The sequence below is a fragment of the Heterodontus francisci genome, chromosome 12, assembly GCF_036365525.1.
Source record: "Heterodontus francisci isolate sHetFra1 chromosome 12, sHetFra1.hap1, whole genome shotgun sequence".
NCBI classification, from domain to species: domain Eukaryota; kingdom Metazoa; phylum Chordata; class Chondrichthyes; order Heterodontiformes; family Heterodontidae; genus Heterodontus; species Heterodontus francisci.
The window spans coordinates 100,542,448-100,686,626 of NC_090382.1; the positions used below are offsets into that span (position 1 = coordinate 100,542,448).

General features: G+C 43.2%; 1 protein-coding gene across 3 annotated transcripts; it reads left to right on the top strand.

Annotated features, from left to right (window-relative positions):
* The first annotated feature begins 16,448 nt into the window (after nt 1–16,448).
* On the top strand, nt 16,449–113,758 carry kif3a (kinesin family member 3A). 3 transcript variants are annotated; one of them, XM_068043935.1, is made up of 18 exons: nt 16,449–16,535; nt 35,460–35,742; nt 40,096–40,240; nt 44,672–44,756; nt 45,223–45,328; nt 48,991–49,130; nt 57,371–57,568; nt 62,697–62,871; nt 62,956–63,051; nt 77,116–77,272; nt 88,890–89,070; nt 92,398–92,508; nt 93,168–93,293; nt 95,494–95,547; nt 97,791–97,859; nt 101,609–101,736; nt 106,312–106,389; nt 109,308–113,758. In XM_068043935.1, exons 1-17 carry the CDS (start codon nt 16,530–16,532, stop codon nt 106,343–106,345), a joined length of 2,094 nt encoding a protein of 697 aa, XP_067900036.1. In that variant the 5' UTR covers nt 16,449–16,529; the 3' UTR covers nt 106,346–106,389; nt 109,308–113,758. The 3 variants fall into 3 exon arrangements, with proteins under 3 accessions (XP_067900036.1, XP_067900034.1, XP_067900035.1); XM_068043933.1 differs by lacking the exon at nt 106,312–106,389 and adding an exon at nt 108,221–108,292; XM_068043934.1 differs by lacking the exon at nt 106,312–106,389.
* The last annotated feature ends 30,421 nt before the right edge of the window (nt 113,759–144,179 follow it).

The following is a 144,179-nucleotide window of genomic DNA, read 5'->3' on the forward strand; positions in this document are numbered from 1 at the left end:
TTATTTCCCCTACATTTACATCCAAATCCTTAATATGTGCCTGAAAAAGCAGGGGACCTAGTCCTGATCCCTGCGGAACCCCACTGGAAACTGCCTTCCAATCACAAAAACATCCGTCAAAAATTACCCTTTGTTTCCTGCCACTGAGCCAATTTTGTATCCAGCTTGCCACATTCCCCTGGATCCCATGGGCTTTTATTTTTTTTTAACCAGTCTGCCATGTGGGACCTTGTCAAAACCCTTGCTAAAATCCATGCAGACTACATCAACTGCACCACCCTCATCAATCCTCCTTGTTATTTCCTCAAAAAATTCAATCAAGTTAGTCAGATACGACCTTCCTTTAACAAATCCGTGCTGACTATCCTTGATTAATCCATGCCTTTCTAAGTGACAGTTTATCCTGTCTCTCAGAATTGAGTCCAATAATTTGCCCACTACCAAGGTTAGACTGACTGGCCTGTAATTATTTGGTCTATACCTCGCTCCCTTTTTGAACAAAGGTACAACGTTGGCAGACCTCCAATCCTCCAGCACCACATCTATATCCAGTGAGGATCGGAAAATGATGGTCAGACCTTCCGCTATTTCCTCCCTGGCTTTTTTTAACAGCCTGGGGACGCTAATCCAATTAATACTTCCTTTCTCCCTATGTTTATCACATCCAATACTTCATACTCCTCCTCCTTAACTACAATGTCTGCATTGTCCCCCTCTTTTGTGAAGACAGACGCAAAGTATTCATTAAGAACCATACCCACATCTTCCACCTCAACATATAGGTTACCTTTTTGGCCTTTTATGGACCCTACTCTTTCCTTAGTTATCCTTTTACTCTTAATGTATTGATACAACATCTTTGGGTTCTCCTTGATTTTACTTGCCAATATTCTTTCATGCCTTTTCTTTGCTTTCCTAATTTCCTTTTTGATTTCACCCCTCCACTTTCTATACTCTGCTTTCTGTAATATTGAGTTCTAACCTTTCATTTTCTGCCTTATCATACCCTGAAAGCTCCTTGACATCCATAGGGTTCTAGATTTGGCCATCCCACCCTTTTTCTTTTTGGGAGCATGTTTACTCTGAACCATCCGAATCGCCCCTTTGAATGCTCTGACACTGATTTACCTTCACGTAGATGTTTCCAGTCCACTTTTGCTAAATCTCTTCTCGGCTTAGTAAAATTGGCCTTACCCCAATTTAAAACTTTAACTCCTGTTCTATCTTGGTCCTTTACTATAATTAAGCTAAAACTAACTGAATTAAGATCACTACCACCAAATGCTTTCCAATTGCCACTCCTTCCACCTGCCCAGCTTCATCACCAAAAATCAAGTCCGAAATTGCGCCCTCTCTTGTTAGACTTGCTACATACTCGCCAAAAAAGTTCTCCTGAATGCACCTTAAGAATTCTATCCCCTCCATTCCTTTCACATTAAAACTATCCTAGTTAATATTGGGGTAGCTAAAATTCCCCTATTACTGCCCTTTTTTTTGCACTTCCTAGAGATTTGCCTACTTATTTGCTCTTCTATCTCCCTCTAACTGTTTGGGGGTCTATAGTACACTCCCACTAGTGTGACTGCCCCTTTTTAATTCCTAAGCTCAATCCATATGGCCTCATTTGATGATCCTTCTAACATATCAGCCTGAATTTTATTTTGTCCCTGTAAAAGATGGTGGCTCGCATGCGCGGGCTTTACTCTGCGGAGCCGCCGTGATATTATATGCGGTGGCTCATTTACATGGCTGGGGTGTACTGCGCCACCCCCTCCCCTCAATGATGTTGGAGGGTGTGGGCGATCCGTCCCTGGCAGCGGCGTACGGTGCCACCGCGCAGGTGCTGGCGCCATTTTTAAAGGGCTTCCAGCCCTAACGTTTAATTCCAATATTTAAAGGAATAGGCATGTTAAAATTTGAACAATGAAAAAAATGATACCATCCCCTCCCCGCCCCATATCCATTTACTTCATTCCTTGCCCTCTCACCCCTCAAAATACTTACCTTTAGTAACTGACCTTCCCCACCCAAAGTTCAGTAACTTTTACCTTCAACCCTTTCCCACCATTTCCTCCACTAATCAAAATCGTTTTCCCTGCTGGCCCCTCCTCCACACTTAAATAATTTCCATGCTCCCCCCTCCCCAGTGTCCTGCATCGGATCTAGATCCGATGGCACGGGGTTGATGGCCGCCACCACCAATATAGCAACGGAACAGATGGCAGGAGTGGGTAAGTATTCAATTCAATCATTTTTAAATTGCGGCCCTTTTGCTGAGCGGCGGCGGGGGGTGGCCGCCATGAGGCCTTGCAGCGGCCAGCAATATGGGGCCGGGCCTTCCCGGCGTTGAGGCCCGTGGTGGCCCTCTCCCGGAGGCATTTTCTGGGCCCCCTGTCACGACCCCCGAGGTCGGGGGCCCGGTAAAATCCAGCCCATCATCCCTCCTCATAGCCGCAATTGCGTCTCTAACCAAAATTGCTACCCTCCCTCCCTTTTTATCCCCCTCTCTATCTCATCTGAAAACCATGTAACCAGGAACGATAAGCTGCCATTCCTGTCCCTCTTTAAGCCATGTTTCTGTAATTACGGAGACGTGGATATCACAGGGGCAGGAATGGATGTTGGATGTTCCGGGGTTTAGATGTTTCAAAAGGAATAGGGAGGGAGGTAAAAGAGGTGGGGGAGTGGCATTGCTAATCAGGGATAGTATCACAGCTGCAGAAAGGGAGGTCGTCGAGGAGGGTTTTGTCTACTGAGTCATTATGGGTGGAAGTCAGAAACAGGAAAGGAGCAGTCACTTTGTTGGGAGTTTTCTATCGACCCCCCAATAGCAACAGAGATATGGAGGAACAGATTGGGAGGCAGATTTTGGAAAGGTGCAGAAGTAACAGGGTTGTTGTCATGGGTGACTTCAACTTCCCTAATATTGATTGGAACCTCCTTAGTGCAAATAGTTTGGATGGAGCAGTTTTTGTCAGGTGTGTCCAGGAAGGCTTCCTGACTCAATATGTAGATAGGCCGACTAGAGGGGAGACTATGTTGGACTTGGTGCTTGGCAACGAACCAGGCCAGGTGGCAGATCTATTGGTGGGAGAGCATTTCGGTGATAGTGATCACAACTCCCTGACCTTTACTATCGTCATGGAGAGGGACAGGAGCAGACGGGATGGGAAAATATTTAATTGGGGGAGGGGGAATTACAATGCTATTAGGCAGGAATTGGGGAGCATAAATTGGGAACAGATGTTCTCAGGGAAATGCACGGCAGAAATGTGGAGGTTGTTTAGGGAGCACTTGCTGCGACTGCTGGATAGGTTTGTCCCGATGAGGCAAGGAAGGGATGGTAGGGTGAAGGATCCTTGGATGACAAGAGATGTGGAACAGCTAGTCAAGAGGAAGAAGGAAGCTTACTTAAGGTTGAGGAAGCAAGGATCAGACAGGGCTCTAGAGGGTTACAAGGAGCCAGGAAGAAACTGAAGAATGGACTTAGGAGAGCTAGAAGGGGACATGAAAAAGTCTTGGTGGGTAGGATTAAGGAAAATCCCAAGGCGTTCTACACTTATGTGAGGAACAAGAGGATGGCCAGAGTGAGGGTAGGGCCAATCAGGGATAGTGGAGGGAACTTGTGCCTGGAGTCGGAGGAGGTAGGGGAGGTCCTAAATGAATACTTTGCTTCAGTATTCACTAGTGAGAGGGACCTGGTCGTTTGTGAGGACAGCGTGGAACAGGCTGATATGCTCGAACAGGTTGAGGTTAAGAGGGAGGATGTGCTGGAAATTTTGAATGATATGAGGACAGATAAGTCCCCGGGGCCAGACGGGATATACCCAAGGATATTACAGGAAGCGAGGGAAGAGATTGCTGCGCCTTTGGCGATGATCTTTGCCTCTTCACTGTCCACTGGAGTAGTGCCGGAGGATTGGAGGGTGGCAAATGTTGTTCCCTTGTTCAAGAAAGGGAATAGGGATAACCCTGGGAATTATAGACCAGTCAGTCTTACGTCGGTAGTGGGCAAATTATTGGAGAGGATTCTGAGAGACAGGATTTATGATTATTTGGAAAAGCATAGTTTGATTAGAGATAGTCAGCATGGCTTTGTGAGGGGCAGGTCATGCCTCACAAGCCTTATTGAATTCTTTGAAGATGTGACAAAACACGTTGATGAAGGAAGAGCAGTGGATGTGGTGTATATGGATTTTAGCAAGGCGTTTGATAAGGTTCCCCATGGTAGGCTCATTCAGAAAGTAAGGAGGCATGGGATACAGGGAAAGTTGGCTGTCTGGATACAGAATTGGCTGGCCCATAGAAGAGGGTGGTAGTAGCTGGAAAGTATTCAGCCTGGAGCTCGGTGACCAGTGGTGTTCCGCAGGGATCTGTTCTGGGACCTCTGCTCTTGGTGATTTTTATAAATGACTTGGATGAGGAAGTGGAAGGCTGGGTTAGCAAGTTTGCCGATGACACGAAGGTTGCTGGAGTTGTGGATAGTGTGGAAGGCTATTGTAGGTTGCAACGGGACATTGACAGGATGCAGAGCTGGGCTGAGAAGTGGCAGATGGAGTTCCACCTGGAAAAGTGTGAAGTGATTCATTTTGGAAGGTCGAATTTGAATTCGGAATACAAGCTTAAAGACAGGATTCTTGGCTGTGTGGAGGAACAGAGGGATCTTGGGGTCCATGTCCATAGATCGCTCAAAGTTGCCACCCAAGTTGATAGGGTTGTTAAGAAGGTGTATGGTGTGTTGGCTTTCATTAACAGGGGGATTGAGTTTAAGAGCCGCGAGGTTATGCTGCAGCTCTATAAGGCCCTGGTTCGACCACACTTGGAATATTGTGTTCAGTTTTGGCCGCCTCATTATAGGAAGGATGTGGAAGCTTTAGAGAGGGTGCAGAGGAGATTTACCAGGATGCTGCCTGGACTGGAGGGCATGTCCTACGAAGAAAGATTGAGGGAGCTGGGGCTTTTCTCATTGGAGCGAAGAAGGATGAGAGGTGACTTGATAGAGGGGTACAAGATGATGAGAGGCATAGATAGAGTGGATAGCCAGAGACTTTTTCCCAGGGTGGAAAGGGCTATCACCAGGGGGCATAATTTTAAGGTGATTGGAGGAAGGTTTCGGGGAGATGTCAGAGGTAGGTTCTTTACCTACCTGGGTGCGTGGAATGCGCTGCCAGCGGTAGTAGTAGAAGCAGATACATTAGGGGCATTTAAGCGACTCTTGGATAGGTACATGGATGATAGTAGAATGAAGGGTAGGTAGTTCGTTTGATCTTAGGTTAAAGGTTCGGCACAACATCGTGGGCCGAAGGGCCTGTACTGTGCTGTACTGTTCTACTGTTCTATGTTAGTTATGATATCATACTGCCATGTTTCTATTTGTGCCCGCAGCACGTCTGCTTTATTTGCTATACTCCTTGCATTGAAGTATAAGGGGAGGCGGTGGTGTAGTGGTATTGTCACTGGACTAGTAACCCAGAGACCCCGGCTATTGCTTTGGGAACATGGGTTCAAATCCCACCTCAGCAGAGGGTGGAATTTAAATTCAATTAATAAATATGGAATTAAAAAGCTAGTCTAATGATGGCCATGAAACCATTGTCGATTGTTGTAAAAACCCATCTGATTCACTAATGTCCTTTATGGAAGGAAATCTGCTGTCCTTACCTGGTCTGGCCTACATGTCACTCCAAACCCACAGCAATGTGGTTAACTCTTACATGCCCTCTGAAATGGCCTTGCAAGCCACTCAGTTGTATCTAACCGCTAGCACTGTGGGTGTACCTACCCTACATGGACTGCAGCGGTTCAAGAAGGCAGCTCACCACCACCTTCTCAAGGGCAATTAGGGATGGGCAATAAATACTGGCCTGGCCAGCGATGCCCACATTCCATGAATGAATAAAAAAATAAAATATACCCTTGAGCACTGCCAAACTCTAATTGACCACTTGCAGGATTTTCTATTTTTTTTTCAGATTTTCAACAGTCTCATCATGACAATGGCATTAATTTGATCAAGCAAGCAACAGAAGGAAACTTTTAAGATATGTTGATTGGAACTAGAATATAAAGACAGATTTCTAACTGAAAAAGTTGCTGAGATGAGGTTGCTATTGATTACATTCTGTAATTGAGAAATGCTGGGAATAATGGCTGTGCAAAGAAAGCAAGATATAAAGTTAAAACAGTATTCAAATAAGTTTCAGCATAGAAAAAGCTTTTTGAAGTTTTCTTCCAGAAACATACACATGCAAAGCTTTTAGTTGGCTGCTTATTGCTGTCTTGATTTGATTGAAGTGGCTGAATGTGTTCTGTCATCTTCATGACATTACTTTGATGCACGTCTGGGGCTTTATGAATATTGTATGAAATGGTTCAAATGAAGCTATCTTTACATTTCTGTATTGCTGATGCATTTGCCCAGAAGCTTCAAGCATTTGAAACAAAAATGAATAGGTGGAAATGGACTCATTCATTAGCAATATTTTAAGGGTGATACAAGTTTAGCTTTTGAGTTCTAATGATTCCCTGTGGTGTAAATAAAATCAAATTCAGTGTTAAGTGCAATACTGAGATATCCTATAGTGTTTTAAAGAGCTTTTATGCTTTCCACTTTTATTTCTTTTGTTCTAATTTCCCATTTCTTTTCTCTTTTTTGGCTAATTTTATATCTTCCACTCCAATTTTTTCCTGGTGTTGTTCTTCAGGAATTGGTTGCTCTCTGGTATTCTGCCTAGGTAGCCATTATTCATGTGGGAACCTTGACAGTGCTAGTCAATAAGCCTTTAAACTACATGTAGCATCATAGCTGAGCCTGACCATGTCTTCATCCAACATATTTGCACTTCCAGGTAAGGTTGTTGAAAAGTGATCAGGAATGGGAAATACATCTCTTTAATTCACCTACAGCAGGTCCAAGCAAAGGACAGTGACAATAATGAAGAAGGAGAAGACAGCAACTAGAAGGTCTTGAAGCTAGTAGTTATTCCAGTTGCATTTCCAAGTTCCAAGCTCTGCCAGCAGCGGGTTAATGCCTTGGGTGTTTTTGGCATAGAAGAATGACCTAAATGTGAATATACAGGTTTAGTTCAGGTCAGAAATGCACTTTGGGTGCACTTAGTCTGATTAGTGGTCAGTTGTGTGGGGAGAGGAAAATCATCCCCTTATCTAATACTTTTTGCACTTCCTGTCGACTTTTTTTCCACTACAAATTGCTATGTCCATGTTTACAATGGAGGCTGCCTAAAATTGTTTGCCATTCCATAAGTACATTCTCCCACTTCTCCCCCATAGCATGTATGGTTCCGACAAAATATACTATCTGCAGAATCTTTTTTCACTCTTTCCACAAAAATGGTCTAACTAGTGCACTTCAGCTCCATCTGTTCCACATCTAGTTATTAATGACTATTCATTCATGGAGTTTTCCAGGTAGGCTCAGTTAGAACTAATTAACTCTTTCTATTGTGTATCTACTAGCAGCAAAGTGCACACACTGGATGCAGAGAGGAGCCAAACTGGGGTTCGTCCACCAATTGATGGGCGTAAAACACTATGGAGTATATTGGTATGAAAAAAATGTATTGTTGAGCTATTGGAAAAGTTCTCCAAAGTCTGAATTTCCAACATGGTAACAGATGCATCGATACACATCCCAATAAATGCTGTGTTGACAGGGTATATTCAGACCATCAAGGCAGAAAAGACCTGAGGAGCAAAAAAGGTAAATTCCCTTTTCTTTGAGCCAGCATGAGGCCAGGAAGGGAAGTTGGGTGGTCTGCAACGTAATGGTATTAGGGTCAAGGGAGCAGGATGTGGGTCTCATAGATCAGATAGCTTGGAGAGTGCATGTGGGGAAATGGGAGGGGAAATAAAGGACAAAGGGTCTAGAATGAAGGGCTGCAGGTGTGGTTTGGCTTGGGGGGGAAACATCAGAGGCAGGTGAACAAAAGTAAAAGCAGAAAATACTGAAAATACTCAGCAGGTCAGGCAGCAACTGTGGAGAGAGAAACAAAGTTAATATTTCAGGTCAATGACCTCTCATCAGAGCAGGAAAAAATTAGAGGTGTAACTGGTTTTAAGCAAGTAGAGAGGCAAGGAACGAGGGGAGGAAAGAACAAAAGGGAAGGAATGTTACAGGGTGGAAGGCAGGAGAGATTAAATGACAAAAAGGATGAGGTGTAAGGCAAAAGGGGGATGATAACGGGACAAGTAAAGAAATAAAAGATGGGCCTAGAGGAGCTGTAATTGGGAATAGCAGAATCATTACCAGTAGCTCTCTCTGAGAAAATGAGGCAGTATATGTGATCCCAAATTGTTGAATTCAATGTTGAGTCTGGAAGGCTGTAATGCGCCTAATCGAAAGATGAGATACTGTTCCTTGAGTTTACCTTGAGCGTCATTGGAACAGGATAGGAGGCCAAGGACAGAGTTTACAGTGGGAGTGGAATGGCGAATTGAAATGAAGGCGACCGGGATCTCAGGGTCACACTTGCAGACTGAATGGAGGTATTCCGCAAAATGCTCACCCAATCTGCATTTGGTCTCCCCATTGTAGAGGAGACTGCATTATGAGCAGTGAACACAGTATACTAAATTGAAAGAAGTACAAGTAAATGTTTGCTTCACATGGAAAGAATGTTTGGGGTTCTGGACAGTGGTAAGGGAGGAGGTAAAAGGCCAGGTGTTGCATCTCATGTGCTTGCTAGGGAAGGTGCTGTGGGAAGGGGAGGGGGTAATTGAAGAATGGACCAGGGTGTCGTGTATGGAATGGTCCCTTCGGAATACTGAAAGGGGAGGAGAGGAGAAGGTGTACTTGGTGGTAGCATCACACTGGAGGTGGCAGAAATGGCAGAGAATGATCTTTTGAATGGAGACAGAGAAGTTGAGGAAGGGAAGGGAAGAGTCGGAGATGGACATGTGAAGGCAAGGGAAGGGTAGAAATTGGAAGCAAAGTCGGCGAAATTTTCCAATCCAGGGCAAGAGCAGGAAATAGCACCAACACAGTCATCAAAGTAGTGGAAAAAGAGGTGAAGGAGGGAACCTGAGTAGGACTGGAACAAAGAATGTTCCACATATCCCATAAAAAGGCAGGCATTGCTAGGACCCATATATCTCTTATTTGGAGGAAGTGTCTGGGTCAAAGGAACGGTTGTTCAATGTGAGATCAAGTTCAGCCAAGTGGAGGAGGGTGTTGGTGGATGGTTCTGGTTGGGCCTCAATTCAAGGTTGAAGCAGAGAGCCCTTAGGCTGTCCTGGCAGGGAATGAAGGTGTAGAGGAATTGGATGTCCATGGTGAAAAGGAGATGGTTAGGGCCTGGAAACTGATAAAGTGGCGGGGCCGTCTGAAGGGTTGTGGATGTAGGTGGGAAGAGATTGGTCAAGGGGAGAAAAAAATAGTCAAGATAGAAGAAATCAGTTCTGTGCGGCAAGAACAGGCTGAGATGATGAGTTGACCAAGGCAGTCTTGTTTGTGTATCTTGGAAAGGAGATAGAAGCGGGCTGTGCAGTGTTGGGAGACTATGAGGTGGAGGTCATGGAGGGATGCTATCTAGAGAGGATGAGGCCAGTGATAAACTTGGAAATGATGGCTTGATGTTCGGTGGTGGGGTCATGGTCCAGGGGAGGTAGGAGGAGGTGTCAGAGAGTTGGCGTTCAGCCTCTGTAAGGTAGAAGCCGGTTTGCCAAGCAACAACAGAGCCACCCTTGTCAGCAGTTTTCATGACAATGTTAGGGTTAGACCCAAGAGAACGGAATGCTGCAAATTCAGAGGAAGGTAGGTTGGAGGGGGTGCATAGATTAGAAAAATTGAAACAACCAAGGTTACGCAAGCAATTCTCAAAGAAAAGATCTGGAGAGGGTAAGAGGCCAGAGAGACAGGTCCAGGTGGAACGAGAATTCTGAAGAGGGGAGAAAGGGTCTGCTGTGTGGGGTTGCAGGGGGGGAGGTAGCGGAAGAGTCTTGGCCAAAGAAGTCCGCGACGAGGCGAAGACGATGGGAAAAGAGTTCAGTATTGTACTGAGCTCAAAATTCATTGAGATGAGGGCATAAAAATGAAGCTGAGGCGTTTGCTGAGGACTGATCATTTGTGGGTAGAGAGGGGAAAGTCAGAGGTGTTACGACTGAGGCGGGAGGAGTGCACTGTTTATTCTAGTTCCACTTCTCCGCGGGTCACGACATATATTTAACTTTTTTCCCACTTACCAATACAGTCAATCATAGACTCTATTTTTATCCCAGAATAAAACACACCAACCAAATTTCTTTAATAAACAACAACATTATCAGTTTGTTATAAAAGAAGTCTTAACCAGTAATGAAGTAAAACATAAACACAGACTGAAATATGAAAGTTTCCTTTTTACCTTAGCCCCTCACACACACACCTACACCAGTTAACTGGAAAAATAAAGGGATTTTTGTTTTTAGAGCTCTATTACAGACAAAAAACACTTGGGCTGAATACTTGCTCATTCTTGAAGAAACAGCAGATGAGATATGTTATGTTCCAAAACTGGCATACAGTCTGGCCTCTGAGTACATGTAAATGGGTGACTGGGATCTTTTAGAACAGTTCTTTTCAGGCAGCGTTGAGAATTAATTTAGTAGGCTTTTCTTCAAAGACAGGAGACAAGATGAGTTGACACAGTGGACTTCTCAGGATCTTTTAGAGAGGTGCTGGAAAGCTAAGCTGGGTTCTGTCCTTGGAAGTTCTCTTCTCTCCTTGGATGTTCTCTCCCTTTTTATACAGTTCAACCCCAACGCAAAACAATTCAAAAGTGAAACCGACAACAGGAGGTCAATCTTTTGACCTCCATCAATCTTGACCTGTCCCTTCTTTGTAAACAATTTCTCCAGGTGTCCAAAGTTCTCTGTTGTTTATTGAGCTGGAAGTCAGGGGAGGGGGTTGTAAGGGAGCCGGCAGCAAGGGTGGGGGGGGAGGGGATGTGCCTCTCGACGTGGCCCCCCCTTCCCGATGCTGGGTCCCTCGATCAGGCACTAAGTGCCTTTTACCAAGGGTGTCCCCACCCCTGGCTCTGGTAAGCAACCCACATGGGTTTGCTTGGCGTTGTCCGCCTGCGGCGACAGGCTTGCCTGCCACTAGGCTAATACTGACAGCGACTGGATGAGGTCCTTGATTGGGCAATAATTGCCCACCTAAGGGCCTCAATTGGCGGCGGTTCACAGGCCTTCCTGCCCCAGATTTAATTTGGATGGAGGCAGGAAGGTGTCGGTACCCGATAAAATGCTCTTCCCGCCTCCAAACCTGACATGGGGGAGAGCACAGAATTCCCCCCATTGTGGTGAATGGAAAGGCAAAGACTAGACAGTTTGAAAGCACATGTCCTTTTGCAGGGGAAGTAGGGTTGGCAGAGGGATAGGGAGATGTGGCTGATGAGGGATAAAAGGAATTGCTCAGAGATGTTATAATCCAGAAAGCCAGCTGGTGAAAGATATAACTGGAGCCAATCTTTACACATTTTTCTAAGCATTTGTTTATACAGGTACAGATTACGAGCAAGCACCTCCTGGTCCATCAAACACAGTTTAAGTCAGTGTCTATTTATACGGGTACAATGCCCATCTGTCTACAATTAAACACAATTAATAGGCAATGAACAAGAGATAGCCTTGACAATGACTGCGACCATGGGAGTAGAGATGTTAAGGGGGATAGCAAGGTCATGGGGATGTCCATTAATATGGATGACAGTTTATATGGAGGGGCATTTAGAGACAACAGGGAGAGTGGTAATTCATAGGAGAAAAGACATTTTAAATGTATATTTTAATAATGTAATAATATTATTGCAACGAAGCAACTGCTGGAATGGCAACAGCATTATTACTGTGAATTTAGGTGATTTTTCATTGACATTTATTGCGAGATGAAATCTTTAAGAATATTAGGCCCAGGAGACATAGAGTTCCCTGATTGCTGGGAGCTTAACAAATTCTAAAAATTTTTATTTTTATAAAAAAAAGGTACAGGACCATGTCAAAGGTAAAATTCCAAATATTGTTTGTTAAAAATTGTTTTCGCTGCCATACCTTTTCAGCATTCAAGTCCTTCAATACATGGTGAAAAATAAATTGAGCACTTTCATGGTGTAAGTGGAACATGAAGAATAAATTGTCAATCTAAGACCTGGAAGCTACAATTCACTTAGAACTTCATAAACTATTAGTCAGATGGTCAGATCACGCATAAAATAGTATACGTATTCAATAAACTCCCTGCTGCACAATGTCTATTTATAACGTCACTGTAGAAATCAATAGTTTTTACCAGGAGAAATGAAAATAGATCAATTCAGGACCATATAAATCTCCACTTTACCAATCACAAGAAGTTAATGAGATCATAAGATTATAGGAAATCTGTGACTTGCCTGTCAGTTTCCCAGTCCTATTTTTCAAAGTCTTTCTGTGCTCTCAGCAACTATCAGAGTAAATAAAATCTGTGTGTGTGTGTGTATATACATTCTACACTGCTGTAGTGAGTAGCGTTCTGTAACAGCAGTCTATTCCCTTATGGTCTAGAAGAGAGTCTGCAACAGATTCCTGGTGCACTAGTGAAGGTAAATGTGTGTGTTTTTCCTATTGAGTTGTTGAGTCATTTGGATCAATGTTGACTTCACTTTGCAAATACATAATTCTAAGGTCTCTAAAACATGAGAAATACCTGACTTCAACCATAATACTGACATTTGACAATTCTCACAGGGGTCGAGCTGATTCAGCAAGATGTTTAGAAATAGAAATAAAAGTATTGGGAAAAAAACTACCTGATCTTGCATGAGAGTTCAGAACATGACAGTTCAGAACCTGCAAAAGAAACCTATAAGATCAAGTTAGGCAAATTGATGAATCAGTTATATTTGTACGGTTAATATAATTTCTCTCTTTTCCTCTTTTAGTCTAGTGGTTAAATGCCAAGATTGCAGAATTTTTTGCAACCAAGTACACAGGCTGGATATTTCATCCACTGAATTCAGCTCATCTGAGTGTCAGCATGATGTAGCACAAAGTGACAAAGCACATAAGTCATCTGTATACAAATTCTGTTTTGTCACAGTGGTGTAGTTGTTATGTGACTGGACTAGTACTCCGGAGGCATGGAGTATTAATCCAGAGAATCCCACCAGTGGAGAATTTAGTATTAAAAAACTGGAAATAAGAGCTGGTTTCAATAAAGGTGACCATGAAGTCTCACACCAAGACATGAGAACAAAGATCAAGGCTGACACTCCAATGCAGTGCAGAGGGAGTGCTGTACCGACAGAGATGCCAGCTTTTGGATGAGATGTTAAATTGAGCCCCCATCTGCCCTCCCAGGTGTCTGTAAAAGATCCCATGGCACTATTTTGAAGAAGGGCAGGGGAGTTATCCCCAGTGTCCTGGCCAATATTTATTCTTCAATCAGCATTAGAAACAGGTTATTTGGTCATTATTGCATTGTTGTTTGCAGGAACCTGCTATGCTCAAATTGGCTGCCACATATCCTACATTATAATAATGACTACACTTCAAAAGTATTTCATTGTCAGTAAAACACTTTGTGATGTCCTGAAGCTGTGAAAGACACTATAAATGCAAGTCTTTCTTTGAAGCTAAATTGTTGTAAAAACTAGTTTCCTTTATACGGAAGGAAATCTGATATCCTTACCTAGTCTGGCCTATATGAAACTCCAATCCCACATCAATGTGGTTAACTCTTAGCTATCCTCTGAAGTGGCCTAGCAAGCCAAACTTTTCTATCAAACCATTACCCATTGGTTGAAGAAAAACTAGCACCTTCTGAGGGCAACTAAGGATGAACAATAAATGCCAGCCTTGCCACTGATGTCCACATCACAAGAATGGATTAAAAAAAAACTACCTGGCCTTGATATGTGTTTTTTTCACGGTGATCTAATAAATAAGAAACAATAGGCCAGAATTTGCTGTCAAATAACGGTGAGACTAATGGCACTTGGCATTATGTATATGTAAACGGTACAGCAACGACAGATGAGGGGCAGATCTGTGGTTAAACACAGATATCCAAAACTTTCTGTCTGAAATGCGTTGGTCCATCATTAGTTAGTGAAAACGGCATCTCGCTGTCTACCTCACCATTGAATTGCATTGAATGGTGTGAAGTCGATGTATTTGCAGTAGATACAAACTAAACTCACCACAGAAAGTTAATTCTTCTCCATTTCAGTCCAAACACCTTTTTAAGGATGTGCTAAATGTTAATTACTGCCAGTCAACCTCTCTGGCACCAAAACTTTACTACGTGTGGAGTGTTAATTCCTTCAGGTTTTAATTGTTGGAGATCTTAAAAATGTAAACACTCTAAATTTTATTTCTTTTACTTTGCCCTTTAGTCTCTTTTTCTCTCTCTCTCTTGATCCACTGTTTCTTTCACCTTCTGGACCTGATTTAACATTGAATTCACCCACTATAATTTGCACTTTCCTCTCTGCTCCAAGTAAAATAACCCTAGCCTTTTCAGTCTCTCTTCATAGCTGAAATGCTCCAGCCCAGGCAACATCCTGGTGAATCTCCTCTGCATCCTCTCCAGTGCAATCACATCCTTCCTATAGAGTGGTGACCAGAAGAGTACACAGTACTCCAGCTGTGGCCTAACTAGCGTTTTATCCAGCTCCATCATCACCTCCCTGCTCTTATATTCTATGCCTCGGCTAATAAAGGCGAGTATCCCATATGCCTTCCTAACCACCTTATCTACCTGTGCTGCTGCCTTCAGTGATCTATGGAAAAGTACACCAAGGCCCCTCTGACCTTCTGTAGTTCCTAGGGTCCTACCATCCATTGTATATTCCCTTGCCTTGTTAGTCCTCCCAAAATGCATCACCTCACACTTCTCAGGATTAAATTCCATTTGCCACTGCTCCCCCCATCTTACCAGCCCATCTATATCATCCTGTAATCTAAGGCTTTCCTCCTCACTATTTATGACACCACCAATTTTCATGTCATCTGCGAACTTACTGATCATACCTCCTATATTCACATCTATATCATTTATGTACACTATAAACAGCAAGGGTCTCAGCACCGATCCCACTGGTCAGTATAACACTGGTCACAGACTTCCACTTGCAAAAACAAACCTTGACCATCACCCTCAACCTCCAGTCACTAAGCCAGTTGTGGATCCAATACAGTAACTAAACAAATTCAAATGAACAAGACAATGGGAAGGAGACCATGTAGTCAGACCTTGCCAGTATGTTTTTGATTTTTTTTTCTTATTCACAAATTTAAATCTATATCTATTTTTTGAAAAGTTGCAGTGATAGTATTGTTCTGATCGCACAGATTAGGTTTCAAGCATGCAATTCAAGCCCTGCTGCAATGAATTCCCAGATTTTTTATTTCTTAAAATACATACGCTTTTTGTTTGGTACTGTTGAGCTTCCTCATTTAATTTTTTGCCATTGCAGTTTGCATTTTCTTTGGTTTCTTTAGGACACAAGTTCAGATTAATGGTTATAATCTTTTTGAGAATAGAACAATCACTTAAAATGATCATACTTTATTTAAAAGAATGAATCATACAAAACTAGATCACATTTAAAAAGAATTTTAAAAGTCTGACATTAAGCATACCACTATTTAAAGAGGACAGTTTGATGCAGTGTATTCTTTGGAATTCTCTACCCCAAAATGCAATGGAGGCTGGTCATTGAATATATTCAAGGCTGAGTTAGACAGAGTTTTGATCTACAAGGAGTCAAGCATTATGGAGAGCAGGAAGGAAAGTGTAGTTTAGGCCACCATCAGATCAGCCATGATCGTACTGAATGGCGAAGTAGGCTCGAGGGGCCAAACGGCCTACTCCTGCTCCTATTTCTTATATTCTTATTTGCCACTTGTCTTTTATGTGTGGCCCCAGGCTGCAAACCTACCTCAACCTACTGTCTGTATTTGGTCGTGTGCGAAATGACTTTCAGACAAGGTGGGCATGAACCCATGTTTGCAAATCACTTCAGAGACACCACAGGTAATGGAGAATTGTTAGAAATGCGCAGTATCCTTTGGAAGCTGGTGCCTGAAATGGAAAGTGTTTCATTCCCCATCGCTTTATAAATTTATAAGAAGCGATATTCATGTGTATTTTTTACCGACTCCGTTGCCACTTATTCTCCTGCTGCAGCCCTTCCTTTTCTGGGCCATTGTTATTTCTCTGGGTCCTTTCTGTCTGTCAGCGGTCTCCATGGTAACCTGACGCGCCCAGACCCGGCGTTGCCGCCTCCTCTTCTGATTGCTTGAGGTGGGGCCGGGTCCCGCCCCCCTTCTGCGAATCGAGCGCTGATGATTGGTTAATGGGGTCGTCCATCACGCGCTCTGGCGCTGGCTGGCCGCAGGGCGGTAATGAGCCTGCGCAGAGTGGAGCGGGAGCTGGGTCGGTTGTGCTCGAGCTGTTTGTTCGGGGATCGGGGATCGGGGATCGGGAGGGGGTGGTGGTTGGATTCATATTTGAATGCGCTTGAGGCCGCGGCTTCAGGGCGTCCAAGATGCCGGTGAGTGAAGGAGCGCGGCTACTGCTATATAGATACGACATCTGTGGGCGAGCGAGCGAGATGGGAAGTGGATTCTCGGCGCGGTTCACAGGCTTTTAAAACGGCCAAGTTCGGGGTCTGGGATCCGCCGAGTCTCCGTGTAAAAGCTTCCGATGCAGAGTAGGCCTCGGTCTGGACAAAGCTGGAGCTCGGGACAATAAAGGCCGGCCGGGTACCAGCCAGACTGCGATGCTGGGGGATGGGAGGAGGCGGAGAATGTGCCAAGACTGGATACGCCGCAAATGGGCAGCACCATCCCCATTCATCCAGATCCCCTCCCTGGGGCGGGTGAGACCCATGTTTCGCACCCCTTCATCCATCCCAGCCTCGTTCATTAAATGCCATCACTGAATATTTTGGGGGTCGGTTGGAATTCTTCTGCAAACTAACCTGAGGTTAATGCTTTGAATGTTTGATGATTGTCCAGGGGGTTTAAGAATTGGACATGAATAGGCCTGTTGTGTACGCAGAGAGAGAGATGGTGAGCCAAGCCCAAGCGGTAAACAGGAGTGTTGTAAACAATATTTGGATCAGCCCGAAAAGCTGATGACGTGCATGTGAGCGAACAGCATCTGCACTTGATCGATAAGGAGGTGAATTCATCTGATTGTATGAGCAGAGATGGAGAGGCTTTTGAGCTTACCCATGTGAGTGAGCGAAGGGTTACAATTGCAGGATTAATGAATGCAGCAAATCCTGATGGAGGGCTTTATGTAAAAATAAAAATCTGAAGATGATAAATACTGAAAGAAAACTAGATTTTAAAAAAATGCTTTCGAGTCTCACTGTATATGACCTCCACTTCTTGGGTGAAATTAATGGGTCAGTCACCAGTATTTATTTTGGAGAATTGTGTTCCATTGTGTTCAAGATGTTTTGCTAAATTAACAGGAACAGCTAGGATGGAGGGTGCAGTTAACAATTTGCAGAAAGATTTAGATCAGTTATGCAATTGGGTAGACAAATGGCAAATTAATACTGATAAATGTATTCACAGAATTGTTTCAGCACAAAAGGAGGCCATTCAGCCCATCGTGTCTGCACTGGCTCTCTGAAAGAGCCATTTATCTAGTGCCACTCCTCTGCCTTCTTCCCGTAGCCCTGCACGTTCTTCCTTTTCAGATAACAATCCAGTTCCCTCTTTAATGCCTTGCTTGAACCTGCCTCCATCACATTGTCAGGCAGTACATTCAAGATCCAAACCATTCACTCCGTGAAAAAAAAATCCTCAAGTCTCCATTGCTTCTTTTGTCAATTACCTAAAATCTGTACCCTCTTATTTTTGATCCCTCTACCAATGGGAACAGTTTTTCCCTGTCGATTCTGTCCTGACCCCTCATGACTTTGAACATCTCTATCAAATCTCCACTCAACTTCCTCTAACGAAAACAGTTCCAACCTCTCCAATCTATCCATGTAACTGAAGTTCCTCATCCCTGGAACCATTCTTGTGAGTCTTTTCTTCACTTTCAGAATGCAAAATGGCGTTTGGCAAGGGAATGGAATTGGTGCCGGGAGATTTACAAAGGACCTAAGAGTAATATTAAACTTGCAATGCTATAGTTTGTTGAAAATGTGGAGAAGCAATTAAAAAACAAAAAGGATGTTTGAATACAGCCGCAGAATAATGGAGTAAGCACCTTCAGAGTCTTTGTTACCACGAGATTTAACTATTCCAATGCACTCCTGGTCAGCCTCCCATTTTCTACTCTCTCTAAATTAGAATTAGAATATTACAGCGCAGTACAGGCCCTTCGGCCCTCGATGTTGCGCCGATCATCTGACCTACACTATTCCATTTACATCCATATGTCTATCCAATGACCACTTAAATGCCCTTAAAGTTGGCGAGTCTACTACTGTTGCAGGCAGGGCGTTCCACGCCCCTACTACTCTCTGCGTAAAGAAACTACCTCTGACATCTGTCCTATATCTTTCACCCCTCAACTTAAAGCTATGTCCCCTCGTGTTTGCCATCCTCATCCGAGGAAAAAGACTCTCACTATCCACCCTATCTAACCCTCTGATTATCTTGTATGTCTCTATTAAGTCACCTCTCCTCCTCCTTCTCTCTAACGAAAACAACCCCAAGTCCCTCAGCCTTTCCTCGTAAGACCTTCCTTCCATACCAGGCAACATCCTAGTAAATCTCCTCTGCACCCTTTCCAAAGCTTCCACATCCTTCCGATAATGCGGTGACCAGAACTGCACGCAATACTCAAGGTGCGGCCTCACCAGAGTTTTGTACAGCTGCATCATGACCTCGTGGCTCCGAAACTCGATCCCCCTACTAATAAAAGCTAACACACCATATGCCTTCTTAACAGCCCTATTAACCTGGGTAGCAACTTTCAGGGATTTATGTACCTGGATACCAAGATCTCTCTGCTCATCTACACTACCAAGAATCTTCCCATTAGCCCAGTACTCTGCATTGCTGTTACTCCTTCCAAAGTGAATCACCTCACACTTCTCCGCATTAAACTCCATTTGCCATCTCTCAGCCCAGCTCTGCAGCCTATCTATGTCCCTCTGTACCCTACAACACCCTTCGACACTATCCACAACTCCACCGACCTTCGTGTCATCCGCAAATTTACTAACCCACCCTTCTACACCCTCATCCAGGTCGTTTATAAAAATGACAAACAGCAGTGGCCCCAAAACAGAACCTTGCGGTACACCACTAGTAACTAAACTCCAGGATGAACATTTGCCATCAACCACCACCCTCTGTCTTCTTTCAGCTAGCCAATTTCTGATCCAAAGCTCTAAATCACCTTCAACCCCATACTTCCGTATTTTCTGCAATAGCCTACCGTGAGGAACCTGATCAAACGCCTTACTGAAATCCATATACACCACATCCACGGCTTTACCCTCATCCACCTGTTTGGTCACCTTCTCGAAAAACTCAATAAGGTTTGTGAGGCACGACCTACCTTTCACAAAACCGTGCTGACTATCGCAAATGAACTTATTCTTTTCAAGATGATTATAAATCCTGTCTCTTATAACCTTTTCCAACATTTTACCCACAACCGAAGTAAGGCTCACAGGTCTATAATTACCAGGGCTGTCTCTACTCCCCTTCTTGAACAAGGGGACAACATTTGCTATCCTCCAGTCCTCCGGCACTACTCCTGTCGACAATGACAACATAAAGATCAACAACAACGGCTCTGCAATCTCCTCCCTGGCTTCCCAGAGAATCCTAGGATAAATCCCATCTGGCCCAGGGGACTTATCTATTTTCACTCTTTCCAAAATTGATAACACCTCCTCCTTGTGAATCTCAATCCCATCTAGCCTAGTAGGCTGTATCTCAGTAATCTCCTCGGCGACATTTTCTTTTTCTACTGTAAATACTGACGAAAAATATTCATTTAACGCTTCCCCTATCTCCTCTGATTCCGCACACAACTTCCCACTACTATCCTTGATTGGCCCTGTTCTAACTCTTATCATTCGTTTATTCCTGATATACCTATAGAAAGCCTTAGGGTTTTCTTTGATCCTATCCGCCAATGACTTCTCGTGTCCTCTCCTTGCTCTTCTTAGCCCTCCCTTCAGATCCTTCCTGGCTAGCTTGTAACTCTCAAGCGCCCTAACTGAGCCTTCACGTCTCATCCTAACATAAGCCGCCCTCTTCCTCTTGACAAGCGCTTCAACTTCTTGAGTAAACCACGGCTCCCTCGCTCGACAACTTCCTCCCTGCCTGACAGGTACATACTTATCAAGGACACGCATTAGCTGCTCCTTGAATAAGCTCCACATTTCGTTTGTGCCCATCCCCTGCAGTTTCCTTCCCCATCCTACACATCCTAAATCTTGCCTAATCGCATCATAATTTCCTTTCCCCCAGCTATAATTCTTGCCCTGCGGTATATACCTGTCCCTGCCCATCGCTAAGGTAAACCTAACCGAATTGTGATCACTATCGCCAAAGTGCTCACCTACATCTAAATCGAACACCTGGCCGGGTTCATTACCCAGTACCAAATCCAATGTGGCATCGCCCCTGGTTGGCCTGTCCACATACTGTGTCAGAAAACCCTCCTGCACACACTGGACAAAAACAGACCCATCTAAAGTACTCGAACTATAGTATTTCCAGTCAATATTTGGAAAGTTAAAGTCCCCCATAACCACTACCCTGTTACTCTCGCTCCTGTCGAGAATCATCTTCGCTATCCTTTCCTCTACATCTCTGGAACTATTCGGAGGTCTATAGAAAACTCCCAACAGGGTGACCTCTCCTCTCCTGTTTCTAACCTCGGCCCATACTACCTCAGTAGACGAGTCCTCAAACGTCCTTTCTGCCGCTGTAATACTTTCCTTGATTAACAATGCCACACCCCCCCCCCCTCTTTTACCCTCTTCTCTGTTCTTACTGAAACATCTAAATCCCGGAACCTGCAACATCCATTCCTGCCCCTGCTCTACCCATGTCTCTGAAATGGCCACAACATCAGGATCCCAGGTACCAACCCATGCTGCAAGCTCACCCACCTTATTCCGGATGCTCCTGGCGTTGAAGTAGACACACTTTAAACCAAGTTCTTGCTTGCCAGTGCCCTCTTGCGTCCCTGTAACCTTATCCCCTACCTCACTACTCTCAACAGCCTGTACACTGGAATTACAATTTAGGTTCCCATTCCCCTGCTGATTTAGTTTAAACCCCCCGAAGAGCACTAACAAATCTCCCCCCCAGGATATTGGTACCCCTCTGGTTCAGGTGAAGACCATCCTGTTTGTAGAGGTCCCACCTACCCCAGAAAGAGCCCCAATTATCCAGGAAACCAAAACCCTCCCTCCTACACCATCCCTGCAGCCACGTGTTCAACTCCTCTCTCTCCCTATTCCTCTCTTGGCTAGCACGTGGCACAGGCAACAACCCAGAGATAACAACTCTGGTTGTTCTCGCTCTAAGCTTCCACCCTAGCTCCCTGAATTTCTGCGTTAAATCCCCATCTCTCTTCCTACCTATGTCGTTGGTGCCTATGTGGACCACGACTTGGGGGTGCTCCCCCTCCCCCTTAAGGATCCCAAAAACACGATCAGAGACATCACGTACCCTGGCACCTGGGAGGCAACACACCAACCGTGAGTCTCTCTCGTTCCCACAGAACCTCCTATCTGTTCCCCTAACTATGGAGTCCCCAATGACTAATGCTCTGCTCCTCTTCCCCTTTCCCTTCTGAGCAACAGGGACAGACTCTGTGCCAGAGACCTGCACCCCATTGCTTACCCCTGGTAAGTCGTCCCCCCCAACAGTATCCAAAACGGTATACCTGTTGTTGAGGGAAACGGCCACAGGGGATCCCTGCACTGCCTGCTGGTTCCCTTTCCTTCCCCTGACGGTAACCCATCTACCTACTTCTTTTACCTGAGGTGTGACTGCCTCCCTATAACTCCTGTCAATAATCCCCTCCGCCTCCCGAATGATCCGAAATTCATCCAGCTCCAGCTCCAGTTCCCTAACGCGGTCTGCGAGGAGCTGGAGTTGGGTGCACTTCCCGCAGATGCAGTCAGCAGGGACACTCTTGGCGACCCCTACCTCCCACATTCTGCAGGAGCAACATACAACTGCCTTTACCTCCATTCCCACTATTCTAGATTCCCTATAAATCTACTGAAAAACCAAACGAAAAAAAAGTCAAAACTTGTTCGCTTAGCAATCCGACGGACTGAACTTTTTAAATAAAAAGCTTACCTTATCAACACACCAGAGTCCTTTTTTTTTGGTTAGAGGAGGAGGGTGGGTGGGAGACACTACACGTGTAGTGTCTCGGGTACTGCCACTGCCCAAATAAATACTTTTCCCTTACCCAGCAGTCCCCTGGTCCTCCGAAACAAAAGGGGATTAACTTGTAACTTACTGAAATTGACCGCTCAGCTGAAAGTCCGCTCCGCACTTGAAGACTTCCAAATATCTGTGTCCTAATTCGCACCAAGTCCCTTTCATTCATCACCCCTGTGCTTGTTGATCTACATTGGCTCCAGGTCAAGCAATGCCTTGATTTTAAAATTCTCATATTTGTTTTCACGTTCTTGTCCCGTTCTTGTCCCCTTCCTGTCTTTAACACACTCCAGTCCTACAACCATCTGTCCAGCATCTACAAGGTACAAGTCAGGAGTGCAATGGAATACTCTCCACTTGCCTGGATGAGTGGAAGCCCAACAACACTCAAGAAGCTCATCACCATCCAGAACAAAGCAATCTGTTTGATTGACGCCCCAACCACCAACTTAAACCTTCACTCCCTCCACCACCAACACACAGTGGCAGCAGTGTGTACCATATACAAGATGCACTGCAGCAACTTACCAAGGCTCCTTTGTCAGCACCTTCCAAACCCGCAACCTCTACCATCGAGAAGGACAAGGGCAGCAAATGTATGGGAACATCATTACCTGCAAGTTCCCCTCCAAGTCACACACCATCCTGACTTGGAACTATACTGCTGTTCCTTCACTGTTGCTGGATCAAAGTCCTGGAACTCCTAACGGCACTGTGAGAGTATCCACACCAGATGGACTGCAGCAGTTCAAAAAGGTGGCTCACCACAACCTACTCGAGGGCAGATAAGGATGGGCAACAAATGCTGCCCTTGCCAGCAATGCCCATATCCCATGAAAGAATTTTTAAAAACTGCGCTCCTCCAATTCTGGCCTCGTGAACATCATTGATTTTATTCACTCCATCATTGACGGATGTTCCTTCAATCGCTAAGGCCGTAAGCTCTGGAATTCCTTCTAAGATGCTCGTTAAAACCCACCTCATCTGTCGTACAAATATTCTTATGTGGCTTGGTGTTATTTGGTTTGATAACACTCCTGTGAAATGCCTTGGGATGCTTTACTACGTTAAAGGTGCTGTATACATACAAGTTGTTGTTCTTAGACTTTGTAGTTCTTAGTACTGGTCAGACTACTGTTTGACTGCTGTCTACAGTTTTGGTTATCATGCTTTGATAATGATACATGCATTAGAAAGGGTGCAGAAAAAAAGCAATAAAGATGATCGGGAACCATGCTGGCCTGTTAGATTGATTGTCATTCCACCATTGCATTACAATTTAGTGTATTTTTGCATGGAGCCCTTGAATAGTGGCTTTTTAATTTGCAGGTTATGAGAAGGATGAGGAGTTCTTATCTTTCTGTTACGTCTGTTAATTAATGTTCTTTAGTGCTTGCAGTCGATTTGTAACCGTGTCAAGAAAGTTCAATTTATTCAAAATTTACAATATTAGCATTAATCCTAGATTTCAGGAGCATGCTGTTTTCTCCACCTTCCATGTTCCATTTCTCTTCTTTGTAAATCTGAGATTACTATCCTTTACATGTGCATAAATCCTGGAGGGTAAAGATAACTTCCAACGTCTTTTCTCAGTAATGTGCCCTCTTCTGACCCACCCCTTTCCCCCATCACTTTCACTTGCAACACCTAGTACAAGGTATAGGGACTTTTTTTTGTTTCCAAGATTGAGTCTATATATTTGGCTGCCTCAGCTTCTTTCTTCTGCCCTTCACACCCTAGCGTTAACATCATATCATTTATGTAGCTGCAAGGCCTTCAAGCCCTTCCCAATCCACCTCTGATCACTTGCACCACTGTTCATTATTGACTTGCTTAATACAAGCACTAGGAGCATAGGAATTGGTAGATGAAAGAAGACCAAGGTCCATCTAGTTTACCATTAACCAACCTGGTAGTTACATGGTTCAATGATGATTGATTGCTATGAATTGTCAACAACTCAATCTCTATCCATTAGTCTACAATAAGCTCATACAATTTTCGTTTCCCTTCATCCCTCCTCCATCCTCTTTAACTATGTTTCCATATTTAACCTCTCTCTTCTCTCTAAGATCGCTGAATACATTGTCACCCCCTAGTTCATTACTCATCTCTCTGTCCCTGATAAAATTCCTTTACTTGGTTTCCCCAGTGTCCATAGCACTGTGTGCCTTGGTCATAACCTCCTGTGATGCACCTCCAGTGTTTTGGTGATATTCAACACAGACCAACATTCACTTCAATCATCTCACCTTTGTGGGACTGTCCTTGCTTTATTTACTCCTACCTGTACTATGGGAACCAGAACCATATATTGGCAAAACTGTAGCCATTTATTTGGCTCTCATCAAAATCCTCTGTACCTTTGCCTCAACCTCTCCATGGTACACAACCTCGGTGTTCTGTTTGACCCAAGATGAGCTTCTAAAACCACTTAATTCTACGATTGCCATATCTCAAGTCCACTGTTGCTGAAATCCTTATCCAAACTTCTTTTAGCTGTAGATTCTCCAATGCCCTATATGCTAGCCTCCTGAGCCACCCTAACTAAACTTGCAACTCATCCAAAACTCAGTTGCATGCATCCTGTAATGTAGCATTAGAATTAGAACATTACAGCGCAGTACAGGCCCTTCGGCCCTCGATGTTGCGCCGACCTGTGAAACCATCTGACCTACACTATTCCATTTTCATCCATATGTCTATCCAATGACCACTTAATTGCCCTTAAAGTTGGCGAATCTACTACTGCTGCAGGCAGGGCGTTTCACGCCCTTACTACTCTCTGAGTAAAGAAACTACCTCTCACATCTGTCCTATATCTATCACCCCTCAACTTGAAGCTATGTCCCCTCGTGTTTGCCATCACCATCCGAGGAAAAAGACGCTCACTATCCACCCTATCTAACCCTCTGATTATCTTATATGTCTCTATTAAGTCACCTCTCCTCCTCCTCTCCAACGAAAACAACCTCAAGTCCCTCAGCCTTTCCTCGTAAGACCTTCCCTCCATACCAGGCAACATCCTAGTAAATCTCCTCTGCACCCTTTCCATAGCTTCCACATCCTTCCTATAATGCGGTGACCAGAACTGCACGCAATACTCTAGGTGCGGTCTCACCAGAGTTTTGTACAGCTGCAGCATGACCTCGTGGCTCCGAAACTCGATCCCCCTACTAATAAAAGCTAACACACCATATGCCTTCTTAACAGCCCTATTAACCTGGGTAGCAACCTTCAGGGATTTATGCACCTGGACACCAAGATCTCTCTGTTCATCTCCACTACCAAGAATCTTCCCATTAGCCCAGTACTCTGCATTCCTGTTACTCCTTCCAAAGTGAATCACCTCGCACTTTTCCGCATTAAACTCCATTTGCCATCTCTCAGCCCAGCTCTGCAGCCTATCTATGTCCCTCTGTACCCTACAACATCCTTCGGCACTATCCACAACTCCACCGACCTTAGTGTCCTATTTGTTCATCACCCTTGTCCTCATTTGCCTCCATTGGCTGCTTGAATTCAAATTGAATTCAAAATCCTCACCCTCATTTACACATTCCATTCATTGATTTGTCCCAAACGCTTTGCAACCTCTTACAGTCTTGGGTTCCTTAGTCTGATGGCTCTGGCCTTTTCTGTCTGGTTCAATATTGGGGTTAGATCCTACTTTTTGGAACTTCTTCCCTGAAACTTTCCACCTTGCTACCTCTGTATTTTAAACGTCTTCTCAAAACTATCTCTAACTTTTAGTAATCACTTCTAATCCCTTAATATTTAACATCCATTTCTCCTTTTTCATACATTAAAGGTTCTCTGTAAATGCAAATTGTTGAGTAGTGAACATATATAGAGGTGCTATGCATCACAAAATATCTGATTAATAACTCTATTACCCACATATCAGTTCATCAATCAATTCGAGAGGAAATAAATTATTTCTGCATACCAGTGGTGTATTCTGTTGTGCACTTTAGCATAATTGATCTACATTTAGAAGTGATTTTAATTAGTACTTACAAGTACAGGTTTAGCATTAGTATTGTACTGTCGAAGCCTATTGTAAAACTAAGTAATTGGTTGGATACTAGATTATTAATAAACCAGACCTGCAAATGCCTTTGTTCCCAATATTGGGAACCTTCGTTACCTGCTCTGGTTTATATCTAGATATGTTGGATAGTAAGTAGGTAGCAGTAGGTTTGTTGAAAATCGTAAGGGTAAGTTCTTCTGTATTCCCCATATGTTATCTTTTTTTAAAAGGTTACCGAATTGGAAATGGCAGTAACTGCGCTTTGCTCTAATATGACTACCATTCCCTAAGAATGGCGTTTTCCCCCAGATAAATGCTCCAGAATCACTGTATCATAATAAATTCATTTTATTGAGTGCCTGTCATTATAGTTTTATGAAATACTTGATTACGTTTACAACTTAAAAAGGGTCCTAGTCCTTTGAGTGATCCAAGTACTTTAGTGTATCTAGCTTGTTAGGCTGCAACTTATGTAAGAAAATTGGGAAGAAGTAAGTACCACTTAGACTGTTCCATTTGAGGTGTTTTAAAAATGTATATCTCTACTATATTGTTTTCATATTTTCTCTCTTGACCCCCAGTACATTTCTGTTGATTGCAATTCTGTCTGATAAATGAAACCCAGATCAGGTTTCTGGCACTGTATTCCTATTCCTCCACACCATCTTGTATTGAAACCTAGTTTATTCGTGAACCCACAGAATACTTAATGACTGTTTATTCAATGTAAATTTTAGCAATTTATCATACAAACAAGTTTATTCAATTTCCCTGCCGGCTACGGCTATCTAATCTTTAGAACGGGTCCTCTTGTATTCGTTTTTATCCCAGTACTAAAATAGCATTTTCCAGTTTCTTTAATTATTTTTAAAACCTGTATCATATTCCTTCTTAACCTCTTTCTGCTCCGTAGAAAGTAAACTAAGCTCTCTCAGCTGGTCCCTAAAGCACTTGGAAGTGAGCCCATGCGTCTACTATTTTCTCCTCTCTGCACTCTTGATAAAGCATGTGTAGCCTTCTCTGATGATGAAAACCAAAGCTAGCTACTGATTTTTTAATGTCTAAAGCTTAAATTTCTGTCTTTGCTAAATTTAGTGAAAAAGTAGATGTAAATAAATAGTGGAATTTTTCTGCTTATTCAAATTAGCAAATACATCAATTTCCCACCACCACTCTGTGCTTTCCTAAACATTTAAATTTTTTACTGTCTCAACCTGCCAATGGTTCTCTCCTGGTCGGGGCTGACTTTCCATCTATGCATAAGCCAAGAAATGTAAACATGGTTCTGCCTGTCTGAAATCTGAACTATGGCTGCTCGTAGTTGTGGTGTAAATGACCTTTAGTGTGTCCTAAAAATTAAATGTCATAACTTAATACCAGTTAGTCTTTGGAATTGTCCACTCCAAAGGGTTGTGGATGCTCCACTGTTGAGTATAATTAAGGCTGAGATAGACAGATTTTTGGTCTCTCAGGAAATCGACAGATATGGGGAGCAGACGGGAAAGTGGAATTGAGACAGAAGATCAGCCATGATCGTATTGAATGGTGGAGCAGGTTCAAGGGGCCGTATGGTCTGCTCCCGCTCCTGTTTACTATGTTCTTATGTTCTTTGGCTATTCTTTGGTTCTTCAGAGTTGTATTTGCCTTGTAGTTAACATTTTCAAAGATTCCATCATAAGCCTATCTGCTGTGAGATCTTTCCTGTTGTAATTAGGCTTATTTGCAATAGTAGAAAGAACAAACTTGTTTTTTATTCGTTTATGGGGATATGGGCATCGCCGGCCAGGCCAGCATTTATTGCCCATGAGAAGGTGGTGGTGAGATGTCTTTTTGAACAACTGCAGTCCATGTGGGGTAGGTACACTCACAGTGCTGTTAGGAAGGGAATTCCAGGATTTTGACCCAGTGACAATGAAGGAACGGTGATATAGCTCCAAGTCAGGATGGTGTGTGGCTTGGAGGGGAACTTGCAGGTGGTGGTGTTCCCATGCATCTGCTGCCCTTATCCTTCTAGGTGGTAGAGGTCGCAGGTTTGGAAGGTGCTGTCCAAGGAGCCTTGGTGAGTTGCTGCAGTACATGTCGTAGATGGTACACACTGCTGCCACTGTGCATCATTGGTGAAGGGAGTGAATGTTTTTGGATGGGGTGCCAATCAAGCAGGCTGCTTTGTCCTCTGTGGTGTCGAGCTTCTTGTGTGTTTTTGGAGCTGCACCCATCCAGGCAAGTGGAGAGTGTTCCATCACACTCATGACATGTGCCTTGTAGATGGTGGACAGGCTTTGGGGAGTCAGGAGCTGAGTTCCTTGCCTCAGGATTCCTAGGCTCTGACCTGCTCTTGTAGCCACAGTATTTATATGGCTACTTCAGTTCAGTTTCTGGTCAATGGTAACCCCCAGGATGTTGATGGTGGGAGATTCAGCAATTGTAATGCCATTGACTGTCAAGGGGAGATGGTTAGATTCTCTCTTGTTTGACATAGTCATTGCATGGCACTTGTGTGGCGCGAATGTTACTTGCCAATTATCAGCCCAAGCCTGGATATTGTCCAGGTCTTGCCTCATTTCTACACAGATTGCTTCAGTATCTGAGGAGCTGCGGATGGTGCTGAGCATTGTGCAATCATCAGCGAACATCCCCATTTTTGACCTTATGATTGAAGGAAGGTCATTGATGCAGCTGAAGATGGTTGGGCCTAGGACACGACCCTGAGGAACTTCTGCAGTGATGTCCTGAAGCTGAGATGATTGACCTCCAACAACCTCAACCATCTTTCTTTGCATTAGGTATGACTCCAACTAATGGAGAGTTTTCCCTCTGATTCCTATTGACTCCAGTTTTGCTAGGGCTCCTTGATGTCATACTCTGTCAGATGTTGCCTTGATGTCAAGGGCAGTCACTCTCACCTCACCTCGTGAGTTCAGCTCGTTTGTCCAAGTTTGAATCAAGGCTGTAATGAGGTCAGGAACTGAATGGCCCTGGCGGAACCCAAACTGAGCGTCACGGAGCAGGTTATTGCGAAGCAAGTGCTGTTTGACAGCACTGTCGACGACATCTTCCTCCATTTCATCACTTTACTGATGATCGAGAGTAGATTGATAGGACCTTAATTGGCTGGGTTGGATTTGTCCTGCTTTTTGTGTACAGGACATACCTGGGCAATTTTCCACATTGCCGGGTAGATGCCAGTGTTACAGCTGTACTGGAACAGCTTGGCTAGTGGCATGGCAAATTCTGGAGCACTTGGAGTCATAGGCTCATAGAGTCATAGCGTTTTACAGCACAGAAACAGGCCCTTCAGCCTAACGCCTGCGCTGATCATCAAGCACCCGTCCAAAACTAATCCCACTTCCCCGCACTTGGCCCGTAGCCTTGTACGTTATGGCGTTTCAAGTGCTCATCTAAATACTTCTTAAATGTCGTGAGTGTTCCTGCCTCTACCACCCCTTCAGGCAGTGTGTTCCAGCTTCCAACCACCCTCTGGGTGAAAATATTTTTCCTCAACTCCCCTCTAAACCTTCTGCCCCTTACCTTAAATCTATGCCCCCTAATTATTGACCTCTCCGTTAAGGGAAAAGGTTTCTTCCTATCTATCCTATCAATGCTCCTCATAATTTTATATACCTCAATTAGGTCCCCCTCAGCCTTTCTGCTGCAAGGAAAACAACCCCAGCCTATCCAGTCTCTCTTCATCACTGAAATGCTCCAGCCCAGTCAACATCCTGGTGAATTTCCTCTCACCCTCTGCAATCACATCCTTCCAATAGTGTGGTGACCAGAACTGTACACAGTACTCCAGCTGTGGCCTAACCAGCGTTTTATATAGCTCCATCATAACCTCCCTGCTCTTGTATTCTATGCCTTGGCTAATAAAGGCAAGTATCCCATCTGCCTTCCTAACCACCTTATCTACCTGTGCTGCCGCCTTCACTTGCATTTATAAAGCATCTGCCTGTGTGGAGTTTGCAAGTTTTCCCTGTGTCTGCGTGGGTTTTCTCCGGGTGCTCCGGTTTCCTCCCACAAGCCAAAAAGACTTGCAGGTTGATAGGTAAATTGGCCATTATAAATTGTCACTAGTATAAGTAGGTGGTAGGGAAATATAGGGACAGGTGGGGATGTTTGGTAGAAATATGGGATTAGTGTAGGATTAGTTTTAATGGGTGGTTGATGTTCGGCACAGACTCGGTGGGCCGAAGGGCCTGTTTCAGTGCTGTATCTCTAATCTAATCTAATCTAAATCTTTCAAATCCACCGGATGCCCCAAAGTGCTTCATGACCAGTGAATTGCTTTGGAAGCATAGTCCTTGTTTTGTTTTGTTTTGTACGCAGAAGAAATAACTTGCATTTACATTGTGCCTTTCATGAGCACAGGCCATCCCAGGCACTTTACAGCCAATGAAGTACACCACAGGAAATAGGAGCAGAAGTAGACCATATGGCCCATCAAGCTTGCTCTGCTATTCAACATGATCCTGGCTGATTTTCGGCTGCCGTTCCACTTTCCTGCCCGCTCCCCATATCCCTTGATTCCCTGCGAAACCAAAAATCTATCTATCCCAGCCTTAATTGTATTCAATGATGGAGCATCCACAATCCTCTGGGGTAGAGCATTCCATAGTATTTTTGAAGTGTAGTGACTGACTGCTGTAATTCAGGAACTCTGGCAGCTAATTTGCGCACAGCAAACTCCCATAAGCAGCAATGTGATAGTGACCAGATAATGTGTTTTTGTGAATTTGATAGGTGAATGCAAAAGAATCAAATGCGACATAAAACATTTTTTTGCGCAGTGAATGGTTAGGATCTGTGATGCACTGCCTGAGACTGTGGTTGAGGTAGATTCAATTGTGGCTTTCGAAAAATTGTTGGATAATTATCTGAAGGAAGAAAATTTGCAGGACTGTGGACAAAAGGCAGGGGAGTGGGATTAGCTGAGTTGCTGTTGAAGAGAGCTGACCTGGTACGATGGGCCAAATGGCCTCCTTGTGTGCTGTCACCATTCTATGATTGAGGGATATATTGGAATTCCAGAAGGCATTTGACAAGGTGCCACATAAAAGGTGATTGCGCAAAGTAGGTGCTCATGGTCTAGGGAGTAACATTCGCATGGATAGAAGATTGGCTGGCTGGCAGAAAACAGAGTATACATAAATGGGTCTTTTTCTGATTGGCAGGATGTGACGAGTGGAGTCCCGCAGGGGTCGCTGCTGGGGCCTCAACCTTTTACAATTTATATCAGTGACTTAGGTGAGGGGAGTGATGGCATGGTAGCTAAATTTGCAGATGACACAATGACAGGTTGGAAGATATGTTGTGAAGAGGACATGAGGTTGCAGACCGATATGGATAGGTTGAGTGAGTGGGCAGAAATCTGGCAGATGGAGTATAATGTGGAAAAATGTGAAGTTGTTCACTTTGGCAGGAAGAATAAATAAGCAAAGTATTACTTAAACAGAGAATGACTGCAGAATCCTGAGGTATCGAGGGATCTAGGTGTTGTAGTGCATGAGTCACAAAAAGTTAGTATGCAGGTGTAGCAAGTAATGAAGAAGGCTAATGGAATGCTATCCTTTATTACGAGAGTAATTGAAAATAAAAGTAAGGACGTAGTGCTTCAGTTATACAGGGCATTGGTGAGACCACATCTCAAATACAGTATGCAGTTCTGGTCTCCTTATTTAAGGAAGGATGTAAATGCATTGGAGGCAGTTCAGAGGAGGTTTACTAGATTGATACCTGGAATGAGCAGGTTGTCTTATGAGGAAAGGTTGTACATACTGGGCTTGTTTTCACTGGAGTTTAGAAGAGTGAGGGGAGACTTGATTGAAGTTTATAAGATCCTCAACGATCTTGACAAGGTGGATGTGGAAAGGATGTTTCCTCTTGTGGGTGAGTCCGGAACTAGGGGGCACTGTTTTAAAATTAGGGGTTGCCCTTTTAGGACAGATATGAGGAGAAATTTTTTCTCTGAGGGTTGGGCGACTTTGGAACTCTCTGCCTCAGAAGATGGTGGAGGCGGGGTCATTGAATATTTTTAAGGCAGAGGTAGATAGATTCTTGTTGGGCAAAAGAATCAAAGGTTATCGGGGCTAGATGGGAGTGTGGAATTCGAAACACAAACAGATCAGTCATGATCTTATTGAATGGTGGAGCAGGCTCGAGGGGCCGAATGTCCTACTTATGCTCCTAATTCGTATGTATTGGCCAGGATGCAGACGAAAACTCCCCTGCTTCTCTTCGAAATTGTGCTGTGGGATCTTTTGTATTCATCTGAAAGGGCAGGCGGAACCTCAGTTTAACATTTGATCTGAAAGATGGCAACGCAGCACTCCCTCACCACTGCACTGGAGTCTTGGCCTTGATTTTTATGCTCAAGTTCTGGAGTGTAACTTGAACCCACAACCTTCTGACTCAGAGGAGAGTGCTACCAACTGAGTCACAGCTGACACGACAATCATGTAGTAGCCACTTTGTCCCCAGCAAGGTTGCATAAACAGTAATGAGATAAATATCTAGATTGTGGTTTTTTTTGAGGCGTTGATTGAAGAATAAATTTAAAGCAGGAGATCTGTCTGCTCTTCTTTGACTTATACCATAGAATCTTTTACATCCATCTAAACAGGTAAATTGGGCCTCAGTTTAGGTTCTCATCCAAAAGATGGCATCTCTGACAATGCAGCAGTCCTAGGGTGTTGCAGTAAACTAGGTTATGCACTCAAGTCTCTGGAGTGGGGCTTGAACCCACAATCATCTGACTCCGCAAAATTGCTACTTCCTGGGCTAAACTAACACTTCAGGCCAGCATAATTAAACATAACATTACATTTATTTGCTTTAACCATTCATTTACACTGTGAAGCTCACTCAACCCCTTCTAAATATTTGCTGCTGTAGTTAAGATTTTGGTTTTCCAAATAATTCATTGTCATCTGCAGAAATGGTTATATCTTTCACTTTTAGACTCATTTGTGAAGCTGTTCAAAATCTGTTCCTAATGATATGGCATTTATTATTATCCATTGTGAAAATTCCCTATTTACAATCTTCCGTTATCTGTCACCCAGCTCACCTTGTCCATGCATAAATCTAGTATGCTAAATATTAGTAAATTATTCATAGTTAAATCTAATTAACTTCCTCTTTTGGTGGCAGAGTATGTTGGAGCTCCAGCATGCAAACTATTTAAATTTAACCATCTTTTACCCTGATAGTTCAGTAGATAAAATGCATTGCCTGGTTTGATGCAGAACCTTGTAGACTAAGAAGGCCCAGCTTTGACGCTTGGTTTGTACTGAGTTAGCCAATCACAGGTGGGCAGCTGGATGTAGAGTTTCTTAGCTAAGGGGCTTGCGCCAGAGTTTGTTTGCGGGGGGGAGGGGGAGAGGGGAAGTAAATTTAAGGTTCCTGCTCTTCTCTTTTAGCTGTTAACTGCTCGTGAAAAGTGATAATACATGAATGAACATCGCTTTGGACATAGAGCCATAGAAAAGTTACAGCACAGAAGCAGGCCAGCCGCTCAATATAATCCCACTTTCCTGCACCTGGTTCATAGCCCTGCAGGTTACAGCACTTCAAGTGCATGCCCAGGTACCTTTTTAAAAGAGTTGAGGATTTCTGCCTCCACCAGCCATCTGGGCAGTGAATTCCAGACTCCCACCACCCTCTGGGTGAAAAGCTTTTTCCTCATATTCTGTCTAATCTTATGGTTGAATAGCCTACTGACGTTCGCTGTCCTGGGTCACACATGAAAAACAACTGATTTAAGCAATATACTGGAATGTGTGGAGCCATTACTTGTGTCTCTGCCTTTAGTAGAATAGGGGAAGCAAATTCGAATGGGAGAGGTGTGTGAGAAATAGAGCACCTGAACATCTGAAGAAAAAAAGCTTTCTAATGAATATTTTGTGTTTGTTCGATGAAGAAAATACCAGCGTTTGTAAGTAATTACTAATAAGATTTGAGCTTGTGATAGCTTGGAAACTAATTAATTTTGGACTTCAGCTTTACAAAAAAATACTGTAGTTGTGAATCAACTTGCAAATTTCTTCATGATCTAAGCAGACTTTCTCATTTACAATCTGAGTTTGATTCCGACTTCACCTCTGTCTAATATGTTTATATTTAATGTTCAAGTCTTGCTTGCTTGGGTTACAAAGTCAATTCTGGAGAAAACCCAACATGTACTGGGTTGTAACCCTTAATTCTAGTGATTTATCTGTACTAAGCACCACCCTTTATGAAGCACTACCCTCTGGCCGTGAGAGTATTGCTTCAGTAGTTTAGTGTAAACCTAATCCCAGAGTGCCTCCATTGAGGGTTGCCTTTGATCTTCTGTCTCCAGGCAGTAGCAAGACTTGTGCCAAAGTTCCTTTGGGTATAAGCTTTCATTTATATTTACCAACTGAATGTGGTGCAGATGTTTGGTGGGGGGAGGGGAGCGATTTGTGGAAAATTCTAAAAATAATTTATATTTTAATGTTTAGCACTGTAGCCAGGTCTGTCCAGATACCAGTGTAGAAAAAGTGCAAGAATATTATACATTTCAGAATAATTAAGTGTGCAGCATTGTCAGTATCTGTAATGAGGTGACATTAGACCTCCCATTCAATTGCCTGACCAGAATGCCTTACAAGTGGCAATATATTTTATATGAAAAGATTTTATTCCAATCTAGTGTAGCATTAAAGCACAAATAATCGATTTTAATCAAAGGACTATAATTGGCTTCCATACTCCTTGGCTAGTGAAGAGCAATTTTGCTTATGATTACAGTCTCTGTGCTGATAAACATCAAGTCAGTTGAGGAAGGAATAGGGTTCAGTTGTGATACGATTGACGGATGAATAATCTGCTAATATTCACTGTTAAATGATCACTTCAGGTGGGCTGTGGGTATCCCTGCATGACTCAATGCCTTCAGAAAATTTAAGGGTGGAGAAGAAAACTTTTGTTCAAAGATATTTATCTTAAAAATTGACTTTAGCAAAAAGGGAAATGTTGCAACAATTCCTACTTTATTGGTGATCAGCCATTGTTGTTACTATATCCACAGAGTAATAAATTGGAGAAGATTGACCGCATCGAGGCCAGCGATAATGTGAAAGTCGTAGTACGGTGCCGGCCAATGAATGAAAAGGAAAGAAATATGGGTCACAGACAAGTGGTGAATGTGGATGAGATACGAGGAACAATCACTGTCTACAAGACAGATGCTGCCAATGAGCCACCAAAAACATTCACTTTTGATACAGTCTTCAGTCCAGAGAGCAAGCAAGTAGATGTGTACAATCTCACTGCAAGACCCATTGTTGATTCTGTTCTGGAAGGATACAATGGTAACTCTTAGGTTTATAACTGCTTTAGGTTATTTTAATTACTAAAAATTTTATTTTCATGTGAAATTCCTATCATTGTGCTCAGAGATAGATTTCAAAACTAGGAGGTCATGCAGAGTCCTAAATCCAGTTTGTGGGAATCCAGCAATGCATACAAGAAAAATAATTTCACAAATGGAGCTATTTCAACATAAAATATTTCTTTTCCTCAACAGTTTGTTATTCAAACGAAATAATGCGACTATCACTTAACCTCGTAGATCTGTTTATTCATTCTCTTCCTTGGAGACTTGCCATCTTGGATCCAGCATGTTGCAAATAAGCCTAGGTGCACCCTTTGGCTCATTGTTTCCAGAGTGAGGGGGTGGGTCATAGCTTCTAGTTAGGGGGATGGATGATGAGTGTGGTGGGAGAGCTGATCTGTTACAAACATTAAGTTGCTGGAGGAGGGAATTCCTGTAATTGAATAAGAGGAGGCCTGATTGCCTGGAAAATACACTTTCTGAAGAATAAGGCTTTACTTACATGTATTCTTATTTTCATGGATAATTTATTTTAATTACTAATTATCTATTGAATATATACTTGGCTGCAAATGTGTCTTTTATTTTCAAATTGAGACTTATGAATACGATCAGAAGCAGAGTCTTTAAGATTCATTGTTTCTGTTCTATGCAAAAATAGAGAGTGGTTGAAGGGGAATGAAGGATTTGACCTGGATAATTGATTTTTGTCTCTTCCCTTTCGGTACTGTGCATTTTCAACATTTTTTGTTTTTTTTTATTTTAAATTTTAATTTTTTTCTTTGTGAGTAACCTTGATGAGAGCTGCAATCAGAAGGGTATTAGGTGTTGTTCATGATGGTTATTTTTAATCTGAAAATTGAACCAAATAAAATTATATCAGTCTTAATTCACAAAATGAGATATTGCACTTCTCTTTTATTTGTGTCAAATTAGTGACCTGCTTTCACAGATGTTTATCAGTAGTTCTGCTACTTTTATCAGTAATTATTAACAAAATTTGCTTCTCTAATTTAGCAGGCCTGAGTTTGTAATGGATTCATTTGTAATGTTATGAGCAACTGCTCTAGTCAAAGCCCCTCAATCAAAATGTACAAATTTGATTGCGGTGGGAGAAACGCACTGTTAATTCAATCCCGTCCCTCCACAGATCCCGCCTAACATATTATTTTAAACTTTGCAAATTAAAGAAAGACCAAACCAAATTGTACCATCTGTTAACCCAACCGAATGAGGCTAACAAAACCAGGTGTCTTTAAATCAACAAATTAACTGTTTAATTAGATAAACTAAATTCTTAAACATTACTAAGATATGAACAACATTTAAAATAGAAAAAATTAGAGTCCTTGTAGATTTATGCTTTTGCCGGTTGTGGAACAGTCCAAGGTTGCTTGAAGTCCTCACAGCCATCCGATGGGGAAAAAAAAGGTTCTTCAACAGTATAACAGTCAGTAGTCTAATTCAGAAGTCGAAATAATTGCTCCTTCTCCTGCAATGAATTTCAACAATTAACAACTTGCAAATGCTTTTTTAAATTAATCAATTTGGCTTTAGAATTTTTGAGGGATAAAAGATTGTCACACTCTAACTTCCTTTCCTTCAGTTTAAATTATCAGAGATCTCTGTTTTGGCTTGACATTTTAGAATTTTTGAGAGATAAATAAACAGACTAAATTCTCTTCCTTCAGTTTAAATGGTCTGAGAGCATTCCTTTCAGGTGCTAACACAGCTGTTTGTCTGTTTCCTCGTTAGAACAGTCTGTCTCAACTAAAAAGCCAGTTCAGAAGATAATTGCAACATTGTATATCCAGTCCTTGGTCTCTGGCTGTTGCTGAGTAACCAGGATACATTCTTTGAAGCTGGTTTGTTCCCTCTCTGTATGGTTGTATCCAACGGCAACCAAAATGCACTTTCTCTAACTCCTGAGGCTTGCTGGTTCTTAAACAGTATGGCTCCTTTTCCAGCCTTAAAGGCACACCGCATTCATCCTAGAAAAAAAATTACAGGATCACGACAGTAATAAAAGGTTTAATTGCCACCTTTTCTAACATTCCTAAGCAATAATCATTTCTGTCTTTACTGTAGTATACACCACCTTTAATATAGGTATTTAAAGCATTCATGGTACTAAAGGCTCGCTTTTTTCATTATTTCTGCAGCCAGTCTGCCTATGCAATTTTGTCTTTGCAAGAATGATGCTGGCTGTTAGAAATCTAATATCAGTGTTGCTAAACCCAGGTCATAGTGCTTTTTGATACCAGTTTTCAGTACTACTAGTTTTATCTGGTAGCAGGACTTCTAATAGCTGCAGCGGTGTAGATCTATGCCAAAGCTTTCAATACTAGCACTGTTTGATGCTTATAGATATAGTTTGATTACTTGGATATACCTTGTATTTGCATTACTGATTTCAGAACAGGTGTTAAAATGATGTTTATGCCATCTAAAACCTCATGTCTGGCAGATTCTAAGGATATCCATTATGAATATATTTTGCTTATTCCTAATTTTAAGTCCTTTTCAAGACACCATGGCTTTTGTTAAATGTACTGGGAAACATTGTACAAATCTCCACTTCATTAGGATTTAAAAGTGAAGCTGAATACTGAATACATTTTCACTGCATACTGGGGAATAGAATATGCTTTCTATTTCAGACACTCAAAAGCTGGATAATGTAGAGCCCCCATAACATTTCAATAACAATCTGTCAACCTAAATGCTTGTGCTGTATGCCTATTAGTGTATTAGAATTTTTTTTTATTTTCCAACTGGTTGTTCTGGTCTTTTAAAGTGAGATCGTTGAATGAGTGCCAGGATTACTGAGTGTGAGGACAGTTTCTGCTGTGGATTGTAGTATACTAGAAATTGAAGTCTTTCACTAACCAGCAGGGGAGGAGTGGAGACAATTCATCTTTGGACGAATTTAAGTCCAGATTCCAGCAGTAAAGTAAAAGAAAGACTTGCATTTCTATAGCATGTTTCATGACCTCAGGATGTCCCAAAGCACTTTACATCCAATGAAGTATTTTTGAAGTGTAGTCACTTATAATGTAGAAAATGTGGCAGCCACTTTGTGCACAGCAAGTTTCCACAAACAGCAGTGTGATAATGAGCAGATTTTTTTTTTTAGTGATGTTGCTTGAGGGATAAATATTGGTTCGGACACTGGGGATATCTCCCCTGCTCTTCTTTGAAATAGTGCCATGGGATCCTTTGTGTCCACCTGAGGAAATAGGGTCCTCAGTTGAACATTTCATCTGAAAGACAGAAATTCCGATAGTACGGTACTCACTGAGCACTGAACTGGAGGGAGTGCCCATAGAACCACAATGTAAACTAGGCCTGTGTTGCAGATACATGAACTATATGTATATGGAGTAGACTAGGACCAAAGGGTCAGAAGTGAAAGACACTATTTTGTCCTTATGCAGTGACCAGTCCCAGACTCCATTCTCTGTAAACTTGAGCCAAAACTTCAAACAGGTTCCACTCACCCCTGCCCTTGCTAACCTACTTGGTTCCCAGTTCCCCAATGCCTCAAATTTAAAGTTCCCTCCCTAAACCTCTCTGCCTTTCTACCTCCTTTCGTCTTTTTATGTTCAACCTTATAACACACTTCTTTGACCAAGTTTTTGATTAGTCCTATATCCTTTGTCTCAGTGTATATTTGTGTCTGATTCCATCTCTGTTTTAAAGGTACTATAACAAAAAGTTATTATTACATAGAATTTACAGCACAGAAACAAGCCATGCTGGTGTTTATGCTCCACACGAGCCTTCTCCCACTCAGTTACTTCATCTTACCTTGTTGATGTATCCTTCTGCTCCTTCATCATTAATATACTTTTCTAGCTTCCCCTTACGTGCACCTATGTTGTTTGTGTCAACCACTTCATGTGGTAGTGAGCTCCACATTCACGCCATTCTGAGTAAAGAAGTTTTTCGCAAATTCCTTATTAGTGACTGTCTGTCTTATATTTTATGGCCTCTAGTATTGGACTCCCCACAAGTAGAAACATCTTCTCTATGCCTACCATATCAAACCCCTTCATAATTTTAAAGACCTCTTATGCAGTGACTGAGAGTCACTTCTCAGTCTTCTCTTTTCCAGAGAAAGGAACCCCAGTTATTTTAATGTATTGGCCACCTAAATCTTGGATTGCTAAAGAAACAGAGAAAACCCCCAAAATGAATTCCAAATATTCATCCCTCGCACTGCCATTCACAAACTTTTTCACGTGTAAAATTTTTAACTTTGCTGTTCAGCTTCATTCTGTTATGTTTCAGATACAAATCACAAAACACTGTTATTTCATTTCTTTAGGTACCGTTTTTGCTTATGGACAAACTGGCACTGGCAAGACATTTACGATGGAAGGAGTACGGGCTGTGCCTGAACTTAGGGGCATTATTCCCAATTCATTTGCTCATATATTTGGCCACATCGCAAAGTCTGAGGGTGACACCAGGTAAGGTACCACACTTAAATGTATCTAAGGGCTATAGAAGCATTGTAGTAAAATTAAATGTTCATATTGTCTGCCTCCCTCATCGTCCAAGGAGCCCTAACTTTGGTTGCCTTACCATTTTCTCTTGTTGGAACGTACCTAGCCTGTACCTGAAACATCTCATCCTTAAAGCATGTCCTATACACAAAAAGCAGGACAGAACCAACCCAGAAAATTACCGCCTTATCAGTCTATTCTCAATCATCAGTAAAGTGATGGAAGATGTCGACACTGCTATCAAGTGGCACTTGCTAAGCAATAACCTGTTCAGTGACGCTCAGTTTGGGTTCCGCCAGGGCCACTCAGCTCCTGACCTCATTACAGCCTTTGTTCAAACATGGACAGAAGAGCTGAACTCAAGGTGAGGTGAGAGTGAATGTCATTGACATCAAGGCAGCATTTGACTGAGTATGGAATCAAGGAGCCCTAGCAAAACTGGAGTCAGTGGGAATCAAGGAGAAAACTCTCTCTGCTGATTGGAGTTATACCTAGCGCAAAGGTTGATGGTTGTGGTTGTTGGAGGTCAGTATTCTCAGCTTTGGGGCATTCCTGCAGGAGTTCGTCAGGGTACTGTCCTAGGCCCAACCATCTTCAGTTGCTTCATCAATGACCTTCCTTCAGTCAGAAGGTCAGAAGTGGGAATGTTCGCTGATGATTGCACGTTCAGCACCATTTGCGACTCCTCGGATACTGAAGCAGTCCGTGTAGAAATGCAGCAAGACCTGGACAATATCCAGGCTTGGGCTAATAAGTGGCAAGTCACATTCGCGTCACAAGTGCCAGGCAATGACTATCTCAAACAAGAGAGAATCTAACCATCTCCCCTTGACATTCAATGACATTACAATTGCTTAATTCCCTACTGTCAACATCCTGGGGGTTACCATTGACCAGAAACTGAACTGGAGTAGCCATATAAATACCATGGCTACAAGAGCAGGTCAGAGTAAGAATCCTGTGGCGAGTGACTCGTCAAAGCCTGTCCACATCTACAAGGCACAAGTCAGGAGTATGATAGAATACTCTCCACTAACCTGGATGGTGCAGCTCCAACAACAATCAAGAAGTTAAAGGCCACCTTGAGAAAAAAAAAAACAACAATCAAGAAGCTTGACACCACCCAGGACAAAGCCTATTTAATTAGGACCCCGTCCGCAAACATTCACTTCTTTCACCACCGATGCACAGTGGCAGCAGTGTGTACCATCTACAAGATGCACTGCAGCAACGCACCAAGACTCCTTCGACAGCACCTTCCAAACCCGCAACCTCTACCACCTAGGAGGACAAGGGCAGCGGAAGCATGAGAACACCCTCAGCTGCAAGTTCCCCTCCTAGCCACACACCATCCTGACTTGGAACTATATTGCGTTCCTTCACTGTCACTGAGTCAAAATCCAGGAATTCCCTTCCTAACAGCACTGTTGGTGTACCTACACCCCAAGGACTGCAGCGGTTCAAGAAGGCAGCTCACCCATCTTCTCAAGGGCAATTAGAGATGGCCAATAAATGCTGTCCTAGCCAGCGACGCCCACATCCCATGAATGAATATTAAAAAAAACTTTTCCTGAGCTGTACCTCTGATTCCAGTAGTTTTTCATCATGATGCTGAAGAACCTGGCAGATATCCTTGGCAGATCACCTTATTTAAAGAAGGATGTAAATGTGTTGGAAGCAGTTCAGAGAAGGTTGACTAGACTAATACCTGGAATTGGCTGGTTGTCTTATGAGGAAAGGTTGAACAGGCTAGGCTTTTATCCGCTGGAGTTTAGAAGAGTAGGTGGCAAAATGTTTGAAACATATAAGATCCTGAGGGGTCTTGACAGGGTGGATGTGGAAGGATATTTCTTCTTGTGGGAGAATCTAGAACTAGGGGTCACTGTTTTAAAAATAAGGGGTCACCCATTTAAGACTGAGATGAGGAGAAATCTTTTCTCTGAGCGTCGTGAGACTTTGGAACTCTTACTCAAAAGGCAGTGCAAGCAGAGTCTTTGAATGTTTTTAAGGCAGAGGTAGATAGATTCTTGATAAATAAGGGGGTGAATGGTTATTGGGGGTAGGTGGGAATGTGGAGTTGAAGTTACAATCAGATGAGTCATGTTGAATGGCGGAGCAGGCTCGAGTAGCCTACTCCTGCTCCTAATTCATATGTTCGTATATCCCAATGCTAGTTCATCAGCTGGCTTTCCAAACTTTGTAACTTTGTTAAATTATTGTAGAAGTTCCATTGCAAGCACTAGGAAGACGAATATCATTCTGACATGTTGTTATCACAATCACCTTAACAGTTCATTGCTTTTCATTTATCAACTATTGACAAGCAAGGAACAACTGTCAAGTGGTAACTTCTTTAATTATCTTTATTGGCTGTACATTTTTTTAATGTATGTTGCCCAAAATTAGGTACAGCAATCCAAAAATTACCTCGGCAACAAGTTACAAAGTTAAATGATTTGTTTTGACTGGCACTCAGTGGCCTTGAAATAGTTGATCAAATATATGTTGAAACCATTGTCAACAGTTATTTCGTTAAATTTGTGGGAAATAACTTTGACCATTAAGTTTCCAATTAATGCAATCATCCCACTTATCTAAATAATACCATACCGTTGTTTCTTTGTTTAGTGTTTCTGGTTCCAATATGCTAGCCCTAGTCAATGTTATATCAACATTACTTCCACCAGCAGTGTGGTTCTTGCAAAAAGTTTATATCAAGGGAAAGTCCAGTTGACACCCCTGTCAAAATTTTCAGTGCTATCAAAAGCAAGGGTTATTAGGAAGAGTATTTGAAAGGCAGTTTCTCGATACAGTGTGGTAATTGTTACTTCAAAAAAATTTGTATCTTATTATGTGAGATCCTTTGGAATACCTTGGCTGTCTTTCAAAATGTCATAATTGATAACTCCCTGACAGGCTGTAGATATATTTGTGTGGCAAAACAGGTTTTCTTTTTTCTCTAATTCAACTTCTAGTCTCCTTTCCAAGCTTGGTTAGCTGTTTTCAGCCAATGCAACAGTTAGCATTTTATATAGCAAGCTTGTGAGGAAAGGAAATACTGCACTTTTACAATTGTAGTAATTGAATGATTGATTCAAAGAACAAAGAACAGTACAGCACAGGAACAGGCCATTCGGCCCTCCAAGCCTGCGCCGATCTTGATGCCTGCCTAAACTAACACCTTCTGCACTTCCGGGGCCCATATCCCTCTATTCCCTTCCTATTCATATATTTGTCAAGATGTCTCTTAAACATCGCTATCGTATCTGCTTCCACCACCTCCCCTGGCAGCAAGTTCCAGGCACTCACCACCCTCTGTGTAAAAAAACTTGCCTCGCACATCCCCTCTAAACTTTGCCCCTCGCACCTTAAACCTATGTCCCCTAGTAACTGACTCTTCCACCCTGGGAAAAAGCTTCTGACTATCCACTCTGTCCATGCCGCTCATAACTTTGTAAACCTCAATCATGTCACCCCTCCACCTTCGTCGTTCCAGTGAAAACAATCCGAGTTTTTCCAACCTCTCCTCATAGCTAATGCCCTCCAGACCAGGCAACATCCTGGTAAACCTCCTCTGTACCCTCTCCAAAGCCTCCACGTCCTTCTGGTAGTGTGGCGACCAGAATTGCACGCAATATTCTAAGTGTGGCCTAACTAAGGTTCTGTACAGCTGCAACATGACTTGCCAATTTTTATACTCTATGCCCCGACCGATGAAGGCAAGCATGCCGTATGTCTTCTTGACTACCTTATCCACCTGCGTTGCCACTTTCAGTGACCTGTGGACCTGTACGCCCAGATCTCTCTGCCTGTCAATACTCCTAAGGGTTCTGCCATTTACTGTATACCTCCCACCTGCGTTAGACCTTCCAAAATGCATTACCTCACATTTGTCCGGATTAAATTCCATCTGCCATTTCTCCGCCCAAGTCTCCAACCGATCTATATCCTGCTGTATCCTCTGACAATCCTCATCATTATCCGCAACTCCACCAACCTGTGTGTCGTCCGCAAACTTACTAATCAGGACAGCTACATATTCCTCCAAATCATTTATATATACTACAAACAGCAAAGATTCCTTAGGTAACGTGATGTAGTGCTTCTACTGCAAGACTAGTTTAACAAAGAATAAAAGCATTAAGAAAATAAACATGCTAATAATGTTTAATGTACAAGACTTTAGCTCCACATTTCTGATTAACTCGATCTGTGAGGGTTAATTCAGCAATCCCATGCTCCCAGTGGGGAGCCATACTTGATATGTGAAAGTTAGAGAATTAGAGTTGTAACCGTTTCTCTAAACCTTGTTTTCTTTGTGTGCAAGTGTAATTATTGAATTTAACTTCAAAAGTATGAATATGTTTTTTTTCCCCTTACCCTTTACTTTTTAAGGTTCCTTGTGCGCGTATCCTATCTGGAAATTTACAATGAGGAGGTTCGTGACCTTCTTGGAAAGGATCAGAGTCAGAGATTGGAGGTAAGAAATTTAGTCCATATTGCACAACCAACTGATGAGAAAGAATGGAAAAACCACTAAATTTATAATTTTATGGATAGTTCATTTCCCACTAGAAAGACTACTGCCTCTCGGGATGCTATGATGACTTTCGCCAGATATGAAGGGCTATTTCAGACCTCATTAGTTGCTTATATTGGAGAATTTCACAGAAACTTTTGATAGTAACAATATAACTTAATTTGTATTTTGGTTAATTCCTTTCCTACTTAATTGAACAGTTGACTTAACAGGGTAATTTGCAACTTCAGTGCTAGGTAGTAACCTGGCAATGCCACTTGATTTTTATCCATTCTCCATCTTACTGCCCAGACAATAAAATTGGAAATTACTCCTATTACTTCAATTCTAATACTGTTTATGCAAATTTAGGATCCTGTCCCAGTTCCATGTGTTTTATTTTTAATTTTTGTGTTTCATTGGGCAGGTTAAGGAACGGCCTGATGTTGGAGTGTACATTAAAGATCTCTCTGGTTATGTGGTAAACAATGCAGATGATATGGACCGCATTATGACATTGGGGAATAAAAACCGTAAGTTTAAAAAAAATTGATATGGAATACATGACCCTTATCAAAGTTACAAATGACATCCTATGTGATTGATCATGGTAATTTATCCCTCCTCGCCCTTTTCGACCTGCCTTCAGCCCTTAACACAGTTGACCATGCCATCACCCTCTAACGCCTCCTTCGTTGTCCAGCTGCATGGGACTACCCTCGCCTGGTTCCATTCTTATCTATCCAGTCATAACCAGAGAGTCACCTGCAGTGGCTTCTCTTCCTGCTCACCTGTGTTACCTCTGGAGTGCCCCAAGGATCTTTCCTTGGCCCCGTCCTATTTCTCATCTACACATTGCCTCCAGGCCAAGTTATCCAAAAACACATCAGGTTCCGCACATAGGCTGACGACTCCCATTCTACCTCACCGCCACCTGTCCACTGTCTCAAATTTGACACGCTGCTTGTCTGCGATCCAGTAATGGGTGAGCAGAAAGTTCCTCCAACTAAATATTGGGCTGAATTTTATAGAGACCTCGACGTTGGGATCTGTGGCGTGGGCGGGGGGAGCATGAAGTTTGCCCCAGATGAGACCCACCATAGACCTCAATGCTGGCAGGACCCTTTCTGATATTGCCTCGTGGTAGTCCCCCTTCCAGCCGCATGGCGACTGGACCGTAATTTAAATGTTCAAATTTATTAACTTATCTGAGATAATGACGTTTCTGTCGCCTCCTGAAGTGCCGCCGCGATCTTCATCCCGGTGGCCGGCACTGCCACGCCTTCGGATCCCCATCTGGGGAAATGAGGTGCAACACCTGTGGGGAGAGGGGAGGGGGTAAGTTTCTCAGTGCAGGAAGGGGGGAGCAGGGTCAAACTATTCTGATTAGTAGAGGGGATGGTGGGAAGGGGTAAAGTTAGAAGTTTGTGAACTTTGGTGTGGGAAAGGCCAGGTACAGAAGGTAAGTATTTTTTGGGGGAGAGGGCAAGCAGTGAGAGTATTGTTAATAGGGGTGGGGTGGGAGAGTGGCTGAAAGCAAGAATGTAGTGTTTAAAATCAGTTTTTATAAAACTTTCTCTTTAAGAATTTAATGAAATGTAAGGGCTGGAAGCCCTTTAAAAATGGCGTCAGTGCCTGTGCAGTGGCACCAGATGCCATTGCTGGGGATGATTCGCTTGCCCCCTCCATGTCATTGGCAGGGGGGTGCACTATGTACCCTGGCCATGTAAATGAGCCGCCGCGTATAATATTGTGGTGGCTCTGCAGAGTAAAACCTACGCGTGTGGGCCGCCATCTTTTACGGTGACGGCAACATAAAATTCAGCACGTTATCTTCGGTCCCTACCGCAAACTCCACTTGAAATCATCCAACACTCCGCCTTCCATACCCTAAGTCACACCAAGTCCTGTTCAACCATTGTCCTTGTGCTTGCTGACCTATTTTGGCTCCCGTCCAGTAATGTCTCAGTTTTAAAATTCACATTCTTATTTTCAAATCTTTGCATAGCTTTACCACTTTGTATCTCTGTAACCTCTTCCAGTCCCACAACTCTCCACGATCTCTGCACTTCTCTAATTCTGGCCTCTCTCACATCCTCGATTTTAATTGTTCCATGGTTGGCAGCTGTGTTCTGGAATTCCCTACCTAAACCTCTCTGCTTCCCCACCTGTCTCTCCTCTTTAAGACACTTCTTAAAACTTACCTCCTTGACCAATCATTTGGTTACCTGCCCTAATATCTCCTTCAGTGGCTCAGTGTCAAATTTTGTTTGATAATGCTTCTGTGAAGCACTTTGGGAGGTTTTACCATGTTAAATGCACTATATAAATGCAAGTGGTTGTTTTTAAGAATGCTCTTTTTGGCCCAGGATTCTTGAGCTGTATTTTGGACATTTGTGAGCAGATCAAGTATTTTAATTTTTTTTCCCCCAAAAGCCCCCAGTCACATTGGTCACTCTGCATCCTCTATTAGTTGCCATCTTCTGCAAATGGAGTAGAGATATAAGCTGTAATTAAAGGAGCCAAATTGCATTTTTTTGGCAGTTTTTTTTATTACTTCAGTTTGAAATGGGCCATCCAATCCCACTGACCTCTGAGCTACCTCCAGGTTAGCTATAATGATGGATACAATAGATTCAACACTATTTCTTTCTCTGTAGGCCTAGAAAACTAAATTCTCTTGAATTAGAGTACGAATATACAATCCTGAGTCCATAAGCATGCCCATATTGAAAATGGTGGCTCTGGTATAGTGCTGTGTCATTTTTCGTACACGTCAATGAAACTTTAGGATATAGAGTCATTATTATTCCAATTACTTTTTTTTTAATTACCAAGATGTTAGGAATAGCATCATCACAAGCAGAATCCTACCTACACCATAATGGTTTGTTGGGTCAAAATCTTGGAACTTCTCCCTTCACATCACTGTAAGTGTACCTACGCCACATGGACTGCAGCGGTTTAAGAAGGTGGCTCACCACCACCTTCTCAAGGGCCATTACGGGTTGGCAATAAATGCCAGCCATGCCAGCATGCTCGCATCCCATGAATGAATAATAAAAACAAAGTTCCTTTTTAAGACCTTAATATCAAGGTGTTAATTGTTGTGCATGAGATGGAGTATTTCAGCTCTGACCTTAGAATACTACTGTGCAGCTACTGTGATATCCTAAATCAGGGTCATCCAACATATGGCCCGCTGGCTAGTATCTGGCCGCCAAAAGTTTCCATCCAGCCTGCGGATGTATTTCAGACAGAAGAAATTTCCCATTGTCATCTTCTTCCAGACCTGCTTTTAAAAAAACTCGCAGGTCAGTTTCACAGCTGACAGGTGCTGACATCGGAAACAGGGTTTTACAGCTTCGGCTAGATTTCGGGATTTTCAGCTGGTTCCGACTTTTTTTTTTAGAAAGGGCCCTGGAAAACCCCGAGTCTGTCCGAAGTTCAGAAACCGCTGTTCCTGATGTCAGCACCTTTCAGGACAGCTATGAAACTGACTTGCAAGTTTTTTTTTAATTGACTAATCACAAAGCAGTTGTGATGAGCGCTCTCACTCTGCAACTGTCAGAGGAAGAGATGGACAGAGAGAGAGATCAAGATCACTCCTGACAAATGGACATCTATCCAGAATACTCCGCATTGCTACAACGAGTATGCGGGCAAACATTGACTACTTGTACAAGCAGAAAAATGCCAGGTATCTCACTAAATCAGTGTCCAACATAGTGATGAGAAAGAAAGTCAATGAATTAATCTTCTTATTTAAAGCTTCTTCACAAAAATGCACATTTGTTGTTGTTTTGATTAATAGTAAGATGAATTTTGAATGCCTTTATCTTTCCGAAACTCTCTTACTGGACCACTATGTAAGAGAAAAATTGGAATGTGGCTGCCCTCCACACAAAAAGATTGGACAACCCTGTCCTAAACAATATTGCTAAATTTGTACATGTATTAGCGTTGAATTCAAAAAAATAGCTTGTGTCCTTAATATTTCTCAAAATATGGGAACAACTTCAAACTGAAGCCTGAATGAAAGACAGTATTATAACAAACTGTTGTGGAGTTCACCCGTTAGAGGAAGGAGAATTACAACCCCATCTTCGTGAACTGGCTTTGAGTAATCCTATTTTGCGTCTCATTTTAAAACCAAAAGCCAATGCATTAATATTGATACTTTGTTTCCTTCTAGGTTCTGTTGGTGCCACAAATATGAATGAGCACAGCTCTCGTTCTCATGCTATTTTTACCATTACCATCGAATGCAGTGAAAAAGGAATTGATGGAAATATTCATGTTCGCATGGGCAAGCTGCATCTCGTTGATCTTGCAGTAAGAATTGGCAGAATATCTAGAGAATCCTTTGTACATAGTGGCAGAGTACTCTGCCCTTTTGTGTGAAACTTTGCGACTTACTCTTCTAACTTTAACCTGCGCTTCTGTGGAATTTGTAGCATCTCTTAATATCTTGATTTTTTTTTCTAATTATCCAAACTTACTTCTTTCTGAAGTTCAAGTTTGACTTATATTTGTCCATTCTCCCAGTTTTATTCTTGTATTCAGTCTTTCATTCCTCGTACAATCTCCAGGATTTAAAAACTCAAGCTTGGCATCATCTAATGAACCTGAACCGTGCTGGGACCAGTGTTCTAACGTTAGTTTAAAAAGAGAGTTTTAAACTAAATAGTGGGGGCAAGGGATCAGATTAGGGAAGATGTGGTAAGTCAAAGAGAAGAGACAAAACAAGAAAGAAATGTATCAATATGGGAGAACATAAACAGACTGACAGCAAGAGACAGTGAGTACAAATCTAAGAGTAAATCAGACAAGGCTAGAGGTTACAAAAATAATAAAAGGACAAAACTAAAGGCTCTGTATCTGAATGCACATAGCATTTGAAACAAAACTGATGAACTGATGAATAGAAATAAATAAGTACGATCTGATCGCCATTCCAGAGACATGGCTGCAGGATGACATAGATTGGGACCTGAATACATGACATTTAAGAAGGACAGGAAGCTAGGAAAAGGTGGAGGGGTGACTCTGTTAATTAATGGTATTAGCGCAATAGAGAAGGATGACCTAAGTTCAGGAAGCCAGGATGTAGAAGCGGTTTGGGTTGAGATGAGAAATGATAAAGGCAAGCAGTCACTTGTGGAAGTAGTGTACAGGCCCCCTAATAGTAACCACATGGTAGGACGGGCTGTCAGCAAGGCACGGTGATAATCATGGGGGGGTTTTAATCTACATATAGACTGGAAAAATCAGATTGGCAAAGATAGCCTTGATGAGTTCATGAAATGTTTTCGTGATAGTTTCTTAGAACAGCATGTTCTAGAGCCAACCAGAGAGCAGGGTTTACTAGACCTGGTATTGTGCAACGAGATAGGAATAATTAATGGCCTCATAGTGAAGGTGCCCCGGGGCAGCAGTGATCACAATATGATTGAATTTTATGTTCAGTTTGAGGGAGAGAAGAGTGGATTTAAGACTAGTATTTTAAACTTAAATAAGGCCAGTTATGAGGGCATGAAAGCAGAACTAGCAAACGTGAGCTGGCAAAGTAGGTTAAGGGATAGGTCAACAGAGATGAAGTGGCAGACATTTAAGGGGATATTTCAAAATACACAGACTAGATACATTCCAACAAGAAAGAAAAATTCCAAGGGGAGGACCCACCATCCATGTTTAACTAAAAAAAAAGTTAAAAGTAGTATCAAACTTAATTGCGCAAAGATGGGTGGCAGGTCAGAAGATTGGACAGAATATAAGAAGCAGCAAAGAATGACTAAAAGATAAATAAGGAGGGAAAAACTAGAGTACGAGAGAAAGCTGGCTAGAAATAGAAAAACATAGTCAGCATTTCTATAGATATTTAAAAAAGGCAAGTGTTAACAAAGTGAGAAGGTGAGTCTGGGGAATTAAGGGAAAATAAGGAGATGGCAGATGAATTGAACAGGTATTTTAGAACATAACAAGAAATAGGAGCAGGAGTAGGCCATTCGGCCCCTCAAGCCTGCCCTGCCTTTCAATAAGATCATGGCTGATCTGCCCCAGACCTCAATTCCTCTTTCGTGCCAGCTCCTTATAGCACTCAACTCCTCGATATTTCAAAAATCCATCCACCTCCTCTTTAAATACTTTCAGTGATCTAGCCTCCACAGCTCTCTGGGGTAGAGAATTCCAGACATTCACTACCCTCTGAGAGAAGAAATTCCTTCGCATCTCAGTTTTAAGTGTGTGTGCCCTTATTCTGTAACTATGTCCCCTAGTTTGAGATTCCCCCACTAGTGAAAACATCTTCTCAATGTCTACCCTGTCAAGCCCCCTCAGAATCTTGTACATTTCAATAAGATCACCCTTCATTCTTCTAAACTCTAACGAATAAAGGCCTAACCTGTTTAGCCGTTCTTAATAAGTCAACTCCTTCATCCCAGGAATCAGCCTAGTGAATCTCTTTTGAACTGCCTCCAATGCCAGTATATCCTTTCATAAATACGAGGGACCAAAACTGTACACAGTACTCCAGGTGCGGTCTCACCAAAGCCTTGTACAGTTGTAACAAGACTTCCCTATTTTTAAACACCAACCCCCTAGCAATAAAGGTCAAAATTCCATTTGCCTTCATAATTACTTGCTGCACCTGCATGCTAACCTTTTGTGTTTCATGCACAAGAACACCCAGATCCCTCTGTGCTGCACTTTTTTGGAGTCTGTCTCCATTTAAATAATAGTCTGCCTTTTGATTCTTCCTACCAAAGTGCATGACCTCACACTTTCCTACATTAAATTCCATCTGCCAAGTTTTTGCCCACTCACTCAACCTTTCTATTTCCCCTTGCAGATTTCTTATGTCCTCATCACAACATGCGCTCCCACCTATTTTTGTATTGTTAGCAAATTTGGATATATTGCACTCTGCCCCCTCCTCTAAGTCATTAATATAGCTAGTAAATAATTGAGGCCCCAGGACTGATCCTTGTGACACTCCAGCAGTTATGTCTTTCCAACCTAAAAAAGACCCATTAATCCCGACTCTCTGTCTTCTGTGAGTTAACCAATCCTCAATCCATGCTAATACATTACCCCCAATACCGTGAGCCCCTATCTTGTGCAATAATCTTTTATGTGGCACCTTAATGAATGCCTTCTGGAAATCCAAATACGCTACATCTACCAGTTCCCCTTTATCAACTCTGCTTGTTATATCCTCAAAGAACTTTAGCAAACTTGTCAAACATGATTTCTCTTTCACAAAACCATGTTGACTCTGATTGTGTTAAGCTTTTCTAAATGTCCTGCTATTTCTTCCTTAATAATGGACTCTAGCATTTTCCCAATGACCGATGTTAGGCTGACTGGCCTATAGTTTCCTGCTTTTTGTTTCCCTCCCTTCTTGAACAGGGGCATCACATTAGCGGTTTTCCAATCTGCTGGGACCCTCCCGGAATCCAGTGAGTTCTGGAATATTTCAACCAATGCCTCCCCTACCTCTGCAGCCACTTCCTTTAAACCCTTGGATGCAGGTCATCAGGTCCTGGCGACTTGTCTGCCTATAGTCCCATTAGTTTGTCAAATACTTTGTCCCTTGTGATCGAGACTGTTACAAGATCTTCCCTCCCATTAGCTCCTTGCTTATCTGATATCTGTGGGATGTTTATAGTGTCCTCCACCATGAAGACCAATGCAAAATATTGGTTTAAATTGTCTGCCATTTCCCCGTTATCAATTCTCCAGTTGCATCCTCCAAGGGTCCCACACTCACTTTAGCTACTCTTTTTATATACCTGTAGAAACTCTTGCTGTTTGTTTTTATATTTCTTGCCAATTTACTTTCATAATCAATTTTCTCCCTCTTTATTAGCTTTTTAGTCATCCACTGCTGATTCCTAAAAAAAATTCCAATCCTCTGGCCTACCACTAGTTTTCTCTGCTTTGTATGCCTTAGTTTTTGATTGGATACTCTCTTTGATTGCCTTTGTTAACCACGGGTGGTTAATCCTTCTCATCGAGTCCTTCTTTTTGACCAGGATAAATTTTTGCTGAGCATTATGAAATATCTGCTTAAATGTCTGCCACTGTTCATCCACTGACCTTCCTCTTCGTCTATTTTCCCAGCCTGCTTTAGACAACTCTTTCTTCATACCTCTGTAATTGCCCTTGTTTAATTTGAGGACGCTGGTTTGAGACCCGAGTTGCTCGCCCTCAAACTGAATTTGAAATTCTACCATGTTGTGATTGCTACCCCCTAGAGGATCTTTAACTACGATATCTCTTATTAATCCTACCTTATTACACATTACTAGATATAAAATAGCCTATTCCCGGGTAGGTTCTGTAATGTATTGCTCTAAGTAACAATCCCTGATGCACTTTACAAATTCGTCTTCCATGTTATCTCTGCCAGTCTGATTTGTCCAGTCAATATGCAGATTTAAATCACCTATGATAATTGTAGTGCCCTTCTTACATGCCTCCATTATTTCCCAATTTATACTTTGTCCTACAGTGAGGTAACTCTTCGGGGGCCTATATAGGACTCCACCTGTGACTTCTTCCCCTTGCTATTCATTATTTCCTTATTTGTATCTGTCTTCACCATAGAAGATACAAGTAACATCCCAGAAAATAGCTGTAAATTAGGAAATGGACGGGAAGGAGGAACTCAAGAAAATTACAATCACCAGGGAAGTGGTACTGAGCAAACTTTTCTTTCCCGTTGGAATATATCTATTCTGTGTATTCTGAAATAGCCCCTTAAATGTCTGCCGCTGCATCTCTATTGACTTATCCCTTAACCTACTTTGCAGCTCACTTTTGCAAGCTCTGCTTTCATGCCCTCATAATTGTCCTTATTTATGTTTAGAATACTAGTCTTAGACCCACTCTTCTCTCCCTCAAACTAAATGTAAAATTCAATCATATTATGATCGCTGCTGCCCCGGGCACCTTCACTATGAGGTCATTAATTACTCCTATCTTGTTGCACAATACCAGGTCTAGTATAGTCTGCTCTCTTGTTTGCTCCAGAGAGCTGGCTGACAAGTCTCGGGTCCTGATGGACTTCATCCTAGGGTCTTAAAAGAAGTGGTTAGTGAGATAGTTGATGCGTTGGTCTTAATTTTCAAAATTCCCTAGATTTGGGGAAGTTTCCATGAGGTTGGAAAATAGCCAGTGTAACTCCTTTATTCAAAAAGGGAGGGAGACAGAAGGCAGGAAACTACAGGCTAGTTAGCTTAACATCTGTCATAGGGAAAATGTTAGAAGTATTATCTAATGTACTTGAGGAAAGGAAATCTGCCGTCCGTCCCTGGTCAGGCCTACATATGACTCCAGACCCACAGCAATGTGGTTGACTCTTAAAGTGCCCTCTGAAATGGTCTAGCAAACCACTCAGTTCAAGGACAATTAGGGATGGGCAACAAATGCTGGCCTAGCCAGCGACGCCCACATCCTACAAAGACAAAAAGAAAAAATTAATAAAGATGTAGCAGGGCACCTAGAAAAATTCAAAGTAATCAGGCAGAGTCAACATGGTTTTGTGAAAGGGAAATCATGTTTAACCAATTTATTGGAGTTCTTTGAAGAAGTAACACATGCTGTAGATAAAGGGGAACTGGTGGATGCACTGTACTTAGACTTCCAGAAGGCATTTGATAAGGTGCCACATCAAAAGTTATTGTGGAAAATAAAAGCTCATGGTGTAGGTGGTAACACATTGGCATGGATAAAAAATTGGCTTGCTAACAGGAAACAGTAGGCATAAATGGGTCATTTTCTAGTTGGCAAGATGTACTGAGTGGTGTGCCACAGGAATAAGTGCTGGGGCCTCAACTTTTTACAATTCATATAAATGACTTGGATGAAGGGACCGAAGATATGATTGCTAAATTTGGTGATGACACAAAGATAGGTAGGAAAGTAACTTGTGAAGAGGACATAAGGAGGCTACAAAGGGATATAGATAGGTTAAGTGAGTGGGCAAAGATCTGACAAATGGAGTATAATGTGGGAAAATGTAAAATTATCCATTTTGGCCGGGAGAATAAAAAAGAAGCATATTATCTAAATGGTGAGAGATTGTAGAGCTCTGAGATGCAGAGGGATCTGGGTGTCCTAGTGCATGAATCACAAAAGGTTAGTATGCAGATACAGCAAGTAATTAGGAAAGCTAATAGAAAGCTATTTTTTATTATGAGGGGAATTGAATACAAAAGTAGGGCGGTTATGCTTCAGGGGCATTGGTGAGACCACATCTTGAGTACTGTGTACGGTATTGGTCTCCTTATTTAAGGAAGGATGTAAATGCATTGGAAGTTGTTCAGAGAAGGTTTACTAGACTAATAACTTGAATTGGCGTGTTGTCATATGAGGAAAGGTTGAACAGGCTAGCCTTGGATCTGCTGGAGTTTAGAAGAGTAGGAGGTGACTTGATTGAAACATATAAGATTCTGAGGGGTCTTGACAGGGTGGATGTGGAAAGGATGTTTCCTCTTGTGGGAAAATCTTGAACGAGGGGTTACTATTTAAAAATAAGGGGTCGCTCATTTAAGACCAAGATGAGGAGAATTTTTTTTTTCTCTGACGGTCGTGAGTCTTTGGAACGCTCTTCCTCAAAAGGCAGTGGAAGCAGAGTCTTTGAATATTTTTAAAGCAGAGGTAGATAGATTCTTGATAAGGGGGTGAAAGGTTATTGGGGATAGGCAGGATTGTGGAGTTGAGGTTACAATCAGATGAGTCATGATTTTGTTGAATGGCGGAGCAGGCTTGAGGGGCCAAGTGGCTTACTCCTGCTCCTAATTCCTATGTTCGTAATCACTTCCGGATTTACTTCATCTTCTCTTTTAACTCTTGCTGGTGTTCTCCACTTTGGAAGTTGACTGTTTATGCTTGATTAAAGTTTTTTAAAAACATGGTAACTCACTTGAACACTATTCCAAGTTGTGCTGTGGTATTATTAAACATTTCGCAATGTATTGTTTTACATAGCTGCTAAAATTGCCATAAATTAAAAAAAAATCCTGACTCCCCAAAGCCTCTCCATAACGTATAAGGTACAAATACGGTGTGTGATGGAATACTCCACTTGCTTGCCTTTGTGCATGTGCAAAAGCACTCCATAAATTCAACACCACCCAGGACAAAGCATTGCTTGATTGGAGCAATATCCACTAGTTTAAACTTCCACTTCTTCCAACACTAGTGCACCATATGTACTGTGCATAGGATACACTGCATTGTTCCCAAGGCTTCATCAACAGCACCTCCCAAACCCACAATTTCCATTATCTAGAACGACAAGGGCAGTAGGTGAATTGGAGTACAATCACCTCCAAGTTCCTTCTGCCAGCCTAACAGGAACATACACTACTGTTCTTTCATTGTTGCTGGATCAAAATTCTGGAACTGGCAGTGTTGGTCCTGGCCTGATCTCTCGATGGGCTTCTGCTTCTACATTGTTTTTATTTAGCTCTCAGCTTTGATGTTTCAATATCTGCCTGTGGATTTTTCTTTAATATCTTTAGCTCATTTTTTGAGTTTTTTCCCAGGAGGTTGCTAGGAAGCTTTCTTTCTCTCAGACACAGTCTTGCACACTGACTTCTACTCCTCCCCTTCCTGAACTAGGCACTCATTGCTACCTATTCCCTGATATCAAGGAGCAAGGTGGTATTGCTGTCATAGATTTCTGATCTTGGAACAATTGAGTTTTCTGCCTTTGCAGCAAAAACAAATCATTAAATCCATGAGTGTACTGGTGGGCAAGTAAATTACGAAGTCAGTCTCGACCTAAGATAGCTGCCCGATGGATTCTCATTGGAAATCCACAGGGTGAGATGAAAGTTTCATTCCTCTTCCTTTTGTTGTCAAAACACACTCTTGTAGTAAATTGCAAAATTATATGTTCTATTTATATTCATAAATAAAATCTGCAAAGACATGCAGTTAAACTTTGGTGGAATTATTACCCTATCCATCCTCTCTCACTTGCCCCCTTCCCTACTCCACCCCTTACCATCCTCCCCCGGCTTCACCTCTCCCTATCCTCTATCAACCTTTCCTCCACAACTTGCAGGAAGGAGTAACTGTACTGTGACAAGCTTACCTATAGTTTCCATTATAGACATTGACATGCAAATGTATAATGGAGGTATAAAAGGGCAAAATGCATGACTTTAAAATGGAAAATAAATTACATCTACACTCCTTGTTTTGAATAACTGACAACAAACGTACTGCGTGCGTGTCATTTTGCACAGTTAACCTTTTTTCTCAAAATTAAGTTGAATTTTATCCTTCAGTATTCATGGTCTGTTCATAATAGGTAAATAAAATTTAGTACAGATTTAAAAATTCTAATGAAACATGCGCATCCAAAATGTCATGATCTGGTCTTTTCTCTTTATAATGTGCATTTCAACATTTTCCATTTTGATTTAAATAAAAATGAAGATTTTTTAAAAGTATATATCAGATACAACTTTTTATAATCACAAAAATGAAAAGTAATGAGCACTTTTACAACAATGTGTTGAGTATCAAAGGATTGATCCCATCATCTTTGCTTGCAGGGTTCAGAAAGACAAGGCAAGACTGGAGCCACAGGACAACGATTAAAAGAGGCAACAAAGATCAACCTCTCATTGTCCACCCTGGGTAACGTTATCTCCGCTCTTGTTGATGGTAAAAGTACACATGTGCCCTACCGTAACTCTAAGCTGACACGTCTACTCCAGGATTCATTGGGAGGCAATTCAAAGACTATGATGGTATGTCTTTTTTCCTTCTATTATTACATATAATGCGTTGAGCATAATTGATGTAAATTTTGTGAAATTAGACAATAATTAACAATGTGAACAGCATCTGCTCTGACAGCTAATTGCTTACATAATTCAGAAGCCATCTTGTAAAATGTGGTTAACTAAGTACAATTGTACGATTCTTATGTTATTAGATCTTTACGTACTAAGGGATATAGGGATAGTATAGGAAGGTACAATTGAGATAGAAGATCAGACCCGATCTTGTTGAATGGAGTAACAGCCGCAACCGGCCACATGGCCTACTCCAGCTCCTATTACTTATGCAGCACTTCTTAGCTAAATATGCTTACATCACATAGGATTATATAGGAAGTATGGCCCAGAAATAGGCCATTTGGCCCATCCAGTCCATGCCAGTCTTTATGCTCCATTTGAACCTTCTCCTATATTTTCTCATCTAAATCTATTAGCATAACCTTTTATTCCCTTCTCCCTCATGGTTGTCTAGTCTCCCCTTAAATGCATCAAGATGATTTACTTCAACTGCTCCCTGAGGTAGCAAGCTCCATATTCTCACCATTCTTTGGCTAAAGAAGCTTTTTCTGAATTCCCCATTGAATTTCTTTGTGACTATCCTATATTGATGGCCTCTGGTGATGCTCTTCCCCACAAGTAGAAACATTCTCTCTGTATCTCTATATCCTTTTTATAATATGGCGACAAGAAAAGCACATAGTTCAGTTAAGTGTGGTCTAACCAAGGTTTGCTACAGATTTAGCATAATTTCCCTATTTTTCAATTCTATCCCTCTAGAAATAGTGTTTTGTTTGCCTTTTTATGGCTTTGCTAACCTGTGGTGTAACTTTTAGTGTTTGGTGTATTTGTATTCTGAGGTCCCTTTTGTTCCTCAACAGTGGCGCAGTGGTTAGCACTGCAGCCTCACAGCTCCAGCGACCCGGGTTCAATTCTGGGTACTGCCAGTGTGGAGTTTGCAAGTTCTCCCTGTGTCTGTGTGGGTTTTTTCCGGGTGCTCCGGTTTCCTCCCACAGCCAAAAGACTTGCAGGTTGGTAGGTAAATTGGCCATTATAAATTGTCCCTAGTATAGGTAGGTGGTAGGGAAATATAGGGACAGGTGGGGATGTGGTAGGAATATGGGATTAGTGTAGGATTAGGATAAATGGGTGGTTGATGGTCGGCACAGACTTGGTGGGCCGAAGGGCCTGTTACAGTGCTGTATCTCTAAACTAAACTAAATTAAACCCCACCTAGACTTGCACCTTCCACGTAATAAATGGCCTTCCCGTTCTTCCTTCCAAAATACCCTACCTCCCATTTATCTATGTTGACCTTTGTTTGAGAATTATTTGCCCATTCTGCAAGTTTATTAGTGTCCTCCTGTAACTTCTTGTAGTCCTCCTCGGTGTTGACTTCCCCCCCGCCCCCACCCTAAATTGTGTTTTTGATTCCAAAGTCCAAATCGTTAATGCAAATAGTGAACAGCAGTGGTCCCAGCACTTATGCTTGTGGAACACCACTACCCACCCTCTGCCTTTGTGAATAACTACCCTTTACTCTCACTCTCTGCTTTCTTTCTTGAAATCAGCTGGCAGTACATTCTGCCACTTGTCCCGACTCCATATTCTCTAACCTTATTCATTAGTTTATTATGGGGTATCTTATCAAAGACCTTTTGAAAATCCAGCTAAATTTACTGCATTACCATTGTCTACTCTCTCTGTCACCTCTTCAAACAATATAATAAGGTTGGTCAAGCACAAATTTCGCTTTTGAAATACATGCTGACTATGAATTATTATATTTTTCTTTTCTGGGCATTCTTCTATTCTCTCCATGAATAGGGATTCCATTATTTTTCCTACCATCAGTGTTAAGCTGGTTGGTCTGTAATTTCCTGGGCATGTTCTATCCCCTTATATATAGATATTACATTCAATATCCACCAGTTCTCTGGCACAAGCTTTTTCTTACAAATTATGAAGTATGTCTAGTAAATATTAACTTTGTAGTAATGCCTCTACTATCTCTTCCTTAGATTCTTTTAATACATTCTGCTATAATATAATAGCTACAACAGGTAAAAAATATTCTTTAGGCTTTTATCTATCACATATAATGTTAAACCTGTTTTGCAACTTCCTCTATGTCCTTTTTATAGTACTGCAACCAGAGCTGCAAGCTAAGTACTCTAAGTGTGGTCTAACCAAGGTTCAATGCAGCAAAACAGCGAGCCATTGTAAATGGTTGTTTTTCAGACTGGAGGATGGTAGGTAGTGATGCTCCCGAAGGGTCACTGATGAGACCACTGCTTTTCTTGATATGGCTTGAATTTTGGAATACAGAGTAAATTTTCAAAATTTCCCAATGATACCAAACTTGAAGGTGTGGCAAACAGTGAGGATGATGCTAATCGACTGCAGCAGAACATAGGTTAGCAGAATGGGCAGATAAGTGGCAGATAGAATTTAATACAAAGAAGTGTGAGGTGATGCATTTTAGTAGGAGGAATGGGGAGAGGCAATGTAGACTAAATGGCACAGTTCTAGAGTGTGAAGGGACAGAGGGACCTGAGGGTTCTTGTGTGCAGATCGTTGAAGGTGCAAAGCATCTGGGATCTTGGGCTTCATAAATAGTGGCATTGAGTACAAAAGCATGGAAGTTCTGCTGAACCTGCATAAAGATTTGGTTAGGTCACAACTAGAATATTGTCACCAGTTCTGGTCACCACACTTTAGGAAGGATGTGAAGGGCCTTGAGAGGGTGCAGAGGAGATTTACTGGAATGTTTCCAGGGATGAGGGATTTTAGCTACGAGGTTAGGTTGGAGAAGCTGGGCTTGTTCTCCTTGGGAAAAATGCAGATTGAGGGGACATTTGATAGAGGTGTGCAAGATAATGACAGGTTTAGATAAGGTAGACAAAAAAAGCTGTTCCCATTAGCTGATGGTATAAGGACTAGGGGACACAGATTGAAGGTTCTGGGCAAGAGATGCAGGGAGGATGTGAGGAAGAACTGTTTTATGCAGCAGTGATAATGACCTGAAACTTGCTGCCAGCGTCATAGAAGTGGAGACGATCAATGATTTCAAAAGGAAGTTGGATGGACACTTGAGGGAAATGAACGTGCAGGGTTGCAGAGATAGAGGGCTGGAATTTATACTTCCACCGCCGTAATCAGCAGTGGATGAAAACAGTAGCTGTCCGCCCGTGCGATTTTAAGCGCGGCGGCTCGTTTAAATAGCCGGGGCAGACCGTCCACCCCGATGACGTGGAGGGGGCGGACGGTCCGTCCCCGGTCATGGTGTCAGCAGCCTTTACGCAGGTGCTGATGTACTTTTTAAAGGACTTTAAATATTTAAAGATATGTTGATTTTTAAAAAATTTAATAAATTGATCCTTACACTCTCCCACCCCCCAATAACCATAGAATTAAATACCTGCCCTCTCTCCACCCCCAAAAACACTTAACTTGTGGATGACCTTTCCCCGCCGAAGTTCTTAAACTTTACACTTTACCCTTTCCCACCATCCCCTGCACCAATGAAATGTCGTCAATGCCTCTCCTCCTCACTCCCGCACTGAAAAACTTCTCCACTGGTGTTCCGCCTCGGATCCCCAGATGGGATCTGAAGGCACAGGAGTGCCAGCCACCCACCAATATCGCACCGGGACAGACCCGGGGAGCGAAAAGGTAATTTATTCCTTTATTTAAATTAATTTACATATTTAAATTTGCCTTCCGTCGCTGAGCGATTGGGAGGGGGTGTTGGCCACCAAGAGGCCTTGCCACCGCCAGCAATATTGGGCCAGTCCTTCCCGGCGGCGAGGCCCTTGGTGGGCCTCTGCCGGAGGCATTTTCCGCTCCCCTCCCCCGCCCTGTACCCCGATGTGTAAAATTCAGCCCAGAATGTGGGAATGGATTGGATTGGTCTGTAGAGAGCTGGCATAGACCTGATGGGCCAAATGGCTGCCTCCTGTGCTGTAATGGCTCTATAACTCTAAGGCCGGGATTTTACAGAGCTCCTGATGTCGGGCTCCGTGGTGGGGGTTAGGCCAGAAGATCGCTCCAGCAGCGGCCCACCCCAAAGCCCGATGCCGGGTGGGCCGGGCCCGATCTTCCCGGATGAGGCTATGTGGCAGCAAGCTCCCGCTACTGGACAACAGGCCCTGGATTAAAATATTCAAATTAACAGAATGCAAACATTTAAATAAAATTGACACCAATGTTACCGTCGGGCTGCGATCTTCTGAGGAATCGTCTGGGGAAAGCAGGTGCTGCAGTGGTGGGGAAGAGGGGAGCTTAAGAGTTTTAGTGCGGATTGGGGGGGGGAGGGAGGAACGGGGTTAAATTTACATCATTCATGTAGGGGAAGGTGGAAGGGGTGACCTGTGCACTTTGTTCAGTTTGGGGGAGGAAGGCAAGTGTTTTTGTGGGGGTTGGGGGAGGAGGGAGAGGGCATGATGAATTTCATTGTTATTGGGGGGTAGGAAAGGGGTGGCAGATTTTTTATCAGTACAGTGAGTGGGGTATAACTTTAAAAATTTCAATTAGCTGGTAGGGCCAGCGTGATTGGGCGGCGGGGAGGGGATGGCCCGACTGGCATATTATTGTGTGCCTCCACAAGGAGGAACGTGGCGGCACAGCGGTGCGTGGTCCACACATGTGGGCCCCCATTTTGTCGCCCGCCGTCGCTCCCGATGGCAGGTACATAAGATCCAGCCCTAAGTGTGAAGGGAGGGGGTAGTGCTATGACTTAAAGTTTATCTACTTCTGGCTACAGGACTTTTGTTGAAAAGGTAATATGCAGTGTAGTTAGCCAAAGGGTTCATATTAACCGATGGACTATTTATTTTACATATGAAGTTTAGTAACTAGGATGTGGGTCCCTCCCAAACTCCTTTTTGATTTAATGACTTCCTTGGACCGCATCCCACTTGCAGCTAAATGGATGAGTAGACAACCTAATCCACGGCTGTGTTCACTTTACCTTGTTGGGAGGCACCTAATCTCCTCTGCTTGGCACCACCTTACTGAAAAGTAGCCAACATTGACAACTTAGCTTGCAAGATTGAACTTGCATCACCTTTTTCTATTCACATTTTTTCTTAATCAGTGTGCAAACATTGGACCAGCAGATTACAATTATGATGAGACCATCAGTACTTTACGATATGCAAACAGAGCAAAGAATATCAAAAATAAAGCCAGAATTAATGAAGACCCTAAAGATGCATTATTGCGCCAGTTCCAGAAGGAAATCGAGGATCTTAGGAATAAACTGAAGGAAGGTATGGATCCCTGATGTAGAGGAACTTTTGAGATTCTGATGAAATAGAAATATTTGATTAATTGAAATTTTTACTGATTTGCAGGGGAAGAAATCTCTGGTTCAGAAATGAGTGGCTCTGAAGATGATGATGAAGAAGGTGAAAATGGAGAGGGAGGAGAGAAGAAAAAGAAGCGAAGAGGTAGACATTTAAAATAAACTTGGATGATGTCCCTATTTAGTAAATAATGTAAATGGGGATAAGTGTGTTCCAATTTTAATGTGATAGTAAAGCTATGTTCTACAATGGATTTGTACTGCTCAGCAATAATTAGTTTTTTTAAAGTTTTATTTTGTTTCTCCCTTCCCTATTTAGCCTAGTTTGGATTGGGAATGCTGGTCGTGTGAAGTCTCAACTTATGTTTAGTTAGTGCAATGGTGCTCTATTTATTAAAAAAAGGTCTACATCAATGTAAAGCCAAGGATCAACCTTGTGGAGCTGTGTGCTTCTGTAGTAATATAGTGCCTTTATGTAATGCAGGAATTATATTATTTTTATTTATGTCTGGGATTTTTTTTCATTCTTTCTCTGCTTGTGGGGGTTACTGGTAAGTATATTGTTGAAATGTCACTGCCATGGAGCAAGGAGAAGCTACATGCAACTTTGCCAGCGAGTGCCACCTTTCATGTTAAGGCATTGGTTTGTGGAGTTACCTGAATTTGAGTGGGAAAAATCCTATCCCCAGTCATAGGTCAATTAGTCACACTGTCTGGTCAATGACCAACTGCACCTTTGATTACTGGAGTTCTGCAGATTACTTGTTTCAGTTATTAGAGCACCAAGTGGTGCAGTGGTTAGCACCGCAGTCTCACAGCTCCAGCGACCCGGGTTCAATTCTGGGTGCTGCCTGTGTGGAATTTGCAAGTTCTCCCTGTGTCTGCGTGGGTTTTCGCCGGGTGCTGCGGTTTCCTCCCACCACCAAAGACTTGCAGGTTGATAGGTAAATTGGCCATTATAAATTGCCCCTAGTATAGGTAGGTGGTAGGGGAATATAGGGACAGGTGGGGATGTGGTAGGAATATGGGATTAGTGTAGGATTAATATAAATGGGTGGTTGATGGTCGGCACAGACTCGGTGGGCCGAAGGGCCTGTTTCAGTGCTGTATCTCTAAATAAATAAAAAAAAAAGTCTGCAGGATAAGATTGGTACAATTCCAGTTTCCCAAAGTCAAGCAATTGCAATTCCAAAGAGATCCTACTTTCACCCATCCTTGACTCATCCTTCCTAGGCTAAAGTCACTCATTGGTCATTAGATAACCAACAGTGTAATATTGATCATTGATCAGGTTAAGGAGTAAGTATCAACAGCTCCTCCTGAATAGCATTTTGAGCAACACAACTGGCCATAAAATATGTGAATGCGTTGCCATCAACTTGACCCCAGTGTAGCCAAACACAATCCCTCATTAACAGTAGTTTCACCAGTTTGAAATGCAGAACTTCTGCAGCAGTTGTAAATCCAATCATGGTGGAGCCATAAATAATAGATCTTGTGTTCTTATACCTGGCTGTACTTTCATAGCTTATTGGTGCTGAGTTTCATCAATTTTTTATCAGCTATATGATGGCTATCTCACTTTGTGAGATAGGGGCGGCACAGTGGCGCAGTGGTTAGCACCGCAGCCTCACAGCTCCAGCGACCCGGGTTTAATTCTGGGTACTGCCTGTGTGGAGTCTGCAAGTTCTCCCTGCGTGGGTTTCCTCCGGGTGCTCCGGTTTCCTCCCACAGCCAAAAGACTTGCAGGTTGATAGGTAAATTGGCCATTATAAATTGTCACTAGTACAGGTAGGTGGTAGGGAAATATAGGGACAGATGAGGATGTGATAGGAATATGGGATTAGTGTAGGATTAGTATAAATGGGTGGTTAATGGTCGGCACAGACTTGGTGGGCCGAAGGGCCTGTTTCAGTGCTGTATCTCTAAATCTAAAAAAATCTAAAAGATCTTGTGATGGAATGATCTATGCAGGACACCATGTAATGTGCCAGCCATTTGATGTTCTCGTTGTCCAAATACAGTGAGTCCCAGGCTTAGTCATCACCAACAGACTTAACCAGATCCTCATGTGGGGCTTTAGCAAATCGTCCTACCTGCCATGAGGCTGATTTCCCATACTAGGATACAGGATTAAGGCGAGAGCTGTTCCTTCCTGCAACAGTTGTGCCTTTGTGACACAAATCGATTTTACAGCTTGGTCCTGGATCTTGCACGAGCTGAAGAAAACTCTTCTGTTGTATGGGTAGGAGTCTGAACCACAAAGGAGAACTTATTAGACATACAAGCTACAAACTACAAACTGGGACTTGGTCATTGAAAATGATAAAAAGACAGAGCACACAACACAATTCAGGAATTGTTTATATTTAAATATCTCCTTTTTATAGGTCGATGTTAGAGACATGCCAACATGTGCACCAGCAGTTTAAGAATAAAACAATGGCATGTATAAAAGATCACTATAGAATTCTGTGGTTAGCACACATTTCATTGTGGAGCCCTGTGTCTGTTTTCATTGCATCTACTTCATGGTCGGTCTTAAACCATGACCCCAAACCTTTTGTGGGACATTTGAAGGGTTCAGTACACTATTTACATTGATGCTTCCCTCTAATTTTGAAGAATTTTTTTTTTATTTCCAAAATATACTTTATTCATAAAAATCTGTAAAAATTACATTGCCAAACAGTTTCAAACAGCACCAAAAAATACAAACATTGCAAGAGAGATCAGTTTCCTTCAATACAATCATGAGTTGCCTCACAACCCTTCCATTTCATTTGTCATGCCATTAACATTTTTACATTTTACAGCAAATGAAAATTTTTCCTATACAGTTCGAGGGGCTTCCCATGGATCCAGCCCCTCAGTTCAGCTTGGTGAGGGACCTTACACTGTGGTCTTTCCCCATTGAGCCTTTGCTGCGGCTGCCCCAAGCTTTAGTGCGCCCCTCAGCACGTAGTCCTGAACCTTGGAATGTGCCAGTCTGCAACATTTGGTGGTAGACAACTCTTTGCGCTAGAAGACCAGCAAGTTTCGGGCAGACCAAAGGGCGTCTTTCACCGAATTGATAGTCCTCCAGCAGCAGTTGATGTTTGTCTCGGTGTGCATCCCTGGGAACAGCCCGTAGAGCACAGACTCCTGTGTTACAGAGCTGCTTGGGATGAACCTCAACAAAAGCCACTGCATCTCTTTCCACACCTGCTTTGCAAAGACACATTCCAGGAGGAGGTGGGCAACCGTCTCTTCCCCACCACAGCCACCGCGGGGGCATTGTGCGGAGGGGGCGAGACTTCGTGAGTGCAGGAACGATCTGACGGGAAGGGCTCTTCTCACCACCAGCCAAGCTACATCTTGGTGCTTGTTTGAAAGTTCTGGTGATGAGGCATTCCGCCAAATGACTTTGGCGGTCTGCTCGGGGAACCATCCGACAGGATCCACCGTCTCCTTTTCCCGTAGGGCCTTGAGGACATTCCGTGCAGACCACTGCCTGATGGATCGCTGGTCAAAGGTGTTTTCCCGCAGAAACTGCTCCACGAAGGATAGGTGGTACGGCACGGTCCAACTGCATGGAATGTTCCGCGGCAATGTGACCAGGCCCATCCTTCGCAACACCGGGAACAGATAGAACCTCAGCACGTAGTGACACTTGGAGTTTGCATACTGGAGGTCTACACACAGCTTGATGCAGCCGCACACTAAGGTGGTCATCAGGATGAGGGCCACGTTGGGTACATTTTTCCTGCCCTTATCCAGAGGTTTGAACATCGTGTCCCTCCGGACCCGGTCCATTTTAGATCCCCAGATGAAGCGGAAAATGGCTCGGGTGACCGCCACAGCGCAGGAGTGGGGTATGGGCCAGACCTGCGCCACGTATAGCAACAATGTGAGCGCCTCGCACCTGATGACCAGGTTCTTACCTACAATGGAGAGAGATCGCTGCCCCCACATGCTCAACTTTTGTTGTACCTTGGCTGCTCGCTCCTCCCAGGTTTTGGTGCACGTCCCGGCCCTTCCGAACCATATCCCCAGCACCTTCAGGTAGTCTGACCTGACGGTGAATGGGACAAAGGATCGGTCAGCCCAGTTCCCAAAGAACATGGCCTCGCTCTTGCCGTGGTTAACTTTGGCTCCCGAGGCCAGTTCGAACTGGTCACAGATGCTCATCAGTCTGCGCACAGACAGCGGATCCGAACAGAAGACGGCGACGTCATCCATGTACTGGGAGGTTTTAACCTGAGTGCCTCCACTGCCTGGGATTGTCACCCCTCTTATGCTCGCATCCTTCCTAATAGACTCAGCAAAGGGTTCAATACAGCAAACAAACAAGACCGGGGAGAGAGGACAGCCCTGTCTGATTCCAGATTGGATCGGGAAACTTTCCGATTCCCACCCATTGATTGAGACTGCGCTACTGTTGTTTGCGTAGAGCAGTTTGATCCAATTGCAGATTCCTAATTTTAAAGAATGAAATCTGCAAAGAAATTGCCCCACATCATGTTAAGACATCCACCTTTGTGGAGTTTGCTTGGAGTGATTTCCTTTACTCTTTACTACCATTTTAGCCACATTTTTTGCATAGTTTTTAACTGTGAGCGCTGCACAAGGTTTTTGTTTTAGGTCAACAACAGAGAAAGTTTGCATGTATATTTGAAATAATTGCATCTAACAGCATTATTGATTCTTCTTATTCCTCTCCTCCTTCAATTGTTTGGAATATTTGAGTGGAAGCATCTCCATAGACAGTGTCACTGCAGTCTGAGTCCCTAGCAAGGGATTGCATTTTAATACGATTGAGATAATTTGGAAGTACTTCTACCTGTTTTTTTCCAATAGATGATTTACTGCTTCTCAGACCTCTATTTAGTAGCTTGATCATGGACAGTTGGAACAAGAAAACACCAATATTACTCAAAGTTGAGATTCACATTTATGAGTCTGGTTTGGGGAAGGGAGGGAAGAATGGGAAAATAAACTCTGTCACAAACTACTGAGTTTATTGTTTTGAAACGTTTCTATGACTTTTTTTTTCCTTCACTATAGTTTCAAAATGGAATTGCATTTTTATTAGATGATGATCCAGGTCTTTTCCCTATCTTTCATTTATGACATACATCAACACTGCTAGCTGATTTTCCTTCCACAATTTTTAATCTTAACATTTACATTTGTGCAGAAAGTTGCATGCCTGAATATTTTTCTGCACTTGAAGCGAAAAGGTGGTTATGACTTACCTACTGAGCTAAATAGATAGATCAGATAAAGTTAACTAAATGGCTGTTTAAAAGTGGGGGCAGAATTTGGAAGTAAATAAATCACTTAAGTAATGTAATGGGTAGCACCTCAACTGTTGTATCAGAGGAATTTAGGTTAAGACCTTCCAGACATTTTAGTGTCAGTTGTGAGATCCATCCCCACACTACATCATTCTGTGCTCAATAAAATCTCCATCTTTTACTTTACTCTAACTGTTCCATTTTTGATTTAGTAATAATAGTCTTCTGCACGGAACTAATACACATCATCATAGCAAGTTACTAAGAACTTTGTAAAATGGCATATTTTATAAGGAATGCCAAGAATACCCAACAAGCCTTAGAGGACAGTTAATAATACATTACTTTGATATGGTAAATGGGTTGAAAATGGATAAAACTGGGCACTCTAACTTTTGTTATATAAGCAGAGACCTTCTGCAGGTAAATTATTGAACATAGTTGTATACAAGGTACTGAATTTTCTATTGTTAGTTTTCAAATGTGTACATATTTTGGACATCAAACTTGAGCATTTTGCTCCCCTGTCTATCTAAAACTACTGAATGTTCTAGTGTAGAATTTTATATATACACAGAAATCACATAGCTTTGAGATAAAATGAGACCAGATGTGTGTACACAAATTGGGTCCTAGCAATAATAAATAGTAAACTTCATGGACAAAATATCCAGTCTCAATAGAACAAATTCAATTTCAAAATGTGGCCCTCAGATCTGTGAATACTAGAAAGGTTTTGGGGAGAGGGGGGAGGAATCACTAATTAGCCTAATCAGTTCTCATTCAGAGTCGCAAATGCACTTAGGCCATTGGGACACAACTATAATTTTTTTTTTACCATGTACTCTGAGCAGGAAGTCCAGCAAGGAAGCCAATAGGGGCCAGAATAGAACCAAAAGTGTAAGGAGGCAAAACTGGTCTATGCCAGTAGCGTGAAATGTGTTCATAGCAAATCAGCAGCTGATTTTTCACCACGCCAGATCTTCTTCTCACTGAAGTACACTGAACGAAAGTTCATAGTCTTTGGAGATTTGTTTCCCAGTCTCACTGTCACTTTTATTTGGCTTGAAATTAAAGATTCTTGGCAATATTTTCAAAGTCAATGAAAAATAAAGACTGGCACGGTGAAAACTCAGCTGCTGATGTGTCACAAGCACGTTTCGTGCGACTGGTGTAGAACAATACCATCCCCTAAATTTATAAATTTATTTTTTACTTTACTTATGGGGCCAGGAGGAACAAGAGTGCTCCTTCAGATCCCACCAGGAACACTTGGGCCTCCCCGCAGATCACTGGTCCCTGTGATGTGGTCCATCAGCTGATCTTGCCGCTAACCTGCTGTCAGTGGGTGGCATCTAGGTTGCAAGATTTTCTGCCATGTCCCATCTGGAGCAAGTGAGAAGTCAACTGGCAGAATTTAAATGAGGTTCGGGAGTTAAAATAATTCAGACCTCAATTTTGGAACAATGGGTGAGTTTCGAACATTCACTGTTGCTCACCTGCCAAAAACTGGACCAGAGGTAAAATAGGGGCTAGAGGTTTGAAATTTGAGATGTTATGGGTTACTTAAGCAAATTTTGAGAGAACTAACATTCAAAATAAACTCAGTTCCATTGAATTATCTTGACAGTCCTTCACGATAGCATCTACTTTTCAAAATCGGTGATCTGCTTTTCATGATTGTTTTGTTTCTAGGTAAGAGTTGTGGGAAACAATATCCATTTTAACTTTTTCTTTTTCTTTTTAGAGAGTTCATGCTTGAGTTGTGGTCACTTCCATCTTCATTGCTTAGGCTATTGGAAATGCAGAAAATAATGATTTAATTTTGTGTCTCTTTTCCCTCCCTCTGTATTCGCACACTGCCTACCTGTGGCTTGCTAATTTCTTCCTAATTCAAGATCAAACAGGTTTGTGGGCTCACTTTTTTAACTTTCATTTTCAATGTTTTTTCTTTTGCATATATTTTTCTGTTACGGTCTGTTACAAAGGATATGATGCTACATACTTATATACAGCATCATATACCTATTTAATAACTGATAGGTGAACTGAAATGAACTGAGGTAGAAGCTGAACTAAAAGAGATATCAAAAGGATAACAAGGGAGATTAAAGTTAGGTAGTGTGAAGACATAGCACACTGTAGCCTCAAAGTACCGGACCATGGAGAAGTAGAATTAGATCATAGCTTGGGTTCCTGACCTCAGTCATACTGAAGTGGTGAGGGTTTTTTTAAGTGGAAGCCGGGGCTTCTCAACTGGAGGGAAAACTGAAGAGTGAGTATATTGCAGCGCTAGTGTACCTCCTTGTGAATGTTACAGAGTAGCAGTGGTGCAGGCTTTTTTTTTTATTCGTTCATGGGATGTGAGCGTCACTGGCTAGTTTAGTTTAGAGATACAGCACTGAAACAGGCCCTTCGGCCCACCGAGTCTGTGCCGACCATCAACCACCCATTTATACTAATCCTACACTAATTCCATATTCCTGCCACATCCCCACCCGTCCCTATGTTTCCCTACCACCTATACTAGGGGCAATTGCTAATGGCCAATTTACCTACCAACCTGCAAGTCTTTGGCTTGTGGGAGGAAACCGGAGCACCCGGAGGAAACCCACGCAGACACAGGGAGAACTTGCAAACTCCACACAGGCAGTACCCAGAATTGAACCCGGGTCGCTGGAGCTGTGAGGCTGCGGTGCTAACCACTGCGCCACTGTGCCGCCCATTTAATATCCATTTAATATTTAAAATGCTAGGCCAGCATTTATTGCTCATCCCTAATTGCTCTTGAGAAGGTGGTGGTAAGCTGCCTTCTTGAACCACTACAGTCCTTGGGGTGTAGGTGCACCCACAGTGCTATTAGAAAGGAGTTTCAGAATTTTGACCCAGCGACAGTGAAGAAATGGCGATATAGTTCCAAGTGAGGATAGTGTGTGGCTTGGAGGGGAATTGGCAGGTGGTGGTGTTCCCATGGTTCTGCTGCCCTTGTTCTAGGTGGTAGAGGTCACGGTTTTGGAAGGTGCTGTTGCAGGAAACTTGGTGAGTTGCTGCAGTGCATCTTGTAGATTGTACACATTGCTGCCACTGTGTGTTGGCGGTGGAGGGAGTGAATGTTTGTGGATGGGTTGCCAATCAAGCGGGATGCTTGGTCCTGGATGGTGTCAAGCTTTTTGAGTGTTGTCGGAGCTGCACCCATCCTGGTAACTGGAGCGTATTCCATTACACTCCTGACTTGTGCCATGTAGATGGTGGACAGGCATTGGTGGTTCAGGAGGTGAGTTAGTTGCCACAGAGTTCCTAGCCTTTGACGTGCTCTTGTAGCCATGGTATTTATATGGCTACTCCAGTTCAGTTTCTGGTCAATGGTAACCCCCAGGGTGTTGATAGTGGGGGATTCACGATGGTAATGCCCTTGACCATCAAGGGGAGATGGTTAGATTCTCTCTTGTTGGAGATGGTCATTGCCTAGCACTTGATTCAAAGAAGAGTGCAGGAGGGCATGCCGGGAGCAGAACCAGGCAAACCTCAAAATGAGATGTCAACCTGGGGAAACTACAACCCAGGACTGCTTGCGTGCCTAACAGCTATGAGCAGCATGCGATAGACAGAGCTAAGCAATCACATGACCAACGGATCAGATCTAAGCTCTGCAGTCCTGCCAAAATCAGTGGTGAACGATAGTGGACAATTAAACAACTAACTGGAGGGCGTGGCTTCACAAATATCCCCATCTTCAACGATGGGGAGCCCAGCACATCAGTTGAAAAGATAAGGCTGAAGCATTTGCAACAATCTTCAGCCAAAAGTGCTGAGTGGATGATCCATCTCAGCCTCCTCCTGAAGTCCCCAGCATCATAGATGACAGTCTTCAGCCAATTCAATTCACTCCGTGTAATATCAAGAAACCACTGAAGGATACTGCAAAAGCTATGGGCCCTGACAATCCGGCAATAGTACTGAAGACCTGTGCTTCAGAACTTGCCGCGCCTCTAGCCAAGCTGTTCCAGTAGAGCTACAACACTGGCATCTACGCAACAATGTGGAAAATTACCCAGGTATGTCATTTACATAAAATGCAAGACCAATCCAACACGGCCGATTACTGCCCCATCAGTCTACTCTCGATCATCAGTAGAGTGATGGAAGGTGACGTCAACACTGCTATCAAGTGGCACTTGCTTAGCAATAACCTGCTCAGTGACGATCAGTTTGGGTTCCACCAGGGCCACTCAGCTCCTGACCTCATTACTGCCTTGGTTCGAACTTGGACAACAAAAGAGCTGAACTCAAGAGGTGAGAGTGACTGTCCTCGACATCAAGGCAGCATTTGACTGAGTATGGTATCAAGGAGCCTTAGCAAAACTGAAGTCAATGGGAATCGGGGAAAGCTTGCCACTGGCTGGAGTCGTATCTAGCGCAAAGGATGATGGTTGTGGTTGTTGGAGGTCAGTCATCTGACCTCCAGGACATCACTGCAGTAAGCCCAACCATCTACAGCTGCTTCGTCAATGACCTTCCTTCAATCATAAGGTCAGAGGTAGGGATGTTCACTGATGATTGCACAATGTTCAGCACCATTCATGACTCCCCAGATACTGAAGCAGCCCGTGTCCAGATGCAGCAAGACCTGGACAATATCCAGGCTTGGGCTGATAAGTGGCAAATAACATTCACACCGCACAAGTGCCCTGCAATGACCATCTCCAACAAGAGAGAATCTAACCACCTCGCCTTGACATTCGATGGCATTATGATCGCTGAATCCTCCATTATCAACATATTGACCAGAAACTGAATTCGAGGAGCCATATAAATACCGTGGCTACAAGAGCAGGTCAGAGGCTAGGAATCCTGTGGCGGGTAACCCACCACCTGCGTCCCCAAAGTCTGTCCACTAACTACAAGCCACAAGTCCAGAGTGTGATTGAACACTCTCCAGTTGCCTGGATGGGTGCAGCTTCAACAGCACTCAAATAGTTCAATACCATCCAGGACGAAGCAGCCTGCTTGATTGGCACCCCATCCACAAACATTCACTCCTTTCACCACTGACGCACAGTGGTAGCAGTGTGTACCATCTAAAAGATGCACTGCAGCAATACACCAAGGCTCCTTAGACAGCACCTTCCAACCCACGACCTCTACCACCTAGAGGGACAAGGGCAGCAAATGTAACACCACCACCTGCAAGTTCCCCTCCAAGCCGCACACCATCCTGACTTGGAACTATATCGCCGTTATATCACTGTTGCTGGGTCAAAATCCTGGAACTTCCTTCTTAATAGTGCTGTGGATGTACCTGTCCCACATGGACTGCAGCGGTTCAGTAAGGCACCTCACCACCATCTTCTCGAGGGCAATTAGGGATGGGAATTAGGGCTGGCCTGGCCAACGACGCTTACGCCCCATGAACAAATAAAAAAAACTTGTGTGGCGCGAATGTTACTTGCCACTTATCAGCCCAAGCCTGAATGTTGTCCAGGTCTTGCTTCATTTTCTGAGGCATTGCGAATGGCACTGAAAATTGTGCATTCATCAGCGAACATCCCCACACCTGACCTTATGATGGAGGGAAGGTCATTGATGAAGCAGCTGAAGATGGTTGAGCTTACTGCAGTGATGTCCTGGAGCTGAGATGATTGATCTCCAACAACCATAACCATCTTCCTTTCTGCTAGGTATGACTCCAACCAGCGGAGAGTTTCCCCCTTAATTCCCATTAACTCCAGTTTTGCTCGTGCTCCTTGATGCCACACTCTCAGATGCTGCCTTGATGTAGAGGGCAGTCACTTTCACCTCACTCTGGTGTTCAGCTCTTCTGTCCATCTTTGGACAAAAACTGTAATGAGGTCAGGAGCAGAGTGGCCCTGGCGAAACCCATACTGAGTATCACTGAGCAGGTTATTGCTGAGCAAGTGCCACTTGATAGCACTGTCAATGACCCCTTCCATAACTTTGCTGATGATCGGGAGTAGACTGATGGGGTGGTAATTGGCCGTGTTGGATTTATCTTGCTTTTTGTGTAAAGGACATACTTGGGCAATTTTCACATTGCCGGGTTGATGCCAGTGTTGCAGCTGTATTGGAATAGCTTGGCTAGAGGCGCGGCAAATTCTGGAGCACAGGTCTTCAGTACTATTGCTGGAATGTTGTCAGGGCCCATAGTCCCCCAGAGTACATTCTGTGCCAATGCTATCCTTAGTGCTTCTTCCAATTAGTGTTCAACATGGGGAAGCACTGATTCATCAGTCAAGGGGAGTGGTAGGTGGTAATCAGCAGGAAGTTTCCTTGCCCATGTTTGAGCTGATACTATGAGCCTTCTTGGGGTCAAGAGTCAATGTTGAGGACTCCCAAGGCAACTCCGTCCCGACGGTATACCAGTGTGCCGCCACCTCTGGTGGGTCTGGACATGCTGGGGATGGTTTTGGTGGTGTCAGGGACATTGGCTGGAAGGGATGATTCCGTGAGTATTACCATGTTAGTCTGTTGCTGGACTAGTCTGTAGGACAGCTGTCCCAGTTAGTTTTGGCACAAGCCCCCAGATGTTAGTAAGGAGGCCTTTGCAGGGTCAACAGGGCTGGGTTTGCCATTGTCTTTTCCAGCGTCTAAATTGATGCCAGGTGGCCCATCTGGTTTCATTCCTTTTCTTACGCTTTGTAGTGGTTTGATACAACTGAGTGTGGCTTGCTAGGCCATTTAAGAGTTAACCACGGGTCTAGAGTCGCTGGTAGGCCAGATCAGGTAAGGATGGCAGAGTTCCTTCCCTAAAGGACATTAGTGAACCAGATGGGCTTTTACAACAGTGAATTCAAATTTCGCCATCTGAGTGGTCCCCAGAGCATTAGCGTAGGTATTTGGATTACTAGTCTAGTGACTTTACCACTATGCTACCAGGTGGATGCTATCAATTACCTGCATGGTGTAGAATACCAGGGATTGGGGAGAAAAATCCAAGTATTGTTTGACAAAGTTATAAAAATGTGAAATAATTTGAAAGTATTAATTTGATGGTCTTTGATCACAAAAAACACACACAAGGCTACTTTAAGAGATGCTTGCACATCATTTTCATTTGTTGCTAGTTTGAGGTGTTTCAGCATTAATTTACAAATGTAGGCAAGCTTATTTTAAATCTAAAAAGGAAACATTTTATCATATTTTATCTGCAGTGGTTCAAGAAGGCAGCTCGCCACCACCTTCTCGAGGACCATTGGGGATGAATAATAAATGCTGGCCTAGCCAGCAATGCCTACGTCTTTCAAACGAATACAAAAAAAAGTTGACAGAATTCCTAGTTTCCTATTTATAGTAATTATGTTTTGATGCAAAACATTACAAGACCTAATCCAGAAAATAGATCTGCATTGGTTATATAAATACAAATACATTATCTCAAAAGAAAATTCAGTTTTTAATGAATAATGTCCTTTCTAAAATTGTTGGGATGCCTGGAATTTCATATTATAAAGTGAAGGGAAATTAAGGCCAACATGCCATTTTCCTTCTGAAATTGCTTGCCTGTATGCTAACTTTCTCTGTTTGTTGTACGAGTACACCAAAGTCCCTCTGACCAACAACATTTACAAGTTTCATGCCTTTTCTGCTTTTCCATTCTTACTACCAAAGTGAATAACCCCTCACGCTCCCCACATTATACTTCATCTGCCACGTTGTTGCCCGTTCATTTATTCTGTTCATATCTTTTTGCACTCACTTTGTGTCCTCCTCACAGCTTATGTACTGTGGCCTACGTCTCTGTGGTGGTTGTTATAATCTGAGCAAGAACAACCTAAAATCCTATACAGGTCAGCTATAGGGAGCTAATTTGCTAAAGGAACAGGTTTATCAAAATTTGGAAAGAATGTGGCATCAGTGAGTGTAGTTTGCAACTACAAACTGATACTCTAGTCAGATCACCCATGATCTAATTGAATGGCACAGCAGGCCTGAGGGACTGAATGGTCTACTCCTGTTCTGGTGTTCCTCGTGCAGGGATGCTTGTAGCAGTGTCTCCTATAGCAATGTTTGAAAGTCTTGCACTTGGTGCATCTGTAATTAATAGGAAAAATATCCATTGGCTTCAAATCTTGCATATCCAAAATGCATGTCAGTTTGTTTATACTTGATTAGCACAAATACTGTCTGTCTGTTCAGTTAATAATGCTGATTCATTCCACTACAGGAGAAAAGCTACTCGTTGAAAACTGTAAAACTAAATTCCTTTTTTTTTCTGATTTCCTGGAACAGCTGTGTTATTTCCTCAGCTTGCCAGCCACATATACCTTTTAAAAATAGAATTTCGATCATATTGCATAAAACAACTTGAAATAATTCCCAAAAGATGTTTAAACATGCTGAGAAGATTGTTCCTGACGTATTGGAAATTCATCCTTTTTTTTGACTAGTGGTGTACCCACTCTTGGGAATCTGAGGCTTGAGTTTGTTCCTTTCTGGAGCTTGTGTTCTTACACTGGCATTTTCTTCTTACTGTTGCTCTAGCCTCTCTTGGTATTGGTGCCCTGCAGTGAGCTATTCCAACTCATTCACATTAAATGTCTTTCTTTAATCAAAGACTGCTCCTTGGTATTACCTGACCCTACCATGTGTGCTCCTCAGACAGCCAAGCAATTCTAACTTGACATGACACAGCTGCTCCATGAGTTCCCAGCTGGCCTCTTGCCCACCTACTCCAACCTTTCCTTGTCAGCCCAGAATATCCAGTTAGAAAAATAAGCAGTAGATAGCTCTCTCCTATCATGGAAAATCCATGACTGAAATTTGGTGTTCATTTTGAAACAAAATGAAGTTGTTAGCATTGCTTTAAATTATGCTCAGTTATATTACAGGTGTGCTAATCCAGGCCACTCGACTGACAAAATGAAAATATGTGATCTGCTCAATGCGATTAAACAGTTTTTTTTTCATTAAAGGAAGGAAGAAGGTATCTCCTGAAAAGATGGCAGAAATGCAGGCAAAGATTGATGAAGAGAGGAAAGTCCTTGAAGCTAAACTTGACATGGAGGAGGAAGAAAGGAACAAAGCCAGAGCAGAACTAGAGAAGAGAGAGAAAGACCTGCTGAAAGCACAGTAAGTTGAAGAATGTAGAAGTTTGATGAATGATTTTGAGATTCAAGCCATTAAAGTTAGTAAAATATATAATTGTAAGTCTGTTCTTCCCTCAAAATAAAAGAAAGAGAATTGGGCTTACTTTCATTGGGGGAAAAATAATAAAAGTAGATGTGATCCACAGCATTTTGATTCTGCATTTGTCAGACCACCATTTTCTACCCACTCACTTTAATGAACAGAAAATCACAGACTGGCAAGCACAGAATTTCTAGCTCTCTGGCCTTAAAATGCATGAATATTTGCAAGTTTTAAACTTAAGCTGTGAGACTATAAGTGACTACATAATCAAATTGGCTACTTTTATGAACATGGAGTACATTTGTAGATAGACTCCCATCAGCTCTCTTATTTTAAAAGGTGCTGGATGTATATCTGTATTTAAGAATGGGTGATAAAATACTGAACAGATCAGTGTTTTCTTTTCTGAACATAGCAATATTATCTTTGAACAGCAGCAAATTGAGTTTGAACTGTTCCAGTTTAGGGCGGCACAGTGGCGCAGTGGATAGCACCGCAGCCTCACAGCTTCAGTATCTTTTTCCTTCTACTTTGTTTTATCTACCTGATTTGACACTGTTGTAACTTACACTTCCTGGTTCAGACTCTGCATTGCTCATTAATGATTCTTCAATCTGATTGATTAAGAAGATACACAGTTGCTTACCCTCTTGACACAGATCCCAGATGCACTATAAAGGGTGCTGCTTTGTTTAGATATTTGGCTGACAGCAACGTGCTGTACAAAAGCCAGCAGAAAGTCTATATGCAAATGAAAATCTAACGAATGGCTACTGCCATTCATTCATCACTAATGATTAAATCCAGCTCAACATATAATTACCTGGACTTTGTAGTTGTAATGACTGCAGAACTGTCAGCATTTTCCATTGTTACCCTATGAAACTGACAACAGCCACACTTGTGTAGTGAAAAGTGAAAATCCAGATGTTGCGATCAATGATTCACCACATCTACAGACAGTGTACTGTTGAACCTGACAGCAATCTTGAGAAATCACTGAACTGAGGAGACCTTTTATGCTGTGCTTTCGCTGCAACTGGATTTTTAGTGATATACTAAGTCATAGCTACTATAGTACAATCTCTCCTATCTGGAAAATTATATTCATGTAATGTCAGTTTTTTCATTGTGACTCCATAGTTTTTAAAATCTTTTCAAGTTTATGATAATTCCATTTCTAAGGTGTATGTCCCAATCTTCATTTGCTCTCTTTGAAATTTAATTAAAATTGAAGGATAATCAGTGTATTTTACTTTGTGGTATGCTGTCTGTGAGAATTCATCAATGTCATTATCTGCCTAACCTGCTTGATGACATCACAGTTGCTGAACGCCTGGAGATTCCCTTGACTTGGCACCAGATTCAAATTAATGTCGGGAAAGGTGAAAGCCACGCCACAGAGACTGCTAGATCTTTGTGGGCAGCTTTCTTTGAGGTCAGTGGCGAGCGCTGCCACTTCGCCATTGACTGTAAAATCTGGGCCATGATATTACATTGTTTTAAAGAGAGGGAGTGAGTCCACAATCTGAAGTTATCTGCATTCAGTGGCTTGTGTGTGCTATTAGGACTTAATGGTGTTCCTATGCACCTGCTGCCTTCTCTTTCTAGTGATAGAAGTCATGGGTTTGCAAAGAAGCCGTGGCAAGTTCTGATGAAAGGTCACTGACCTGAAATGTTAACTCTTTCTCCACAGATGCTGCCAGACCTGCTGAGCATTTCCAGCATTTATTTCAGATTTAGTGTTTGCCAGGGTTAGTATTAGGAATTGCTCTTTTTGATGTATATCAATGATCTGGACTTGGGTATAGAGGCCATAATTTCACAAATGACACAAGCATATGACACAAAGCTTGGAAATGTAAGAAGCAGTGGAGAGGGCAATAACAAACTTCAAGTGGGAAGTGATGCAATTTGTAAGGCAGAATGAGAAGAAGCAATATAAATTAAATGTTATAATTTTACAGGGATGCAATAACAGACATCTGGGGGTTCACCTACACAAATCTTTGAAGGTAGAAGGATAAGTTTAGTTTAGAGATACAGCACTGAAACAGGCCCTTCGGCCCACCGAGTCTGTGCCGACCATCCACCACTCATTTATACTAATCCTACACTAATCCCATATTCCTACCACATCCCCACCTGTCCCTATATTTCCCTACCACCTACCTATACTAGGTGCAATTTATAATGGCCAATTTACCTACCAACCTGCAAGTCTTTTGGCTTGTGGGAGGAAACCGGAGCACCCGGAGAAAACCCACGCAGACACAGGGAGAACTTGCAAACTCCACACAGGCAGTACCCAGAATTGAACCCGGGTCGCTGGAGCTGTGAGGCTACGGTGCTAACCACTGTGCCGCCCTGTTGATAAGTTAATAAATCTGTTGAAAAACCATATTGGATCCTGGATTTTATAAATAGAGGCATAGTGTACAAAAGTTGGGCTAACCTTTATAAAGTGCTGGTTAGGCTGGCGTATTGTCTCCAATTCTGGGAACCATACTTTAAGAAGGATGTTAAGGCCTAGGAGAGGGTGCAGAGGAGATTTACCAGCATGATACCAGGAGAGAGGAACTTCAGTTACGTGGAGAAACTAGAAAAGCTGTAACAAAAACAAGAAATGCTGGAATCACTCAGCAGGTCTGGCAGTCATCTGTGGAAAGAGAAGTAGAGTTAACGTTTCGGGTCAGTGACCCTTCTTCGGAACTGACAAATATTAGAAAAGTCACAGATTATAAGCAAGTGAGGTGGGGGTGGGGCAAGAGATAACAAAGGAGAAGGTGCAGATTGGACAAGGCCACATAGCTGACCAAAAGGTCACAGAGCAAAGGCAAACAATATGTTAATGGTGTGTTGAAAGACAAAGCATTAGTACAGATTAGGTGTAAATACACTGAATATTGAACAGCAGCAAGTGCAAACACTTGAAAAGCTGTAATTGTTCTTTTTAGAGCAGAGAAGATTACAGACCGATTTAATAGAGGTGTTCAAAATTAAGAGTAAATAGGAGGAAACTGTTTCCACTGGCAGGAGGGTTGGTAACCAGAGAGTACTGATTTAAGATAATTGGGAAAAGAACCAAAGAGGGCATGAATGTTTTTGCACATGATGGAAAAAGTGGATTCAATATTAAGGTTCACAGGGGAATTAGAAAAGGTAAAATCTTCAGGCCTATGAGGAAAGTACAGGGGAGTGGGACTAATTAAATAGCTCTTTCAAAGAGCTGGCGCAGACTCGATGGGATGAATGGCCGCCTTCTGTGCTGTAAGACGGTACACCTGATGCTGCTCCTGGGATGCTCTTAGACAATCCTCATTGAACCACGGTTGGTCCCCCGGCTTTATGGTAATGGTATAGTGAAGGATATGCCAGGCCATAAGATCATGGATTGTGGTGATGTATAATTCTGCTGGTGATGGCCCCTAGTGCCTTCTGGGCACCCGTATTTGAGTTACTAGATCTGTTCTGAATCTATCCCATTTATCACAGTTGTAGTACCACACAGCTGATCGAAGGTTTCTTCAGTGTGAAGATGGACCTTCATCTCCACAAGGACTGTGCGGTGGTCACTCCTACCAAAACTATCATGGATAGATGCATCAGATAAATTGGTGAGGACGAGTTAAAGCAGGTTTTGCCCTCGTGTTTCTCACATCACCTGTTGCAAGCCCAGTCTGGCAGCTTTATCCTTTAGGATGCGGCCAGCTCGGTCAGTAGTGGTGCTTCCAAGCCACTCTTGGTAACGGACATTGAAGTCCCCAACCCAGAGTACATTCTCTACCCTTACTACCCTCAGTGCTTCTTCCAAGTGTTCAACTTAGAGGAATACTGACTATCAGCTGAAGGAGGACATTAGGAGGTAATCAGCAGGACGTTCCCTTGCCCATGTTTGGCCTGATTCCATGAGACTTCATGGGAGTCAATGTTGAAGACTCCCAGGGCCACACCTTTCCTATACAACTGTGCTGTAACCTCTGGTGGGTCTGTCCTGCTGGAGGGACAGGACATACCCAGGGATGGTGATGGAGAAGTCTGGGATATTGGCTGAAAGGTATAATTCTGTGTGAGCATGACTTTGTCAGGCTGTTTCTTGATAGTCTGTGGGACAGCTCTTCCAATTTTGGTACAAGTCCCCAGATGTTAGTGAGGAGGAGTTTGCAGTGTCGACTGGGCTGGGTATGGCTTTGTCAAGTCCGGTGAACGGGTTGATGCCTGGTGGTCCGTCTGGTTTTTTTTTGTAGCAGTTTAATACAACTGAATGACTTGCTGGGCCATTTCAAAGGGCAGTTAAGAGATTGCTGTGGGTTTGATGTCAAATATAGGCCAGACCAGGTAAACACAGCAGATTTCCTTCATTAGTCCACATAAGTGAACCAGATGGGTTTTTAATGACAGTGTGATAGTTTCGTGATCACCATTTGCATTTGTCCCAGAATTATTTAATTAACTGAATTTAAATTCCTGTTGTTTTGAGCTCATGTCTCTGGATTATTAGTCCATGTCTCTGGATTACTAGCCCAGTAACATAACCACTATGCTGTTGTACCCAGCACCTGTTTCTTCAGTAATTTTTAAACTTGTAGTTAGGTTTATTAAGTTTACAGGAACAGAGGCAGGTGGGGACCAAAATACTGGCATCCACTGGGGTGCTGATTTCCAGAGGCCATTCCTGGTACTGGCAAGTTTCACCAGGACAGGGTGAGGGTGGTCCTGAGATTCTGCCAGATTCATTGAGGACGTGTGATTTTCACGGGGGTGCATGGGGAAGACGAGCTGAATGGAAGCAGACACACAGTGGGGAGCAGTTCTGCCTTCTGCCTCTCCCAGGGTATTAGCTGGGCCCCGTGAAAGGGGGAACAGTGCAGAGGGGGACTCGGCCATTGCGAAACAGGTGCCATAGGCTGGCAATGGGGGCACGACTCGTAGATTTTAGGTCCAGTAGTGATAAACAACACCTTCTGCAGGAAGGGCAGAACCCCGGGCATCAGGAGGGCAGAGGAAGGACTCTGAGGCCATACCCTCTTCACTGGTGAAGACACAGCTGCCGTGAGATGACTGAGAACCAGTACCGCAGGAAACTGCGACTCTCAAGGCAGATGGTCACAGACATCTGTGCCTTCATCACCAAAGTCTTCACTGCTCACAGCACTGGCCACCATGCCCTGCCAGTAGCTATTAAAGTCACTGGCCTTGAACTCTTCGCTTCTGGTTCCTTCCAAGGATCAGCTGCGGACCTTAGTGGCATCTTGCAAACAACTGCACTCCACCGCATCAGGCATGTCACTGATGCCCTATTTGCCAAAGCTGGACAGTACATTTAATTCCAGACAGATGAAGCCTTGCAGGCACAGTGAGCAGTGGGTTTTGCCACCATCGCTGGATTTCCCCAGGTGCAGGGTATCAACGAATGCACCGATGTGGCCATCAAGGCACCCAGTGACTGGCCAGTCTGATTTCTCAACAGGAAGGACTTCCACACGACCACAACAAGAACTTTCTTCATGTGTGCGCTCACTTTCCTGGCAGCTTCCATGACTCCTTCATCCTCTGCCAGTTCAGTTTGCTGCAGTTCTTCATTCCATTCTCAAACACCATGGATGGATCCATGATGAGATTCAGCCACAGCCACCTATTCACAAGAACCACCATTGAGTCGGCCATTGGGCTTCTGAAGATGAGGAGCTAGTGCCTGGACTGGTCGGGGTGGCACCCTTCAGTACACAGTGCAAGGGTCTCACTCATTGTAGTGGTCTGCTGTGCTCTCAATAGCATAGCCTTCCAGAGAGGTGTGCACCTTCAGGATGGGAAAGCCCTGGAGGAAGAGAAGGAGCAGGACGTGGAAGAGGAGGGGGAGATGCAGAACACAGAGGTGCCCTAGCTGCACAGGGAGGTGGCTGGGCCCAGTGTGGGGATCAAAGGAATCATCAGGATGTCATCACCGTCAGGGATCATCTGATTCAGAATGTTTTGAATGAGCCCCTCTGACCCCGGCATGGTATGGAACTCACTCTTAGCTGCCTGTGCTAGCACATCTATTATAGATGCAGCCTGGAACATGTGAACTCTTACTGCCAATGAGGGATAAGCATCTGTCCAGAGGTTTCACTGTCACCTTTGACTAACCCTTGCTCTTTTTCACCACTTCATCCCTGTTTTAATGTACCACCACTAAGAAATAGAAGGCCATATGTCTGGCTTCAAGTGTCAATATTTTCATTGTGCTCATAAAGAAAAGCAGCGCATAGTTAAAAGAAGAAGACGCCCCAGTAATCACCCTGCTCCGTGTGACATGGTGGCCTCCACACTCGGCCACTTCTACCTAGTGCTCCCCTTGTGGCCTTGGAGGAGGTGGAGGCAGCCTGCTCACTTGTCTCCGCCTGTGGCTGAGATGCACATGGCAGTCGTCCTGGTCGTGGAGGTGCCTTTGAGGGCACCTGAATCATTGCAGGGGCAGTCTCCGTCACTGGGCCCGACTGCAGCGATGCTCGGTCTGTCAGAGGGGCCAAGAAGACCTGAGATAAAAATGGCACCCTTTGAGGGGACCACCAGCTGGGGCGCATTTGACATTCGTGCAGACATCCCTGCGCCATCAGTCCCACTGACTAATCCATGCTACATAGTGTGGCATGCATCCCATATATGTCAGTGTGCAGTTCCTGCATGCACTCAATGCTGCTCCATTTGGCCACTGTCTCAATGGAGGAGCTCATCTGCTCAAAGCCCTGGGCCATTGAGGCGCACATGAGTTGGAGGACTCCTCCGTTCTCTGCACTGCCTCAGGGAACATGTGGGAGCACATCTGCTACTGCTAGATAGAACCTCCTGTCCAGTGACTCCTGAGGCCCTGCATCTGTGCCCAGCTGAGCAGGGCTGTGTCTGTCCTCCCTCCTCTGAGAGGAAATACCCACAACTGCCTCTGCCTCCTGCACCTTCTCCTACACTCTAGTGCTGTGCTCCTCACCTACTGCAACCCTATCTAACTGTGTGCGAGGGACCCACCGAAATGACTATCTGTGCTTGTGTATGGTGCGCAAGTAGGGTGTGACGGTGCTTCTTCAGAGCTCTGCTGTTGCTGCTCTTGGCCCAGTGATGGTGAGGTAGATGGGCTGCACAGTGGCGCAGTGGTTAGCACCATAGCCTCACTGCTCCAGCGACCCGTGTTCGGTTCTGGATACTGCCTGTGCGGAGTTTGCAAGTTCTCCCTGTGACCATGTGGATTTCCACCGGTTGCTCCGGTTTCCTCCTACAGCCAAAGACAAATATAGGGACAGGTGGGGATGTGGTAGGAATATGGGATTAGTGTAGGATTAGTATAAATGGATGGTTGATGGTCGGCACAGACTCGGTGGGCCGAAGGGCCTGTTTCAGTGCTGTATCTCTAAACTAAACTAAACTAAACTAAACCTGCAGGTTGATAGGTAAATTGGCCAATGTAAATTGCCCCTAATGTAGTTGAGTGGTAGGAGAATGGTGAGGATGTGATTAGATTAGATTAGAGATACAGCACTGAAACAGGCCCTTCGGCCCACCGAGTCTGTGCCGAACATCAACCACCCATTTATACTAATCCTACACTAATCCCATATTCCTACCAAACATCCCCACCTGTCCCTATATTTCCCTACCACCTACCTATACTAGTGACAATTTATAATGGCCAATTTACCTATCAACCTGCAAGTCTTTTGGCTTGTGGGAGGAAACCGGAGCACCCGGAGAAAACCCACGCAGACACAGGGAGAACTTGCAAACTCCACACAGGCAGTACCCGGAATCGAACCCGGGTCCCTGGAGCTGTGAGGCTGCGGTGCTAACCACTGCGCCACTGTGCCGCCCATGTGGTAGGGAATATGGGATTATTGTAGAATTAGTATAAATGGTTGGTTGTTGGTTGGTACAGACTCGGTGGGCCGAAGGGCCTGTTTCAGTGCTCTATCTCTTTATGACTCTATGATCGCCTTGCCTTGATATCTGCACCTGTGGGTGACACAGGAGATCATGAGAACTAGCATTGGAAAGCAGTAGCCTCTCCAGCACCGATGCCCATCTTGTCATGGCCAACATCCTCATTGTCCACGATCTGGGCTATTTCCATGGTTCCCTCCTCTATGGTTGTGATCACATGAAGGTGAGGGACCCCTCTACCAGTCTGAATCCTCTCCTGGGCATTATGAGTCCATTTCTCCTGCAAGGACAAAAGAGAGCGTGATAAGGCATTGCTGTCCTCTATGGCTATTGCCAGCTGCTCCTATTTATTAGCTACATGTTTCAGCGCTGGCAAGTCCTCAGCAGCATTGTGGCACTGCGTCATTCTGAGGTGTTATTAAATGGTCTGGGCACACACTTCTATCATGGTCAGCAGCAGCATGGCCTTGAAGCTCCTCAGCTGGGTATCTGAGGGTTGGTGGTTGGTCACACTTGGCCAGATTGTATCAGGTCATTGAACCTCTTCCAACATTGAATCCACCTTCTGCAGACCACACATCTTCTGACTGTCAGTTATGTCCATCCAGGCCTGCTTAGTCTGAGTGGGTAGCCTCCTCCTGCCTGGGTAGAGGACCTCCCTCGTCTGGGTAGAGGACCTCCCTCTCCCTTACAGCCTCCAGAAGGACCTCACCTCTCTTCCTTAAGGCCTCCAGGAGGACCTCAAGGTCCACATCAGAAAATCGAAGGGCTGCCCTGCCCTGGGTTCCAGATTTCTGGCTCTCCTCAGACATTCCAGTTTTTTCACAATGTAGTTTCTTCAAAGCTGAAGGTGAAGCAATGAAACGACAGCCACAGTAGTGGTTGCCATGGTCTGTTTAAACCTTCCTGGCTCTGTTCCCACCCCCGCAGCGCTAATTGGCCGCCAAACCCATCTCCAATGTATTTACATTGTTATGATCCCCATGGAGATCACAAACCAAAAAAATCCAATCCAGCGACTGATCCAATTTAGAAAAGAAAAACAGACCAGATTTCACTTCGATAAATTTTACTTTAACACTGAAAACAAGATGAACAAAAATTAAACATGAACTAACAGTTGAATCACGGTTGATATCAAAGATTACAGGTTAATTATCAGATGCAACAAAGATAGATCTCACGAATCTTTTGGGTAGACCTCTCACCGATACTGTCTCCACCAAAACTGCGCACCCTTCCGGAACTTCTCTGGTTTCTCTCACAACAGTCCTGATGACGTAGCTCCACCAGTGTCGCCTTAAGTAAGTCTTAAGTCACCGAAAACAGTTGTAGCAACTTGCATTAGCAGAGGGCCAGGTTCCAGAAAACAGGTTCCAGTTATCGCAGCTTGTCTCTTTTTAAACACCACCTTGCTGTTTTGCTTCCACACGCTGCAGTCTGAAACCTAAGCACCAGTCACAGGTCTCTGATCATAGGACTGTTTGTTTTAATTGGTCCCAACCAGTTGTCTTCCCCAGAACTCTGAAACTTTCTGTTCCTTTTCCAGTGAAAGACTGTCCCAGGAATAAAATACAAGCTTTGAATCCCAAAGTCAGTGCACCTAGCAGTACATTTAACAGGTTAACTGCTCACTCAGACTCCATCACAGCATAAAGATGTTTTCTTGAGTGCTACTCAAATTTATAATTACATTGTTCATATCTTGAATTGCTTTTCTTGAAAATGCACTTTAAGTAGCACAGTTGACAAATTTTACTTGCATGTCTAGGGAGAACGTCAGTACAGAATAGAATTTCCTTGAACATTTCATAAAGCTATGGTTCAGTATAGAGTGTGTTATAGTTGGCTTCCTATCAGTTTTGTTGCTGTTGTTGTATTTGTGTAAATACAATACTTGGTTATGTCCACTAGATGTAGCTGACATATCAGTGATGGGAAGATTAGGGTTTTCTCCCCAATGAAATTGCAAATAATTAGACCCTGTCTATCCCTTCAACCTCTTCCATTGTAGTACTGCTCCCATTTTTCATCATGCCCCTTTGCTGTTATTTTGCTACTCAACACATTATGGGCTGAATTTTACCAGGCCCCCACGTCGGGCTCCGTGGCAGGGTGGGAGGGGCGGAAGATAATTCTGGCAGAGGCCTGCCACGGAGTCCGATGCTGGGAGGCACTGGCCTGATCTTCCCATTGGCGGCAAGGCTCCATGGCAGCAAACCCCTCCCCCCACCCAGCCGCTGGGCGATGGGACCTCACTATCAATATTTAAATCAGTAAAATGAATACATTTAAATATACTTACCCTCAATCATCTGAGCTTGTTGCGATCTACAGTACGGTGGCCGGCACACACACACCTTCAATTGCACATCTGGGGAAAGCAGGCGTGATACTTGTGGTGGGGGGGGGAGAAGGAGATAAGATTTTCAATATGAGGCGGGGGGAACCAGGGTCAAATAAACATAATGGGTATAGGGGATGGTGGGTAGGAGCAAACTTTAAACTTTGTGCAGTCTAGGGGGCGGTGAAGATCAGATTTAAAAGGTAAGTGTTTTTGGGGGAGAAAGGACAAATAGTTAATATCATTGTTATGGGGAAGGGTGGGAAAGAGGCCTTTAGAATTTTATTTGATAAATTTTGGCGGGGGGCGGGGGGGAGGAGGGGGAAGGTGTATCTTTAAAAATTTGAATTTTCCTTGGGGATGGCTGCCCTTTAAAAATGGTGCCAGTGCCTGGGCATAGGCAGCTGCTCCATTGCCGGCATAGGCAGTCCGCCTCCTCCATGTGATTGGGGGTGGCAGGTTGCCCTGACTATTTAAATGAGCTGCTGAGTGGGAGATAGCGGCGGCTCTGTGACATGCGGGCCGCCATTGTTTTTGCCAGCTCTTAAAATCCAGCCCTATCTTCTGGATCATCGCTGAGTTATTTTCTAATTAGCTACATTGGCCATTACTAGGACATTACCTCAATAGCCATAAGTGCTGTAGAGTAGTAAATCTACTGTGAACTAATGAGACTGACTCCTCCACAGAGATATGTTACCTGCAGCAAGGTGTTATTTTAAGTTGTCTCTTTTTAATGTGCAAGTTTACATTAAACTACATTTTGAACCCATTAGCATGCACTTAGAAGAACAAAAATAGCTTAGTATCAGAGTTCAATAAAACAGACACTGTGATGTGCCCATAAACCACGAAGAAGATATTGTAGGTGTATTATAAAAGCTGTGTTCATTAACAATATTTTTGCTCATTTAAAAAAAGTTACTCTACTGCTAGTGATGGTAGGTTGTGCTAGCTGTCATTTCTTAATGAGAAATTCTGAATATGATTATCATAAGCTATTTTCTGAGGATCCTTTTTAAAGATATTTTGTCCCAATGCCATTTTTCTTGGTAATCCTCAATCTGCTCCCTCCCTCTCTCTTTGTGGGGGATTGCTTGCACTTATTGACCAAAGTTAACAAGTACAAAATCACAGGTCAACCTGCACCCCACTGCTCCATGGTCCAACACTGCTATGGTTTTCTTTATAGTTAAACTGTGATATTCTTAAGGATTTATATTTTTCCACTCATTGAAGAGAATTTACATCTTAATGTTTTATGAAAGTGTGTAATGGGATCCATTCACTGGAATTCTCAAGGCAGGAACATCAGACCTTGTTGGAAAAATTGTCAGCTCTAGAGAAGAAGGTGATTGTGGGAGGAGTGGATCTTCTGGCCAAAGCTGAAGAGCAAGAGAGACTACTGGATGAGTCAAATTGTGAGCTAGAGGCGCGCCGGAATCGAGCAGAGCAACTTCGGAAAGAGCTGGAGGAAAAAGAGGTAATTAACGCATTGTTTTTCTTAGGACCACAAAATTGAAACTCTTCCTCACTTAGTCTTGCCTTATCCTAGCTCCAACTTGGTGTCACCTAAATCCCACTTCTTGACTTACTTCCTCTTGTTTTCAATCTTGGTGGTTTCTTACATTATCGACCTTGTCCCTTTGTTCAGTTTTCCTAATTAAAAAGAAGTTTCAAGGTTACAGGACAATGGGATTACTGTGCATTCTGGATGAAACATAGAAGCATAGAAAATAGGAGCAGGAGTAGGCTATTCAGACCTTCGGGCCTGCTCCACGGTTCAAAAAAGATCATGGCTGATCGTCTAATTCAGTACCCTGTTCCTGCTTTTTCCCCATATCCCTTGATCCCTTTGGCATTAAGAAATATATCTATCTACTTCTTGAATATATTTAATGATTTGGCCTCCACTGCCTTCTGCAGTAGAGAATTCCACAGGTTCACCACCCTCTGAGTGAAGAAATTTCTTCTCATTTCGCTTTTAAATGGCATACCCCATTTAAGACTGTGACCCCTGGTTCTGGACTCCCCAGCCATCGGGAACATCCTCCCTGCATCTAGCCTGTCTAGTCCTGTTAGAATTTTATGGGTTTCTATGAGATCCCCTTTCATTCTTCTAAACTCTAGTGAATATAGGCCGAGTCGACCCAATCTCTCCTCAAACGCCAATCCTGCCAACCCAGGCATCAGGCTAGCAAATCTTCTTTGCACTCCCTCCAAGGCAAGAACATACTTCTTCAGATAAGGGGATCAAAACTGCACACAATACTCCATATGTGGTCTCACCAATGCCCTGTATAACTGCAGTAAGACATCCTTGCTCCTGTACTCAAATCCTCTTGCAATGAAGGCCAACATACCATTCGCCTTCCTAATTGCCTGCTGCACCTGAATGCTTGCTTTCAGTGACTGGTGTACAAGGACACCCAGGCCTCGTTGCACCTCCCCCTTTCCCAATCTATCACCATTTAGCTAATGTGCCTATCTGTTTTTGCAACCAAGGTGGATAACCTCACATTTATCCACGTTAACCTGCATCTGCCATGCATTTGCCCACTCACCCAACTTGTCCAAATCACATTGGAGCCTCTTTGCATCCTCCTCACAGCTCACTACCCCTGCCCCCGCCCCCACTTCCCCCCCACCATGGCTTTGTGTTGTCTGTAAACTTGAAAATGTTACATTTAGTTCCCTCACCCAAGTCATTAATATATATTGTGAAAAGCTGGGGCCCAGGCACTGATTTCTGCGGTACCCCACTAATCACTGCCTGCCACCCGGAAAAAGACCCGCTTATTCCTACTCTCTGTTTCCTGTCTGTCAACCAATTCTCAATCCATGCCAGGATATTACTCCCACTGCCATGTGCGTTAATTTTGCACGCTAACTTCTTATGTGGGACCTTATCAAAAGCTTTCTGAAAATCCAAATACACCACATCCACTGGTTCTCCCTTATCTATGCTACTAGTAACATCCTCAAAAAACTCCAGTACATTTGTGAAGCATGATTTCCCTTCGTAAACCCATGCTGTTTTTGCCCAATCCCGTTTATGTTTTCCAGGTGTTCTGCTACCACATCCTTTATAATAGACTCTAGCATTTTCATCACTACTGATGTAAGACTCACTGGTCTGTAGTTCCTTGTTTGTTTTCTCCCTTTTTTTAAATAGTGGGGTTACATTTGCCACCCTCCAATCTGCAGGAACTGCTCCAGATTCTGTAGAATTTTGGAAGATGACCGCCAATGCATCCACTATTTTCAGGGCCACTTCCTTTAGTACTCTGGGATGTAGATTATCAGGCCCTGGGGATTTGTCAGCCTTTACCCCCATTAATTTCCCTAGCACTATTTTTTTTTTACTTATACTGATTTCCTTCAATTGCTCCCTCTCATTAGACCTTTGGTTCCCTAGCATTTCTGGGAGGTTATTTGTGTCCTCCTTTGTGAAGACCGAACCAAAGTATGTGTTTAATTGTTCTGTCATTTCTTTGTTCCCCATTATAATTTCCCCCGTTTCTGACTGTAAGAGACCTACATTTGTCTTCACTAATCTTTGTCTCTTCACATATCTATAGAAGTTTTTACAGTCAGTTTTTATGTTTCTCGCAAGTTTACTCTCATACTCTGTTTTCCCCAGCTTAATCAACCTCTTTGTCCTCCTTTGCGGACTTCTAAACTGCACCCAATTCTCAGACTTGCTGCTTTTTCTGGCAGTTTTATATGCCTCATCTTTGGATCTAATACTATCCCTAATTTCTTCTGTAAACCATGGTTGAGCCACCTTTCCGGTTTTATTTTTGTGCCAGACCGGAATGAATAATTGTTGTAATTCATGCACACGTTCTTTAAATATTATCCATTGCCTATCCCCGTCAACCCTTTTAGTAAAATTCCCCAATCTACCATAGCCACCTCGCACCTCATACCTTCGTAGTTTCCTTCATTTAGATTCAGGACCCTAATTTTGAATTCAAATAAATAAACAATGTTATTGGAGTACCTTGGCATTAAGAACCCTCTCAACATTGGAGAAGCATGTCTATTCAGAACGGTGAGCGCAATCAATTTATTTGGTATGGAACATAATAAAGGTGCAACTACTGACTCCATACACATTGGCTCATTTCTTTCGCTAAGCTACACACTGATTCAGCCCATCTGTTCCTCTATTGCACCAAATCGTGCCTACCTATCACTCTTGCTCTTCTGCTTAAATTCTTTCAGGGTCTTGTCTCCCTATCTCTGTAACCTTCTCACTCTAAACCCCCTAGAACTTTCTATTCCTCTAACTCTAGCTTCTTGTGCATCTCCCTTCCCTTTGTCACACCATTTGCCATCTGGGCCCTTTGCCCTGAAATTCCTTCTATAAACCTCTTTACCTCACTCTCCTGCTTTCCCACTATCCTTAAAATTTAACTTTTTAACCAAGCTTTTGATCACCTTGCCTAATATCCTCTTGGTGCACATCGTTTCTCTGAATACATTTCTGAAACACCATAGAATATTTTTCTACATTTAAAGGCGCTATATATGCATATGCAAGTAGCCTTTTCTGTCATTTATGCTGCAATTATATTGCTCAGATAGGTTAATATATCATTAACATTGTCATTATATCCTTGTTGTAGGATAACCATAAATTTTCTTTTGCAGTACAGTTTTTGTGATGGGCATTCCTGCTTGTAGTACAAAAGCTTTTTGGGGTAATACTATCCTGGAAAGATGTTGCATCCACATATATTTGTACTGACTATTCTTAAAAATAAATTAATGTCCATTTATGGTCTTTTCTTCAATAAAATAGCAAGAGCGGTTGGACATTGAGGAGAAGTACACCAGTTTGCAAGAGGAGGCCCAGGGCAAGACGAAGAAACTGAAGAAAGTTTGGACAATGCTGATGGCAGCAAAGTCTGAGGTGAGCAGGCAGGGACATTTGTGGAGAAGTTGCTGTGATTTTTCGATTATTTTCCTTGTATAATATTGTTTATTCCACTAAAGCATTACTCAAACTACACGAGTATATAAAATTCTGAAAGCCCAAACTATGAAAGTTAGTTCAGTTAACTATTCATCAGAAGCATTTTATGTAAGCAGACAGATTTTGACCTTTTAAATGCAGAATGTAACTAACATTTATAGCAGGCAGTTTCTCACTTGCTCGTTACTGATGTCTTATACAACTGCATATAAGGATAGGGCGCTTTCCATATATTGCTTAATAATTGTTTGTATAGAATGTCAGAATACACTGAAGTTGCAAGCTTAGAACTTGCAGTTCATAATTTAATATAGGCAGGATGGACGCATCTGTAAGAAGTACCAAAAAAATCGAATAAATGTATTATAGAAAAAACTCAAACATTTTACTTCTCAGTTGTACTTAGTGATTGAATTGACTGTTCCGTGTAAAAGTAAAGCTCTTTCACTTGCCCTTGCTTGATAACCTGTGGAAGGCAAATCCTGCTGCAGGTAACCCATTTGCCCAGTTTGTCGACATAACATCTTTCAGGTGTTTTGTGCTTCATGACATGATGACATTCCTGATGAATTATTCTGATTTGTTTTTATTCAAAGATGGCAGACTTGCAGCAAGAACATCAACGTGAAATTGAAGGACTGCTGGAGAATATCAGACAGCTGAGTCGAGAACTCCGTCTCCAGATGCTGATTATTGACAACTTTATTCCTCAAGAATACCAGGTTAGACAGTGTTTTTTAATGATTTGTTTATGTAAAGGTTTTAATGAGGGGAAAATTGAATGTTTGACGCACTGGTTGTTTGGACAGTAGAGGAATATATTTTCCATTATGTTCGCATCACTAGTCTACATTATATATATATTTAATAATGAGTTTTTGAAGTTGGGTTTAAGGGTTATTATATGACCTGATAGAAAACAGCCTGCTTTGAAATAAAGCACATGAGCAAAGGGAAGCTGACATACACACATAGAACATTACAGCGCAGTACAGGCCCTTCGGCCCTCGATGTTGCGCCGACCTGTGAGACCATCTGACCTACACTATTCCATTTTCATCCATATGTCAATCCATTTGACCACTTAAATGCCCTTAAAGTTGGCGAGTCTACTACTGTTGCAGGCAGGGCGTTCCACGCCCCTACTACTCTCTGAGTAAAGAAACTACCTCTGACATCTGTCCTATATCTATCACCCCTCAACTTAAAGCTATGTCCCCTCATGTTTGCCATCACCATCCGAGGAAAAAGACTCTCACTATCCACCCTATTTAACCCTCTGATTATCTTATATGTCTCTATTAAGTCACTTCTCCTCCTCCTACTCTCTAACAAAAACAACCTCAAGTCCCTCAGCCTTTCCTCGTAAGACCTTCCCTCCATACCAGGCAACATCCTATTAAATCCCCTCTGCACCCTTTCCAAAGCTTCCACATCCTTCCTATAATGCGGTGACCAGAACTGCACGCAATACTCCAGGTGCGGCCGCATCAGAGTTTTGTACAGCTGCAGCATGACCTCGTGGCTCCGAAACTCGATCCCCCTACTAATAAAAGCTAACACACCATATGCCTTCTTAACAGCCCTATTAACCTGGGTGGCAACTTTCAGGGATTTATGTACCTGGACACCAAGATCTCTCTGCTCATCTACACTACCAAGAATCTTCCCATTAGCCCAGTACTCTGCATTCCTGTTACTCCTTCCAAAGTGAATCACCTCACACTTGTTCTATGAATGGTGCTCTTAGTAAGTTATGAAGGTTTGCGCACTGAGATCAGTATGCCATCCTTCTTTATAACCTAATTGGGAATTATATTGTTAAAAATTGATTTCTTTTTAATACAACTAAAGTGCTTTCTTTATGCATCTTTATTCACCAACTTTGAAATGATGAAGGAAAGCATTCTAATCACAGAGCCATTTGACCGCGGCCCCTTCCCCATTCAGTAATATTAACAAGCTGCAAAGCTAATATTTATAGTTAATTCCATGCAGGAGCAAAAGATTAGTATGTTTTTGTTGGTTTCTGTATGTAAAGACATTCAGCTCATGCTGTTGCGATTCCGTATAGCATGGTGTGACATACCTGATTTGGCAGATTTACAGCATTGCTTGCAGATGAAAAGTTAGTGGTTCCAATTGAAATGTTAACCTGTCATGTGATCCATCTCGTTTGTGGCACTTGCATAATCTGCCATAATGCAAAGGATTTGCCTTGGTGTCTATTTGAGAGTCCCAAATGTTTGTGTTATAAATATCATACAGAAATACATTAGGAATTAAATGAGGATAGATAACATAGATTCCCTCAACCCTCTCTATCTTTTTAGTCTGCTGCAGTCCTACCAGCCTTTGAGATTTCTGCATGCTTCCAGTTCTAGCCTCTTGCACAACCCCAATGTTTAATTGCTCCGTCGTTGACAACTGTGCTTTCAGCTGCGTGGCCCTAAGCTCTGGAATTCCCTCCCTCAGCCTGTCTACCTCCCTTTCCTCTTCTAAGATGCTCCTTAAACCCCACCTCTTCGATCAAGCTTTTGGACATCTGACCTGAGGCTCATTTTTATAGATATTGCTCTTCAGTGCCTTGGGATATTTTACTAAGTTAACTGTGCTATATAAATGTAAACTGTTGTACATTGTAGTTCTTTCTAGGGCAGTTAGGCTGATTAAGTCTTTTAGGAAGATATTGACGTTAATTGATTTCGTAAAGAAGCAAAATTTCAAACAAGACCTTGTCCTCTGAAAATTTCCATTGATTAATTCTGAAGGATGATAACAATTGCAGATAATGGGGTTCCATTGTACGACATTGGAGCCTGATTACTACTTTTTATCCAGCACGATTTATTCCCCTTCTTGTATTTGTTACGTTGATAAAGGATGGTAGATTTGGCTAAAATGAATGTTTATGCCTTCTAGGAAATGATTGAGAACTATGTACACTGGAATGAAGACATTGGAGAGTGGCAGCTGGTAGGTTTGTACAGTCAATAAATTGGGACACCAAATTCTATATCCAACTGATGCCAAACTGGAAGATTTATATTGGCTACAGGCTAGAAATATCTATAAAGCTGCTGAGTGATGCAAGGCTTTAGAACTGTCTCAACAAGAGGAGTTGCAGTGTTTCTATTTCCACTGTTTACTTGTTAGCTGTTGATATTTTTATTTATTTATTTTTATTTAGAGATACAGCACTGAAACAGGCCCTTTTGGCCCACCGAGTCTATGCCGACCAACAACCACCCAATTATACTAACCCTACAGTAATCCCATATTCCCTATCACCTACCTATACTAGAGGCAATTTACAATGGCCAATTTACCTATCATTAATATACTGATTGATTAAATATAATATTAAGTCAAGAAATATATCAAATACATAGCTAACAAGACAAGATGTGATACAATTGTTTAATTGGTAAATGTACTACTTAATACATCCCTTTACAGTTCATCGTGTAATGTTTGTGTCTTAATCCCAATACTGAGGCATTCATATGGGAATAAAGGCATTTGTCTGCAAATATAACAGTTTCTAGGTTTCAGTGTTTCTAGCATTTATTTAAAGTTTAGGTTTGCATAGAATTACATAGAATATATGACACAGAAACAGGCTGTTCAGTCCAGGTTGGCTTTTGTGCTCCAATCGAGCCTGCTCCCATCTTTCCTCATTTAACTCTATCAGCACAACTCTCCATTCCATGCTCCCTCATCTGCATATCATGCCTCCCTTCAACTGCATCGATACTATTTAGCTCAACCACTTACTGTGGTAATGAGTTTCACATTCTCACTGCTCTCTGGTTAAAGAAATTTTTCCTGAATTTCTTTTTGGATTTCTTGGTGACCAGCTCATGATGGCCTCTGGTTTTGCTCTTTCCCACAAGTGGCAACATTCTCTCTCTGTCGACTCTATTAAAACATTTTGCAATTTTAAAGAACTCTATCAGGTTATCCTCTCAGCCATCTTTTTTGAAGACAAAAGAGACCCAGCCTGTTTATCCCTTCCTGTTGGGTATACCTTCGTATTTCTGGTAACTTTCATGCACCCTTTCCAGTTCCTCGAGAGCCTTTTTATAACATGGCGACTTAAACTGTACACAGTATAACTAAGTGTGGTCTATTCAAGGTTCAATACAAGTTTAGCATAACTTCTGCATTCTATCCTGCTAGAAATAAACTGTAGTGCTTGGTTTGTTTTAATTTAAGGCCCTTTTGGCCTGCATCATTACTTTTATTGATTTGTGTATATGTACTCCCAAATCCCTTTGTTTCCCTACCCCATTTAGTTTCTTATTTTCCATGTAATTTGTGACTTCCTTATAGAGTCATAGAGAGATACAGCACTAAAACAGGCCCTTCGGCCCACCATGTCTGTGCCGACCAACAACCACCCATTTATACTAATCCTACATTAATCCCATATTCCCTACCACATCCCCACCTTCCCTCAATTCTCCCACCACCTACCTACACTAGGGGCAATTTACCATGGCTAATTTACCTATCAACCTGCAAGTCTTTTGGCTGTGGGAGGAAACCGGAGCACCTGGCGGAAACCCACGCGGTCACAGGGAGAACTTGCAAACTCCACAGAGGCAGTACCCAGGACTGAACCCGGGTCGCTGGAGCTGTGAAGCTGCGGTTCTAACCACAGCGCCACTGTACCGCCCTTATTTTTCTTACTAAACTGTAATACTGTAATATCTCACACCTATCTATGTTGAAAGTCATTTTGCCAATTATATGTCCATTCTGTAAGCTTATCAATGTTGGTTTGTAATTTGTTGCAGTCCTCAGTATTGGTTCTTTGCCATCCCCCTTCCCTTCCCCTCCCCCCCCGACTAATTTGGTGTCATATGCAAGTTTAGAAATTTTGTTTTTTATTCCAAAGTCAAAATCATTTTTGATTCGAACGTCATAATTGTCTAAAACGTTTGTTTCCCACCAATGTTGGAAATCTATATAAAAGTATCATTTGTTTTTGAAAATTCATTTTACAGTTTCTGTTCTGTAGTTTTCACATTAATAACTCTCACGTCTCATTTTAACCAACGGAAGTATTACCCATTGCCAAAATTAGTCTGCACAAAATAGTCTGCAATTTCTCCAAACTTGATTCTGCTTTTTTAATGCATTCTAAAGGATTTGTTTACAGTACTTTAAAAATTATAAGTTTAAGCTCACAGGAGACTTTCTTTTAATTGTAGAAATGTGTGGCATACACAGGAAACAACATGAGAAAACAGACACCAGTACCTGATAAAAAAGAAAAAGATGTAAGTTTTGAATTGTTAGCTTTAGAAGAAACATTTTCATCTAAAGGTGTTCTTTGTTCCCTGTCTCCCAACACTACTTATTAATTACAAATAAAAACAGAAAATCCTGGAAATACTCAACTGGTCAAGCTACATTTGTGAAGAAAGAAATAGTTAAAGTTTCAAGTTGACGACCTTTGTCAGAGCTAGAAATAGTTAGAGATGTAACAGGTTTAAAGAAAGTTCAGCGGTAGGGAAAAAGTGAAAGGATGGAAGGCATGTTAGATTAAGTGAGAGAAGGGATGAAGGTGCAAGGCAAAAGGAGATGGTGATGGGACAAGTGAAGAAACAAACATTGGGTGGGAGGCCCTGCCCACCGTTCGTTAAGTTAGTGGTGATCCTGCCTCCACTGGGCCTGGGGAGCCACGCTGGGATTTTTTGCTCCCTAGGCCCTTAATTGGCCTTATGTGGGACTTCCACCTCCTTGAGGTGGGAGGTCCCACCTAACAGAGTTGTCAGCCAATCAGTGGGCTGGCAGCTCTTACTCCCGGCAGCGCCAGCAGGAGCAGTGGCCACTGCTGGGACTACACCCAGCCACGACAGCAAGAGGGACGATGGCCCCTGAAACAAGGTACGTTTTTGGGGCTTCGCCGGGGACAATCGGCTGGGCCCCGGCAAGGCAAGCAGTGTCAGTTAGGGGAGCGGAGGGGTGTGTTGTGCATTGGGGGTGGCCCTCCGTGGGGCACAGGAGGGGTCCACCCACAAGAGCGGCCTTCTTAGAGCCTTTGCTGTTTGGACGCTGTGGGTAAAATACTGGCGGCAGGAGGAGGCCCTCAAGGGCAGTTAATTGCCCACTTAAGGACCTTGTTTGGCCTGACGCGGACGGGCCATTTCTCACCACCGTCTCCCCGCATAAAATTACAGGCAATGGGTCTAGAGGAGTTGTAAATGGAAAAAGCAGAATCATTAGCAACAGCTGCCATCTGAAAGAGTGGGACAGAGGTTATGATCTGAAATTGAACTCAATGTTTAGCCCAGAAGGCTATAAATTGCCTAATTGAAAGATAACGTGCTGGTCCTTAAGCTTATGTTGAGCTTCATTGAAACAGTGTAAGAGGCTGAGGTCAGAGTGTGAATGGAGTGGAGAATTAAAATGACAAGGTGACCAGAAACTCAGGGTCATGCTTGTGGACTGAATGGAGGGGCTGTGCAAAGTAACCACCCAATCTGTGTTTGGTCTCCCCAATGTAAAGGAGACTGCATCGTAAACAGTGAATACAGTGTAATAAATTGAGAGAAGTACAAGTAAATTGCTATTTCCCTGTTGAGTATTTCCAGGACTTTCCATTGCTATGGTTTGTGGCCCTGGATGGTAGAAAAGGAGGAGATAAAAGAGCATATTTAGTGGTATTTATGTCTGTTATCTTTCCTAAACATTAATAAAAATGTTCAGCTTTTGAAAGTATCATTTATTTAAAGTGTATTCAGCAGAATACTTAATATTTTTCAATTAAACATGGCTGTAATCTCGTCAGTGAATTTTGTCACGGGTGCATTTGTGTTTTGAAAGAATACTTCTCTGACATTAAGTAAATAGCAACTAAATAATTTTAGTAACTTGATTCTTTCAGATTTTATAATAAGTGCAGTGAAATCAAGTTTCCCCACTGCAACAGAAATGTGAAGTGATATTTAAAAACTTATGGGTGTGTAACTTTGCAAAAATCCAGAAACACATCTCCAGTTATGTTTCCCTAGATGCTATGGAAATGTATTCTGTCATCATACAATAGCTGTAGAGACAAAAAGATCAGTTATACTGTGGATTGTGATTCGTACTCTGCAGTTTGAAGAGTCTGGGTTTTGGCATTTGCTTCCTTAAAACATAAAGACTCAATATATTAAGTTATAAAGTGAGCAGAATATTCAATTTAAAGTTTTTTTCAATTTAAATACTTTTTAAACCCATCTTTGTGCTACCTGGTGCCAAACCTTGCTGACTTTAATAAAAACAAAGTGCTGGAAATACTCAGCAGGCCAGGCAGCATCTGTGGCGAGAGAAGCAGAGTTAACATTTCAGGTCTGTTTCATCAGAACTGGCAAAGGTTAGAAATGTAATAGATTTTAAGCAAGTAAAGGTGGCGGGGTGGGGGAAGAGAACAAAAGGGAATGTGTGTGATAGGGCAGAGGGCAGGAGAGATTAAAAAACAATGATGGCATGGGACAAAGGCAAAGGGAGTGTTAATGGTTGTAGTGAAAGACAAAGCATTAGTCCAGAGATTATGTTAATGGCAGAATAATGAGCAGCTGTGTCCAAAAGACCAACATGAAAAACCAAGTTTAAGACAGGCACATGGTTAAAAAAAAAAGTAAAATAAAATCATAAAAAATAATTTTAAAAGGCCAGCCATGCTGTGAAATTGCTGAACTCAGTGTTGAGTCTGGAAGGCTGTAGAGTGCCTAATCAAAAGATGAGGTGATGCTCCTGGACCTTGCGTGGATGTTCACTGGAATACTGCAGCAAGCCAAGGACAGAAATGTGGGCATGAGAGTAGGGTGGTGAGTTGAAATGGCAAACAACTGGAAGCTCAGGGTTATGCTTTCAGACTGAGCAGAGGTGTTCCGCAAAGTGGTCACCCAATCTGCGTTTGATCTCCCCAATGTAGAGGTGACCGCACTGTGACCTGTGAATACAGTATACTAAATTGAAGGAAGTACAAGTAAATTGCTGCTTCACCTGGAAGGAGTGTTTGGGGTCTTGGGTGGTGAGGAGAGATAAGGTAAAAGGGCAGGTATTACACCTCCTGCGATTGCATGGGAAGGTGCTGTGGGAAGGGGACGAGGTATCGGGGGAATGGAGGAGTGGACCAGGATGTTGCGGAGGGAATGATCCCTTCGGAATGCTGACAGGGGAGGGGAAGATGTGTTTGGTGGTGGCATCACACTGGAGGTGGCGGAAATGGCGAGGATGATCCTTTGGATGGGGAGGCTGTTGGGGTGGAAAGTGAGGACAAGGGGAACCCTGTTGCAGTTCTGGGAGGGGAAGCGGTGAGGGCTGAAATGCGGGAAATGTGTCAGACACGGTTGAAGGCCCTATCAACCACAGTGGGGGGGATCCTGGGTTGAGGAAAAAGGAAGATCTGTCAGAAGCACTGTTGTGGAAGGTTGCATCATCGGAACAGATGCGTCAAAGACGTAGTAACTGGGAGAATGGGGTGGAGTCCTTAAAGGAAACGGGGTGTGAGGAAGTGTTGTCATGGTATTGTGTATAAGTTGGTGCCGCATTTGCCCACAAAACAAGTGGCTACACTGACGCGCTCTGGGATATTCTGAAGAGTGAAAAACACTATATAAATTCAAGTTCTTTCTATACCACTAAAGACTAGATACATCAAGTTCTATTGCAGAAGTGTAAATGTTGTCCAACTTTTCCGCTGGCATCCATCACATTGCACACAATGTTGGTTTATGATTTCTGCATTTAATTATAATGCAGTTTTACTGAGTACACGGATGCATTTTCTAAAATGCATATTAAGTCAATCTTTCCTGTGAGGTGTAGTAAAAATGAAAGTGCAGGCAGGTCTTGTCCAAAGTGAAGTTAAAATTAGATGATGTCATGAAGTCTAGGTTTGAATGAACAGGGCGCAAGAGTCTAGCGGTATAAACTGCACTTTCAGAAATTCTGATAACTGCAAAGAAACTCTTAAATTCTTTTTCTTGATTCCCAACATGAAATTCGTTTTTGAGTGCTTTCTTTATTGTTTTAGCCATTTGAAGTGGATCTGTCCCATGTTTACTTGGCCTACACTGAAGAAAGTCTGCGGCAGTCATTAATGAAGCTGGAGAGGCCAAGAACCTCAAAAGGAGGGAAATCCAGACCTAAAACAGGCAGAAAGTAAGGCAACAATGGAAATATTTACTTAATAGATTTTTTTTAACATTTACATTCCTTAATTTTTATGTTTTCCTTTCTCTCTTAACTTCTTCCACCTGAAAATTGTGACTGTTTGTTTAGATATGATTCCACAGGCACTGGGCAACTTCCAGAACCTCATCTGTGTAGCTATTATTCATATCAGTTTTGATAGGAAACATCGATAGACTATTCAACTATGGAGATAATCATAGCCAAGCCAAAATATGCCCTCATTCAACAGCCATGCAAGTATCAGCTGTCTGGATAATGCTCAGGAATGTGCTTTACTTTCTAACCAAAGGATGCTGCAGTAGCACTTCCATTGAAACCATAGGAGCTGTAAATACAGCAAAGACCATAGATAAAACCGAGGACCTTTGTGGCCTGACTGAACTACTGATTTTCTGTCTTCAGTTATAGAATATTAGCAAATAATTTCTTGAGATCAGACAACTTGCCCCTGCAAGAGGGCAGATAATCAACTCCCAGTCCTCTGCTAATCTTTTAAAACTAACCAGTAGGTTTAGGAATGTGACATTCATTATTGAAAAGTTTCAGCTTTCACCATACACATTTGAGATGGTACAATTTAGAACATAGAACAGTACAGCACAGTACAGGCCCTTCGGCCCACGATGTTGTGCCAAACCTTTAACCTACTCTAAGATCAAACTAACTACCTACCCTTCATTCTATTTTCATCCATGTACCTATCCAAGAGTCGCTTAAATGCCCCTAACGTATCTGCCTCTACTACCACCGCGGGCAGCGCATTCCACGCACCCACCACTCTCTGTGTAAAGAAACCTTCCTTCAATCACCTTAAAATTATGCCCCCTGGTGATAGCCCTTTCCACCCTGGTAAAAAGTCTCTGACTATCCACTCTATCTATGCCTCTCATCATCTTGTACCCCTCTATCAAGTCACCTCTCATCCTTCTTCGCTCCAATGAGAAAAGCCCTAGCTCCCTCAATCTTTCTTCGTAGGACATGCCCTCCAGTCCAGGCAGCATCCTGGTAAATCTCCTCTGCACCCTCTCTAAATGTTCCTTCCTATAATGAGGCGACCAGAACTGAACACAATATTCCAAATGTGGTTGAACCAGGGCCTTATAGAGCTGCAGCATAACCTCGCGGCTCTTAAACTCAATCCCCCTGTTAATGAAAGCCAACACACCATACGCCTTCTTAACAACCCTATCAACTTGGGTGGCAACTTTGAGCGATCTATGGACATGGACCCCAAGATCCCTCTGTTCCTCCACACTACCAAGAATCCTGTCTTTAAGCCTGTATTCCGCATTCAAATTTGACCTTCCAAAATGAATCACTTCACACTTTTCCAGGTTGAACTCCATCTGCCACTTCTCAGCCCAGCTCTGCATCCTGTCAATGTCCTGTTGCAACCTGCAATAGCCTTCCACACTATCCACAACTCCAGCAACCTTTGTGTCATTGGCAAACTTACTAACCCAGCCTTCCACTTCCTCATCCAAGTCATTTATAAAAATCACCAAGAGCAGAGGTCCCAGAACAGATCCTTGTGGAACACCACTGGTCACCGAGCTCCATGCTGAATACTTTCCAGCTACTACCACCCTCTGACTTCTATGGGCCAGCCAATTTTGTATCCAGACAGCCAACTTTCCCTGAATCCCATGCCTCCTTACTTTCTGAATGAGCCTACCATGGGGAACCTTATCAAACGCCTTGCTAAAATCCATATACACCACATCCACTGCTCTTCCTTCATCAATGTGTTTTGTCACATCTTCAAAGAATTCAATAAAGCTGGTGAGGCATGATCTGCCCCTTACAAAGCCATGCTGACTGTCTCTAATCAAACTATGCTTTTCCAAATAATCATAAATCCTGTCTCTCAGAATCCTCTCCAATAATTTGCCCACTACTGACGTAAGACTGACTGGTCTATAATTCCCAGGGTTATCCCTATTCCCTTTCTTGAACAAGGGAACAACATTTGCCACCCTCCGATCATCCGGTACTACTCCAGTGGACAGTGAAGCCGCAAAGATCATCGCCAAAGGCGCAGCAATCTCTTCCCTCGCTTCCCGTAATATCCTTGGGTATATCACGTCTGGCCCCGGGGACTTATCTGTCCTCATATCATTCAAAATTTCCAGCACATCCTCCCTCTTAACCTCAACCTGTTCGAGCATATCAACTTATCAATTTAACAATATATTTGTCAGGGTTGTCCAACATACGGCCTGTGGGCCAAGATCTGCCCGTTAGAGGTTTCTGTCCGGCCCGCGGATGTGTTTCAGAGGTGAGAAATTTCCCATTGTCGTCATCTTTCACACCGGCTTTTTAAAAAAAATCGCAAGTCAGTTCCACATGAAATATATTTATTCATATATAAGGAGAAAGAGGGTAACTAGAGAAAGGATTGGCCCACTAAAGGACAAAGGAGGAATGTTATGCTTGGACTCAGAGAAAATGGGTGAGATTCTAAACGAGTACTTTGCATCGGTATTCACCGAGGAGAGGGACATGACGGATGTTGAGGTTAGGAACAGATGTTCGATTACTCTAGGTCAAGTCGGCATAAGGAGGGAGGAAGTGTTGGGTATTCTAAAGGGCATTAAGGTGGACAAGTCCCCAGGTCCGGATGGGATCTATCCCAGGTTACTGAGGGAAGCGAGAGAGGAAATAGCTGGGGCCTTAACAGATATCTTTGCAGCATCCTTAAACACGGGTGAGGTCCCGGAGGACTGGAGAATTGCTAATGTTGTCCCCTTGTTTAAGAAGGGTAGCAGGGATAATCCAGGTAATTATAGACCGGTGAGCCTGACGTCAGTGGTAGGGAAGCTGCTGGAGAAGATACTGAGGGATAGGATCTATTCCCATTTGGAAGAAAATGGGCTCATCAGTGATAGGCAACATGGTTTTGTGCAGGGAAGGTCATGTCTTACCAACTTAATAGAATTCTTTGAGGAAGTGACAAAGTTGATTGATGAGGGAAGGGTTGTCGATGTCATATACATGGACTTCAGTAAGGCGTTTGATAAGGTTCCCCATGGCAGGCTGATGGAGAAAGTGAAGGCGCTTGGGGTCCAAGGTGTACTAGCTCGATGGATAAAGAACTGGCTGGGCAACAGGAGACAGAGAGTAGCAGTAGAAGGGAGTTTCTCAAAATGGAGACGTGTGACCAGTGGTGTTCCACAGGGATCCGTGCTGGGACCACTGTTGTTTGTGATATACATTAATGATTTGGAGGAAAGTATAGGTGGACTGATTAGCAAATTTGCAGACGACACTAAGATTGGTGGAGTAGCAGATAGTGAAGGGGACTGTCAGAGAATACAGCAGAATATAGATAGATTGGAGAGTTGGGCAGAGAAATGGCAGATGGAGTTCAATCAGGGCAAATGCGAGGTGATGCATTTTGGAAGATCCAATTCAAGAGTGAACTATACAGTAAATGGAAAAGGCCTGGGGAAAATTGATGTCCAGAGAGATTTGGGTGTTCAGGTCCACTGTTCCCTGAAGGTGGCAACGCAGGTAAATAGAGTGGTCAAGAAGGCATACGGCATGCTTTCCTTCATCGGACGGGGCATTGAGTACAAAAGTTGGCAGGTCATGTTACAGTTGTATAGGACTTTGGTTCGGCCACATTTGGAATACTGCGTACAGTTCTGGTCGCCACATTATCAAAAGGATGTGGATGCTTTGGAGAGGGTGCAGAGGAGGTTCACAAGGATGTTGCCTGGTATGGAGGGCGCTAGCTATGAAGAGAGGTTGAGCAGATTAGGATTATTTTCATTAGAAAGACGGAGGTTGAGGGGGGACCTGATTGAGGTGTACAAAATCATGAGAGGTATAGACAGGGTGGATAGCAAGAGGCTTTTTCCCAGAGTGGGGGTTTCAATTACTAGAGGACACGAGTTCAAAGTGAAAGGGGAAAAGTTTAGGGGGGGATATGCGTGGAAAGTTCTTTACGCAGAGGGTGGTGGGCACCTGGAACGCATTGCCAGCGGAGGTGGTAGATGCGGGCACGATGGATTCTTTTAAGATGTATCTAGACAGATACATGAATGGGCAAGAAGAAAAGAGATACAGAACCTTAGAAAATAGGCGACATGTTTAGAGAGAGGATCTGGATCGGCGCAGGCTTGGAGGGCCGAAGGGCCTGTTCCTGTGCTGTAATTATCTTTGTTCTTTGAAAAGGTTGGACAACCCTGATGTATATTGTATACAGTTACATAGGAAAGTATATTTATGTGATACTGGGTGTAGTTGTGCAGTGTATTGGATCCCAACATGCAAATTCACAGAGCGTTAGAACCTGGCTTCAAACGCTTGCTGAGTTTTGATCTTTCCTATTACACTGTTAAAAGATGTAGTGCAGAGATAATGTGTTCACAACTTCCTCCCCACTCCAGGACAAAATTGGAGACCATCATTTTGGCAACTTTTGAATGGGAAATTGGCTAGGAAGCACCCAAGAAAGGAGAACAGGAATGAAATGCTTAATCTCCCCTTTTCAAATGTTTTAATTTTTTTTTATTTGTAAAATTCTCTCTACAACAGTGACTACACTTCAGAAGTACTTAATTCTCTCTAAAGCACTTTGGGACATCCTAAGATTGAGAAAGGCACCATATAAATGCAAGTTCGTTCTTTGTTTCAATGATGCAGATTTTTTTAATAGTGTGCTGCATGAAAGTTAATGGGCTGGATTTTACACCGGGTAGACAGGAGCCCACCTAGCCTGGGGATCCGCCCTGCATTTTACGGGTCCCCGGGCTTTAATTGTTCTGAGGTGGGATTTCCACCCACTTGAGGGAGGATGTCCCACCTCACTGAGCTGCCGGCCAATCATTGGGTAGGCAGCTCTTAGTCCCAGCAGAGCCAGCGGGAGCAGCAGTCACTGCTGGGACTGCAGCCCAGCCGAGGACATGGAGCCAGGACTGCAGGTGAGTTTGGGTTGCCTCGCTGGGGTAATCGGTCGGGGCCCGGTGAGGCAAGGGTGGTCGTTTGCGGGGGGAAGGGGGGGTGCGTCTTGGGTCCTTGGGGTGGTTGGGGAAGCGGGGGCCCGATTGTCAGGCCCCCCGGGTTGCGGAGAGGCCGACAACTCTCACTGGGCGGCCTTTCCAAGCTCCAAGGTGCCTGCTTGCCATGGGTAAAATCCCCTTGGAGGCAGGCCACTTAAGGGCCTTGATTGGCCTGGGGCGGGCGGACCGCTTCTCGCCCCTACCCCTTCGTAAAGTGGGGCAGAGGTGGGAGCGGATCGGGAAGGCCTCCCGGAGCCTCACGCTCAATTTTACACCATCTCCCTGGCACAAACCGGCTCGATGGGGTGGCGTAAAATTCTGGCCAATATAACACTTGACTATCTCCACGTTTATTGCATGCATGTTATAAATTCAAGAATGCTATGAATATGGATGATTCAGATTGTACTGCATATCTGATATTTGATGTGTTCTAAAAGTTGGAAGCCTTTCAATATTGAATGGGTCAAAGTGCAGTAATTTTTACTGTAAGTGTAATTATGGGTCAATGAAGCTGCAGTTGCAGGAACTCCCATGTTTTTCAGAAACATTTTCCTCTACAGAGGTATGAGGGAGAAAGCTATTATTCTGCATGCTATTTACATGCTATAAATAAATTGAATGGCTACAAAAACCCACCACCATGTTTATTGAGAAATCTCAATCCCTTCATAAAGATACATTGCAAAAATGGATCCAGGCTGGCAAAAGACTTGAATGTGTGTATAACTGCTGGAGTTAAATCCTGCTGCTTTTCAAGCTAAGACTACCCTACTAGTTAGGGGATTGCCTTGCAGGATTATGCTGAGCGGAGTGGAAAGAGACAGCCCAATAATGAGGTTCAGGTCCAACATGTTCCTGTAAAGGTGAAGAGTAGGACCAACAAGTCCAGGGAACCCTGGATGTCAAGGGATATAAAGGATTGGATAAAGAAAAAAAAAAAGGAGGCTTATGGCAAATTCAGAGCGCTGAAAACAGCAGAGGCCCTGGAGGAGTATAGAAACTGTAGGGGGTACTTAAAAAAGTAATTAGGAGAGCAATGAGGGGGCATGAAAAAACACTGGCAGGCAAGATAAAGGAAAATCCCAAGGCGTTTTATAAGTATATTCAGGGCAAGAGAATAACCAGGGAAAGAGTGGGGCCCATTAGGGATCAAAGAGGCAATCTGTGTGTGGAGCCGGAGGACATAGGTGAGGTTTTGGATGATTACTTTTCATCTGCACTCACTATGGAGAAGGACGATATAGGTGTAGTGATCAGGGAGGGGGATTGTGATATACTTGAACAAATTAGCATTGAAAAGGAGGAAGTATTAGCTGTATTAGCAGGCTTAATGATGGATAAATCCCCAGGCCCAGATGAGATGTCTCCCAGGCTGCTATGTGAAGCAAGGGAGGAGATAGCAGGGGCTCTGACACAAATTTTCAAATCCTCTCTGGCCACAGGAGAGCTACCAGAGGACTGGAGGACAGCGAGTATGGTACCATTATTCAAGAAGGGTACCAGGGATAAACCAGGTAATTATAGGCTGGTAAATCTAACATCGGTATTAGGGAAATTATTGGAAAAAAATTTGAGAGACAGGATTAAGCTCCACTTGGAGAGGCAGGGCTTAATAGTCAGCATGGCTTTGTCAGGGGGAGATCGTGTCTAATAAATTTGATTGAATTTTTCGAGGAGGTGACTAGATGTGTAGATGAAGGTAAAGCAGTTGATGTAGTCTACATGGACTTCAGTAAGGCTTTCGATAAGGTCCTACATGGGAGATTGGCTAAGAAGGTAAGAGCCCATGGGATCCAGGGCAATTTGGCAAATTGGATCCAAAATTGGCTTAGGAGACAGAGGGTAATGGTCAAGGGTTGTTTTTACAAATGGAATTCTGTGACCAGTGGGGTACCGCAGGGATCGGTTATGGGACCCTTACTGTTTGTAGTGTACATTAATGATTTTAGACATGAATATAGGAGGTGTGATCAGTAAGTTCGCAGACGACACGAAAATTGGTGGTGTCGTCAATAGTGAGGAGGAAAGCCTTAGATTACAGGACAATATCGTTGGGCTGGTAAGATGGGCGTAGCAGTGGCAGATGGAATTTAATCCTGAGAAGTGTGAGGTGATGCACCTTGGGAGGACTAACAAGGCAAGGGAATATACAATGGATGGTAGGACCCTAGGGAGTACAGAGGGTCAGAGGGACCTAGGGGTGCTTGTCCATAGATCACTGAAGGCAGCAGCACAGGTAGATAAGGTGGTTAGGAAGGCATATGGAATACTTGCTTTTATTAGTCAAGTGCAGGAAAATGCGATTAGATTTAATGGGTGCTTGATGGTTGGTGCAGACGCGTTGGGCAGAAGGGCCTGTTTCTGTGCTGTATAACTCTGACTCTATTAACTCTAATATCCGATTCAGGAGTCGGACTGGATGAGTACTGTCATTTTTGTCAATATTTTAGTACTCATTTAGGAAAAGGTTAAACTGAAGGTAGATGACTAAAAAAATCATTGTGATCCATTTCTTTTTTTCATAATCAGGAAACGATCTACAAAACCTGAAGCTGGAATTGAGTCCCTTCTTCAGTGATCACAGATGAGGCTGACCAAGGTGGATGGACCAGATTTTAAATGGAAAATGTTTCCCAGACAATGAAAAATAATCTTTGTGCTAAGAGCCATGATAGTTGTTGCACTGAGGCTTTATTGAACCATACATACTGGACTGAGAGAAGAATGGAATAAGAAACGGGGCTTAAATTTAATACTAATAGCCAGTGAGTTTATAAGTTTTGTTGGTCAATGTTCCAGTCGCTATCAGAATGCTGGTAATGAATGTTTACAACTAAATGTTTTGGGATTCTAGTATTTAGTTGTCATTTTGTTCTTCTTGACATTGGTCTTGGTTTATATTCTGGTTGGTTTTATTATTAGTGAGTAGAAATGTACTACTGGCAGCTAAGCTATTAAAGGAATTTGCTGTCTGAAAGAAATTCAAACCCTAAAGTAATACTTTCAGACATTCCTTTAAGGTCCAAGGACTCTGACTTCTCAAATAGTTTCAAATATCCAGCTCCCAGTAATTTAACTGTGCTGAAACTGTTACCCCTCAGATTTTCCTTCCTTCTGCTTTAAAAACACAAATTTAGCTTCACATCGCCACTAGTTCTTTGTTTATTTTGTCTTCTGTTAGCCAGAGGCTTGTGTGCACTTTGTAGTGATGGTATGTCAAGGATTTGCTGTTCTCAAAGTGTGTTTAATGACTGCTGTTAAATGAAAACAAATTGAGTTTTCTGCCGGATAATGAGGTTCCCTAGTTTTGATTATGGTTCTTATAATATTATATTGCATCTGTCATTTCAGACTACATTATTTAACCACACGGCACATTGTTCACCTTAGGAGAATTTTTTTTTCGATTTACGGCAATGGCAAAATTATTGGTTCTGTTAAATTATTCACCCTTCTCCATCAAAGATGCAAGATCATGAGAGGATGCAGAAGAGATTCACTAAGATTTTTATTTTATTCATTTCATGGGATGTGGGCATCACTAGAAAGGCCAGCATTTGTTGCCCATCCTTAATTGCCCTTGAGAAGGTGCTGGTGAGCTTCCTTCTTGAACTGCTGCAGTCTGTCTGATGCAGGTACACCTACAGTGCTATTAGGGAGGGAATTCCATGATTTTGATCCAGCGACAGTGAAGAAATGATGATATATTTCCAAGTCAGAATGGTATGTGGCTTGCAAATGGTGGTGTTCCCATGAGTTTGCTGCCCTTGTCCTTCTGGGTGGAAGAGGTCAAGGGTTTGGAAGTTGCTGTCAAAGGAGTTGTGGTGCATTGCTGCAGTGCATCTTGTATATGGTACACACTGCTGCCATTGTGCGTCGGTAGTGGCTAGGGTACCGATCAAGCGGGCTGCTTTGACCTGAATCGTGTTGAGCTTCCTGAGTCTTGTTGGAGCTGCACTCATCCAGGCAAGTGGAGAGTATTCCATCACACTCCTGACTTGTGCCTTGGAGATGGTTGACAGGCTTTGGGGAGTCAGGAGGTGGCTTACTCGCTGCAGAATTCTCAGCTCTGACCTGCTCTTGAGGCTGCTCCAGTTGAGCTTCTGGTCATTGGTAACCACCAGGATATTGATAGTGGGGGACTCAGCAATGGTAATGCTGTTGAATGTCAGGGGGGAGATAGTTAGATTCTCTCTCGTTGGAGATTGCCATTGCTTGGCACTTGTGTGGCGTAAAAGTGGTTTAAGTTCTGAAAACATACTGTAGAAACTGGGGCTCTTTCATTAGAACAAAGAAGGTTAAGAAGAAATCTGATTGTGTTCAAAATTAGGAGAGGTTTTGGTAAATTAAAAAAAATATTTCCACTGATGGTTTTATACCTAAGTGCATAAGTTTGATACTCATTTATAGAGCACAGTGACTGTTTTAAGAGGTTTGTTTTGTGCAGGAGGTATTGAGAATATGGAATACTATAATAGAAACAGTGGTAGAAACTGAATCTATAGTAGCTTATCTAAAGGCAAGCAAATAAATAATTAAAACATATAAAAGGGTATGGAGAAAGTTCTATTCCTCTAAACTAAGTAGATTACTATTTTTCACAATGTTGACACAGGCGCAATGGACCAAATGGCCTCTTCCAGGGCTGCAACATTATTCCTGGTCGAGTCACATAAAAGTAGAGTCAATCAATTGGCAGTTGCAGCAAGTGGAAACATAAATGTAGGAAGTAAAACCAAAATATGAAGCAGGCTCTGTGCTCACAGCAGGAACCCACATTCGATGTGAACACATGTTGCAGTTAACCTACAATATTGCATCCCAATTCTCCAACCTGCGTTCTCTACACATCTCCATTGGGAGCTCAGAACTGCCAAACTAGCTCTTAATAGCAACTTTAAAAAAAACTTGTAGCTTTAATTCTTTGTTTGAAACATAAATTAGAGTTTTCAGTTAAATATTCCTTAGTTATGCTCGTTAAAAGGAAAGTATCTCTGGTTTGGAGACATATGGCAGCTTCTTGTTGAAGCTTTCATCCTGCAGCAAAATACAAGGGATTTGTTCAAACTGCTGCAGGGTAGAAGGTGACCAGGAAAAGCAGTAAGCTGTTCAAAAAAAGTGATATGAACTCAAAGCGCTCAATTCCTGTTACTACTGATACTATATTATACTCTTAAATGCTGTATGGGTGCCCTGTTTTCTAAACATTACATAAGGTTAAAAACGTATGCAAAAGGAAATATTTTCAACTGATTAAACTCCATCCCACTGTTCACCACCCATTCCTAGAACTAAGGTGGTACTTGCTTCTATAAATGTGAAAAACAAAAGGTTGTATGTGTACTTGCACACCGTAGCTGATCCACAGCAAGGATACTTTGTTTCTTGATTTCCCTTTTTGACGTAAAAATATGTAACCAAGTCATTGACATCACCTGTGAACGATTGTTGGTTCTTTGATGCACATTTGTGGCTACAGATTTTATTACTTCAGACTCAGTTGGAAAATTGAAGTTTATGGAATCATAAATTTCATAATGCTGGAAGAATACTGGTTGCAAGGATAAAATCAGATCAAAATGTTTTTAGTTTTCAGTGATAAATGGAAAAAGACAACTAAAATACTAATACAAATACATCAGTGACAATTTATTCACATATTGTAGAAACAGTAACCATGAAAGCTGCTAATTTCAACCTATTATATTGTAGTACACTATTGACAGCTTAAGCTGATTCATCTTGGGCATTTTTAAAGAATGCTTCTACTTGCATATACGAGAGCACTAAATTGATCATATTTTCAGGTTTCATATTTCTGAATGATTTATGACATGCCAGACTGCTCTTATTACTCTTTGCTGCGTATTAAATGGCACAGGGACCATGAGGCTTGCGACTTGGTAGTAAAAAGATGATAAAGCAGCCCAGCATTCAGAAAAATAGCCAATATCTTCACTATTTCCTTTGTAACATGACTAGAAGATTTATATTGCTATAACTCAGGGACAACTGTAAAAGGCTGGTAGGTGATTTAGGTGAATACGTGCTTAGTAGTACAGAAACTGGGTCCACATTAACCTCTTCATTTGTAACTATCGAACACTGCAGTTAAATCGTTCGTATAAATATTTTGTTACCAAAAGCTTTCTCACAAGTTCCAATAAGAAGCTGCATTATAGTTAGTGGAACTCTGACCTCAAGATAAACCAGTCATGAGTACTGCCAATTCGATAGTCTGCATAAGTGTGAAATGAAGGGGCTTGACTGTATAAAGCAGTTGTTGAGAGATTGTAATGCAATGTCAAACTGACAAACTTAACCTTCCAGTGTTTCCTCTGAATAGTTTATAAATGTCTGTATTTTGTTATTATTGTGAGCTGTAATACACACATGCAGTATTGTATTTTCTCAGAATATTTCAGGGAAAATTATATGCTGAAAATTGTTTACTTCTCAAACACAGGAAAATAACCTTCGTTCTTTGGTCTGCAAGTTAAGTGTCAACTTTTTTTTAAACCTCTCCTAATTAAGCAGCAATTACCCTGGACTGCTGGTTAAGAACACTTTCTCTACATATTTGAATTTAATAGTGAGTCATGAATGTAATGATGTTGCACATCATATACACACTGCAAGGTGTTTATCATTGTGTTTCAATGTGTACATGATATGTGTCTGTCTGTTAACAAGCTTATTGTAAAATGTTTAAAAATCATTAATAGAAAGCGGCACATGTTCTGAAATCCAATTTTAATGCTGGGTTGTATAGTGTGATTAATAAAGGGGTCCCCAGGTTGTTTCTTTTATGTTTCGCCTGAACTCTCCTGCTCTGAGCATAGCAATTGAAATAAGTTCCAGACAAATGGTCTTTTTTTATTGATTATTCTTTGTAATCTGCTATGTATAAATTATGCATTGTGTGATGTACATATGAGACCCATGTATATGTATATATACAGCATGTTAATGTCCATAAATAAAACAATCTCTATACATTTGTATGTTTTATCATTGATAAAAGTGGCGTGAAACAGGGCTGTGTTCTCACACCTACACTGTTTGGGATTGTCTTCTCCCTGCTGCTCTCACATGCGTTCAAGTCTTCAGAAGAAGGAATTTTCCTCCACGCAAGATCAGGTGGCAGGTTGTTCAACCTTGCCCGTCTAAGAGCGAAGACCAAAGTACGGAAAGTCCTCATCAGGGAACTGCTCTTTGCTGATGCTGCTGCATTAACATCTCACACTGAAGAGCGTCTGCAGAATCACATTAACAGGTTTGCGGCTGCCTGCAACGAATTTGGCCTAACCATCAGCCTCAAGAAAACGAACATCATGGGACAGGACGTCAGAAATACTCCATCCATCAATATCGGTGACCATGCTCTGGAAGTGGTTCAAGAGCTCAACTATCACCAGTAACCTGTCTCTCGATGCAGAAATCAACAAGCGCATGGGAAAGGCTTCCACTGCTATGTCCAGACTGGCCAAGAGAGTGTGGGAAAATGGCGCACTGACACGGAACACAAAAGTCCGAGTGTATCAAGCCTGTGTCCTCAGTACCTTAATAATAAAAGCAAAATACTGCGGATGCTGGAAATCTGAAATAAAAACAAGAAATGCTGGAATCACTCAGCAGGTCTGGCAGCATCTGTAGAAAGAGAAGCAGAGTTAATGTTTCGGGTCAGTGACCCTTCATCGGACCCTTCATCCTCAGTACCTTGCTCTACGGCAGCGAGGCCTGGACAACGTATGTCAGCCACGAGCGACGTCTCAATTCATTCCGTCTTCGCTGCCTCCGGAGAATCCTTGGCATCAGGTGGCAGGACCGTATCTCCAACACAGAAGTCCTCGAGGCGGCCAACATCCCCAGCTTATACACCCTACTGAGACAGTGGCGCTTGAGATGGCTTGGCCATGTGAGCCGCATGGAAGATGGCAGGATCCCCAAGGACACATTATACAGCGAGCTCGCCACTGGTATCAGACCCACCGGCCGTCCATGTCTCCGCTTTAAAGACGTCTGCAAATGCAACATGAAGTCCGGTGACATTGATCACAAGTCATGGGAGTCAGTTGCCAGTGATTGCCAGAGCTGGCGGGCAGCCATAAAGGCGGGGCTAAAGTGTGGCGAGTCGAAGAGACTTAGCAGTTGGCAGGAAAAAAGACAGAAGCGCAAGGGGAGAGCCAACTGCGAAACAGCTCTGACAACCAATTTTATCTGCAGCACCTGTGGAAGAGTCTGTCACTCTAGTATTGGCCTTTATAGCCACTCCAGGCGCTGCTCCACAAACCACTGACCACCTCCAGGCGCTTACCCATTGTCTCCCGAGACAAGGAGGCCAAAGATAAGAAGAAGATCATTGATAACCTCAGCAATATAAACTAATGCTTTGCCATTTTAATTGATCCGTCCATGATTGTTGAAGACATCAGTTAACTTTAAATATATTTAATTAGAAAGAAAGACTTGTATTTATGTAGTACCTTACATGACCTCAGGATGTCCCAAAGCTCTTTGCAGCCAATAAAGTACTTTTGAAGTGTAGTTGCTATAGTAATGTAGGAAACGTGCAGCCCATTTGTATACAACAAGCTCCCACTAACAGCAATGTGATCATTACCAGATCATCTGTTTTTGTGATGTTGATTGAGGGACAAATATTGGCCAGGACATTGGGAAGAATTCCCGTGCTGCTCTTCAAAATGGTGCCATGGGTTCTTTTATGTCCACCTGAGAGGGCAGATGAGGCTTCAGTTTACTGTCTCATCTGAAAGACAGCATCTCCGATAGTGCAGCAATTCCATTGTACTGCACTGGAATGCCAGCCTAGCTTATTATGCTCAGGTTTCTGGAATGAGGCTGGAACTCAAAACCTTCTGACTCAGATGTGAGAGGGGTACCAGCTGAGCTACAGCTGACACTCATTAAAGAAAATAGTTCATTATCAATGCCACTTTTAATTGGCACGATCTCTCGATCTCCTTGGATTCCGGTTTAACTTGCCTCTTGGGGTATTGAGTACAAAAGCAGGGAGGTTACATTGAACCTTTATACAGATCTGGTTAAACCCAACTGGAGTATTGTGTCCAACTCTGGTCACTACACTTTATGAAGGATATGAGGGTCCTTGAGAGGGTGCAGAGAGATTTACCAGAATGGTTCCAGGGATGGATGAGGGATTTTAGCTACAAGGTTAGGTTGGAGAAGCTGGAGTTGTTCTCCATGGAGTAAAGGAGATTGAGGGGAGATTTGATAGAGGTGGACAAGATTATGAAGGGTTTAGATTAGGCAAAGAAAAGCCGTTGCCATTAGCTGATGGTACAAGGAATGGGGAGACAGATTGAAGTTTTAGGCAAAAGATGCAGGGGGAATATGAGGAAGAACTTTTTTTATGCAGCGAGTGGTAATGACCTGGAACTCTGCCTGCGAGGGTGGTGGAAGTGGAGACAATCAATGATTTCAAAAGGAATTTGGATGGGTACTTGAGGGAAATAAACTTGCGGGGCTCTGGGGATAGAGTGGGGGAATGGGACCATAGATTGCTCTACAGACAGCTGGCATGGATTTGATGGGCTGAATGGCCTCCAATGCCATAATGACGCTGCCTGTAAGAGGTGATCTGTACCTGGACTTTAAACATCAAATTGACCAGCATGTATCATATGAACATAGAACAGGAGAAGGCCATTCTGCCCCTGAAGCTTGTTTTGCCATTCAATTAGATCATGGCTGATCTGTATCTTAACTCCATCTACTCACCTTGGTTCTGTAGCCCTTAATAATACCCTTGCCTAACAAAAATCTATCAATCTCTGTTTTGAAATTTTCAATTGATCTGGGCTCAACAGCTTTTTGGGGGAAGTAAATTGCAGCTTTCTACTACTCCCAGTGTAACAAAGTGTTTTCTGACATCACCCCAGAATGACCTGGCTCTACTTTTAATTTTACACCTCCTTGTTCTGGGCTCTCCAAGCAGAGGAAATTGTTTCTATCTACCCTGTTAAATTATTCAATAACCACTTCAATTAGATCACACTTTAATCTATATTCAAGGGAATACAAACCTGGTCCAAGCAACCTGACCTCAATAATTTAATCCTTTTCACCTTGGTATTGGGATAAACCAGCTCTGCATAAGAACGTAAATAGAAGTAGGAGTAGACCATATGGCCCAGCGTACCTGCTTTGCCATTCAATATGATCATCGCTGATCTTGGCCTTCAACACTTACCCCACCCACTCATCATACCTCCTGATTCCCTGAGACCAAACATTTGTCTATCTCAAATAAAAACAAAAAATGCTGGAAATATTCAGCAGGTCTGGCAGCATCTGTGGAGAGAGAAGCAGAGTTAACGTTTCAAGTTAGTGACCTCTCATCAGCATTTTTTATTTTTATTTCAGATTTCCAGCATCTGCAGTATTTTGCTTTTATTTGTCTATCTCAGCCTTAAATATATTCTATGACGATGCACCCACAACCCTCTGGGGTAGAGAATTCTGAAGATTTGCAACCCTTTGAGTGAAGAAATTTCTAATCTCAGTCCTAAATGATCAGCCCCTTAACCAAAAACTGTGCCCCCGTGTTCTAGATTCCCCAACCATGGGAAACAACATCTCAGTATCTACGCCATCAAGTTCCTTCATAATTTTGAATGTTTCAATGAGAGCACCTCTCAATTGTCGAAACTCCAGAGAATATAGACCCAATTTACTCAGCCTCCCATCAGAGGACAATTTTCTCATTCCACGCACCAATGTAGTGAACCTTTGCTGTACTGCCTCCAATGCAAGTATATCCTTTCTTAAATATGGAGGCTAAAATTGCATGGAGTATTCCAGGTGTGGTCTCATCAAAGCAAGACTTCTTTATTCTTGCACACCAATTCCCTTGCAATAAAGGCCAACATGCCATTTGCCTTCCTAATTGCTTGCTGTACCTGCATGCTAACATTTTGTGCTCCTTGTACTAGTACACCCAAGTGTCTCTGCATATCAACATTTATGAGTTTCACACCTTTCAAAATTTTCTATTCTTACGACGAAAGTGAATAACCTCACACTTCCCCACATTATACTCTATCTGCCACCTTGTTGCCCACTCAATTAACTTATCTACATCTCGTTGCAGCCTCTTTGTGTCCTCCTCACAGCTTGCCTTCCCACCTAGCTTTGTATCGTCAGCAAACTTAGACGAAGAGACAGAGAGTAATGTATCTAAGTCATTAATATAGATTGTAAATAGCTGAGGCCCAGGCACTGATCCTTTCTGTAATTCATGAGCCACAGCCTGCCATCTTGAAAATGCTCCATTTATGCCTACTCTCAGCTTTCCGTCCATTCACCAATCATCTATCCATGCTAATATATCACTGCCCAACTCTGCGAGCCTTTATCTTAAAAGTTAACCTTTTGTGTGGCACCTTAGAGTCATAGAGTTATACAGCACAGAAACAGGCCCTTCGGCCCATTGTGTCTGTGCCGGCCATCAAGCACCTAACTATTCTAGTCCCATTTTCCAGCACTTGGCCCGTAGCCTTGTATGCTATGGTGTTTCAAGTGCTCATCTAAATACTTCTTAAACGTTGTGAGGGTTTCTGTCTCTACCATACCTTCAGGCAGTGTATTCCAGATTCCAACCACCCTCTGGGTGAAAAAGTCTTTCCTCAGATCCCCTCTAAACCACCTGTCCCTTACCTTAAATCTATGCCCCCTGGTTATTGGCCCCTCCGCTAAGGGAAAAAGTCTCTTCCTATCTAACCTATCAATGCCCCTCGTAATTTTGTATAACTCAGTCATGTCCACCCTCATCCTTGTTTGTTCGAGGGAAAGCAACCCTAGCCTTTTCAGTCTCTCTTCAAAGCTGAAATACTCCAGCCCAGGCAACATCCTGGTGAATCTCCTCTGCACCCACTCCAGTGCAATCACATACTTCCTGTGGTGTAGTGCCCAGAACTGTACACAGTACTCTAGCTGTGGCCTAACTAATGTTTTATACAGCTCCATCATAACCTCCCTGCTCTTATATTCTATGCCTCGGTTAATAAAGGCCAATATCCCATATGCCTTCCTAACCACCTTATCTACCAGTGCTGCTGCCTTCAGTGATCTATGGACAAGTACACCAAGGTCCCTCTGACCTTTTGTACTTCCTAGGGTCCTACCATCCATTGTATATTCCCTTGCCTTGTTAGTCCTCCCAAAATGCATCATCTCACACATCTCAGGATTAAATTCCATTTGCCACAGCTCCACCCATTTTACCAGCCCATCGATATCGTCCTGTAATTTAAGGCTTTCCTCATCACTATTTATGACACCACCAATTTTCATGTCATCTGCGAACTTATTTATCATACCTCCTATATTCACATCTAAACCATTAATGTACACTACAAACAGTAAGGGTCCCAGCACCGATCCCTGCGGTACACTACTGGTCACAGGCTTCCACTCACACAAACAACCCTCGACCATTACCCTCCGTTTCCTGCCACGAAGCCAATTTTGGATCCAATTTGCCAAATCGCCCTGGATCCCATGGGCTCTTACCTTCTTAACCAATCTCCCATGCAGAACCTTATCAAAAGCCTTACTGAAGTTCATGTAGACTACATCAACTGCTTTACCCTCATCTACACATCTAGTCACATCCTTGAAAAATTCAATCAAGTTAGTTAGACACAATCTCCCTCTGACAAAGCCTGCTGACTACCCCTGATTATTCCCTGCCTCTCTAAGTGGAGATTAATCTTGTCCCTCAGAATTTTTTCCAATAGTTTCCCAACCACTGATGTTAGACTCACTGGCCTGTAATTACCCGGTCTACCCCTGCTACCCTTCTTGAATAATGGTACCACATTCGCTGTCCTCCAGTCCTCTGGTACCTGTCCCGTGGCCAGAGACGATCTGAAAATTTGTGTTAGAGCCCCTGCTATCACCTCCCTCGCCTCACATAACAGCCTGGGATTAATCTCATCTGGGCCTGGGGATTTATCAACTTTTAAGCCCACTAAAACATCTAATACTTCCTCCCTTTCAATGTTAATATGTTCAAGTATATCGCAATCCCCCTCCCTGATCTCTGCACCTACATCGCCATTCTCCACAGAGAAAACAGATGAAAAGTAATCATTTAAAACCTCACCTCTGTCTTCTGGCTCCACACACAGATTGCCACTTTGGTCCCTAGTGGGCCCTACTCTTTCCCTGGTTATCCTCTTGCCCTTAATATACTTATAAAATGCCTTAGGATTTTCCTTTATCTTGCCCGCCAATGTTTTTTCATGTCCCCTCTTCGCTCTCCTAATTACCTTTTTAAGTACCCCCCCTACACTTTCTATACTCCTATAATGCCTCAGCTGTTTTCAGCGCTCCGAATCTGCCATAAGCCTCCTTTTTTTTCCCTGATCCAATACCTTGACATCCAGGGTTCCCTGGACTTGATGGTCCTACTCTTCACCTTAATGGGTACATGTTGGCTCTGAACCCTCACTATTTCCTATTTGAATGACTCACACTGGCCTGATGTAGACTTTCCTACAAGTAGTTGCTCCCAGTCAACTTTGGCCATATCCTGTTTTATCAAATTGAAATTGGCCTTCCCTCAATTCAGTACCTTTATTGCTGGCCTGTTGTCCTTTTCCATAACTATCTTAAATCTTACAGCGTTATGGTCACTATCCCCGAAATGATCCCCCACTGATACTTCTGCCACTTGTCCAGCTTCTTTTCTTAGGATTACGTCCAGTACTGCCCCTTCTCTTGTAGGACTTTCTATGTACCCGCTCAAAAAGCTCTCTTGTACGCAATTTAAGAATTCCTCCCCCTTAAAGCCATTTGCACGAAGACAATCCCAGTTCATATAAGGTAAGTTGAAATCCCCTACTATTATTACCCTATTATTTTTACACCTTTCTGAGATTTGCCTACATATCTGTTCCTTTATCTCTCCCTGACTGTTTGGAGGCCTGTAGTACACGCCCAGCCAAGTGATTTTGTTCTTACATTCTACCCATATGGCCTCATTTGAGGAACCTTCTAAGATATCATCCCTCCTTACTGCAGTAGTTGACTCTTTGATCAGCAGTGCGATGCTTTTTATCCCCTCTGCTATCACGCCTGAAGTTTCTATACCCTGGAATATTGAGTTCCCAGTCCTGCCCCTCCCTCAGCTATATCTTTGTGATAGCAATAATATCATATTCCCATGTGCTAATCAGTGCCCTTAATTCATCTGCCTTATTAGTAAGACTCCTTGCATTAAAGTAAATGCGATCCAGCCTTGCATTTTTCATTTGAGCCTGAACAGGTCTATATTTGCTCTGCCTTCCAGACTGACTCAATTTCTCTTCTATATTTGGCTGTGCCTCACTCCTTTACTGTACCTCCACTTTGTATCCCATCCCCATGCCAAATTAGTTTAAACCGCCCCCCCCCCCACAACAGCACTAACAAACCTCCCAGCAAGGATGTTGGTCCCGTTCCAGTTCAGGTGCAACCTGTCCAACTTGTACAGGTCCCACCTTTGCCAGAAACAGACCCAGTGATCCAGGAACCTAAAGCCCTCTCTCCAACACCATCTCCTCAGCCATGCATTCATCTGCTCTATCCTTCTATTCCTACACTCGCTAGCATGTGGCACCGGGAGTAATCCAGAGATTACAACCTTTGAGGTCCTGCTTTTTAATTTGCTACCAAGCTCCCTAAATTCTTGTTGAAGGACCTCATCCCTCTTTCTACCTATGTCATTGGTACCAATGTGTATCACGACCTCTGACTGCTCCCCCTCCTCCTTCACAATGGCCTGCAGCCGCTCCGTGACATCCTTAACTGTAGCACCAGAGAGGCAACATACCATCCTGGAGTCTCGTTTGCTGCCACAGAAACGCCTATCTGCACCCCTTACGTGAGAATCCCCTATCACGATAGCTCTTCCACCCCTTTTCCTCCCCTGCTGTGCAGCAGAGCCCTCCATGGTGCCACAAATTTGGCTGTTGCTGCTTTCCCCTGGGAGGTCATCCCCCCCCAACAGTATCCAAAGCAGTATATCTGTTTGAGAGGGGAATGGCCACAGGGGACTCCTGCACTACCTGCCTGCACCTACTACTCCGCTTGGTTGTAACCCATCCCTTTTCTGCCTGTGCAGCCATTACCTGCGGTGTGACCATCTCGCTAAACATGCTGTCCATGACGTTCTCAGCATCGCGGATGCTCCACAGTGAATCCACCCGCAGCTCTAGCTCTGTAATGCGGGTAGCCAGCAGCTGCAGATGGATACACTTCCTGCACACATGGTCGTCCCTGATTTCCCACATAGTGCAGGAGGAGCATATCACAGGGCTGATCTCTCCTGCCATGACTTACCCTTAGATTAATTAGTTACTCCCTTACAAGGGGCCTTGTTCTACCCACTACAATCTAAAGTCCTTAATAAGTTGTGAAGTTAAATATAGTTATTGAATGTCTTTTGGAAATCCAAGTATACTACATCTACTGGTTGCCCTTTATTTTTTTATTTATGTATTTAGAGATACAGCACTGAAACAGGCCATTCGGCCCATCGAGTCTGTGCCAACCATCAACCATCCATTTATACTAATCCTACATTAATCCCATATTCCTACCACATCCCCCCTACCTATACTAGGGGCAATTTATAATGGCCAATTTACCTATTAACCTGCAGGTCTTTGGCTGTGGGAGGAAACCAGAACACCAAGTGAAAACCCACGCAGTCACAGGGAGAACTTGCAAACTCCGCACAGGCAGTAGCCAGAATTGAACCCAGGTCGCTGGAGCCCTGAGGCTACGGTGCTAACCACTGCGCCACTGTGCTACTAGTTAATTATCCTACTAGTTACATCCTCAAAAAACTCTAATAAATTTGCCAAACATTTCTTACAAAATTCTATAGATTCAGGAATGGTTCATGCATATTGGAAGGTAGCAAATGTAACCCCACTATTTAAGAAAGGAGGGAGAAAGACAAAGGGGGACTACAGACCTGTTAGCCTGACATCAGTAGTAAGGAAAATGCTAAAATACAAAGGATGTAATAACTGGACACTTAGATAATAATGTAAGGATTGGGAAGCGTCAACGTGGATTTATGAAAGGGAAATCATGTTTGACAAATCTGTTGGAGTTTTTTGAGGATGTAACTAGCAGAATAGATAAGTGGAAACCAATGGTTGTGGTGTATTTGGATTTTCAGAAGGCTTTCAATAAGGTCCCACACAGAAGCTTAGTAAGCAAATTAGAGCACGTGGGATTGCGGGTAATATACTGGCATGGATTGCGAGTTGGCTGGTGGACCGAAAACAGAGAGTAGGAATAAACAGGTCATGCTCAGGTGGCAGGTTGTGACTAGTAGGTTGCTGCAAGAATCAGTGCTTGGGCCCCAGCTATTCACAATCTATATCAATGATTTAGGTGTGGAGATCAAAAGTAATATTTCCAAATTTGATGACACAAAACTAGGTGGGAATATGAGTTGTGAGGAGGATGCAAAGAGGCTTCAAGGGGATTTAGACAGGCTAAGTGAATGGGCAAAAACATGGCAGACGAAATATAATATGGAAAAAATGTGAAGGTATCCACTTTGGTGGGAAAAACAGAAATGCAGAGCATTTCTTAAATGGTGAGAGATTGGGAAGTGTTGATGTCCAAAGGATCCTGCGTGTCCTTGTTCATGTCACTGAAAGCTAACATGCAGTAAGCAATTAGAAAGGCAAGTGGTATGTTGGCCTTTATTGCAAGAGAATTTGAGTACAGGAGTAAAAAAGGAGATGGTGGTGCAGTGGCAATATCATTGAGCTAGTAGTCGAGAGGCCTAGGCTAATGCCACGGGGCCACAGGTTCAAATCCCACTATGGCAGATGGTGGAATTTAAATTCAATCAATTAATAAAAAATCTGGAATTGAAAGCTAGTCTCAGTAATGGTGCCATGAAACTATCATCGATTGTCGTAAAAACTCATTTGGATCACTAATGTCCTTTTGGAAAGGAAATTCCACTGTCCTTACCTGGTCTAGGTCTGCATGTGACTCCAGATCCACAGCAATGTGGTTGACTCTAACCTGCCCTCTGAAGTGGTCCAGCAAGCCACTCAGTTATCAAGGGCAATTTAGGGATGGGCAACAAATGCTGGCCTTGCCAGCGATGCCTACATCCCATGGAAGGTTAAAAAAAAGTATTGCTGCAATTGTATAGAGCCTTGGTAAGACCACACCTGGAGTATCGTTTCCAGTTTAACAAAGAACAATACAGCACAGGAACAGGCCATTCGGCCCTCCAAGCCTGCGCCGATCTTGATGCCTGCCTAAACTAACACCTTCTGCACTTCCGGGGCCCATATCCCTCTATTCCCTTCCTATTCATGTATTTGTCAAGATGTCTCTTAAATGTCGCTATCGTATCTGCTTCCACCACCTCCCCTGGCAGCAAGTTCCAGGCACTCACCACCCTCTGTGTAAAGGACTTGCCTCGCACATCCCCTCTAAACTTTGCCCCTCACACCAGTTCCCCTAGTAACTGACTCTTCCACCCTGGGAAAAAGCTTCTGACTATCCACTCTGTCCATGCCGCTCATAACTTTGTAAACCTCTATCATGTCGCCCCTCCACCTCCGTCGTTCCAGTCTAAACAATCCGAGTTTTTCCAACCTCTCCTCATAGCTAATGCCCTCCAGACCAGGCAACATCCTGGTAAACCTCTTCTGTACCCTCTCCAAAGCCTCCACGTCCTTCTGGTAGTGTGGCAACCAGAATTGCACACAATATTCTAAGTGTGGCCTAACTTAAGGTTTTGTACAGCTGCAACATGACTTGCCAATTTTTATACTCTATGCCCAGACCGATGAAGGCAAGCATGCCGTATGCCTTCTTGACCACCTTATCCACCTGCGTTGCCACTTTCAGTGACCTGTGGACCTGTACGCCCAGATATCTCTGCCTGTCAATACTCCTAAGGGTTCTGCCATTTACTGTATACCTCCCACCTGCATTAGACCTTCCAAAACGCATTACCTCACATTTGTCCGGATTAAACTCCATCTGCCATTTCTCCGCCCAAGTCTCCAACCGATCTATATCCTGCTGTATCCTCTGACAATCCTCATCATTATCCGCAACTCCACTAACCTTTGTGTCGCCCGCAAACTTACTAATCAGACCAGCTACATTTTCCTCCAAATCATTTATATATACTACAAACAGCAAAGGTCCCAGCACTGATCCCTGCAGAACACCACTAGTCACATCCCTCCATTCAGAAAAACACCCATCCACTGATACCCTCTGTCTTCTATGACCGAGCCAGTTCTGTATCCATCTTGCCAGCTCACCTCTGATCCCATGTGACTTCACCTTTTGTACCAGTCTGCCATGCGGGACCTTGTCAAAGGCTTTACTGAAGTCCATATAGATAACATCCACTGCCCTTCCTTCATCAATCATCTTCGTCACTTCCTCAAAAAACTCAATCAAATTAGTAAAACACGACCTCCCCTTCACAAAACCATGCTGTCTCTTGCTAATAAGCTCATTTGTTTCCAAATGGGAGTAAATCCTGTCCCGAATAATCCTCTCTAATAATTTCTCTACCGCTGATGTAAGGCTCACCGGCCTATAATTTCCTGGATTATCCTTGCCACCCTTCTTAAACAAAGGAACAACATTGGCTATTCTCCAATCCTCTGGGACCTCACCTGTAGCCAATGAGGATGCAAAGATTTCTGTCAAGGCCCCAGCAATTTCCTCCCTTGCCTCCCTCAGTATTCTGGGGTAGATCCCATCAGGGCCTGGGGACTTATCTACGTTAATGCTTTGCAAGACACCCAACACCTCCTCCTTTTTGATAATGAGATGACTGAGACTATCTGCACTCCCTTCCCTAGGCTCATCATCCACCAAGTCCTTCTCTTTGGTGAATACTGATGCAAAGTACTCATTTAGCACCTCGCCCATTTCCTCTGCCTCCACACATAGATTCCCATCTCTGTCCTTGAGTGGGCCAACCCTTTCCCTGGTTACCCTCTTGCTCTTTATATATGTATAAAAAGCCTTGGGATTTTCCTTAATCCTGTTGGCCAATGACTTTTCATGACCCCTTTTAGCCCTCCTAACTCCTTGCTTAAGTTCCTTCCTACTGTCTTTATATTCCTCAAGTGCTTCGTCTGTTCCTAGCCTTCCAGCCCTTATAAATGCTTCCTTTTTCTTTTTGACTAGGCTCACAATATCCCGCGTTATCCAAGCTTCCCGAAACGTGCCAAACTTGTCTTTCTTCCTCACAGGTACATGCTGGTTTTGAAAGACTCCCACATGTCAGATGTTGATTTACCCTCAAACAGCCGCCCCCAATCTAAATTCTTCAGTTCCTGCCTAATATTGTTATAATTAGCCTTACCCCAATTTAGCACCTTCACCCGAGGACTACTCTTATCCTTATCCACAAATACCTTAAAACTTATGGAATTATGGTCACTGCTCCCGAAATGCTCCCCCACTGAAACTTCGACCAGCTAGCTCATTCCCCAATATCAGGTCCAGAATGACCCCATCCCTAGTTGGACTATCTACATACTGTTTCAAGAAGCCCTCCTGGATGCTCCTCACAAATTCTGTACCATCCAAGCCCCTAGCACTAAGTGAGTGCCAGTCAATATAGGGGAAGTTAAAATCACCCACCACCACAACCGTGTTACCTTTACATCTTTCCAAAATATGTCTACATATCTGCTCCTCTACCTCCCGCTGGCTGTTGGGAGGCCTGTAGTAAACCCCCAACATCGTGACTGCACCCTTCCTATTCCTGAGCTCCACCCATATTGCCTCGCTGCATGACCCCTCTGAGGTGTCCTCCCGCAGTACAGCTGTGATATTCTCCTTAACCAGTAATACAACTCCCCCACCCCTTTTACATCCTCCTCTATCCCGCCTGAAGCTTCCAAAGCCTGGAACATTTAGCTGCCAATCCTGCCCTTCCCTCAACCAAGTCTCTGTAATAGCAACAACATCATATTTCCAAATACTAATCCAAGCTCTAAGTTCATCTGCCTTACCTGTTATACTTCTCGCATTGAAACAAATGCACTTCAGACCACCAGTCCTGCTGTGCTCAGCAACATCTCCCTGCCTGCTCTTCCTCTTAGTCCTACTGGCCTTATTTACTATGTCCTCCTCATTTATTTCACTAGCTGTCCTACTGCTCTGGTTCCCATCCCCCTGCCACACTAGTTTAAACCCTCCCGAGTGACGCTAGCAAACCTTGCAGCCAGGACATTAGTGCCCCTCCAGTTTAGATGCAACCTGTCCTTCTTGTACAGGTCCCATCTTTCCCTGAAGAGAGCCCAATGGTCCAGATATCTGAAACCCTCCCTTCTACACCAGCTGCTCAGCCACGTGTTTAGCTGCACTATCTTCCTATTTCTAGCCTCACTGGCACGTGGCACAGGGAGTAATCCAGAGATTACAACCCTAGATGTCCTGTTTTTTAACTTACTACCTAACTCCCTAAACTCCCCCTGCAGGACCTCATCACTCTTCCTGCCTATGTCATTGGTACCGATGTGTACCACAACCTCTGGCTGTTCACCCTCCCCCTTCAGAATGACCCCTGTCAAACATCCTTGACCCTGGCACCAGGGAGGCAACATACCATCCTGGAGTCTCTTTCACGTCCACAGAAGCACCTATCTGTGCCCCTGACTACAGAGTCCCCTATAACTATTGCTCTTCTGCGCTTTGTCCCTCCCTGCTGAACAACAGTGCCAGCCGTGGTGCCACTGCTCTGGCTGCTGCTGTTTTCCCCTGATAGGCCATCCCCCCCAACAGTATCCAAAACTGTATACTTGTTAGAGAGGGGGATAGCCACAGGGGATTCTTGCACTGACTGCCTGCCCCTTCTAGCGGTCACCCATCTATCTGCCTGCACCTTGGGTGTAACCACTTCTCTAAAACTCCTGTCTATGACGCTTTCTGCCACTTGCATGCTCCTAAGTGCATCCAGTTGCCGCTCCAACCGATCCATGCGGTCTGTGAGGTGCTGCAACTGGGTACACTTCCTGCAGATATCTTCGTCCGGAACGCTGGAAGCGTCACGACTTCCAACATCTCACAGGTGAAGCACTTCACCCCTCTAACTGTCATTTCTAGTACTAATTAGTTAATTAATATAAAATAAATAAATACTTATTAAATCCTTACCAAATTGTTATAATTAACTATATGGTCCCTAGTGCTAGATTTCTACTATAAATATTAAATGCTAACTAAATATAGTAATCTCCTCCCTCTGGTTTAGTTACTCTACTTATTAATTAGTTAATTAGTGTTTTAATCAATTTTTATCAAGGTTTTATTTTCAAATTCGGTACAGATTCCCTCCCAGCCAATCAGGTCACAGCTTTCCTGTGACGTCACTTTTTCAGTTTTTTTTTCCCCACCCGAGGTAACTTACCGGTCTGGAACTCCGCCCTCCGAGTCTTCTCCGAGAATGTAGGCCGCGAATCCCTGAGGTAAGTTTTTTATACTTACCGTTCTGGAACTCCGCCCTCCGAGTCTTCTCCGAGAATGTAGTCTCCTTTTGTAAGGAAGGATATACTTGCCACAGAAGGAGTGCAATAAAGGTTCCCCAGACTGATCCCCAGGATGGCAGGATTGTCCTATGAGGAGAGATTGAGGAGACTGGGTCTATATTCTCTAGAGTTTAGGAAAATGAGAGATGATCTCATTGAAGCATAAAAAATTCTTACAGGGCTCAACAGGAAGGATGTTTTTCCTGTCTGGGCCATCTAGAACCAAGGATGCAGTCTCAGACAAGGTAGGCCTTTTAGGACTGAGATGAGGAGGAATTTCTTCACTCAGAGGGTGGTGAATCTTTGGAATTTTCTGCTCCAGAGGGCTGTGGACATTAAGTTATTGAGTGTATTCAAGACAGAGATCGATAAATTTCTATTTCCCTATTGGGATAGTGAGCAAAACTGGTTTGAGGTACATCGCCATGATCTAGTTAAATGCTGGAATAAGCTTGAGGGGCCGAATGGCCTACTCCTGTTCCTATTTCCTATGTTCCAACAGGATTTCCCTTTCATGAAACCGTGTTGACTTATTCTAATCATACTATGCTTTTCTAAGTGCATTGTTAATACTTGTTAAGGGCGGCACAGTGGCGCAGTGGTTAGCACCGCAGCCTCACAGCTCCAGGGACCCGGGTTCGATTCCGGGTACTGCCTGTGTGGAGTTTGCAAGTTCTCCCTGTGTCTGCGTGGGTTTTCTCCGGGTGCTCCGGTTTCCTCCCACAAGCCAAAAGACTTGCAGGTTGATAGGTAAATTGGCCATTATAAATTGTCACTAGTATAGATAGGTGGTAGGGAAATATAGGGACAGGTGGGGATGTTTGGTAGGAATATGGGATTAGTGTAGGATTAGTATAAATGGGTGGTTGATGTTCAGCACAGACTCGGTGGGCCGAAGGGCCTGTTTCAGTGCTGTATCTCTAATCTAATCTAATCTAAACTTCATTAATAATAGATTCCAGTGCTTTCCCAATGATCGATGTCAGGTTTACTGGCCTGTAGTTTCTTGTTTTCTGTCTCCCTCCTTTCTTGAATAGTGCTGTTACAATTACTAACTTCTAATCTGCTGGGACTGTCCTAGAATCTAGGGAATTTTGAAAAATCGTAGCCACCTCATCCACTGTCTGCACAGCTGGCACTTTTAGAACCCTCGGATACAGGCCATCAGGTCATTGGGGATTTGTCGGATTTTAGTCCCTTGAGCTTCTCCAGTACTTTTTCTCTGCTGATATTAATTACCTTAACTTACTCACTCTTATTAACCCCTAGATTACCCTCTATTTCTGGTATGTAACTCGTGTCTTCTGCTGTGAAGATAGACACAAAATATTTGTTCAATATCTCTGTCATTTCCTCATTCCCCATGATGATTTCTCCTGTCTCTGCCTGTAAGGAACCAACGTTTACTTTAGCTTTTCTCTTCCTTTTTATATGCTTGGAAAAGCTCTTATAACCTGTTTTTATATTCCTGGCTAGTTTAGTCTATTCTATTTTTTCCCTTTTTATGAACTTATTCTACTTCCTGATTTTCTCAGCCAAGATCCTTTCTCACTAATGTCCTTATTGTCATTCTTTATTATCAGGGCTACCCCTCCTCCTTTGCCATTCTGTCTGTCTTTTAGAAATATTGTGTACCCTGGAATATTTGTTTCCCAACCTTGGTCACCTTGGAACCATGGGCTGAATTTTATCAGGCCCCCATGCTGTGGGTTTTGGCGGGGAGGCCTGTAAAGTGCTAGCGGGAGTGGCCCGCCTCGGCCCACGACGGCAAGAAGCAAGAAAGTCTCGCCGGATATTAGCGGTGGCAGCGAGGCCTGGGTGTGGCACCCCACCCCGCTGCCAAGTGGCGGGGCCTTCATTAAAATATTAACGAGGATAATTAACATTCAAATTAACTTACCTGCCGACGATGGCCGTCCCATGCCAATTTTATAGCCCATCGGCTGCGACCCACGTGCCTTCAGTTCCGAGGCGAGACCCGGTGGGTAGGAGGTAGGAATAAAATTATTAAGGTGGTAGGGGTGGGGGAGCGGGGGAAACTACACCGATTGGCTGTGGGGATGGTGGGAAGGGTTTGAAGGGCAAAAGTGAAGAGGTTGAGGGGGAAAGTTCGTGCTGGGAGTAAAATACGTTACAAACACAATAGACAGTAAACACACCATTGCGGCTGTTGGGAAAGGGCCTGCACATTTTAATTTTTTATTCAAAATAAACATTTTGCCAAACCACTTGAAATATTAACATTTCTCCTAAGAACTTGGAGCTCTTTAAAAATGGCGCCGACACTTGCGCGGTTGTCGGGCTTTCGGCAGGCTGCCCCCTCTATGTCATCGGGGGCAGCCGCTCCAGCCCCTCTATTTAAATCAGCCCCTGCACGTAATATCGCGGGGGCAGAGCACAGCGCGCTGATAAAATTCCTCCCCACGTCTCTGTAATGGCGACTAGATCTAAACCATTGATCTCTATTTGTGCCACAAGTTCATCTATCTTATAGCAGATACTCTACGCAATCAGATAAAATGACTTCAATTTTTTTTACTACTGTTTCCTGCATGGACCTTACTCTCTGATGCGTTATTACCTTTAAAGACTCCTTTCCCATTGCACTGAATTCCCACCTGCATTAAATTCCCATGATCGTCACACTCAGTCCTCGTCGTCTCCTCTCTGCCCCCACTTGGAGGCCAATATATCCTTCTTGAGGTCACCGTACCCAGATCTGAATGCTGTACTCCAGATGGGGTCTAACCAGATCTCTGTATAGCTGGAACAACTTCAACCCATTTGTATTTCAGCTCATTTGAGATAAGGACCAGTATCCCATTAGCCTTTTTAAAATTATTTTTGTACCTGTCCATGAGCTTTCAGTGACTTCTGTGCATGGACTCCTAAATCTCCCTGCTCGTCCACAGCTCCTAGCTTTTCACCATAAGAAAATACTCTGATCAATTTCTCTTGGCTCCAAAGTGGATGACCTCACACTCTCCCACATTGAACTCCTAAGTGCTACAGTTTTGCCCACTCGACTAATCTATTGATTTTCTGCTCCCATGTACACTATTGACTCTGCTACCTAACAATCTCATCAGTAAACTTAGATATTTTTAAATAGTCAATTTTAAAAACATTTTGATAAATGTTGTGCTTATCAAGGTGAGAAATTTTGATATTGAGATCCAGCTTTTCATTCGCATGTTGGGCTGAATTGTATGAGTGTGCCACAAATCACGACGGCCTGCTCTGATCTCGCCGGCCCAACTGCATGGAGGGGCCGTCGCTGAACCCCTGTGATATCTCATGCGGGGGCTCATTTAAATGGGGAGGAGCGGCCGCCCCCGATGACGTAGAGGGGGCGACCACTCCGTCTAGGAAATGGTGCCCGGCAACACTGCACTGGCGCCGGCACTATTTTTAAAGGGCTTCAGGCCCTTCACTTGCATTTGCACATTTAAAAGTGCCATTTTGGTAGAAAGTGCAGAAAAATGTAATTTATCTTTGATTACACTCTCCCCGCCACCCCTCCACCAACCCCCACCACCCCCCCACCACTGAGTTCTCATTTAATAAATTGACATTTCCCCCTCAAAAAACAGTTTTGAAAATGCAGATCTTTAACCCCCCCACCTTCAGAACATTTGACTCTCAACTCCTTTCCACCATCCCCAAAACCAATCAGAGCTGTTTTCCCTGCTCCCACATCCCTCCCGACCTGCAAATTAAACTCCTCCCCCCTTCCCACCAGTGTCTCGCTTTGTATCCCCAAATGGGGATGGGAAGGCACGGGACTTCAGGACACCGGCCGGCATATCGGCGTGGGATGGCCGCCTGATCTAGGCATTTTTATTTACATTTATTTGCATAGAGGGCCGCACCGAGGCATCGCCGCCGCTGGTAAAATGCCTTCTTGGTGTTGGGGGTAGTGGCGGGCCTCTCCTGAAAGAATTTTCCGGGCTCCCCCACCACGACCCCCAATGCCAGGTGGCTCATAAAATTCAGCCTGTTGTGTGCATTTACCATAACTAAGTTAAGTGCAACACAGGTTAGGCGAAAGATAATTTTCCCTTTACAGAGTCTAACAATGGACCTTAAGCCCAAATGTAGACATGCATTTATTGGTTTCATTTCGCACATCAGCTGTCGTTATGCCCTCTCAATTTAGCGTCAACTTGGTCAATGCTGGCCAAATTTATTTCACTGGGGATTCTAGAGGATGCTTACATGCCATTATTTTGAGCTGATTCAAAGTTAGGTTCAAGAAGTGGAAGGAAAATGCACTAACTCATTGCACCATCCACCTTTGTTCCAATATTTTTTAAAAGTATGAATCGATTCTGTGGTGAATATAGTTAATAAGTATCGATAGTTAATGTATTGTGTGTGTATAAAACTGCATGTGGGTTCCAAATAGTGACACCAAACAATGGACCATATTAATTATATTTGGCACAGACCAATAACATTTTGAATTCATCTTCCTTTAAATTACTTTTCAATCTCAAGATTGTATGTAGCAACATTTAATTTCATGTGAGAAAACAATCTGATCCCTGTTGAGTAACAAGTGGCTTCTGTGAATGTATTGCACTGATGTGAATCAGTAAAACTTCTATAACCACATTTTTGTTCTTTGAAAGCTACTTGTGGTGATGACTGTACCTGATTTATTCTCTGCGGTGAAGGTGTGAATTATTTCTTATAGCACTTAGGATTATGCATTTAATTCTGTGGTCAATGTTTCTTCATTTTCCTTTTCTATTTTTATAAAAATAGAAGCCAACTGTTGAGTACAGTTGGAACCACAATGATGTGTCAGCTCATCTAGGTGGGATTGAGTTGCTGGTACTGTGGATGTGATAACTTGCCCACTAATAGTGCTTCCCAGTTTAAAGCTTTAAAACGTATCAAAGCTTGACCTCGTCATGTCATAATTTACTGGCACAGTTTGCTGAAAAGCTGGCCTCGGCATCTGGTTTTCATCCAATCTTAGGCCATTTTTATTCCCAATCCCTCTTGGAGTATATGAGATAGAGGTTGTTGCTGGGTAGATTATGTAAATAGACTGTAAGCATCATTACTTAGAAACATAGAAAATAAGAGCAGGAGTAGGCCATTCAGCCCTTTGGGCCTGCTCCGCCATTCAAAAAAGATCATGGTTGATCGTCTAATTCAGTACCCTGTTCCCGCTTTCTCCCCATATCCCTTGATTCCTTTGGCATTAAAAAATATATCTATCTTCTTCTTGAATATATTGAATGACTTTGCCTCCACTGCCTTCTGTGGTAGAGAATTCCACAGGTTCACCACCCTCTGAGTGAAGAAATTTCTCCTCTTCTCGGTTCTGAATAGCATACCCCGTATCTTGAGACTGTGACCCCTGGTTCTGGACTCCCCCGCCATCGGGAACATTCTCCCTGCATCTAGCCTGTCTAGTCCTGTTAGAATTTTATGGGTTTCTATGAGATCCCCTTTCATTCTTCTAAACTCTAGTGAATATAGGCCTAGTCAACCCAATCTTTTCACATACATCAATCCTACCATCCCAGGAAACAACCTAGTAAATCTTCTTTGCACTTCCTCCATGGCAAGAACATCCTTCCCCAGATAAGGGGACCAAAACTGCACACAATACTCCATATGTAGTCTCACTAAGGCCCTGTATAACTGCAGTAAGACACCCTTGCTCCTGTACTCAAATCCTCTTGCAATGAAAGCCAACATACCATTCGCTTTCCTAACTGCTTGCTGCACCTGAATGCTCGCTTTCAGCGACTGGTGTATAAGCACACCCAGGTCTCGCTGCACCTCCCCCTTTCCCAATCTATCACCTTTCAGATAATAATCTGCCTTTCTGTTTTTACAACCAAGGTGGATAACCTCACATTTATCCACATTATACTGCATCTGCCATGCATTTGCCCACTGATCCAACTTGTCCAAATCACATTGGAGCCTCTTTGCATCCTCCTCATAACTCACATTCTCCCCCAGCTTTGTGTCATCTGCAAACTTGGAAATGTTACATTTAGTTTCCTCACCCAAGTCATTAATATATATTGTGAAACAAAAACAAGAAATGCTGGAATCACTCAGCAGGTCTGGCAGCATCTGTGGAAAGAGAAGCAGAGTTAACGTTTCGGGTCAGTGACCCTTCTTCGGAACTCTGTGAATTGTGAATAGCTGGGGCCCAAGCATTGATCCCTCGGTACCCCACTAGTCACTGCCTGCCACCCGGAAAAAGACCTGTTTATTCCTACTCTCTGTTTCCTGTTTGTCAACCAATTCTCAATCCATGCCAGTATATTATCCCCAATCCCATGTGCTTTAATTTTGCACATTAACCTCTTATGTGGGACCTGATCAAAAGCCTTATGAAAATCCAAATACACCACATCCACTGGTTCTCCCTTATCTATTCTACTAATTACATCCTCAAAAAACTCCAGTACATTTGTGAAGCATGATTTCCTTTCATAAACCCATGCAGTTTTTGCCCAATCCCGTGCTGGAATTGTGTACCTCTACTTCTGCATCACAATTTCTGCATCACTAACTCGTTCTTTCACACTAAACCCTGTCACCAGGTTTCATGGAGACACCCAAGATCACGTTGTTGGCACCAGCTGGACCTCATCGTCACAAGGTGAGCCTCTATAAAGACTGTCCAAATCACACGCAGCTTCCACAGTGCAGACTGCGACACTGACCACTCCCTGGTGTGCAGCAAAGTTAGATTCAAACCTAAGAAGCTTTATCAGTCCAAGCAGAAGGGCTGCCCGCGCATCAACACTAACAGAATTTCTTATCCACAGCTGTTACGTAAGTTTCTAAATTCACTTGAAAAAGTGCTTCAAAACACTTCTGCAGGGGATGCAGAGACCAAGTGGGCCCACATCAGAGATGCCATCTATGACTCAGCAATGACCACCTTTGGCAAACGTCAGAAGCAGAATGCAGACTGGTTTCAATCTCACTTTGAAGAGCTGGAACCTGTCATAGCTGCTAAGTGCACTGCACTGTTGAACTACAAGAAAGCCCCTGGCGAGTTAACATCCGTAGCACTTAAAGTAGCCAGAAGTGCTGCACAAAGAACAGCCAGGCGCTGTGCAAATGACTACTGGCAACACCTATGCAGTCGTATTCAGCTGGCCTCTGACACCGGAAACATCAGAGGAATGTATGATGGCATTAAGAGAGCTTTTGAACCAACCATCAAGAAGATCACCTCCCTCAACCTAAATCAGGGGACACGATCACTGATTAACGCAAGCAAATGGACCACTGGCTGGCGTAATACCTAGAACTGTACTCCAGGGAAAATGTTGTCACTAATACCACCCTCAATGCAGCCCAGTCTCTGCCAGTCATGGATGAGCTGGACAAACAGCCAACAAAATCAGAACTCAGTGATGCCATTGATTCTCTAGCCAGTGGAAAAGCCCCTGGAAAGGACGGCATTACCCCTGAAATAATCAAGAGTGCCAAGCCTGCTATATTCTCACACTCCATGAACTGCTTTGCCTGTGCTGGGATGAGGGAGCAGTACCACAGGACATGCGTGATGCCAATATCATCACCCTCTATAAGAACGTGGGTGACCTCGGTGACTGTAACAACTACTGTGAAATCTCCCTGCTCAGCATAGTGGGGAAAGTCTTCGCTCGAGTCGTTTTAAACAGAGTCCAGAAGCTGGCTGAGCGTGTCTACCCTGTAGCACAGTGCGGCTTTCGAGCAAAGAGATCCACCATTGACGTGCTGTTCTCCCTTTGCCAGCTACAGGAGAAATGCCCCTCGATGTTGCTTTCATAGATCTCACCAAAGCCTTTGACCTCGTCTGCAAATGTGGTATCTTCAGACTACTAGAAAAGATCGGATGTCCACCAAATCTACTAAGTAACATCACCTCATTCCATGACAATATGAAAGGCACAATTCAGCATAGTGGTGCCTCATCAGAGCCCTTTCCTATCCTGAGTCGTGTGAAACAGGGCTGTGTTCTCGCACCTACACTGTTTGGGATCTTCTTCTCACTGCTCCTCTCACATGCGTTCAAGTCTTCAGAAGAAGGAATTTTCCTCCACACAAGATCAGATGGCAGTTTGTTCAACCTTGCCCATCTTAGAGCTCATCAGGGAACTCCTCTTTGCTGACGATGCTGCATTAACATCCCACACAGAAGAGTATCTGCAGAGACTCATCGACAGGACTGCGGCTGCCTCCAATGAATTTGGCCTAACCATCAACCTCAAGAAAACAAACATCATGGGACAGGACGTCAGAAATGTTCCATCCATCAATATTGGCGACCACGCTCTGGAAGTGGTTCAAGAGTTCACCTACCTAGGCTCAGCTATCACCAGTAAGCTGTCTCTCGATGCAGAAATCAACAAGCGCATGGGAAAGGCTTCCGCTGCTATGTCCAGACTGGCCAAGAGGGTGTGGGAAAATGGTGCACTGTCGCGGAACACAAAAGTCCAAGTTTTTCAAGCCTGTGTCCTCAGTACCTTACTCAATGGCAGCGAGGCCTGGACAACGTATGTCAGCCAAGAGCGACGTCTCAACTCATTCCACCTTCGGTGCCTCCGGAGAATCCTTGGCATCAGGTGGCAGGACCGTATTTCCAACGCAGAAGTCCTTGAGACGGCCAACATCCCCAGCATATACACCCTACTGAGCCAGTGGCGCTTGAGATGGCTTGGCCATGTGAGCCGCATGGAAGATGGCAGGATCCCCAAGGACAGATTGTACAGCGAGCTTGTCACTGGTATCAGACCCGCCGGCCATCCATGTCTCCGCTTTAAAGATGTCTGCAAACGCGACATGAAGTCCTATGACATTGACCATGTCATGGGAGTCAGTTGCCAGTGGTCGCCAGAGCTGGCGGACAGCCATAAAGGCGGGGCTCAAGAGTGGCGAGTCGTAGAGACTTAGCAGTCGGCAGGAAAAAATACAGAAGCACAAGGAGTGAGCCAACTGTTTAACAGCCCTGACAAACAATTTTATCTACAGCATCTGAGGAAGAGTCTGTCAGTCTGGAATTGGCTTTTATAGCCACTCCAGGTGCTGCTCCACAAACCACTGACCACCTTTAAGCGCTTACCCATTGTCTCTTGTGACAAGGAGTCCAAAGAAGAAGAAGACCCCCATTAATTTCATTAGCACTCTTTTTTTACTCATACTGATTTCCTTTAATTCCTCCCTCTTATTAGACCCTTGGTTCTCTAACACTTCTGGGAGGCTATTTGTGTCCTCCTTTGTGAAGACCGAACCAAAGTATGTGTTTAATTGTTCTGCCATTTCTTTGTTCCCCATTTTAATTTCCTCCATTTCTGACTGTAAGGGACCTACATTTGTCTTCACTAATCTTTTTCTCTTCACACATTTATAGAAGCTTTTACAGTCAGTTTTCTATGTTTTCCACAAGTTTACTCTCATACTCTATTTTCCCCCGATTAATCAACCTCTTTATCCTCCTTTGCTGAATTCCAAACTGCTCCCAATCCTCAGACTTGCTGCTTTTTCTGGCAATTTTATATGCCTCCTCTATGGATCTAATACTATCCCTAATTTCTTTTGTAAGCCATGGTTGAGCCACCTTTCCGGTTTTATTTTTGGGTCAGACAGGAATGAATAATTGTTGTAATTCATGCACACGTTCTTTAAATATTATCCATTCCCTATCCAGCGTCAACCCTTTTAGTAAAGTTCCCCAATTTACCATAGCCAACTCGCGCCTCATACCTTCGTAGTTTCCTTTATTTAGATTCAGGACCCTAGTTTCTCATTCAACTACTTCACTCTCCATCTTAATGAAGAATTCTATCATGTTATAGTTGCTCCTCCCCAAGAGACCCTGCACAACAAGATTATTAATTAATCCTTTCTCATTGCACAATACCCAGTCTCGGATAGCCTGTTCTCTAGTTGGTTCCTCAATGTATTGGTCTAAAAAACTGTCATATACGCACTCTCCAGGAAATCCTCCTCCACAGTATTATTGCTAATTTGGTTTGACCAATCTATATGTAGATTAAAGTCACCCATGATTACAGTTGTACCCTTATTGCATGCGTCTCTAATTTCCTTTTTAATGCCATCCCTTACATCTCCACTACTACATGGGGGCCTATAGACAACACCCACCAATGTTTTCTGCCCCTTGGTGTTTCTTAGCTCCACCCATACAGATTCCACATCATGATTTTCTGAGCCAATATCCTTCCTCACTATCGCAGTGATTTCCTTCTTTATTAACAACGCTATCCCACCTCCTTTCCCTTTTTGACTGTCTTTCCTAAATATGGATGTTCAGTTCCCATCCTTGGTCACCCTGCAGCCATGTCTCCGTAACTGCAACTATATCGTAACCATTTATATCTATTTGCTCTGTTAATTCATCTACCTTATTGCGAATGCTCCGCGCATTAAGACACAATGCCTTTTTAACATTGTTAGTCATCATAGCTTTATTTTGCACTATGGCCCCATATGTTTCTTGCCTTGTTTTCTCTGCCTTCTACTTTTGCTTCTTACCCTTCTGTCTTTCATGTCTATCCTTGTTTCCCCCTCCTCTGTGTCCCTGCACAGATTCCCATCCCCCTGCCAATCTAGTTTAAACTTTCCCCGACAGCACTAGCAAACACCCCGCCCAAGGAAAGTGGTCCCAGTCCTGGCCAGATGCAACCTGTCCAGCTTGTACCGGTCCCACCTTCCCCAGAACTGGTCCCAATTTCCCAGGAATCTGAATCCCTCCCCACTACACCATTTCCCCAGTCACGTATTCATCTGATATATCCTGCTATTTCTGCTCTCGCTAGCACTTGGCACTGGTAGTAATCCTGAGATTACTACCTTTGAGGTCCTACTTTTTAATTTACATCCTAACTCCCTATATTCAACTTGTAGGACCTCATCCCTTTTTTTACCTATGTCGTTGGTACCGATATGTACCACGACAACTGGCTGCTCCCCCTTCCCCCTCAGAATGCCCTGCAGCCACTCAGAGACATCCTTGACCCTAGCATCAGGGAGGCAACATACCATCCTGGAGTCTCTTTTATGGCCACAGAAACACCTGTATGTTCCCCTTACACTTGAATCCCCTATCACTATAGCTCTGCCACTCTTCTTTCTCCCTTCCTGTGCAGCAGAGCCACCCATAGTGCCATGAACTTGGCTCTTGCTGCTTTCCCCTGAACCATCTCCCCCAACAATATCCAAAGCGTTATATTTGTTAGCGAGGAGATGGCCAAAGTGGACTCCTGCCTTCCTCTACTCTGCCTGGTTGTCACCCATTCCCTTTCTGCCTTTGCAGCATTTGCCTGTGGTGTGACCTCCTCGCTAAACATGCTATCCAGGATGATCTCAGCATCACGGATGCTCCACAGTGAATCCACCTGTAGCTCCAACTCCATAATGCGGGTATCCAGTAGCTGCAGATGGATACACTTCCTGCACACATGGTCGTCAGGGACACCGGAACCATCCCTAATTTCCCACATAGCACAGGAGGATATGATACCATGGATTTTACAGAACCTTGTGTGAGGAGTATTGTAGCGGAAGCCATAGATGCTAGATATTCGTAAATAAACTCCAGTTACCTCAACCCACAGACGAATATCTTTATATGGTGCAAAGGGTATAGTAACCTCGATATTACACCACCCTTCTATTTTGTTGTACTCTTATTGCACTACATCAGCCAGCATGAGAGTACACCATTCCAAACCCAATCGGTATCTCACCATGGTTCCAATTCCAATCCATGTTGCTGTACATTAGCTCATTCAGAATATATCTAATCCGGTCAATGTTGTAATGCAGTGCTCAAGTTACTGCCACATTATGCCACCTCAGTCAGTGTCAGTACGCTGCACAAATCAGTATTGCAGTACTCTAGTTCAATCAATAATTACAACCAACGCAGCTTGTTTGAAGTTCAAGTTTGAATGTTGTGCTGTAAGTATATTGTCAATCTTTTCTGTTTCTCTATTATTTTATATCTGTAAACAAATCTGGGCAACCAGTTAAGCCTGAATGCAGTGATTCAACTGTATGGTATTTTCCACCTTCTGAGGTAATGATTGGCTGGCGTGGTCATTCCATGTATCCTCTAGTAAATAATTTAAGGTTACTTGTTAGACCTGGACTAACCCATACACAGCAGAAAATAGACACAGGTTTGATTTCATAAGAAACTTAGACTGCTTATGGAAAATAATCTAGCTGCAAACAGGGCGTTAGGAAGAAAGCCCCAAGCTGTAACAAACTTGTCAGTTTATACAACCTCACCCTCTTGCAGTATACTGGTTAAATCACTTAATCTCTAATTTCAATGGAATACTGGCCTGGATTTTGCTATATTAATAACGGTGGGGCTGTCAGCACTCAGCATTATTAAAGGGTAAAACTGACAGCAACGTCTGACATCCACACTTACAAAGTTAAATGTGGAAATCCAGAGGTTGCTGTCAGTGCTACACTGCTCCTCACAGGCTGCGCTGTTACTGTCTGCGCCAATGGAATCTCCACAGAGATCGTTGTAACAAGGTAATTAATTGATCTTTGAAGGTGGTAGGACATATTGAGAGAGTGGTTAGTAAAGGATATGGGATCCTGGACTTTATAAATAGAGGCATTGAGGACAAAAGCAGGGAAGTGATGCTGAATCTTTTTAACGCTGTAGGCCCCAACTAGAGTACTGCATCCAGTTCTGGTCACCATACTTTAGGAAGGTCCTTGAAGGGGTGCAGCAGAGATTTACAAGAAGGGTTTGAGGGATGGGGGATTTTAGTTACAAAGTTAGGTTGGAAAAACTGGGGTTGTTCTGCTTAGAGGTTGAGGTGAGATTTAATAGAAATGTACAAGATTATGACAGACTTAGATAAGTTAGACAAGGAAAAACTGTTCCCATTAACTAATGGTACAAGGACTAGGATACACAGATTATAGGTTTTGGGCAAGAGGTGCAGGGGGAATATGAGGAAGGACATTTTTATGCAGCGCGTGGTAAAGGCCTGCTCGGGTCTGCAAAAAAAAACCTGACCCGAGGTCAACAGAACCACATCTGACCCGAGCCCGACCCGGCCCGAGTCCTTCCATTTTTTCCCGTGGCCGACCAGACCCGACCATCAGTTAACCTACCTTCCATTTGTCGCTTTGTTGCTGATTTGCACAAGCTTAAAATAACTGTAACAAAACCACCTTTCTAGTCCAAAAATTAAATTAACATTGGAGCCACTTGCCTGTGATAGAGCATGTCCGACCCAACCCAACCCGAGCCCAAATGCCGGACCTGGAAGTACAACCCGACCCGACCCAAACCCAACACATGTTGTTGGGTCCCGTCGGGCTCCGGTCGGGTAGCAGGCCTTTAGCATGTGGTAATGACCTGGAACTCGGTGCCCACAAGGGTAGTGGAAGTGGAGACAATCAATGACTTCAAAGGGTAATTGGATGGCCACTTGAAGGAAATAGACTTGCAGGGCTACGGGGATCGAGTGGGTAGGGGGCTGACTGAATAGTTCTGTGGAGAGTCAGCATGGAATGCATGGGTCGAACGGCCTCCTTCTGTGCCGTAAATGATTCTATGACTCTAGTCTCTCACTAAAGAGGGATGAAAAGGTTAGACCCTGTGCATTCAGGAATGACTGAGTTTTTAATGCTGCAATAAGTATAATTTCTGCTGAATAACCTCTCTCGCCCTATAAAGATTAATTTTACAAGTGTGGAGTATCATTCACTCAGAAGAAAATGAAAGCTGCAGATTTTTAGAAATGTATACATTTTTTTGTTTGTCTGCTTTTCCCTTTTTTGCCTCTCCTATGCCTCAATCATTATTTTGCTCTCTGTACAATAATTCAATGTTGTTTTTTACTTCCTGCTTTGCAGTCTACATGTCTTGTGAGAATTTTTCAATCTGGTTGAAAAGCCTCCCTGCTGCTTGACCTGCTCACAAATGCCACAGATCACCTGTAGAGGACAACACACTAGATTAGCCACCAGAAAATTAGAAATCTCCACTGACAAGACCAGTAAAAGTCCTTGGGCAACTGTAGGCGAGATAAATGGGGAAAGCCATTCCTTCGCCATTCACAGCAAAATCCAGGCCAATGCATATCTTGGTTTCTTTCAATTATGTAAAATTGCAGTTCATTCACATCTGTTATTAAGGTGAATCAACAGCTCTTACTTCTTGCATTTAATGGTTTTAGTTTTCATCGTCTTGTCCTCACATATTCTCTTACTCAAACATCTCATTCATTGCCAAATATGTCTCTAAAACGCATGAATTCCTCTTTCATATATGAGTGCCATATCGTATTGACAACTATAGCTACTTGTGAAATATTTATTCCATCAGGGCTTTGTCATCATCAGTTAATTCTAATGCTTGTTTCTTTGCTTGTTTGATAGATGATTCCTTTCTCACCTGTAGCCTCTAGCCTCTCTTTGTTAGAATTTTTCTTCTCGTTTGTCATTAGTTATATGGTAATTACTACTGTGAACTTTCTTTCCTTGGTGATCCCAAGCTCTAAATAGAATTACCCACATGCCCTTTCTCCTTAATGCATTCTCAATGTGCTGAAATTATGACTTGTTGCACCAGTTCCTTCTCTCATACTTTCCAAACTCCTCAAAACTGTTCAGCTTCTTGTATCCCTCAGTCATCCCGGTCTATCTTTTATCCTGTGTTATGTTTTTGCAATGCAGAGGAGAAGATGATCATCTTACTGAAGGTCAACATCAATGAAATTTTTGGCTGAAGAAGATTTTTCTAAAAAAAACATTGTAACTCCTCTTTCACATTGTTTTGTTCCTGGCCTGCTTCCCATCTCCCACCTTGTGTTCAAATCCCTCCTGGATCCCGCCCCTCCCTATCTCTGCAAACTTCTCCAGCCCTACAACTCGACGTTCCTCCAATTCTGACCTCTTCTCTGTCCTTGACTTCCTACACCTGACAATTAGCAGCCATGCCTTCAGTGGTCTAGCTGCTAAACTCTGGATTTCCTTCCCTGAATCTCTCCACCTCTCTTCCTTTAAGATGCTCCATAAAACCTGACTCTTTGACTAAGCTTTTGGTCACAAGTCCTCACGTTTCCTTCTTTGGCTCTGTAAATTTTGAGTCTGAATGTGCTCCTATGAAGTTTTACTACTTTAAAGGTGCTATATTAATACAAATTTGCCCCCTCCCTGTCAAACACACAACCTTTGTATCAGTACTGGATAATAGAGAATTTTCCACTTCAGGCACGGTACACATCACTTCTACCACCAATCACCCTTGTCTGAGTGTCATTGCCAAATAGTCATTAATTAGGAATAGTAGGTCCATGTGTGCTAGAAATCTGTTTGAGAAGGCTCAAACATAGGAGTCTCGCAACCAACCAACAGTGAGGTGGGAATGGAAGTGTAGAGAGATTGGATGTCCGTATTGAAAAGGAGACGGTTAGGGTCAGGAAACTGGACACTGTTAAAAAGTGGCTGTGGCGTCGGAAGAGACTGGACCAGTGGTGAAAAAAGAGTCGTGACAGGAAGAAATCAATTCTGGGGGGTGGGGAGGTGACGAGAACAGGCTGAAATGATGGGTCTACCAGTGCAATCCTGTTTGTGGAACCTGGAAAGGAGGTAGAAGTGGACCAGTTGGACTTGTGGGACTATGAGGAGGGAAGATCTTCAGAGGAATTAAGGTCAGCGCTATTCTGAGAAATGATAGCTTGATGTTTGGTGGCGGTGTCATGGTTCAGGAGGACATGTTAGAGAGCTAGTGAACAGTGTCTGTAAGGTAGTGAACCATATAGGTTTTTACAACAATCCTGGT

Excerpts from the sequence above, each read along its gene's own strand:
- kif3a (XM_068043933.1), top strand. Across the intron at positions 77,273-88,889 it reads AAAGACCTGCTGAAAGCACA|GCAGGAACATCAGACCTTGT; the intron begins GTAAGTTGAAGA and ends GGAATTCTCAAG. Across the intron at positions 92,509-93,167 it reads TGATGGCAGCAAAGTCTGAG|ATGGCAGACTTGCAGCAAGA; the intron begins GTGAGCAGGCAG and ends TTTTATTCAAAG.